Source organism: Archocentrus centrarchus, chromosome 4 (assembly GCF_007364275.1).
Source record: "Archocentrus centrarchus isolate MPI-CPG fArcCen1 chromosome 4, fArcCen1, whole genome shotgun sequence".
NCBI lineage: Eukaryota > Metazoa > Chordata > Actinopteri > Cichliformes > Cichlidae > Archocentrus > Archocentrus centrarchus.
This window is the reverse complement of record NC_044349.1, coordinates 12185927-12329131: the sequence shown is the minus strand read 5'-3', so window position 1 is coordinate 12329131 and position 143205 is coordinate 12185927. Positions and strand designations below refer to the sequence as shown.

At 40.3% G+C, this 143205-nt stretch overlaps 8 protein-coding genes across 24 annotated transcripts in view; 3 read left to right on the top strand and 5 right to left on the bottom strand.

Annotated features, from left to right (window-relative positions):
• The window catches only part of gtpbp3 (GTP binding protein 3, mitochondrial), a 29276-nt gene extending 13668 nt beyond the window's left edge, over positions 1-15608 (top strand). For all 3 annotated transcript variants that reach the window (XM_030726694.1, XM_030726692.1, XM_030726693.1), the window contains exons 6-11: positions 9237-9309; positions 10093-10236; positions 10882-11047; positions 13779-13909; positions 14358-14532; positions 14746-15608. In XM_030726694.1, the coding sequence (XP_030582554.1) occupies positions 9237-9309; positions 10093-10236; positions 10882-11047; positions 13779-13909; positions 14358-14532; positions 14746-14977 (921 nt within the window). In that variant the 3' untranslated portion in view covers positions 14978-15608. The remainder of the gene's footprint in view (positions 1-9236; positions 9310-10092; positions 10237-10881; positions 11048-13778; positions 13910-14357; positions 14533-14745) is intronic.
• A 3636-nt stretch (positions 15609-19244) lies between these two features.
• On the bottom strand, positions 19245-24740 carry plvapb (plasmalemma vesicle associated protein b). The gene is made up of 9 exons (XM_030727501.1): positions 24259-24740; positions 23725-23901; positions 23549-23627; positions 22989-23190; positions 22691-22910; positions 21430-21579; positions 21166-21222; positions 20580-20687; positions 19245-20319 (listed from the first exon to the last, which is right to left on the bottom strand). The coding sequence occupies exons 1-9, from the start codon at positions 24457-24459 to the stop codon at positions 20311-20313; spliced, it is 1203 nt and encodes a 400-aa protein (XP_030583361.1). The 5' UTR covers positions 24460-24740; the 3' UTR covers positions 19245-20310.
• A 1987-nt stretch (positions 24741-26727) lies between these two features.
• On the bottom strand, positions 26728-35897 carry babam1 (BRISC and BRCA1 A complex member 1). Of its 2 annotated transcripts, none has more exons than XM_030728218.1 (9): positions 35768-35897; positions 32213-32662; positions 32055-32113; positions 31850-31970; positions 31587-31665; positions 31331-31355; positions 31073-31202; positions 30868-30954; positions 26728-27985 (listed from the first exon to the last, which is right to left on the bottom strand). In XM_030728218.1, exons 2-9 carry the CDS (start codon positions 32645-32647, stop codon positions 27785-27787), a joined length of 1137 nt encoding a protein of 378 aa, XP_030584078.1. In that variant the 5' UTR covers positions 32648-32662; positions 35768-35897; the 3' UTR covers positions 26728-27784. The 2 variants fall into 2 exon arrangements, with proteins under 2 accessions (XP_030584078.1, XP_030584077.1); XM_030728217.1 differs by lacking the exon at positions 35768-35897 and adding an exon at positions 33245-33367 and having other exon boundaries at positions 26729-27985.
• Positions 33875-42372, top strand: ushbp1 (Usher syndrome 1C binding protein 1). The gene is made up of 14 exons (XM_030728216.1): positions 33875-34037; positions 34989-35212; positions 35418-35545; positions 35809-35972; positions 36184-36372; positions 36581-36828; positions 36972-37112; positions 37252-37340; positions 37466-37601; positions 37758-37977; positions 38328-38486; positions 39713-39798; positions 40248-40370; positions 40499-42372. The coding sequence occupies exons 1-14, from the start codon at positions 34032-34034 to the stop codon at positions 40662-40664; spliced, it is 2079 nt and encodes a 692-aa protein (XP_030584076.1). The 5' UTR covers positions 33875-34031; the 3' UTR covers positions 40665-42372.
• Positions 42373-61810: 19438 nt separating this feature from the next.
• LOC115778835 (nuclear receptor subfamily 2 group F member 6-like) lies at positions 61811-70697 on the top strand. Its single transcript, XM_030727187.1, has 5 exons — positions 61811-63655; positions 64552-64646; positions 67442-67776; positions 67886-68132; positions 68600-70697. Exons 1-5 carry the CDS (start codon positions 63384-63386, stop codon positions 68872-68874), a joined length of 1224 nt encoding a protein of 407 aa, XP_030583047.1. The 5' UTR covers positions 61811-63383; the 3' UTR covers positions 68875-70697.
• A 1283-nt stretch (positions 70698-71980) lies between these two features.
• Positions 71981-89420, bottom strand: LOC115779398 (occludin). Of its 4 annotated transcripts, none has more exons than XM_030728037.1 (9): positions 89181-89420; positions 85103-85700; positions 82984-83175; positions 82383-82550; positions 78146-78309; positions 75940-76158; positions 75126-75297; positions 73472-73513; positions 71981-73318 (listed from the first exon to the last, which is right to left on the bottom strand). In XM_030728037.1, exons 2-9 carry the CDS (start codon positions 85679-85681, stop codon positions 73220-73222), a joined length of 1635 nt encoding a protein of 544 aa, XP_030583897.1. In that variant the 5' UTR covers positions 85682-85700; positions 89181-89420; the 3' UTR covers positions 71981-73219. The 4 variants fall into 4 exon arrangements, with proteins under 4 accessions (XP_030583897.1, XP_030583899.1, XP_030583898.1 ...); XM_030728039.1 differs by lacking the exon at positions 89181-89420 and adding an exon at positions 86917-87065; XM_030728038.1 differs by lacking the exon at positions 89181-89420 and adding an exon at positions 86017-86189.
• An 8585-nt stretch (positions 89421-98005) lies between these two features.
• Positions 98006-139039, bottom strand: csnk1g2b (casein kinase 1, gamma 2b). Of its 11 annotated transcripts, none has more exons than XM_030726810.1 (13): positions 138738-139038; positions 138162-138197; positions 134735-135496; positions 116396-116465; positions 106871-107019; positions 105982-106216; positions 105152-105237; positions 103939-104023; positions 103685-103833; positions 103329-103412; positions 101267-101368; positions 100093-100199; positions 98007-98214 (listed from the first exon to the last, which is right to left on the bottom strand). In XM_030726810.1, the coding sequence occupies exons 3-13, from the start codon at positions 134960-134962 to the stop codon at positions 98160-98162; spliced, it is 1350 nt and encodes a 449-aa protein (XP_030582670.1). In that variant the 5' UTR covers positions 134963-135496; positions 138162-138197; positions 138738-139038; the 3' UTR covers positions 98007-98159. The 11 variants fall into 11 exon arrangements, with proteins under 11 accessions (XP_030582678.1, XP_030582670.1, XP_030582673.1 ...); XM_030726813.1 differs by having other exon boundaries at positions 138162-138194; XM_030726814.1 differs by lacking the exon at positions 138738-139038 and adding an exon at positions 138493-138676.
• A 359-nt stretch (positions 139040-139398) lies between these two features.
• On the bottom strand, positions 139399-142721 carry dmbx2 (diencephalon/mesencephalon homeobox 2). Its single transcript, XM_030727956.1, has 4 exons — positions 142529-142721; positions 141721-141893; positions 140986-141161; positions 139399-140776 (listed from the first exon to the last, which is right to left on the bottom strand). The coding sequence occupies exons 2-4, from the start codon at positions 141884-141886 to the stop codon at positions 140294-140296; spliced, it is 825 nt and encodes a 274-aa protein (XP_030583816.1). The 5' UTR covers positions 141887-141893; positions 142529-142721; the 3' UTR covers positions 139399-140293.
• Between the last annotated feature and the right edge of the window lie 484 nt (positions 142722-143205).

The following is a 143205-nucleotide window of genomic DNA, read 5'->3' as shown; positions in this document are numbered from 1 at the left end:
TGTCCAAAATGTGGACATTGGCATCCTCAAAAGAGTGCCCTTTTTCCTTCAGATGCAGATGTACTGCTGAATCTTGTCCTGTCGAAGTGGCTCTTCTATGTTGTGCCATTCGTTTGTGAAGAGGCTGTTTGGTTTCACCAATGTAGAGGTCCGAGCACTCTTCACTGCACTGAACAGCATACACTACATCGCTGATCTTGTGTTTGGCGGGTTTGTCCTTGGGATGAACCAGTTTTTGTCTTAGGGTGTGACTTGGTTTGAAGTATACTGAGATGTCATGCTTGGAGAAAATTCTTCTGAGTTTCTCTGACAAGCCTGACACATATGGGATGACAATGTTGTTCCTCTTGTCCTTCCCATTCTCTGTAGTTTGTGTTTGGCCTTCATTCCTGTGCATCTTAGCTGATTTGATGAAGGCCCAGTTGGGGTAACCGCATGTTTTGAGGGCTTTCTTAATGTGTGTGTGTTCCTTATGCTTCCCTTCTGCCTTAGAGGGAACACTTTCCGCACGGTGTTGTAGGGTCCTGATCACCCCAAGTTTGTGTTCCAGAGGGTGGTGGGAGTCAAAGAGGAGATACTGGTCTGTGTGTGTGGGCTTCCGGTAAACTTCAATGTTGAGGCTTCCATCTTCCTCGATAAGCACCGCACAGTCCAGGAATGGTAACTTGTTATCTCTGGTGTCCTCCCTGGTAAAACGTATGTATTTATCCACTGAGTTAATGTGACGAGTGAAGGCTTCTACTTCTCGGGTTTTGATTTTGACCCAGGTGTCATCTACATATCTGTACCAGTGGCTAGGTGCCGTCCCTTTGAAAGAACCAAGAGCTTTACTTTCCACTTCCTCCATGTAAAGGTTGGCTACAATGGGAGACACTGGGGAGCCCATGGCACATCCATGCTTCTGTCTGTAGAATCCATCATTGTATTTAAAATATGTTGTGGTAAGGCAGAGATCTAAAAGTGCACAAATCTGATCTGGGGTGAAGCTGGTTCTGTTCAGTAAGGAATCGTCTTCCTGTAGTCGTCTTCTGACGGTCTCCACTGCCTCAGTTGTAGGTATGCAAGTGAAAAGTGAAACCACATCAAAGGACACCATGGTTTCATCTGGATCCAGTACAAGATTCTGGACCTTGTTAGTAAAATCTGTAGAGTTTTCAATGTGGTGGGGTGTGATGCCAACAAGCGGTGATAAGATGGTGGCGAGGTGTTTGGAAATGTTGTAGGTGACCGAGTTTATACTGCTGATAATGGGTCGAAGTGGGACTCCTTCTTTGTGGATCTTTGGGAGTCCATAAATGCATGGAGTGGCTTCTCCAGGGTACAGGCGGTAGTAAGTGGGGCGGTCAATGGCTTTTTCCTTTTCAAGTTGTTGCAGGCAGCAAACAACTTTTTTCTTGTAGTTGCTTGTGGGATCACGTCTCAAGACCTCATAAGTATTGTTGTCACTGAGGAGTGTAGTAATTTTGTTGTGGTAATCCGATGAATTCAGCACAACCGTGCACCTCCCCTTGTTGGCTGGCAGTATGGTGATGTTTTGATCCTTGCTTAGGGCTGTGATGGCCTTCTTCTCCTGAATGGTGAGGTTGGATGGAGGAAGTCTTGCACTGGCGAGAGTGGCTGAAACTTTCATCCTGATCTGTTCTGCTACAGGATGAGAAAGTTTGTTATTTCTTATAGCGGTTTCTGTTGCTGTGATGAGGTCTACTATAGGAAGCTGTTGTGGGGCTATGGCAAAGTTGAGTCCTTTGGCTAGCACATTTTCTTCTGGTTTGGTGAGGACCCTGTCTGATAGGTTCTTCACCCACTTTCCTTGGTTTCCATTGCTTATCGTGTCGTCCTGTTTGTTAACAGATGAATGGTATGCCTTGGTTTGCAGAGTTTGAAATTTACGTAGTTGTCTTTCCTTGCCTTTGATGTGTTGTGCGAGCTGGGCTTTGTCCACAAATGTAGAAACTTCTTCTGCGATGGTGTGAGGTAAGAGTGATGAGAGTTTCTGCTGAGTCTGGTGGATTTTGTTCTGGAGTGCATCTATGGTGAAATGGACCTGTCTTATCCTTTCACTTAAAAGGTGGTTCTGTGCTCTCCATAGAATTTGGTCAGCTCTATGTCCTTTTACTGTGGACCCAAGGTGCAAACTCTTGGGAACCAGTCTGGACTGTCTGCATCTCAAGTTGAAACGAAGGTGGTTCCTGTAGTCCGCTAGCTTTCTTGAGTCCCTTTCATACTCCCGCACCAATTGAAGGGTGTTCCTCCCAAAGTGCAAGGCAATATGTCTGTGTAGATTCTCAGTTATCCAGGTCATAGTAGTCTCTGGAGCTTGAAAAAAGGCGACTGGACTTCTTTTTGTTTCTTGAAGACGTTTCACCTCTCATCCGAAAGGCTTCTTCAGTTCTCAACCAAATGGTGGAGAGACCCAGGTATTTAAACCCCTGTGGGCGTAGTCCCCTGGAGGTGGTTATGACCCTCTATTGATCATGTGCTTGAACACATGTGCCCAGGTGTGAAGGGGGCGTGGGTCATATTTAATCAGTGGTTTCAGTTGAAACCAACTTAGGACTCCGCTCCATTGTTTCCTGTGGCCTATTGAGGTCACTGGAACAAAGGTGTGAATGGGGGTTGAGACGTCTGGGAAGGGAGCTCAGGACAGCACTGTAAGCGGGGGAAAAGTTGGTGACGTAATCCACCTCCTCTGTTCAATGATGGTTGTTCACAGTGGACATAGATGGCTTCTTTCACTCCTCTTTCAAACCATCTGTTTTCCCTGTCCAAAATGTGGACATTGGCATCCTCAAAAGAGTGCCCTTTTTCCTTCAGATGCAGATGTACTGCTGAATCTTGTCCTGTCGAAGTGGCTCTTCTATGTTGTGCCATTCGTTTGTGAAGAGGCTGTTTGGTTTCACCAATGTAGAGGTCCGAGCACTCTTCACTGCACTGAACAGCATACACTACATCGCTGATCTTGTGTTTGGCGGGTTTGTCCTTGGGATGAACCAGTTTTTGTCTTAGGGTGTGACTTGGTTTGAAGTATACTGAGATGTCATGCTTGGAGAAAATTCTTCTGAGTTTCTCTGACAAGCCTGACACATATGGGATGACAATGTTGTTCCTCTTGTCCTTCCCATTCTCTGTAGTTTGTGTTTGGCCTTCATTCCTGTGCATCTTAGCTGATTTGATGAAGGCCCAGTTGGGGTAACCGCATGTTTTGAGGGCTTTCTTAATGTGTGTGTGTTCCTTATGCTTCCCTTCTGCCTTAGAGGGAACACTTTCCGCACGGTGTTGTAGGGTCCTGATCACCCCAAGTTTGTGTTCCAGAGGGTGGTGGGAGTCAAAGAGGAGATACTGGTCTGTGTGTGTGGGCTTCCGGTAAACTTCAATGTTGAGGCTTCCATCTTCCTCGATAAGCACCGCACAGTCCAGGAATGGTAACTTGTTATCTCTGGTGTCCTCCCTGGTAAAACGTATGTATTTATCCACTGAGTTAATGTGACGAGTGAAGGCTTCTACTTCTCGGGTTTTGATTTTGACCCAGGTGTCATCTACATATCTGTACCAGTGGCTAGGTGCCGTCCCTTTGAAAGAACCAAGAGCTTTACTTTCCACTTCCTCCATGTAAAGGTTGGCTACAATGGGAGACACTGGGGAGCCCATGGCACATCCATGCTTCTGTCTGTAGAATCCATCATTGTATTTAAAATATGTTGTGGTAAGGCAGAGATCTAAAAGTGCACAAATCTGATCTGGGGTGAAGCTGGTTCTGTTCAGTAAGGAATCGTCTTCCTGTAGTCGTCTTCTGACGGTCTCCACTGCCTCAGTTGTAGGTATGCAAGTGAAAAGTGAAACCACATCAAAGGACACCATGGTTTCATCTGGATCCAGTACAAGATTCTGGACCTTGTTAGTAAAATCTGTAGAGTTTTCAATGTGGTGGGGTGTGATGCCAACAAGCGGTGATAAGATGGTGGCGAGGTGTTTGGAAATGTTGTAGGTGACCGAGTTTATACTGCTGATAATGGGTCGAAGTGGGACTCCTTCTTTGTGGATCTTTGGGAGTCCATAAATGCATGGAGTGGCTTCTCCAGGGTACAGGCGGTAGTAAGTGGGGCGGTCAATGGCTTTTTCCTTTTCAAGTTGTTGCAGGCAGCAAACAACTTTTTTCTTGTAGTTGCTTGTGGGATCACGTCTCAAGACCTCATAAGTATTGTTGTCACTGAGGAGTGTAGTAATTTTGTTGTGGTAATCCGATGAATTCAGCACAACCGTGCACCTCCCCTTGTCGGCTGGCAGTATGGTGATGTTTTGATCCTTGCTTAGGGCTGTGATGGCCTTCTTCTCCTGAATGGTGAGGTTGGATGGAGGAAGTCTTGCACTGGCGAGAGTGGCTGAAACTTTCATCCTGAAAGTTTCAGGAAACAATGGAGCGGAGTCCTAAGTTGGTTTCAACTGAAACCACTGATTAAATATGACCCACGCCCCCTTCACACCTGGGCACATGTGTTCAAGCACATGATCAATAGAGGGTCATAACCACCTCCAGGGGACTACGCCCACAGGGGTTTAAATACCTGGGTCTCTCCACCATTTGGTTGAGAACTGAAGAAGCCTTTCGGATGAGAGGTGAAACGTCTTCAAGAAACAAAAAGAAGTCCAGTCGCCTTTTTTCAAGCTCCAGAGACTACTATGACCTGGATAACTGAGAATCTACACAGACATATTGCCTTGCACTTTGGGAGGAACACCCTTCAATTGGTGCGGGAGTATGAAAGGGACTCAAGAAAGCTAGCGGACTACAGGAACCACCTTCGTTTCAACTTGAGATGCAGACAGTCCAGACTGGTTCCCAAGAGTTTGCACCTTGGGTCCACAGTAAAAGGACATAGAGCTGACCAAATTCTATGGAGAGCACAGAACCACCTTTTAAGTGAAAGGATAAGACAGGTCCATTTCACCATAGATGCACTCCAGAACAAAATCCACCAGACTCAGCAGAAACTCTCATCACTCTTACCTCACACCATCGCAGAAGAAGTTTCTACATTTGTGGACAAAGCCCAGCTCGCACAACACATCAAAGGCAAGGAAAGACAACTACGTAAATTTCAAACTCTGCAAACCAAGGCATACCATTCATCTGTTAACAAACAGGACGACACGATAAGCAATGGAAACCAAGGAAAGTGGGTGAAGAACCTATCAGACAGGGTCCTCACCAAACCAGAAGAAAATGTGCTAGCCAAAGGACTCAACTTTGCCATAGCCCCACAACAGCTTCCTATAGTAGACCTCATCACAGCAACAGAAACCGCTATAAGAAATAACAAACTTTCTCATCCTGTAGCAGAACAGATCAGGATGAAAGTTTCAGCCACTCTCGCCAGTGCAAGACTTCCTCCATCCAACCTCACCATTCAGGAGAAGAAGGCCATCACAGCCCTAAGCAAGGATCAAAACATCACCCTACTGCCAGCCGACAAGGGGAGGTGCACGGTTGTGCTGAATTCATCGGATTACCACAACAAAATTACTACACTCCTCAGTGACAACAATACTTATGAGGTCTTGAGACGTGATCCCACAAGCAACTACAAGAAAAAAGTTGTTTGCTGCCTGCAACAACTTGAAAAGGAAAAAAGCCATTGACCGCCCCACTTACTACCGCCTGTACCCTGGAGAAGCCACTCCATGCATTTATGGACTCCCAAAGATCCACAAAGAAGGAGTCCCACTTCGACCCATTATCAGCAGTATAAACTCGGTCACCTACAACATTTCCAAACACCTCGCCACCATCTTATCACCGCTTGTTGGCATCACACCCCACCACATTGAAAACTCTACAGATTTTACTAACAAGGTCCAGAATCTTGTACTGGATCCAGATGAAACCATGGTGTCCTTTGATGTGGTTTCACTTTTCACTTGCATACCTACAACTGAGGCAGTGGAGACCGTCAGAAGACGACTACAGGAAGACGATTCCTTACTGAACAGAACCAGCTTCACCCCAGATCAGATTTGTGCACTTTTAGATCTCTGCCTTACCACAACATATTTTAAATACAATGATGGATTCTACAGACAGAAGCATGGATGTGCCATGGGCTCCCCAGTGTCTCCCATTGTAGCCAACCTTTACATGGAGGAAGTGGAAAGTAAAGCTCTTGGTTCTTTCAAAGGGACGGCACCTAGCCACTGGTACAGATATGTAGATGACACCTGGGTCAAAATCAAAACCCGAGAAGTAGAAGCCTTCACTCGTCACATTAACTCAGTGGATAAATACATACGTTTTACCAGGGAGGACACCAGAGATAACAAGTTACCATTCCTGGACTGTGCGGTGCTTATCGAGGAAGATGGAAGCCTCAACATTGAAGTTTACCGGAAGCCCACACACACAGACCAGTATCTCCTCTTTGACTCCCACCACCCTCTGGAACACAAACTTGGGGTGATCAGGACCCTACAACACCGTGCGGAAAGTGTTCCCTCTAAGGCAGAAGGGAAGCATAAGGAACACACACACATTAAGAAAGCCCTCAAAACATGCGGTTACCCCAACTGGGCCTTCATCAAATCAGCTAAGATGCACAGGAATGAAGGCCAAACACAAACTACAGAGAATGGGAAGGACAAGAGGAACAACATTGTCATCCCATATGTGTCAGGCTTGTCAGAGAAACTCAGAAGAATTTTCTCCAAGCATGACATCTCAGTATACTTCAAACCAAGTCACACCCTAAGACAAAAACTGGTTCATCCCAAGGACAAACCCGCCAAACACAAGATCAGCGATGTAGTGTATGCTGTTCAGTGCAGTGAAGAGTGCTCGGACCTCTACATTGGTGAAACCAAACAGCCTCTTCACAAACGAATGGCACAACATAGAAGAGCCACTTCGACAGGACAAGATTCAGCAGTACATCTGCATCTGAAGGAAAAAGGGCACTCTTTTGAGGATGCCAATGTCCACATTTTGGACAGGGAAAACAGATGGTTTGAAAGAGGAGTGAAAGAAGCCATCTATGTCCACTGTGAACAACCATCATTGAACAGAGGAGGTGGATTACGTCACCAACTTTCCCCCGCTTACAGTGCTGTCCTGAGCTCCCTTCCCAGACGTCTCAACCCCCATTCACACCTTTGTTCCAGTGACCTCAATAGGCCACAGGAAACAATGGAGCGGAGTCCTAAGTTGGTTTCAACTGAAACCACTGATTAAATATGACCCACGCCCCCTTCACACCTGGGCACATGTGTTCAAGCACATGATCAATAGAGGGTCATAACCACCTCCAGGGGACTACGCCCACAGGGGTTTAAATACCTGGGTCTCTCCACCATTTGGTTGAGAACTGAAGAAGCCTTTCGGATGAGAGGTGAAACGTCTTCAAGAAACAAAAAGAAGTCCAGTCGCCTTTTTTCAAGCTCCAGAGAAACTTCTTGAATCTTGAATCTTGAATCTTGAATAGATATTAATATTATGTTCAGACTGGAGTGTCAGAAGGGGTCAAGTGAGTAACCACAGCATTTCCTCTGATCAGTGATGTGACTCAATTTACAGTGAAAAACATTTAAAAATATCTTTTTTTTTATCTACAGTTGTAGCATCAGACCTGAGTTACTGCTGCTGACAGACTTTAAGGTTTTTACTTCCTCAGGAAAAGTGTGGTATTAGTAAACAGCATATCTGATTCTGACTAACTCTAATTTTAAAAATACTGCATTGTTTTGTTCTGTTTTTCCATCACTGAACGTTTGGCTTTGGTTTGCTTTGAATGGATTAAAGATGAATTATATTAAGCATGACTGCATTTACATACTGTATCTGATGACTGCCGCAGGCACACATTCAAGATGCTGATACAGTACGTGCAGGAGTATTGTTTTTCTTATCTGTATGAAGTATCCTGTATACGTCATAGGGAGGAGGATTTAATGCAGCTGTAAATTTCAGGTTAGTGACCTTTCTGTTGATTGTTCCACTTATTGTAGAGCATAGAGTTATTTCTAAAGATTTAAAAAGCAGCGTTGTTCATTTGTTGTGTTGATTTGCATGTAGGAAAAAACACTTTGCATACAGCGAGCTAGTACGTTTTAAAATGAACAAAAAGTCAGTCTGATGAAGTTATAAATGGCTGATGTGATGCCATATATACGTTTGTCTGATCGCGACAGAGATTGAGTTTTTCGTTCATATTTTGTGGAGGCAGTTCAGAGCAGAAGGTCAATGACCGCGGATGAGCACTTGAGCTCGTTGGATGCGGGCCAAACCCTTTTGTACTCTGAACTGTTTTGAAAAGCAGAAACCAGTGGGCTTTCATTACTTTGGCACCAGAAGTGACCAACCGGTCCAGGTGCTCTCCCTTGAGAAAGCCTTGTTAATGTGCTTGTTGGCAGCTACTTAGGATGGTTCCTAGAAGCATTTCAAACATGCCTTTATTTTAGACTGGCATTTCTGAGAAGATCACTGGCCAAAAATGTACTGTATCTGTATGTTGGTAGGGGTCAGACCTGCATTTAACACCTAAACAATGCTGCTTTTTTAAACCATAGGCTCCCTACATTTGTGAATTGATTCAAGTATGGGAATCTGATGCTTCCTGTTTTTCTGCAGCTATACTACTATTGTGTTTCATGTTCTGCAGTGTCAATCAAGATACTGATCTGTGGTGGAAATACTGAAGCTTCTCTTATATAGAGCCACTCTCCTTTATAGTCGAGCTTTGAATGAACTGCAAAAAATGTGGCAGTGAAATAAAATTGCAGCAAGACTTTAAAGTTTAAAAAGAAGAAAGCCTCTTCTCCCTTTTACCTTGAAACGGAATGGAAATTAATAAAGTTCAATAATAGCTTTTTGTTGCTTGTTTTTAGTGATTTTACTGGCTTTTTTTTTTTTTTGCCTTTTTTTGGCTAAATTACATTACATTGTATGCATTCCTCCAAGGCTGGGTTATGATTTTGAATGCTCAGTGAAAACGTGGCTGTTTTAAGCATTACTGCAGGCACAGTAATCTATCAATTACAGCAGCTTTGACCCTATACTGTTCATGCTCCACGTCATGTGCTTTTCTGGGCTCAACTCACATTTCATGTAAATAAGCTCTGCAGTACAGATTTTAAAAAATAGCTTCATTTTTTTAAAGACTCCTCCAAAAACTTTATCGTTACGTCAAGTACATTTAACATGCTGATTTCACCTCTTCCCCTCCCTCTTTTCTGTTTTGCACGTCTCACAGTGTTTAGCCCACGTCGAGGCCTTCATAGACTTCAGTGAGGACGAGCTCATTGAGGATGGGGTCTTAAACCATGGTATGTGTGCACTTTGACCTCTGTGCTGCAAAACAACAACAGGACAGTGATCCCTCGGGTTTTGGAGGGGGTGAAGCAATTTGAGGACTTTTTTTTTCTCTCAAGGAAAGAGGAGTCTGACTGGTCTTCCTGTTATGCGCTCTAAGTGGCCACTTTTCTGGCAGCAAACAACTCCAACAATCATTTTCTTAGGAGGTGTGGTGAGATCGGCCAGAAAGACAGTCGAAGCATTTGTCTTACCTTCAAAAACAAACCTGTCAAGTCGATCCCGGGAATAGTGCTGTCAGCAGCCCAACTGTTCTGTCTGTGCCTGGGTTTCCCATATTCGTAGTAGACGTGAGCGAGAGGGATGTCCCCTGTGAGTGCCGCCAGCTGTCTGGCACTGCCAGAGACTTTCATAAGTCTCTGATGTTTTGAAATTTCAGCACAAAGCCTGGGAACGATTGTTTGTTTGGGTGGCATGGAATGTTGGCTCACGCAGCAGAGCGGAAAATAATAATAGACTTGCTTCCCAAAATAGGAAAAGTGGTAAAAGTACTTTGCTGTTCCACCTGCAATCACACTGCAAGTTGTGTCTGACATTTTGTTAATTTGAGTGAATTACTGTGTTTAAGTCCATCAATGATTCAAAGTGTTTTAAAGAAAAGTACAATCTGGAGGAGAGCCCCCTTTTTTTATTCAGAGGACAGAAATTTATTTTAGTATACCCCAAAAGTGAAGTTGAACACAAATCTTCTGTGTCGTGTCCTTTTCTGTGTCTTTGTCTGTTGTCTCCCCTAACAGTGGACAGGTCAGTGTGTGATTTGCAAGCAGAGATAAAGCGACACCTAAAGGACGAGAGACGGGGCGAGCGGCTTCGGAGCGGAGTCCAGGTGGTCATCGCAGGAGCCACCAACGCGGGGAAAAGTAGCCTCCTTAACAAACTCTGTAAGAGAGCCAGGAAAATCTGCACACACACCCTCACACACAGTGAAAAGATTCAAACTATAATACGCAAAGAATATTTTTCATTTAGATTTTGCTGGCTCATAGGGCCGATGATTTTTCTTTTCAGGTAAAAGAAGGTATCTGTCATCAGAATGGACACAAAAAACATGAAACTTTTAAGATTTATTTTAAGAATTTGGAGTTTTGTTATGTAAGGATAGTGTTTCCTGATGTAGAACTTCTTTACATAAGCTATCCATTCTTGAAGCTTCCTATCAGAATAATAGGTGCATTTGTCAGATCTCAGAGAAAGTCCTGTGATCCTTTCCTGTTCTGATTAGTCTTCCCGGTGGTAAAGGCTCACACCCAAACAGCACCGATAATTAAAGATATGGCAGCATTATTTGACCTATGATGGATGAGGACTGATTAGGCAGCCGATGTGTTGGGTTTATGCTGTGTTATTTAGTTATCACAGGAAAATCCTTAAAGCATTTTAAATTGTCTTTACATATAATGCCACATGTTAAAAATAAAAAGTTGTATTTTATATAAAAGCAAAATGAAATGATTTGGGAATCATACAATTCTAAAATATCCCCAGGCTTATGTTTAAACATTTTTAACAAACATTTTGAATTCCAGGTCAGAGACCTGCAGCCATTGTGTCTCCCATTGCTGGCACCACCAGAGATGTTGTGGAGACAGCGCTGGACATCGGTGGATTCCCCGTCCTCCTGAGTGACACAGCTGGCCTCAGAGAGAGCACGGACCTGGTGGAGAGAGAGGGGGTCCGCCGTGCTCGGGAAAGGTAGCACTTGAAAACATTTTTTAATGTTAAACTTCTGTTATGTTGTTTTGCTTTCACGTTAATAGAAAGCAGACCCACAGAAAGTAAGAATGATCTTTGAATACATGACTTTAATGTACAGGATAGCAATAGAGGAGAATATTTATTGTAGAGTACTGCTTTGTGTATAATTTAACAGAACATATTAGCCTGGAGACCAATGTGAAATGATCTTGAAAACAAAGAAAGGAAGAAATAAGTCATTTCTGTAATGTCTATGTAACCTCCAGAGTTTATATAGTTGCTGAGCCATAGCTATAAATACACAGGCCAAACACTCTCAGGAGGTTACGTAATCAAGAGCCACCTTTCCTTGTTGTAGAATTGTACTATTGAGAAGTTTATTGTGCGTATGAGAGATGGAAAGTATCAGGCCATTCACTGACTGCTGGGCCCACTGTCCTGGCTTGGTGGTAGGTCCTGCTTCCGTAGGTCTCTCCAGGACATCATTTCAACATGATAACACACACACACACACCCAGACTCAGAAACTGAAAACAGTATCAGCCCTGATGACGTGGATGGTAAAAAAGGGTTTTATAGAAAATTTAAGGGCATCCAGCTTTTTAGGTGTTCGACACAATATAACGGAAACAGCTGGGAGTTGTATGTAAGTGGTGTTTCATTTCTATGTTGATATCATCCACATAGAAATATAACTTGATATAAAAGTTTCTAAAAACGATGGCAGGTATAACAAAATTAAAAATCAAGTTAAGAGTAGACCCTAGTAGGCACTACAGGCAGCTGAGGCTGAAAACTTAGTACAGGTCAAAGGAACTTTTGTTTGCCAAGGTGTGCATACCTGGACACCTACCAAATGAGATAGCAGTACACTATGTTCTACATTATGAAAAAAATGGCAATTAATGCTGGGAAAACCATTACCACCAAATCAAACATATTTTTGATGCTTTAATAGAGCAGACTGTGTGTATGAGTCAAAGCCAGACTTATTTTTTTAACATCATGAAAGGTTGGAGTTGGTATAGGACAACTTAGATAAATATTAGATAAAGCCAAGAGCTTGGAAATGAAGCCAAAATCACACAAAAGAGATGGTTCAAGGTTAGGTTTCTCAAGCAAAGGCTGCACCACAGCATATTTAAATCAAGGACCAAGGACATATCCTCAACCAATACTATTATTTATGGCCCATTTGTGCCTCTTTAATGAGGTGTGATGGTAGGATGTCCAGTTGGCAGGAAGTAGGTTTATTTATACTAAAGTATTTTTTTTAACTAAATTAAACTGGCTCAAACTTCTGGAAAATAATCAGGCACAGTCAATGTGGGTCATGAAAGGGCATGAAGTGGGAGAAGGGCCCCCGTATTTTCACTGCTCTCTGCTCTGTACTCATTGGTTGTATCACATGCATGTGGAGCACGTCATCCTTTACGGTATTTTGATGTCAACTACACAACTGCAAAGTTTCATGCTTGTATCTTTCATATTTGTCACATACAGACTCACAAGATGAAAGCAATATCAGCTATACTATTCCTCCTGGTAAAAATCCAGATGTGACTACAAGAATACCATTTTTCAATGCACTCTTGCTCCTTTACTCTTTGTTTAAGTTATGTGGGTGACCTGGTGGCTCTATAGGAAGGGCAGACAGTTTGTGTTGTGTGGGAAACCTTTTTTGCAGGGAGCAGGACAGAGGCTCGCGACCTGGGTCATTACAGGAAGGATGTGGTAAGTACAAGCATCCGTGCCACTCCTGCTACTACCTCACAGTAAGACGGATACAAGAAAGCAGTATTTCACGTGTATTCCATTTAGAGTAATAAATTAAAGATATCATTGCCAGCTTTTTCGGGCTATACCATATGGTTCTTTTGTGAAACAATAGAATCTCTGCTCTGAGATATGTTGGTATGCCTCCAGGAGTTGGTGCAGTTGCTGGAAAATGTATTTTGACTAAATGTATTTCCCAGCACTGTTGCAATAGGTTGTAAAGCATAAAATGAGATCAAACGTCAGAAAATCTTAATAGCTGCAGTAGCGTGACTGCAGAGAAACCAGCTGCAGCACAAAAGCTACAACAACAGAAATTTAGAGTACTTTGATAGGTGCTTGTCTGTCTGTCTGTGAACAGTGAAAGATGCAGATGTGTACCTGAGATCAGAGTGAAGGTCAAGGTTGAAGATGTGTGTGGTTTGACCCATAAATCATCAAAGTAGGGGACAAAGAGGCCCTAGAACAGGGGTGTCCAAACTTGTGGGCCGCTTCCAGCCCCGCCCACTTCCGGTCCATGAATTGACGTCAAAAATAACATACAATTGGCCCTTTAAGTTACTTTTTTGACATTTCATCTTCCCCTCCAATTAAGAGGGTTAAGTTGCCCTAGAATATCTTACACAGGTACTTTTACAGTTTTTGACCACACCCACCTTAACAGCTTAACATTTGTTTTGATCTCAGGTATCCACCTGTAAAGTTTACTGACTGCATCTTGGTTGTAAAGCTGTTGTTAAAATATTGCCACAAAAAACACAGAAATAACTTCTAAAATACTCAAGATTGTCTTTGTTGTAGTTCCTGCTACAGTTACCAGAACCACATTGTTGCCATGAGAATACACAAACACACACAGTGAAAGAAATACTTTACCTGCCACACAACCAGTACAGGTGAAATGTTAGCAGTTGTTTCCAGACTGAAGTGGAGGCTGCTTTGTTTTCTCCAGGGTGGAGCAGGCTGATCTGACTCTAGTGGTTGTGGACTCGGCTCATCTCCCCTCTGAGGTAAACCAAGCCGTAGCGTTCCTTCAGGAATACCTGAGGAGTGTGCTGCAGTCCCAGGATCAGCCTGAGACAGGTACCAAGTCATACTTTTGTCTACTGATGCACAAGCTGGTCTGTCAGTGAACTGCATTTTAAAGGCTTTTTTTTTTTGTTTTGTTTTAAAGCCTGTCATGTCTGGCAGCTCTATAAGTTTTCTATAGGCTTTGTATTTTTATTTATTTATCTTTTTATTTAGTTATTTATGCCAAGTCTGACAGGCAACAAGGAAGGGGGGCTTATTTTTTAACAACTATAAAATAAATATATTTGACTTTTATCGGGTTCTGTCTCAGAACTACGGTGCCTGTAGCTGTGAAAAATAAGAGTCTTAGTGGACAGCTGCTTGCCTGCAATTAGTTATTTACTGAAAGCTCCACCTCGCAGTATTAAATGTATGTAAGAGGTAACCCCAGTGAGAGATAACCGTGAGTTAAAACACAAAGATCGCTCAAGCTGTTTACTTACCGCAATATGTCCTGCAGACAGGTGTCTCCTGGTACTGAATAAGACCGACCTACTGCCTGAGAAGCAGAGACAGAAGCTAGACAGGGAGCTGAGAGGTGTCTCTGGTCTCCCTCCTGTCTGTCTGGTCTCCTGCCAGACTGATGAAGGACTGAAGGACTTCCTCACAGTACTGCACAGCAGTGTCAAGACTCTGTGAGTTTGAGTTTTCTCATGTTCTGTTGTCCCTGTGCTAAAGCCAAGTCTCATTTAAATGTCCTTCTGCAGGATGTTTGAAGTAGCTGTACAAACTAAACTGATGCCATGGATAAGTCTTAACCTGTTATTTGTTAAGGCACTCTTCCCAGTGTATCTTTTGTAATTCTTCTCCAGAGATTCTTCACATTTGCTGATTAACTTCCTCTGTAGGTGTGGCGACCCTCTGTTTGGTGCCCCCACCCTGACACAGGCTCGCCACAGGGCCCACCTGCAGCAGTGTGTGGCGGCTCTGGCTCAATATCAGGGGTACCGTGACACTGACCTTGCTCTGGCAGCTGAAGGTGTGCGTTTAGCTGTCACCAGCCTGGGCCGGATCACTGGACGGGTCGGGGCAGAGGAGATCCTGGATATCATCTTCAAAGACTTCTGCATCGGAAAATAAATGAGTGAAAAATTGACAGATATGTGATTGTGGGCTGCTCTGAGAGGAAAATTGCATTCTTGCAATCCCACAGTATCAGAAAACAGGACTAAAAGGACGCAGCTTGGCATTGCGCCAGGCTTCAAGGCACAGTTGGAGTTGAAAAAAACTCCTTGTGTTCTTGGCTGCAGAATACATCCATTCCCAAGACACAAAAATGTTTGTTTTCTGTTGATGCTTTTTATCAGGCTAAAATAGTTTGAACATGATGACAGGTGCCTCAAAGGCCCAATATACCAAACAAGTGTTTGGCAAGCCTTGAGTCGTAATATGGAAATAGCTTTCGCAAGCCTTTGATAGGTGAAGATTGGCCTCCTGGGTTGCAACATAACAGCCAAGATCTTTTAAAATATAACTTCCAAGGTCATGGACTGAAAGTATGGATGTTTATTTGTACCACAGGAAAATTATTATTTTTTTACTTGTTTTTCATGCAGGCAGTAACTTGACAGTCACATTTATTTATTATACAAAAAAGTTCTGATGTTAATGGTTATTATGCTGTTACATGTTTCTGTGTTATGTGTTACTCAGTGTGAAATAAATGGGATATTTTTGTAAGAAATACAAATTCTTATTAAAAGGAGACCAAATAAACATGTCAAATAAACATGACGGCCACTTTAATGGTTTTTTTGCTGAAGCTAAAACAGCTAGAAGGACCCTCAGTAGAGCACGTACCCCACCCACCCCAAATTTTCTATGTGGCGATACTGCAATAAATACCACCCAATGTTGTCATACTCGCATCATAAGTTACTAGATGAACAAAGACCCAAAATTTACGTGTATGTGGTTTTTGTGTAGAGTTTGTAGTTTACTTTTTCATTATTGTGAATATTTTAAGTTAAAATTGAAAAAGACAATTATCAACAGTAACTGTTTATGCTTGAGTATCAAATTTCACCGTGATAGATAAAAAAAGAAAATCGCTGAGATATGAATTTTTACAATTTCACCAATAATGAAAGAGGATTTTTACATTTTTCGTGACCCTGAACTTTGACCTTTGACCTGGAAAGTTAACTCCTATATTGGGTTCCTAAGGAATATTTCCACAAATTTTAATTAATTTTGGTTCAAAACATTTTTAGTTATATTGCTAACAAAGGAGCAGGGGTGAAAACATAACCTTCCTCCACCATCAGCGGGCGAGGTAATAAGCTGAAAGATGGTAAAATGCTTCGTACAGGTGTTTGGTAACCCTCTTTGAGTCACTGTGGGCCACTCACACTCCATTCAGTTCATTTGTAATACAGATATATTTATTACTACATCATTAGGTGCACCTGTTAAGTGCTCATTAACACAAATATCTAATCAGCCAATCAAATGGTGCAACTGAAAACATTTAAGCATGTAGGCCTGCTAAAGTTAAAACTGAGCATAAAATGGAGAAGAAAGGTGATTTAAATGATTTGAATGTAACGTGGTTATTGAGGCCAGGTGGGCTGGTCCGACTATTTCAGAAACTGCCGATCTACTGGGAACCATCTCCAGGGTTTGGGAAAATCCCACTCTATCAGCAGTGTCATTTTCTGGGAGTTGTTTTTTTTTTGGCACATTTTGGGCTTCTTAGTACCAACTGAGCATCATTTATACACCACAACCTACCTGAGTATTGTTGCTGACTATGACCACAGTGTACCCATCATCTTCCACACCACGTCACAAAGCTCAAATCATCTCAAACTGGTTTCTTAAACAGGACGAGTTCACTGGCCTCCACAGGCCATTGCATTAGTCACCAGATCTCAGTCCAATACAGCCCCGCTGGTGGAATGGGAGATTTACATCAAGGATGTGCAGCCAACAAATCTGGTGATTGTATCACTCAGTGATGATTACATTTTTTTTTTTTTTTTATTACATCGTCACAAGACGCATTGACTTACTGTGATCAAAGTTTTTGCACAGTTTGTAGTAAAGGCAAAGACCAGATTGCTTGACTCACTTTAATGCTTTAACATTCTTCATTATGCATTAAACGTGAACTTAACACCTTTATCACAACATTTCTTATCTGAAAAACAGTATGTAGGTAAAGCCAGTGTTCCCCTCTGTGAGAAAGAGACATTTTTGTGGGCAGTGCTTTCTGTGCCCTTTGTTTCCCTGTCAGTTTAGCCTTGATCAAATGTTTATGTTTCCACTCTGAACTCCTCACCCTTCTTCCCCAGTTGCCCAGTCTCTGACGACATTTGCACCTCTGTTAACCAGCATGACTGCTGTCTTTACGCCTTCTCTGTCTCTCTCTTTTCTGGCTGTGCAACCTGACTTTTCCTCTTTCCGTACTTCTCTGTCACCTTTTATGTTGTCTTTCATGTTCTGCCTTGATTAATTGTGAAACAGGGGAAGTTTAAACTAAAAGTGGGGCTTTCTGTCAGACAAATTAGTGTTAGTAAATTCTGGAGCTTTGTCTTTGAAGTCCTGCCCATGTGCCCCGCAGGTCTCTGTGTTTACTACAGCTGTGAAAGTCGGATGTTTTGTTTATCGGCAGGAAAGTTATACTCCTTTCAGCCATGCTAATTGCATCCCTGCATGAATGTCAGTGTTGCTATTTTTATGTGTCCTGTTGATGTTTTGTCTAGAAATTAATAATCCCCAGAAGAGTAATTGTGTTAACTTGATTATTCAGCTGACTTTTCCTCCAGCATCACTGCAAGGCTGAAAATTATGATTTTAATTTGTTTCAGCTGATTGCTCTTTTACGAATACATCTGTTTTATAAGAACCAAAAAAAAAGGTATTGCTTTACATTGTAATATATGGTTAACATGATTTTAAACACATACTCTTGTATTCATTATTAAATACAGTTGTGTTACTAATTTGCTAATGTTAGTATGCCAGGTCGCTGAACTAACATTCCCATAAAAATCTGTGTGTTAGCGCTGTCAGTGTGAAAACAAGCAGACTTTGAAAGTCTGCAGGTTTCTCCATAAATAATATGGTCATAAATAATATATGTTAAGGATTTTCACTGGCCTGTGGCATTAGACTTTGGTGATTCTCTGACTTCATCTCTAGAGGTGAAGTCTGCACAACATTTGCCAAACATTTCAACTTTTATAGCAGCGGATTCCTCACTATCATCAGTTTGTACCTGAACGAACAAAACTGTAAAACTATTAAAAAACAGATGAGGGTGATGACTAAGCTAACTTCATTGTCACAGTTTGGTTCACGTCTGACTGATGATGGGTACTTTAGCTTTCTGTCCATTAGCTTCCTGTGGTTTTGATTAATGGCTGTCTGCTCCGGTACAGCCAGTTCCACCCTGTACCCATCCTACTTAAAGCGAGGGAGTGTGAGTGTGTTCATGGCTATACATGGGACTGAAAACACTTCATGTGAAACAAAGGATTTCCTGAAGACAGGAGGCAGAGCAGCTCACCTGTAACACTCACATCCTTGTGTACTGCGAGTCTTGGAGATAATCCGAGTTTGTTTCTTATGTAATACGGAAACAAACTCAAATATTTGTCTGTCTGGGTTTATGTCTTCCATGTATGACGCAAGTTTGTCGTAAAATGAAACTTTTAAAAAAATACTCGAGATTTATAAGATGTAACAAAAATAATTTGCTGAAAGTGTGCCAGATATGGGTCAAAGGTCACCACAATCCTGTGCTTGTGAATGCAGAACACTTGGAGGAAATATCTTCAAATTTAGCACATACTGTAAATTGACTCTGATTCAGGAATAAACTGATTAGAATTTGTTGGTCAAAGATGTTTAACCTTTGACCAACAAATTCTAATCAGTTTATTCCTGAATCAGACAGTGGCGTGGTGGTTAGCACTGTTGCCTCACAGCTAGAAGGTCTGCGTTCCAGTGAAAAGATAAGCAAATACAAGCTCAGCCTTTCGAATCAACTCCAGATGTTCCATCTGCTTCATTTGTCATGAAATTAAAATAAATAAATAAAATAAAAAGGGAATTGGCCTCATGCGGCCATGGAACTGCTTGTCAATCAATTACACTTTTGAGTTTCTGAAAACGAGGGACGTTGTATAAAAATGTCTGTGAGCAGTTAAACCCCTTTAATTAAAGCTAAAATGAGAAAAACTGTAATTGTCCAAAAAACAAAAACAAAACAAAACAAAAAACACCTATGAACTTAATTGTCAATGTGTTCAATTAGAAATAAACAAGGAAACTCATTAAAAACTCCTTATTCATATATTCCTAACTAAATTTAGTATTGCAATGACAAGATCACTTTAAATGATTTTGTGTCCTTTTATTAAATATACAGTATTTACATAAATAGCGATGAGGCAGTCTTCCCATCAGAAGCTGAAAGTATTTTAAGTCATACAACTTTTCATCATTTGTGTTATTTTACCAGTATCATCTTCTATGTCCAACTGGATCCATAACAATCACACAGACAGACGTCTGCTTCCTGACACAGACTGTACGTGCTGGTTGACTTGTGCTTATGAACAGAAAAGGAAGCAGTAAAGCCCGAGAACAGATCACATAATAACACCATACTTGTAAAATGGACCATAAAAAAAAGGGCAGTTAGTAGATTCTCAGCTTTTTTGGGGTTGTTTTTCTTTCTTTTTTTAGCCGATCATAGAAACGAATATTTTCAGTCGAATTCGCGCCGCACGATTCTTCCTTTTGACATCCACGACTACGACTTCTAGCGACTCTGCTGACGTGACGATGTGTTTATGACTTAATGGACTTCTGTATTGTCATCCGGGCTACATTAACATTTCATGTGATGTTCGTGGCATGCGAACCACTGGGAAATTTAAACACTGCTATTTTAAGAGTAGTCTGTTTATTGCAGACAAATGAGCAGCTGCTGCCTGAAGTCCTCGTCTGAGGTTTTGTTAGACTTTAAATGTCAGCAGGACAAAAGAGAAAAATACTGCTAAGACTGAGTTAGTTTTTGGTTCTTTTACTTTTATAATTTCATGGCAAAGAAAAGTGTCAGTTTTCCTACCTACACAAACAGCAGTGAGAGACACACACAAGAGGAAATATTTACACCTTTGTCCTGAAACTTTTTGTTTTTTACATTCACCTGGGTATAAACATACTGAGGCTTTTCACAGCAGAAGTTAAAAAAACACATGATTACTTACAGGTGCAGCTAAACAAGAACAAATCTATGTAGTTTAATATGTAGGCAAATTATCTACATATTGTGCTTTGTTAAAATGTGTTGCACTAGGAGGAGTATATATACATGTCCTCTAAGGAAAGTCTTGAGCACCATGTGAGCTGGATTTGGTCTCTCCATTCTCTACGACCCTCAGGATGGACGTTTTGTTTCATTTCCCCTGGAGATAAAGCAAAATTGAAATAAAATAAATATGCTGGACATGCAAAGCTCTCAGAACTGTTTCACAGTTTAATGAAGATACAGAGAGGGGATAGTCTATGGAGCAACATTTAACTGTGTGGCTCTGTGATATTTATTACCAAATAAAGACACTGCAATCAGTATACCTGCTTAACATCAGAAATTTAGCATTGTCGTGGTGAGTATATCTGCAGGCTAATGAAGCATCAAGTTTACAATAAACAGCAGAAAGTTTACCGTTGGAGTTTTACTGATGCCAGGTCCTGCAAAAGAAGTCCAGTTAGCTGCAGTCTGTCTGCCCTGCTGAGAGGTTGCCTGAAAGCCTACAGGATTAGCACTGCCGGGCTGCGAAAGAAGTGATTATTTCACTGTTATTTTAGATACAGATTGCACATTATTATGAAATGGGCCATTCTGTGAACTTCTGCCTTCCTTTGTTATCTTGCTTCTCCATCCTTCCTGCCACTGCTGCAGATTCTCCATTTCCTGTCAAATTCACCCATGCTACCTTACCTCTGCACTGATGTCCATATGATAACCAAAGTAATCTAATTTAATAGCTCAGAGGTGTATGGCCCTCACAGAAAGCCATGAGATAGTACATATAGACTTTGGAAGAAAGCCAAAGTAACAGCGTTTTTTTCTTCCATTGGGTGGAAATTGAATCGTCTCAAAGTGCCTCACAAAATGTGGGGCAGCCTAGATTGATTCATACATAAGCACAATGAATGAGTATCTACCTGTCATTCCCTTTGACATGTCTGTGCAGAGCAAGTGGCAGAGTATTTGTATTGCATTTTATTCATGTATTCTTTCATTTTACCTTAATATTGCACGGTTGTGCTCTCAGTTGTTTCTGCTCCAGCAGTAATTTCTCAACCTGAGGAAAATATGTGTGATATTTTCAAAACAGCACAAAGTGTTTCTCTCTTATATGATACTGTAAGATTTGCACTCTTATTAAAGTAGATAAAGTACATTTTTCTAATGCAGTATAACTAGACAGTGGGGAAAATCAGCTTTTTACAAGCTCTTTATTGGCTACTGCTTCCCACCCACAGTGGGCATCCATCCAGATGTTATTTACCTTATCATCGTGACTCCTTTGCAAGAGGTCAAACTCCTTGGCAGTTTTCTCAGCAAACTCAGAGCGCCTGCGTTGACACTCCTGGAAGTTGGAGAGTAAGTGTCTGTTTTCCACTTCCAGTCGGCTGGAATTTCCTTGAATTTCAGACACCTGGAAGAAAAGCAGAAGAAAATCATTTCCTTCAAATAAATGCAATGCCACGCGTTTCTTTTTAAATAGTTTTACCTTCTTAGGCTCTGCATCAGAAAATAATTGGGTTTGTGCCTTTGACCACGCACACAGGTTAATCTCGCTTCCATTATTTTTGTATGATGAGCTTTACTTTACTTTATTTAATCTTCTTGCTTTCCCTGCTGAAAATTTGACCAAAATTATTAAAAAATATCAAACTATCGAGGAAGGTGCAGATGGGGAACTGTTTGTGTCCTTTTGTAAAAGCTCCTTTACTGTAACTGAGACCTTCAAATGAACCAAGACTCATTTTAAACTCAAACTGAAACATATTTTCATAAGAGGCATCAGTTAATTGGTTATGAATTTTTGAGTGCTTGTCAGTGAGTTTAATGGACATTTTTCATGCAGCTATATTTATACATAATAAGACAAGACTGGCAAAGAGACAAAAGTAAGTTTCTTTTTTGGAAAAATTGCAATTGGAGTTGCATCAACAGCGGCAAAACAAATGGTGATGACGTGAAAGTCATGACCCCTCATTTACGCTCACAATGAGTGTGTGTGTTGTAGTCCTGTACAGTGCTGTATCAGCAGAGACACACAGTTCACGTCTGCTTTGACCCAGAGTTCGCCTCACAGGACATCTGTCTCTTTAGCTACATTTCTCAGGAATGATACAGTGTGGAGACTTCCTCCCTTGAGAAAGCAGTTTCCCATTCAGATTGTACTTTGGGATATTCCAAGGTACCAACTTCTTTAAGGAGAGTTCAAAAGTTTAAATGTGGGTTAGACAGGAGTGGTAACTGCAAACCCCAGTAGAAACTGATGCAAATTAAATATGCTCACTGACTCAGGTAGTTAATTTATTGGTGTAAATCTCTTTTATGCAAATATATACATCTCCTTCCTCATTGTACCTCCTATATTTATCTGACCTTTCAGAAAAAAATTATAACTGAAATGAAAATGCTAACTTGTGACTCCTTATTAAATATCTGAGTTGGTAGTAGCAACACCAAAGAGTGATTTTGTAGTAGAGAGAGAGAGACAACAATACAGGAACAGTTGCAGGAAAATGTTTAAATACCAGTCTGCCCACGTTGTCTAGATACATCTGGAACTTATTCTCCACGTCTCTGGACAGGTTTGTGCAGCTGCTTTTTATCTTCTCCATTTGCTCGAGTTGGCTTTTGCAGGTGAGATGAAAGGTCATCTGGTTAGGAAACAGGTTGTTAATCCGTTTCAGGAATTCCCTGGTCACTGCCGTGATCCCTTCTAAAGACTTTGCAAAGTCCTCTTTGCACTTCCTGGAAGGAAAAAAAAAATACTTTAATGTGTTTATCTTTCATGTTTTTAGCTGCACACTCCACACAGACAGGAAGTACCTGGTGTACGTGATGAGCTGCTCCTTGCAAATAGTGTTGTCGCCTCGCAGCTTGATGACATCCTCGTAGAACTGCGCTCGGTCTCTGAGGGCGTTGTCTCTCTCATCCCTCAAAGTCCGAACCGTCTGGGTGAAGTTTGAAGTGAGTAAGTTTATCATAGCGTCCTGTCTGGCACTGCGGGTCTTCAGAGTAGTCAGTTCACCTGAAGAATTGAGAGCGAAACAGTGTCACAGGAAACCCTAAATCAACAGTTTTCCTGCCATTAATACTAATTTCAAAGCAGTGAAACTTAATATATAATTTACTAGTGCTTCACTGCTGAGTTATTAGATAACCAGAATCAAACCAAGCACCTGCCACAAAAGATCAACCTCACAAACCAAAAGTTTTTTCAATAAAATAAATTAATATTTAAATTAATAAACAAAATATTCCTTTTACTTAACTGCACTAAAAATGTATCATCTTTAGAATTACATTTGCAGCCAGTGTTTATGTTATTGTTTCATGTTTGATAAGAGACTCTGAGACTGAAAAGCTGGTGGCTCTGAGGTACATACTGTTGGGGTTGCTTCTAGTGACCACAAGAGGGGACTGGACCGGAGGGGGGGGGCAACGTGTTGACAAGCTACAGAAAGTCTACAAATTCAAAAACAAAAATTAAAGGATGGTTGATGATGAATGGGTTTATGCTTTATTACCATGGTGACCAACAGGGAGGATAAAATAAACTTACATATTTTCTCTTCCACTCATCTACTGTTTTGTTGGCGTCAGCCTTCTGCTTTGTCATCTCTTTCTCCAGAGCAGCTTTCTCCTCAGCGCGAGCTTTCAGCTGAGTTTCCAGCCCAGTTTTCTCTTTCCTCAGTTCCATGTTTTTCACACTCAGCTTATTGAAAACCAGCTCCAGTTCCTACAGCATCAGAACCATCACTGCTTTTTACAGCTTTAAATATGAGAATAACTGAAATCCAAAAATAATAGTCATACCAAGTCATAAAATATTTACAAAAACGATACATTAATGATGATGCCAGAACATGCCATGTCATTCTTAAACCCTAAGAAGGTCTCGCTAAAAGTAATTTTCCACTAATAAGCTGTTGTATTGTTACTTAAGATGAGCGTAGACATCAGTTTCTTTTAAAGGAAGAACTTTAGCAGACACAACTTTATCAGCTATTCAAAGCTCTTTAAAAAAACAAACAAAAAAACAGGTACTTTATCACTTGTTTACTTTTCTAAACTAAACTTACAAGTGCTCACTGACCTTAACCCTTTTCTCTACTGCACTTTTCTCTGGCTGTCCATAGATGACAAAAAGCACCAAGCTGACAATGATGAGCGACTGGATGAGAGAAGACAAGATGAAGACGACCTTCACGTAGTAGCCGCAGCTCTTCCCTTTGGACTTCTTCAGGGACCTTACCTCTGGGCCAAACTTGGCCCGAGAGTAGCTGGAGTTGTACATGACTGAAGGAGGTGGAATGGTTGCAGTTAGTTTTTGGAAGATCTAAAGAAGAACTATTTGGCTGTAAAAAAAAAAATCCACAAGTATTCCCCTCTGATGTGATCTCTGCAGAATAGACGGTGAGATCACTTTCAAGGTGAAATGGAAAAAGTCGAGCCTGTAGCGAGATGATGCTTTCCCTGCCTTTGATTCGGTTTCTACAACTCTGCAGCGCTGTCGAGGTGAAGGAACAAACTGGCACAAATGGCAAGCAATGATGGATGTAAACAATAAGCCTTAGGTTTCTAAAACAGCCATGTTTATAACTGGTGCTGGAGGCACACTTCCTGTCCATCCCAGCCCAACCTCTCATGCCTCTCCTCCCTTCCCCTCCCCTCCTTAATCAGCCTCTGTTGCTGGACAGCCTCCTGTTGCAAAGCTGTCCAAATTATCAGAAAGTTTCCATGGAGGATTTGGAACAAAATATGGCAAAACAAAGTTGCTGGGATAGGAAAAAAACTTAAAAAAAAAAATAAAATCCACAAAACTGACACATTAAATTCTCTTTTTTGAACAATCCACTTGTACTTCACCAAAAAGTACATTCTCACAAAATGTGCCCATCCTACGTAAAGAAGTCATCCTTACACTGGACTGGGGCTGCGTGTTTTGATGCACTGAAAGCAAGTGAAGAAATTACAGCCTATATGTGTCAGAGAAATAATGACAGCCCCGGGAAATGTTAAACCTCCGAGGTCCAAGTGATCAACGATGACCCCACCCTAACTCTGAACTCTAACCCTCGCACGATGCTTTGGAGACGAGCTAAAAGGACTTTATGGGGCGAAGTAAAAAGCTTCTGTTGCATGTCAGAAGAATGATTGTCTTCTGATTGCCATTTGGAAGAGCAATTTTTTAAAAGAACAAAAATATTCTCAATACCATAAAGTTAACATTAGATTTAAGGTCATTAGTCACCAGAGATGACTTTGACCTCACAGAGGTAAAGCAGACTTTAGTAGACAATTTTTAAATTTGCAGAAAATGCTACAATATGAACATACACTCACCAGACACTTTATTAGTTACACCTTGCTAGTACTGGTGTGGACCCCCTTTCCCCTTCAAAACTGCATTAATTCTTTGCTGCATAGATTCACCAAGGAGCTGGAAACATTCCTCAGAGATTTTGGTCCATATTCACATGCCAGCAACTAAAGGCCCCAAAGTGTGCAAAGAAAACCACCATTACACCACCAGCACCAGTCTGAACAAGCAGTGTGGGTCCATGCTTTCATGTTGTTTACACCAAATTCTGACCCTACCAACCAAATCTTGCAGCAGAACTCAGGACTCATCAGATCAGGGTACATGTTTTCCAGTCTTCTGATGTCCAATTTTGGTGAGCCTATGCAAAATGTAGCCTCAGTTTCCTGTCATAGACAAAAATCTATTCTAAAAATTTCATTTGTAATCTAAATATGAATTTGACCTATGTCCAACAGAACAAAAAGGACAATAGCAAAATGTGAAGTACAAGTATTTAGTATTTGATTAAGTTTGCTTATGGATTTCTCACCGCTGACTTCACGTGATACTAAAAAAAAACTACAGGAAATATTACCCATCAGTGCCCTATTTAATTATAGCTGCTACAGACTGATTGTATTCCCCTGGTGGTTTATGAACAATATAAACCATTTAATGAGTAAAAGCAGAAAATACCAAACAAAAAAAAAAAAAAAATTCCACCATATCCTGTCTTGACCAAACACGGAAAGGAGTCATGGCAGTGGAGGAGTGAAGGAGTGAAAACAATAGGGACCTGTCATTCTTCAGGGACGAGGGAATAACAAATTCTCCCTGCAGCGCAGACACCCTGGATCCCGCCTCCAATGGCATCCACAGTGGTGACGTGAGGAGCAGTCAGGTCTGCCGGGGAAGGGTGCGAAAGGGGAAAGGTCCTCTGAGCCTGAAGCTTTCCTGCTCCCTATTGTCTCCCTGACAACTTGTCTTTAAGTAGGAAAAAAACTATTTATGAAGCACATTAAGAGTGACAGAAAATGACGAATCAGGAGAGAGACATTAGATAACATGGACAAAAGCAGGAAACCAAATGTCTGAAGACAGTGATAAGACACCTTTTAAGAAAACAGACTAGACATCTTAAAGGTGACAGGAAAACATATTTTTACTGCTAAAACAGTGATCAGTGATTCTCAGAGTGGGGAACAGAGCCACTGCAGCTCGGACACAACTAGGGAAAATATGGAGTGAAACTAAGCTGAACAAATATATTTGCAAGAGAAAAAAAAAAGTGCTGATGCTATCACGATGACCATTATTTCACTAAAATTCAGCTGCTTTCAAATGGTAAGTGAAGTCTCAGAAAAAGACACAGCCTCTGCACTGAATAAGAATCACTCTGCTGTATAAGTATATAAAAAAATTTGAGCAGCAATAATAATAAACAACAGTGAACATTAAGGCAGAAAAGCTTAACAAATCATCAGCACTAATTATAGCTTTTTTTTTAAAAAAAGTAAAAAGGTGCTACTTTTGAATTTTAAGTGTAGTGCTTATGAATATGAACCTGCTCCCACAGAACTACTTCAGCTCAGGGATTTGCTGCCATCTCCTGACAAAAACTTGACATAAAAAAGAAAAAAAATTCCACATACGAATATGACAAATGTCATAAAACAAGCATTATTTTAATCACCAGGAACAGTTTTATAAATGTATTATGTACATGATGTGTTTCATGTGCATCTACGGGCAAGGGGCCGTTTTTACAATCAAACCATATCCTGTTATTTCATTGCCTTTGTGACATAATCCCAAGTGTGACAGCTGAGAAAGAAAACAGGACATAAAATACTTCACAACAGGCATTATTACAGATTTTATGACATGTTATTTTAGGGTATACATCAGGGTGGCATGTTGGGAAGAAACGTGATTGGGGAGGATGCTTAGCAAATATTGATGATTTAACTTTATTTAGTTGTTCTTTGACAGTTCTTACTACTATTGTCCTTTTTCCTGGATTCTCAGACTTCTACCACAAGAAGACACTTCTGGTAATGTTACAGTAACAACTGGATCATTCTGCAGTTCAGAGTAAGAAAAATCTATGACTCATCTATTTCCACACTAAAACACGACTGAAGCTGTCAACTTACCAACTAACCCTAGTTTTTCCTTAGAACTCCACCTAAATCCCAAATAATACATGAGTTACAGCAGTTAAGGGGAAAAAAAAAAACTGTCATAATGTGCAGGAAAAACCGAGACGTGTGTGTGTGTATTTCAGAGAAACAAGGATTTTTAAGTGTGTCTCATTTTAGACTGTTGCCTCAATGTCCTGGGGGTCTTCCCCCTCCAGCAGGCTGTAAGACGCATGACTCTGGAAAGGCCTTTGTAAAGGGTGAGCCAGAAGTTTGGCCATGCAGTTGTGTAGCTCAATGGCAGGTCCACTTAGGGAAACCTCGAAGCGATAACACATTCCCTTTGAGTCCAGGTTACTGAAAGACGTGTAATTGTCCTGGAGAACAAGAAAATACTCAGTTTAAGGGTGTATATCAAATAAGACAGAATGTAAAATACAACACAATCTGCTTATACTTATTATCAACAAGCAAATATTAGCCTGACCAGTTTACTGTGAGGGGAAAAAAGAGGCCTATGCAGGTTTTTAGTGCCAGCGCAACAGTTTTGTTACTGCTGGGTGTGAACACAATGTGGAAACAAGAGTAGAAAAGTGGGTGCAAGTGAATCAGGTGTGCAAAAGCTCCGCAGGTAAGAATTTGGCATCACTGGTGTGCAACTTGCAGAAAAACATGTCAGCCTTGATAAAAGAAATTGATAAGCTTGGAGATGTAGAACTCCGATGGACTGGACAATTTGGAACTGGTTCTCAACTGGAAAACAGTTCTTAATTTCCATTTTTAATATATCTTTGGGGCTTTTTAGTCTTTGCTGAGATAGGACACTGGAGAGAAGACAGGAAAGCTGGGACAGAGAGCAGGGGCAAAACATGCAGTAAACTGCTTCAGAGCAGATTCAAACCTCTGCAATAGCCTTACAGGTTATGTTAGATGTTAAATTCAATTCATTGTCACTGTGCACACAAGGCACACATTCATCTAGAGACGAGCATCTGCGGTCATGCAGCCAGAGACAGGTGCTACCATTAGGCAATGTGGTTTAAGTTAGGGTTTAATCCCGAGATCCGGGATTCCCGGGAAATGCGATCAGAACCATTTCCCGTTTCCCGGGAAACGTTAGACGGGAAACCGGGAAAAAAGTCGCGCGCGTCGATTTGACTTTCAGAAAGAAAAGAAAGCTTCAGAATGTTAAATTTAAGGAAATGTTGAGAGAAGGGTTCGTTTAATGCGAAAAGCATTACTCTTCATTTCAGGCATGTTCAGCCTCCGTTTAAGGCTTCAGCTTCATCTCAAGCGTTTTAATAGAGGTATTACACAGTTGTGCTTTTTTCCTCTTTAATTTGTTGAAATCGTAGGCAATGTGTTTACCCTAAGGTATTTTGTATTATATAATTTTATATTATTATATATTGTTATATTGCATTATATAGCCTATAAAATATGCCTGCCCTGAACAATAAAGAAATATCTGTTTAACTTCGAGTGTTTCTTTTCCTCGTTTGCAGCCGCTTACTAACAATCATGAATTAGGATACGGGCCTAATGTGTGAAGAAATTATCATGAAATAGATTGCTTTAACATATTTCGCTTTTAAAATGGAGTTGAGTAAAATGTATATTTTTTAGGCTATAAGGATTGGCCAGTTTTTCAATAGACGATTCACAGCGAACCTACTTTAACCCTCAGACACGGTGTTATAAATTTGCTGTTGCCAGAATGGCAATGACCAAGTCGTAGTGCATTACTCAAGGCCCTGTGTTATGCCATATTATAGTGTAGTACGGTAGTTAACTTTTCAATGACTATTACAGCGTTCCACTGGTGGAGATATAGCCCAACAGATGTCGCCACGACAGCGTGGCTGAGCCTTTATCAATGCTGTGGAGATGAACCGTATTGTTTTGCACCAGCAGTTGTAAAATATCTTGGTATAATTCCATGTACAATGGAGGAATATTCGAATTATATTTGTTAAGGGAGTGTTGAGGAACGATACAACACCGCATAGCTCGAGCACTCGAATGTCGAGATGTAGGTTTTATTGCGTTAATCAAGCCGACGTTACCCCCTACTGGGCATAACAGGACATAGCTGGAAAGCTACCTCTACAATATCAGAATAGGTTAAGGCCGACACAGGCTACAGAAGGCCTAATTAAAATAAAAAAATAAATAAACTTTTTCCCGGGATTCCCGGGAAATGGCTCTTCATTTCCCGGGATTTGATCCATGTCATTTTCGGGAAAAATATTAAACCCTAGTTTAAGTGTCTTGCCCAAGGACACAACACAGCGCAGGGACAGGGGCTCAAACCAGCAACCTTCTGGCTGCAAGGCAAGCGCCTACCCACTGCGCCACTGCCACTTCTATGATGCAAATCTCCTGCTCCACCACATCCCAGAGGTGCTCTATTGGACTGAGATCTGGTGACTGTGGAGGCCATCTGAGTACAGTGAACTCACTGTCATGCTAAAGAAACCAGTTTGAGGTGATTTGAGCTTTGTGACATGGTGTGCTATCCTGTAGCCTCAGTTTCCTGTTCTTAGCTTAGAGGAGTGGCACCCAGTGTGGTCTTCTGCTGCTGTAGCCCATCTGCGTCAAGGTTCAACATGTTGTGTGACTGTCTGGTACCGACAACAGTGTCATGTTCAAAGTCACTTAAATCACCTTTCTTTCCCATTCTGATGCTCAGTTTCAACTTCAGCAGTCTGGCTTGAGCATGTTTATATGCATAAATGCACTGAGTTGCTGCCATGTGATTGGCTGATTAGATATTTGCATTAACAAGCAGCTGATCATGTGTACCTAATAAAGTGTATGGCATATGTGGTTTGTGTCATACTTAACTTGCTGCCTGAAGACTGTGTTCTCAATAAAGCACATCAGCCAAAGTGTACTATTGATGTGTAGTGATACTGACTGAAGTTTTTGACACACTACCTGCGTCTCTGTGCCACAAAATGAGTCATCAGGCGTCTCTAACTCCTTTAAGCATCAGCCCAGTGACTGTCTAAGGCTGTGGTTGGTTTGAGATTGGATACTACTGGATGCTATCATGTCAACATGAAATAAAATCTTTGATGAATGTTTCCAGCACCTTGATGAATCTGTGCCACAAAGAATTAAGGCAGTTCTAAAGATAAGGAAACAACCCGGTACTAACACGGCATGCCAAACAAAGTAGCTGGTGAGTTTACAGCATGGAGCTGCTACACATGGTTTAAACAGGTAACCCTTCATCATCAGCTTCTCCACTCACCCTCCAGCTAGTCTCATCTGACTGCTCTTCTACCCCGTTGTGTAAATAGACCACATCGAAGAAAAAATATGGCGACTGCAGCATTTTCTATAACAGGACAGAGAAACCCAAAATATACAGTCAGCAACAGGTCCCAGTAAAAAGCAGACATGTAAAAACTAAAATACAGACAAAAAGAGAGATGTCTCAGCAATACTGTACTTACACTAACAGCTTCAGAAGGGCTGAATTGTAGCTGCCCCGCATGACGGCTGTAGATAAGCACAGTCCGCACCACATATGGAGGTGGGATAGTTTGAACATTCTCCATCGACGGCAGCTCAATTTTCTGACGACTACAAAAGCAAAAAAATAGGCAAACACCTCAGCTGAAACATTCCCATGACACTTTTAACCAAAAACCAAAAAAAGTGCAGATTTACTGCAGGGTTCTCCAAAAGGTTAACAGTCAGACTGTACTTACATGACATTAAGAAGATCTTCTAGGTCTACAAAACGGTAGTTAAGGGTCAAAAATAAACATCTATGGCCAGTTTCCCGTTCATGGATTAAGCATGATCCTAGACTAAAAGGAAAAAGTCAATGAAGACCACAATAGGAAAAAATATTTAGTCCAGGATTAGACTTAATCCCTGTACGGGAAACTCTAGAATTTAGGTTTTAATCATAAAAAAATAATCTACTACCATTTTTTAACAGTCAGTTTCGATAAAGGATACTGAAGGACTCGCACACATTGGTCTCCAGGTCATACAAACAGCTGCACAGCTCCCTGGGATCAGAAGTGAAGCCTGACAGCTGAGACATGTCCACACATAGATTAAATGATGTTACATTAGGGAAGTGCATTCAACCTTAATAGAAAAAAACTAGTAAATACATCCCACCCAAACAAACAGCTAAAAGTGTGCTGAGTAGTTGATGGGTTTTTAAAAGGTAACACATAAGAGGACAGAAGATCCTAAAGGCTCTTATGACTCACCCACAGGGCGTCATCGTTGACAACCACAAGAGCAAACTCATGCCGTTTGTCAATCTTGTGTTTTGTTCTGACAAACATCTCAATCATCTTCTGGGATATGTTCAGAGCATTTGTTTTAGACCTAGGTTGAAAAACAGCCAAATTAGGCGGTTAGGCAGTGAAACGGTGACGATGGAGAATGAAGTTTTATTATGCAGCCACCTACCCGTTAAATGACTCCAACTTCGGCAAAGACATCTCTTCAGAAAGATCTAAGCAGATAATCTGTCATAAAAAAAAAAAAGACCACCAACAGTGAAAATTAAGACTTTTTTTCTTCTTCTTCTTGTGACACGTCAAATCAGAAATGTTATGTGGACCTACCACTTTCTCTGGGCAGTTTACGCGGGGCACTCTGAGCTGATACTCTGCCGGTGAAGGGACGGAGGTTGTAAGAGTGGGCTGTTGCTGTATGGATTTTGGTCTGTCTTTGGCTGACACAGTTGTAGTGGACAGCGGTACAGTAGCTCCCGCTGCAGCCACCCCACCTGCAGCCGCAGCGGGAGCTACAGCCTGAGCTGCAGCCGCTGAGATAGTGGTGGTGGTGGAACTTAGAGGGCTGTCGCTGGTCGAGGCTTCCCCTTCTCCCTCCACACGACTTCCCACAGCAGGCTGAGATATGCTGGGGTTCCCGTTGCCTCCGAGGCTGCCAGTGCTGCTGCGTCGGTCCTCGGCACCTTCGGGATTGGAGCGTGTCCGAGGTCTGAGCTCTACAAGACGCTCCTCTCCATCTGCTGGGCCAGGCTCTGGCGTGTCCATTGATCAAGGGGGAAGCTAAAGAAGTAGAGGTGATAAAGTAAATTTGGATGAGTGGCAAGTTAGTTTGTGTCTAAAAGTTTTCTAGCATTAACCAGTGATGAAATTCTTGACATTTAAGTCTAATAAAATCTTATTTTAGCTTTGCTTCCTGTCTATTCTTCCCACAGACCAACAAGTGCAGCTCCACCTAAAATCCTAAACAAGGACTTCTCATGAACTGCAGCACACCGCTTCTCTCGTTCTAACCACGGGCATGAATCTCAGATTTACACCACACAACTATTTACACAAGTTTTAAAATCACATTTCTACTTTCAAACATCCCAGTGCAAATCCATTCCAATGCAAAGTTTATTTTGCACAAAAGGCGTGATTCTCTCCATGTTAACTCAAGTGTATTTTGTAGATAATATTAAAATCTGTGGTGGAGAACATTATTAGTTAGAAAACCTGACTAAGTGCTAAAAACCACAACAGACAGAGGAGCTATCTTAGCTGCTCGCATTAGTTAGCTTTAACTGAAAAAATACGTCAAAGCGGTGATTCTGTGAACTAAAACACAAATTTAAGTTTGAAAGAAGAAGAACACCTACGTACTTAATTATTATGACACGTCTTGGATTTATATACGGTAACAACTCATTGAGAACTGCGAAATAGTCCAACAACGAGCTAACATTTGTTTTGAACGGATACTTCCTCAACGGAAATGATACAATCAAAAAGCTACAACGTCAGCTTGGAATTGTGGGTAATGACGTTTTTGGCTTGTGGTGCGTGAAACAGATTTTCTGTACCTAATAATATACTTTTTACTGCAGTAGTAGTATTAGTAGCATAAGGAGCTCTGTTTGAGTTAACAGATATAGCCATGCATGAGTAATTGATGGATTTATTGATTTACTGAGTCTATTGACACGGTAAATTTCACTATATGTTTTGCCATTACTGTGCAGAATGTGTTCAGAATAAAAATATAACTTGTTCATATATATATATATATATATATATATATATATATATATATATATATATATATATATATATATATATATATATATATATATATATATATCACATTATAACAAATAGGATAGTTCACACCTCTAGTCATAATCAGACATGGAAGCTCTGCGGACAAAACAGGAAAGGACTCAGAGTGAAAGGGAATGGGTGTGGATGGCTTTTCCACTTACTTCACCCATCACACTAAACAGTGTCAGGCAGACATGCAGAGGACAGACTTATTACAGACACAGACGGACTCTTGGAAAATATAATTGCACAAAATAGCAGGACGGAAGAACACGGTTCCTTCATTTTGTCAAATTTTTTACACACGTCATAAACTGAGTCACTACTGCAGCAACACAGATCAACAAGTATGGAGGTAAGTTATGATGACATGATTAAGCAATTGCTTTTAAGATCTGGTGGGATTTGGAGCAGTATAATTCCAGTAAAGTTCATGCAATGTGACAAAGTCTTTAAGTTTGTAATACAGTTCAGATGTGTGATTGGTAAATGCCTAATACAAACGTCACATGTTGCTCTAATGTGATCTATATGAGAAGGACTGCTGTTCACAGACTTGCTGCACATTATTTTAAAAGCCTTTAAATTATTTAATCTGCACCATCAGTGTGAATTAGAGCAAGACTTTTGACTAGTAATACTTTGGCTGTTGTTTGAAAGCATGCAATTGACACATACTGCCGTCAAAGTGAATTCAAGACACTGAAATGCCACAAATTTGAAATCAGAGAATTGGCCTGACAATGTTCTTTTTCCCATGCCTGAATGACTTTTCTGTGACACTGATTGGGAATAGTTTGATAATGAGGATAAAGAATTTCAAGTATGTTGCCAACTCTGGCCTGCACCATATATATGTGTATTATTAAAAAGATCTATGTCTTTAATCATTTTTTAAAATATTTCCACACTACATATAGTTGTAGTTAATTAGATAATAAAAGAGTTACATTTGTTCTAATTTCACGTTTGAGATTTATCCAGCATTCTTCATGAAAACAATAGATGGTTTGGTCCACAAATATTTTCTTGGCAGGAAGTTGGATGTCAGGATGTTTTAGTTCCCTCCTTTTCCGTTGCTCAGAACAATAGCTGCTAAACATGTTTGGCTCAAGAGCATAACAGATTTTTAACATTAATATACTATATGATTTCATTATTTTTGTTAGGGTCACTGAAAAATGCTTATTCACAGGCAAAAGGTTGCCTACGTACACCGAGTGTGATGTGCACACAGAAGTGACAGTTTGCATGAATATACAGAAAAATGTAGCAAAAGTCCAAACACAACTCCATGTTTCTGCAGGATTCCAGGCGAGCCAGATGTGACAGTCTGGATGCTGGGTCAGGATGTGAGAAGGAGGTGATGAACCCAGGTGACTATATAACCATCTACCCTGAGGGTTCAGACCCTGCGGTTACCCTTGAGCCTACACCAGCAGAATTGGCTCAATGTGAGGCTGAAGTGGGCACCCTGCTCAGCATCATTGCTGAACTGAACAAGAAGATGGGGTCACTAAGAGCTCCAAGGTAAGTAAGGCACGAGATGCGATGGCTGGGTTACTGCGGCATCACCTTTGACTTGACTTTGACTTGAATACTAATACCATCCTTACAAGTTACCTAAAATCTGTGGATTTGTATTCATTCCTGTTGGTGATACCACACATATTTTCACATTAATAGACAGTTTAAAATTCAACTTACAGCTTGTCTGAACACACTACCCTTGCAGTGAACCAGATGACACAAGACCACCGGGCCCATCCAGACCTTTGGTTCCAGACCTTCTGTCTCACAGACTGGTTAGAAGCAGCCCAGAAGGCAACAGTGCAACATCCAAATCTCCAGTGACTGACCAAGGTTGGCATTACTGTAGCATAACTCTGTCTTCAGCAGGCCTTACCAGTTTGTATGCCATGCACCTGCATGGTATTCACATTGTCCTCCAATCCAGAAGCTTCTGACTGATAATTAAAGTATTGTATAGTATTTGCAGTGTAAACTTGAGGTCTTGTAAATTATTACAAGTTTCTTTATTTCAATGGCAGATACTGTAAGTTTGTTAGAGCAAGCAGTACATACCACTCTGTGCTACCGCTGCACCTTTGCTTTTCTTCCACTAGGGGGCAGAGGCGTTGTCTGGACGAAACTGCAGGAGGTTTTATCATCAGTGGAGGACTCCATCAGCTTCAGAAGGACCTGGGCAGCCCCCATCACTGCTTCTGACCAGGAGAAGCACCGAGAGCATCTGCGAGCAGCTCAAGAGAACTGGGTTAAAGCCAGCCAGGTATGAAATAAAGACAAAAAAAAAAAAAATCATAATTAGCAGATCTATTATATCATTTACAGCTGCAAATTCCAATAAAAAGTGCTTGAGGTCAAATATACTGGCTCTTTGTTACCATTCTTTGAGTCAAAAAAAATATGTAGCAAGTTTTAATGGACCGTTTAAGAGAAAAATATGTCATTGTTCAGTAATTCTGCTTCTTTTGTGGCAGATACTGGAAGACATGGAAAGAGAGTTTGGCATTTCATGCCCGTTGAGCCTGCCAAAAGACCAGTACCAGGAAGACCCTCTGGATGGGGATGAACGGGAGTATGTACTCAGAAACACACTGCAGGGTCACCAGGAGGAGCTGCAGAGAGCGCAGAGTACCATCATCCAGGTGGAAGAGGAGAAGAACAAGGTGGGAGAAGCTCCTGATAGCTTCTAGTATGAATATAGTTGCTAGATGTTTATGACAGCACAGGGACAATGTCTCTTTATTAGCCAAAATTAATCCCTTTCAGCTAACAAAGACACACTAAACACGAAACACTACCCAGGTCATGTAATTAAACACAATTTAACAGACTGACAAGAATCAATGCAGCTGCCTTTCTCTTTTGTTTCAGTTGGTTGGTCTCCATAAGGCCTGGAGGTCAGGCAGCCACATCCCTTCGTACCGGTCCACTGCTGGGGCCCTAAGTCCAGACTGGGCCTCTCCTTCCTACCCTGGTTCACCTTTACTCCACAGGAGAGCAAACAGAGTTATGACACCTCTGACTGTGGGTGGAGATGGATCTCCACTGGGCTCAGTTAACTCAGGCAGTGCTTGTCCCAGTCCCCTCAGCCTAGAGTCTGAGACAGAGCGACTGAACAGGTGGGAGTGAAGAGCCGCTCGGGATGTTTAAGAGTTAAAAAGAAAAAAATCTCCTACCACACACTGTTCGCACACCTCCTCTCTGTATAAATGTATGTAAAGACGTCTAGATACAGATACAGGTTTTATTATGATTATGGCAGATACATCGAGAAGCTGAAGGCCAGAAATGAACGTCTCACTGCAGCTCTAGAGCGAAAGAAGGGAGAGTCTGAGCAGATCAGTCTCACACTAAACAGACTGGAGTCCAACTGCTCGGCCCTGCAGATGGCTCTCAGATACTGGTACAAATAAATATGTCTGTGTCGATGCTCAATGAGTTCTTTATCACCTGTCAGAAATAATTAGAATACACAGGTCAGTCTAACAGTACTAATTTGGGTTCATCCAGCAAGGTCATATTTTGCTTTTTGTGACTGACAGTGAGGAGTGTGAAGAGGCCTACAGCGAGCTACTGTCACTTTATGATGCCAGGAAGCAGCAAAGCAGTCCTCTGCAGAGTGTCTCAGCAGGTGACTGAATACCGAGTTTTAATACTACTCACACCCAAGGGCACTCAGACACTGACAGCTACAATATATGCCTTTCAAACAGGCATCAAACACAGTTGGGTTCACACTTTTTCCCCTCTCATCAGAGCCAGTCAGTGACAGACAGGAGCCAGACAGTCCATTAGCTCAGCTGAGGAAAATGGGAACTGAAGAGCTGTCCACCTCCTTCTCAACAGCAGGGGTCACAGAGGAGACGGAAACACAGAGTCACACAGGGCAGAGGTGACGTTTTAAAATGCTTATGCACAATAAAGCAATGGTGGAACTACCAAAAGATTTAGAGATCACAGTGTAGGAACTTCACGCTTTTTGTAATCAAACATGCAAATATCTTGGGCTATAGTTTTATCAGCTTGCTCACCACAAGTATCCCCACAGGACACCCAAGCCTGAGGATCGGGAGGCAACTCTCCGACAGCAAATTGAGCGCCTAAAGAGGGACCGGGCAGCCATTTGTCTCCCTAAGCCAGGTCCGGGAGTAGAGAGCAAACTGAGCCCAGCTGGACAAAGATGGGATCATGTGACTAAAGACAACACCAAAGCTCCTGATAACAAGAAGGAGAAGGCGTCCTTGTTTTATGAACTTATCTCAGTCAGGGTAAGAGCTGTGTGTTCACAAGTTTGCATGATAAAAAGTTATAACATAAAAATATATATAAAAAAGGGAAATTGTGAGATTAATTCTGAAAAAAGGGTTAAATATTTGTTGTACTGCATACTTTCCTTGGCATACGGTCCTAAAACACATTGCTTGGCATGTACTCTAAATACAGATGCAGCATATTTAGTATATAGCATATGAAACACCAGCAACACATCTCTGAAGTCAATCAAAACTGTGCTTCTACAACTGATATGTAAAATTCCCTCACCATAGCTTTACCTATGTAGCGTCTGCTATTCCCTCTTTAAATATCCCCGGGTTATGGCTTGACTGTTTTTGTTCAGGAGGAGATGTCAGATCTGCGAGCTTTAATCCGACTCAAGGAGAAAGAGCTGAGGTGTCTGGAGTGGAGTTTAATGGGCCAGAAGACTCAGGAAGCAGCTGGAGTTTTCATCCCAGAAAGCCTCAGAGACGAGGCCGAAGATCGTAAGGCCGAACAACAGGTAGGACATACTCCTGCAGCAGCATTGCAGAGTTTTTTTTTCTTTCTTTCTTTCTTTTTTCAAATTGGCAAATAATACAAAGTCAAGGTGAAATGAACAAGAGGGAGCAGGACGCTGGTCTACTGTGGCAGACCCGATTCAAATATGGGTGCCCCACATGGGAAATCACACATCTACAAAAGCAGAATCCCTCCAGGCCAAGAAGGATATTTTGGTTCCACAAGGTCTTCTGCTGGGCTGTCCTGTCACTGCAGCACAGATTCACACCACTCCATGCATCTCTGTCACTGTCAAATGACAAAGAGTGGAACAGCTCCTTTAGCTTTCTATGACTCTGACTTAAGACCCCGTGATGCCCCTTTGGCTCGAGATTTTATCATTTTAATAGTTTTTCCTGTTCAGACCAGTCAAATTTGACATGCTGCATGCCGCCTGATTTCTGCAGCTTTTATAATGTTCAGCCATTTCAACTAAAATCTCATACTGTTTAATAAATGCTTCTGTGTGCATGCAGACTCGAATCCTTATTATTATCACCTTATTCTGGTTCTATTGGGGACATGTAAACATCTTACCCCGATTTTGTTCGGGTGGATCAGATCCAAGTGTTTATCTTTTGCTGTTGTTGGTGAAGAACGTGATGGCTGACATGGTGAATGAACAAAACAACTGGATGCTGTACTGACCACGTATGAGTGGTTTTGAATTACTGGGTGTCAAATCCATTTCAGTTCCACATGCAGCCCAATTTGATCTCACACAGAATAGACTAGTGAAACCACTGTGCGATAACCTATATTTAAAAATAAAAGTCCACATTTCCCCCTTTCTTTACTTTAAATAAGTACAAGTACAGTCCTAAATCATGAACCATCCATCTACAATACAAATGATGACCATCCTGAGATTTCATAAGAAGTGGGTAAGACTCTAAAGGCTGATTCAGACAGATGAACCTTGAAGCCTCTGGTGGGACATTTCACTCCCGGGTTTTAACCTCTTTAAGACTCTGAAATTTTTCTAATGAAATCTGAGGTAGAAAACCTTATTCTTTAGCTGAACTGCTGTTAACAGCGTGTGAGTGGGGATTGCATCACTGTTAGGCGATGAGAATCTGAAAAGCCTAAAGCCAGCTTTAGATAAAAGTGCACATACACCACAAGAGAAATGAATGGAAGGGGCCTTTTTGACTTTCAGTATCATCCTAATTGAATGTTTTGTTTCAGAATTCAGCTAAGCTCGGTTGTGATGGGGACATTATTGGTTATAGAACAAGACCCATTCTGAAAGAGCTGCAGGCAGTCCTACAGAGGTGAGGCATTAAATGGGGGTTCGATTTTGCTTTTTCAATACACGATGGTATTATATGGCCTATTATATGGCATTATATGGTGTTTTGTGTCTTAACAATAAAATCTGATCATACCTGGTGGATATAATCAGGTTTGAAAATGCGTCATACATCTCAGCCATCTCTTGGCTGCCTTTAAACTGTTGCTTAGGAACGCTGCAGACTTTGGACATAAAGAATTTCTGTTTCTCCCCATGTGGTGCTTCAGAGAGCACCCTTTTTCTCTTCTGACCTAGATTGTTGAATACTTTTAAATAAAGCATTGCTGTTGACACAATGCGTCACATTCCCTCTAAGGCCAAGGACGCATATTAAATGTGAGTTTGTGAGTAAACATCTTTTGTGCTTCAAGCAAAATGAATAACCTGACAGCATGTTTTCTCCACTGACCTCACGTCTTCTTTTTCCAGGGAGCAAGCCTTGAAGAAGAGACTGGCTTTGGTCCATGAGTCACTGAATGCAGCTGTCTCAGACAGTGCCTCCCACAGGAGGGACAATGGAGAGCAGATAGCTCGGCTCACGCAAGCTCACAGGTGAATAGAATAAAAAAAAGCTACTGAATATACTGGGTTTTTTGGGGTTTTTTTTTGCTGTTTCTTCAAAAGCCCGTTTGTATGTCTTCAGTCAACACTAAAAAGTGATTCAGATCTTTTCATTCCAGCAAAGCCTTGAATTCGTACCGTCAGATACGCAGAAAGTATCGGGAGCAGGTGTGGAGGCTGGAGCAGAAGTTGGCGGCCATGATGGAGAGTCAACACAGCCAGAGCGGAGCAACAAAAGCTGCAGAGGAAGCCTTGGAGTGGAGGAGGGAAGAGACTGTTCTATGAGACATCAAGTCTTCATTAAAAAAAATGAGCCATCTTTATAGCCAGAGCTTAACAGCTACATATAAAAATATGATGAATATAAGCTTCCTCTGTTATCTATTTTATATTAGATGCTTATATTTTTTGCCTTTTTCTGGCCCTGTAAAGAAATATCTATTTATCTATTAATCATGAATGACATCTGGCACTTTCTATGGTTCTCGGGAGGTAAAAATAAAAAAACGAAGGGGACTCATTTCTGCCTTTTCAATTTTTGTAAGACTGACCAGTAAACTGAATTGGACTCCAAAGCTTAACTTGTCTAAAAGGACGCATTCCTTATTTGAGACAAACAGCTGTCATGCAGTCATTGCTGTGCAAGCCTGACTCAATGACTGAGCCCACTGTGGACCTCAGGACTGATTTCAAGAGTCCATTTTCCTGTAAATGCCAGCTCTATAAAGCCACTTCCAGGCAACCTTCCTCTCAGGACAAAGTTCCAACAAGGGGGATTGGGGGGGGGGTGTACAGATCTTTGGAAATGTCTTCCTCTTATATTCGTGCTTTAATCCCAATATACTGAGTGACATGCTCCTATCTTACAATGAAAGTTCCCTGGATGAAAATGGATAGTAAGTGACAGAATGAGCATTTAATGATGGTGCCCAGCTGAGTTAGAGCTTTAGAGAAATGAATCACACGGCAGGGAAATTAGAAATGTTTTGATAGTGGAAATCTACTCCTTGTCTTTTTTTTTCTAAGAAAATGTAAATGCAATCACTAAACACATTATGTGAAAGCAAACACTGATGAGAACCTGCCACAAAACAAGCTAAGAGTACTCCACCAATTAAACACTGCAGTTCCATAAAGGTGTACAATTAAAACAATAAAAATGAACATGGTGGATGCAAACATTTTGTCATTTTAAACTCATGCATTCCTCATCTGTAAGCACATCTACGCTCTTAGTATTAGATTTAAGTGATTCCCGTAATTCTACCACTACATCCCATCTAGCAGTTCCCCTAGAGTCAAAAAGAGCTTCATAAAATCAAAAGCAAAACTATTTAAAGATATATACAATGCATATGTTGAGGAAGTATTATATTTTTTAATTATTAATTCCAAATTCAGTGGACTGACCCTTTAAGTGCCTAGCTTATTCATCTTCTCGCCTTCCTTGTCACCCACTCGTTCATATTTCAATCTTTCTGCCTTTTCTTTTCATTTCCTCCCCCTCCATCTCCATCTCTCACCCCTCTCCCTCTTCCAGTTGACACTGTGCCCTGACCTACCCGAGCAGGTTAGCTGCAGCTGTGACTGCCGGTCAGGAGGTTAAGGCAAAGGTTGAGTGTCACACCCACAGGGTCACAGTGATGCCTGCCTGTTGTGTTAGGCTGTGAATGGAGGGTTCAGAGCGCCAGACGAGTTGGCGAGCCCCTGACGCTCTGACTCCTGCTTGAGCTCGCCCTTTACCGAGCAGAGGTCACAGCAGAGGGCCCATCCTGCTGCTCCCCCCATACCTCCAGGTCACCATCGCTATTGTTGTAATAGCTGCCATTAGAGCAGATGATACAATTATCTTTCCATTTTGTGTTGCCGCTCTCTAAGATCTATGTTAAGCTTCTGAGTTCATCAAAGGTTTTTTTAGATGACATGATTGTTGTAACCTCTGGGTGACTCTTGTATCAAAGGCAGCACAATAAAGCAAAATGTCTGATGGAAAGAAAAGGTTTTTATTTATTTATTATCTTGCATGGATCAAGGGTGTGTATCCAAAAGTTTTATTTAGGTACCCAAGCCCTTCAATCATGAAATCATATTTAAATTATCAAAATAAAAGTAGCAGCAGTTTATTCATTTTAACAGCTTCTTATTTTTTTAAGTAATTCATCACATGATCATTCATGTGAACCATTCACTGCCCAAATAACTTGCCACTGTAGCAAAGTGGAGCAAAATGTATATTTTCATTTCAATTATAATGGAGAAGTAAAAAAAAAAAATACCATACAGTAACTGCAGCACTAAGTAAATGTACTATGTTTGCTTTAACTGAACAATTACTGACCTATGTGGCTGCAATACTATTGCCTGTAAAAACTCAACTGCTACACACAGACTTCCAAATCTAGGACTTACAACAAAAAATGTTTTCTGAGACTGTTTTCAATGATACAGAAATGTCTGCATATAAATTTGATGTTGCTGAAATTTGTAGAGGTTGAGCTCCTTTTTAATATCCGCCTCTTGTTGTTTAAAGAGTCATCATCCATCCATGTTTAAAGATGTGCGCCTTTATTTATGATGTAAGATTTCTTATTCTTTTCATGAACACGGACCAAACCAAAATGCTCTCCTGCACAAACAGATTCAAATGAAATTTCAGACCCAGTCACAGTCTCTGCAAACATACAGAAAAAGGTATCTAATGACCACAGTGGTCTCTTTTATCATGATTTTTACATGTATGTAAAATTTTTATTGATTTGAAAATATAGCAATAAGTGGATTACTGCAGTATGTGTATAAAGTAGCAGAAAGGAAATGCAAAAGTGCCTAACATATGTACTTAAATATTAAAGTAAACACCTCTAATGCAGCTTTTCACCATTAAAAAGTGTGAAAGTGTGAGAGGGCCAATCTAATCTAGCTCATGATAAATTGAATCCAGATATTTGTGTGCTAAAGTATCCACTGAAATACAATTTTGTAAAAGTGCACTCCCAAAAATACGTGAGATTAGAAAGTCAAACAAAGCACATGAGAACTGAGCGATTAGCCTGAACAATCTCATCTGTTAACACTTAGGCTCCATATTTCTGGACACACTTCTACCCCCACATGTAAGCAGCCTCCACTTGAGCCTGTGGATAGCAGCATTTTTTTTTTTTTTTTTTTTTTAGTGCCTGGGAAAAATACCCCAAACCATTATTAGACAAAGACAGCGGCTGTCAATCAGTGTGGGGGGTGGACACAATCACACACGCACATACGGAGAGAGGGGGAGAGGTGACCCATGGGTTTTAGGTCAAGTCATTTACTCTCTGCATCCGTTCCCGCATTTTAATAATTTGTCCCTTTGTAAGTTGTATAAAGAGATCAGAGCCTGCACCTTCAAGCCTGCACCTCTTCTTTTTCAAAGCCATTAGCTCACCTACCACAACCACTCAATGTCCCCTCTCATCTCCTCGTCTCTTTACTATCCCATTCTCTGCTTTGTGCTGTGGGACGCTGCCTCGCTGACCTGGCACGTCACTCCAGAGCTTTCTGACACCAGCCAGCCCATGGAGAGGTCAGGAGGATGATGGAGGGTGCTTTTGGCATGGCGAAGTGCGAAAGAGATTTGACCTCAATCAAATAGCCTATCACATCTGCTTTTGTGCTCACACACACACACACACACTCAGATAATGAGATCAAACGGCTCAGGCCAACAGCCCATATCACCACTGAGGCCACCAGATAAAGACTGAAATCTTGTTGCACATTATATATCCACTTAGGGGATTTTCATGCTTTTATAGGATTGCATGCTTACTTGTCAGCAGGTTGAGAAAGCTAGTTGATTTTTATAAATTTAGTTAAGGTGAGTGTTTTACTCTGCCTCAATCCAAAGCTTTAATTAAAACAGTTTCCACATCTGGACAATTTTCAATTTAATTTTTATAATATGCTTCTAATGTGTTTTTATGTACAACACATTTTTTTTCTTTTCTGTGGTTTAGGAATCATGAATCCTACAGTATGTGATGTATTGCAATATTTTGTTTCTTCTTGGAACATGTAAATCAACTACATGTGGTGATATTAAGTGCCATACATTAAAATCAATTAAATTAAAGTGCGCTTTTGTTGTGTGTCAAAGGTCCAAAAATTTGTGGAAAACCACTAAATTAGAGGTGGATTCATCCAAAAGAGCATGCAACTCTTTTGAATGGCATAAATGGCATTAAGGGTGCCAGGTCTGCATATTTTGCTAATCTTGTATCATACAGTGAGAGAAATCCTAAAGTCCTTTTTGATACAATAAACAGACTGGTATCTGCTGCTTCTTTCTTAATTACTTTGTAGATAAAGTAACAAATGCTCGCTCAAGCATCGAACCACCATCTCTCACTCTGTTAGGGAATTTTCATGTTATGTAAATCTGGATTCTTTTTTGTTTCCTGTAACACTGGTAATACTGTGGATAACACAATCTTACTAAATAGGTTACATCAGGTGGTGGTGGTGTTTGGATCAGCATTAGACTGGTTTCAGTTTCACTTCACAGTTTTTCCTGTTTTTCTGTCTCCACTGATTATTGCTTGTTGGAACAGGCTGCCTTGTCCCGTGTTGTTCCACAGGGTTTAGTTTTGGGACCTATACTGTTTAGCTTGTACATGTTGCCTCTTGGACAGGTAAGAAGTCATTTTAAAAACATTTCTGACCATTTGTATGCAGATGACATCCAGCTGTCTGGTTCTTTCCAACCTAACTAGCTTTCCAAACTTCCATCCATCCATCCATCTTCTTCCACTTATCCTTTTCAGGCTCATGGGGCTGGAGACTCTCCCAGTTGTGGACTACCATTCACCAAATACCAACAAGAATACACTGATTTAACTTTTTTTTCACTCTAAATGTGAAGATAATTTACCAAAGGAACATTGTGCTGTTTTCTTTAATCTAGTGCTCTCAAACATTTTCTGGCATGCCCCACCCTCAGATATTTCAGATATATTACTTAAATAAATATCAGCATAATATCATCAGCAAACTCGTCTTTGTTTATTTTACCTTAAAAAAAAACCCATATTGATTCAACTTCACATTTTCACCTGGTTGTCCACACCACACCTGGAAGTGGCTTGGTGCTACAGAGGTGGGGCGCAGTTTTATGGGGTCTTAAACAGAATTTGATTTCGGGGTATGCTCACCAGCTGGTTTTCATGTTGTTGCCGTGGTTTCACAGTTATAGCCGCTCTTCCTCCTCAAGTTCGGTCTTTAAACACCAAGATGATGATTGTGTAAATGCTCATCTTGAGGCTTCATTATGTAACGTCACAAACCAATGTTTGACGTCACAGTGGATATGTCCTTGTTGCTTTTATAGGCACTGACTGCAAGAAAGACCTGATTTAAATTGAGCCCCCATCCCATTACAGATAGTCTACTTATGCAGCCCTGAATGACTTCCTGTGCACCTGATAGATTTGGATTTTTCTCTGGTGGTCCATTTCTGACCATTTGCCTGTGGGCATGTCTGAAGCACGCTGGAGCACACTCTCCACTGTGTCAAATTGGCGACTCATTAACTTAAATTTCACTTTGGGGAAAAGAGCAAAGTTGCTATTTTTATGCTAATCCTGCATTCTTTTTAAGCACTGTGAGCAACAGAAGGACAGCAAATGCTCCAGTTTGTGTTTTTGCATCAAAAGTCCTTCCTCAGACATCTCAGAAACTTAAAGCAAAACTCTGTGCTGATTCTGTGATCCTGGGAGATGGCTTAATGATGCACAACGTGTGAATGTTGGGGGGTGATGACTTTGGGCTTGAATTCTGCCACTCATGATTGCTGTTTAGTCTCTGGGTCATAGGCTGTGGCCCAGTTTTCACCAGCAGCGATGATCCTGGGTCAGTTTAACAGGGAATTTGACGTTTACAGTTTGCAGTCCGTGGCTAAAAAAAAATCGCAAATTTAAACCAGCACATGGTCATAACGGGACTTCTGAAAGAAATTCAGATGAAGCATCAACAGTGGTGTAAGTGGTGTATGGCTGCATAATGAGCTGACCTTGCAGGGGTTAATGGCCAAATTTAAATCAAATTTAGGTGCAGCTGATCACAGCTTGTGCACGTTAGTCAACCTTATCCTCCACCGTTATTGTATTTGACATATTATATATTAATAGAATTTATGTGTTATTTATCTAACAGGAACTCAGACAGAAGCCTAAAACTAAAGTGCTGTGTGTGACACCAGCTCTCTCTTTTCAGCCCCAGTGAAAAGACGCAGGTATAGAGCGTGTAAAGATGACTCCATATTTCTTTTCTAAGACTTCTGACAGCAGCACTGATGATGGAAGGTATTTTATTTCATTATATAAAATATATTACAGTATGGGTATTTTTAAGAGGTGGGTAGAGAAGCCAAAAATTGCAGCAACAGCAGCAACAAAAAAAAAAAAAGTAACGCAATTTTTCCATATCTTTTGTTTGATGTGTAATGAAGCATGTCCGACACATGCTGCCTTCCTCAGGTAAAGGTAATGTTATTCATTTATACACACGAAAATTAAAGGACAAATGTGATGCAAATTATGTCACTCTGACCCAAGCGATCCTTCGCTTGGGTCAGAGTGACATAAGTGGCATCATCTGAGCATGACTTCAGGGCAGACATCCGCTTATCCTTCACCACTGCACTACCAGAACATCAGCTACACACGCAACCTCTAGGCAGATGAGTACTGAGCACATGTTTGTGGTGTCTGCAGCTGCTGTCTGTTTGTTTGTCCACTGCAGTTTCATCTGGACCTGAGAGAAAGAACAAGGGCTTAAAAGGGCTTAAGCAAGAAGAGGCAGGAACGATGACTTTTAAGCATGAAAAATCTGGAAAAATCACCTGCTACAAGCTGTGGTGTGTTCTTCATGTCCAGCATCAAATAAAGGACTGTTCCGCTGTCACAGCAAAAAGTGAAAAATTATTGCTGGGATTAAAACTGTTGTAAATGACTCGCTGGTTTATAATCTTTCAAACATATCTCTCATGAATGATATCAAGTCTTTATGAACCAGAAAGGTAGAAGCTGCAATCAGTTTTTTGGAACGGTGACCTGCATATATCTTTAATAAAAACTCTCACTGACCTTAAAAATGTCTTTTTCAAGAGAGATCAGACCAAGAAGGCAGCAGAAATTGCAAGAAATATAACATCACGGTTCTATCAAGATATTTTAAGTGGTCAAAAAGGGACTGAAGTATGTGTTCTAAATTATGATTATAATTTAGATCACATAGCAGGTACAATAAGGCCACTTATGAGTCTGTGTATGCGTGTCTCACTATTCTAGAGATGCCTACCGTAGCACAAACTACCACAACAGCAACTTTAAGTGATTAAAAATTGGAAAGTATTTTATATGCATGTGTGTTGGTTTTGTCAACATGTTCATGCCATAATCATGAAACATGCAATCCCAAAACTTCACAGCTGTCTCAAAGTCAGTTGAAGGTGGGTGTAGCCGCATTGTTGAGTACTCCACACTCAGCCTCAGTAATCATCACTAGTAATGGCTTAAGAACTGACAGGTCAGGCAGTCAGCATCTTATTATAACGCTACTGTATAATCGGATCACAACATGGGCTTGAGTTCTCTCTGGTGTCTCTGATGCGTTCTGTTAATGTCAGTGTTACTGTGCAATCAGCGTTATTCATATTTTTCATTCACACACGGATGTTTTGAAGTAACCGTTTCGGGGAATGAAGGGAAAATTTGCCCAAAGACATGGAAAAGCCACCAAAATTTCTTTGCTCGAGGCTTATTGATGTCCTGTTATGAAAACAAGTTGATGTGAATCATATGCTGTAACCTTCACAGTCAGAAGATCGAGACACAGCTGAACTTCTAGGGTGTGGACTGATGTGTTGAACAGTGCATCAAAACCAAATAAGGGAATATCGTTTGGAAAAATGTTGTTTTTCCAAAAACAGCATTTTTCCAATTGTAACTCAATCAAACTGTAAGATTGTGAAAACCTTGAAGGACTTATTTTATACAAACTCTTACTCATCTGAATAATGACATTAAAATAGACGATCCTAGCATGAAATATTGTTGTCTTTCATGGACAGTGCCACTTTTATGGCCTTTTTACATTTTGTTTGTATCTCACGCATTACAGTTCAAATTGGTGCCCTTAAACTACCAATGAAGTAAAATTTTTCTGTGCTACAAGCAGACACTAGTTTTCATTTATTTCAGCATTCTTGACATCAGTTAAATGGTTGATTCATTTAATGGGGTTAAAGTAGGAAAACTGGAAGCTATGATTAATGCCCACTGGTTGTGAAAGTCATAGATGTACTGTGAAAAGGCTGACAACACTGAAGATTAGGAAAGACCCACAAACCAAAATTCCAATTTCCTGGAGTCCTAAATGGAAAGTCAACCCATTCCCAAGGCAGATACAGATCCATAATTATTTGGACAATGGCACATGTTTTGTAATTTTACCTCTGAGCACCACCTGTGTACAAAGTGTATATTAAGCAACTAAAATGTGATTGAAGTAAAGCTTTTCACATTTAACTTAAGCATCTTTAAGGCTTAACATAGTATTACATTAACTAAACAGTATTACATTAACTGTTCAGGAACAGTCATCCTTATACACAGTCCCCCATTTTCAGAGGCTCAAAACTAATTGGATGAGATCCTTTTAAATAAAAAGATTCTTTTTAATGGTTGGATGAAATTTCTTTGCAGTCAATCACTGCCTGAAGTATGAAAACTCTGGATATCACTAAATGCTGTGTTTCCCCTGCTGAGATGTTCTGCCAGTCCTTTATTGCAACCGCCTTCAGTTGCTGCTTATTTGTGGGTCTCTCTGCATTCTGTTTTGTATTGTATTGGAAATTTGTGTTTGGTCTCGTATTTCTTTGTTATAACAAAGCTTCTTGAGATTAAATCTTATACCATTGAAAAGCCTGTTTATTTCCCCTTAAATGGTGCCACATTTGTAAGGAAATTGCACTCGTGGGTTGAGCAGCAGAGTTGAGTATGTGGGTTGCACCTATGAACAGAGGTGGGAAGTAACGAAGTACTAATACTTCGTTACTGTACTTAAGTAGATTTTTTAGGTATCTGTACTTTACTTGAGTATTTATTTTTCTGAGTACTTTTTACTTTTACTCCCTACATTTTTACACAAGTATCGGTACTTTCTACTTCTTACATTTTCAAAACAGACTCGTTACTTTTTAACACGTCAGGGAGAAGTTTGCGTTTCCGGTCAGTGCGCCGTCAGTCATCAAGCGATCTGAGCCTAAACGGAGGAATATTAACATATAAGAGACAATCGTACTGGCGTATCCTCCATCACCGGGGCTTATCGGGTACAAAGGGATTAAATACACAAACCCATATAATTAATGTCTCATTTATAGCGCTATAATCAGGGGTCACAGCGGGCCGGACCGAATCCGTAAGTTGTGCTCGCGGGACATAAACAGCTTAGCTAGCGCTACTGAAGAGGAGCGAGCATGAAGGGAGTAACGTGTGGCAGGTAAATGCAACGTTTCTAAATGCTCAACAAATATCAGCAAACACACAAAGTGTGTGCAGTTTGTCACACAGTGTGTCTGCTAGCTAAAAGAAGAGCTGCTGCATTTCAGGGAGAGCAAAGAGAGAGAAGTTCACTCAGAGATGGAGAAAGGGGACAGAAGAGGAAGAAGAGAGGTTAGAGTTAAAGGTAAGGACTGGAAAATAAACAGAAGTATGCTGACTTTGTGTTATTCAAAGATTGTATGAAAATACTGCAGTTTAGTGTGTAATAAACAGGTTATCTTGTTGTACTGTATTTACAGTAACGCTCTGTGTTGGTGCACTTTGTGTTCATGGTCAGAGTTACAGGTTACATCAGTGCAGCAGAGATGAGTTTGAATCAAAGCTGCTGATGCTGAGATTCATTCACTGAGTCCAACATTTCTACAGCCTGTATGCTGTCAGTGTAGGGGATGGAGATCAGCTCAGATAGCTGTGAAATACTGGGTTACATCTTTGTGAGTTCACTTCATCCACACAGAGCAGTAAACCTCAGAGCAGCAGCAGCAGCAGGTCAGCTGATCACAGCCTGCACACCAACATCATTTACTGCAGCTCACAATAGAAAGCTGTGATTCTTCTCCCCATGCAGAGCCACTACAGCTGATCTTAGGATTCCTCCACCTTCTGAATCCCACTGTAACCCCTGAGTATCCTCATGTTGGTGTTTAGGTGGAGGCACAGTCACCCTCTGCTATGGAGGACACAGAGAATAGAGCTGTGTTTAAATTCCCTTTCACAGTTTGTGATTCAAGCTGAGTGCATTCATTAGAATTCAAATTTAGATTGGAATAACATTTGTGTTCTCATGTATTATTTTATATTATTACAATAATATGTAATAAGGTTCAGTTAGCTTTACACAAAAATAGCAGGTAGAAACGTCCTCCAAAGAGCTACTTTTACTTTCTTACTTTGAGTAAATTTCAGAGCCTGTACTTTTTTACTTTTACTTAAGTAGAGAAGTTGAACCAGTACTTCGACTTTTACCAAAGTATTTTTTAACACAAGTACTTGTACTTCTACTTAAGTACAGAATGTCAGTACTTTTGCCACCTCTGCCTATGAAAAACTCCAATGCCAAACAGCTTCTTGTGCTATTGACTCTTGCTTTGAGCTTCTGATTGTCTACCCCAGGTGCTGACAATCAGGCTTGTCATCATTGGAGGCAATCTCAGTGCAGAGAGATATTGAGATGAGATTTTGAAACCAGTGGCAATCCCATATCTCCACAGTCTGGGACTGACCGCTATCCACCAAGATGACAATACTCACGCCCACAGAGCAGGGTTTATCAGAGAGTACCTCCAGAATTTGAGAGTGGAGAGGATGGAAGGGGATGCCTGCAGTCCTGACCTCAACCCCATTGAACACTTGTGGAATCCGCTTGAGCTTACTGTTCGTGCCAGAGTGACCAACACAACCATACTGGCTCATAGCAGTGTATGATCAAGCTGGTGACCAGCATGAGGATTAACTTGCCATGTAATAACCAGAGAACAAACATGACCTGGTCATGAAACTGCTTGTCAGTCAATTGTCCAATTACACATGAACCTCTGAAAATGGAGGACTTGTTTGATTTAAAATCCATTGTACACAGAAGCAAAATTACTAAAAGAAAATTTGTGTCCATATACTGAGTCAAATGTGATGACAGCGCCTGACCTGGACTGAAAGGATGCTGGCTTCTTTCCATTGTGCTGGAAAGAGTGATGGCGAGTATCAGTGGGAGCACTGTGGGAAGTACACAGACTGGTGGCAAAGGTGGGGACAGTGTTGTGTATACAAAAATTGATTCTTCCTGCTTGTTTGTCTTTCAGCTATTGCCCAGTGGCATCCTTCATTCTATCCACTGTGACTCTATTGAAACACTTTGCTTGTACTGGTGAGTAGAATAACCCTTCTGTAGTTGAAACAGTTGTCCAAGTCTTCTTTAAATTGATTTTTTTTCAGTCTGAAGCATTTTTTTTTTCAGTGACATCCACATTTTCCTTTAATGCTTCTACCAGGTCTTTACATGTCTTGGCTGCTTTGGCAGTTTTTTGTTTTTTTTTAAGTTTCTATAAAGCCTTTCTTTCCTCCCTGTTGGACATCATCCCATCTGAGAAGAAGATCAGCTTCTTCTGTTCAAATATCCAGGGGTTTTGTTGATGAGATCTGTTAAGCAGGTCTTCAAAATGTTCAGTCAATTTACTGAGTAGACGTTTCATCTTAAACGTATTAACCTTCTTTAATTTGGTTTGCTGCACTTGCCTGTCATCTTTCACCGATTCTTCTTCATGTTTTCACTGCCCACTGCATCCTCCTCTTTTCATGCTCGTCTGCCGTGACATTCTTCCTGACTTTATGCTCTTTACTCTTTTTACTCCTTTCATCTCTTTCATTTGTAGAGTTTTAGCAGACATCCTTTTCTTTTGTTGAAGTTTCCTGTAGCCGACAGCGTCCAGACATGTCGGTGTGTCTTTAGCATTTTTCCACTGGCTCTCAGTGCTGGTTTCCTCCTAAAAACCAGCTCTGTAGAGCTTTACATTTGCTGGAGAGTTTCGGTCTCTGCTTTTATGAAACTCTGTCCCTTCAACTTCCGTCTGCTTCTTCTTTACCTTAAAGCTTTGGCGTAAGCAGTTATTATATTTGCTTCCCTTTTTGAATAGTAATGGGAAAAAAAAAATCACACACTCCTTGTGACTTTAGTTTACTCCATTTAACCTGAATGCACACCTTTAGTGAGGCTGAACACTTTCCTGTGATGGTTTTTGGACAGTAAAGCCACATTGATGAGCTACACCCACAACAGATCAGAACAGAAAAAAAAAACTGCAAAGCAGAAAGAGCTAATGAGGTCAATTAGCTTGTCAGCATGTGGGAGGTAAACTACATTATTAAGGTATTTAAAGGGGAAAGGTGGCAAGGGGAGTGGCCTCAGTCTAATCCTTTTAAAGCATTTGAGACGTCTCTAGTGAGCTGATTAGGCCACTCTTCTGTCATCCTAAGCACCTTAGTTGACCTAGAGGCATGTTTGTTGATAGCAGAGGGCTCACATCGTGAGTAATAGATTGGATTTTTTATAAGAGATTTACATTGGTGATTTATTATATGATCCAATTATTTTAGCTGTTGAGCAATAGGTTTAATGAAAATTTTCAGACATCTTCAATGGTAAAAAAGCAAAGGGTTTCAAAGGCTACACGTATTAATCTTTGACTTCAGTACCACTGCCACAGGTGTATAAAATCAACCACTCAGCCACGCATTCTGCCTTTACAAACAATTGTGAAGAAATGGGTCGTTCTAAAGAGCTCACTGAATTTGAGCATGGTACTGTAATGGGACAACACTGTTGCAGCAAGTCAATTTGTGAAATTTCTTCCCACCCAGAAATTTTGATGTTGAATAACTATCGGCTGCCGATCTTTTCACAACATCTAGTCACGATTGAAAAATAGTTCTGAAATGAAAGTTGAACCAAAGTCACAGACGTTACCACGACGTCGGTTTGAGTTGCATCTTCAATAACGCCTAGATGTCGCCGTTTGACTTTCTTTTAAGAGAACGTTTTTGTTCATGAATTATTTTCTCCTATCTTTATATCAATTTGAATAAAAAAGAATAAAGAAAATAAATGAAAGAGAAGGAAAAAAAAACATTGCTCGGAGAGTGACCCAGACCTTCAACCTCTTACTTTCAAATCTGCTACTTATCCTACTAAGCTAATTGGCTTAAGGTTGGACAGGAGCATTCCTGAGTCTATGATGTCAGCATCATAGAGTCATGTCCAAGTGGCTAGTTGTAAGGATCTGATGTGTTAAGTTCACTATGCCACAACCATATACTAACTAATTCCTTCTTTGAAATAATCTGATCTATATTTCTGAATTCTTAAGAAACGGTCTGACCCGACCTCTATTCTAAGCGGAATCAACATCGAGATCAGCTTTTGCAGTAGTATCATGACCGGTTTTGACCAGGGAGATGACACTCGGGTTTCACCCATGTTTCTGGGTTTTAAAGTTTACATCGGCCTCCTTGACCACACAAATCCTTCAGTACAAACTCATATTGACTGTCCAGCCACAATTCAAATCATCAGTGAAGGCAACATGTCTATGAGAAGGCAAACACTAAACCTTTCAGCAACACAAACTCAAATATTTTGATTGATGTGGTGATCTTGCCATAAGTCACTTGAGATCTTGAAAACAAGAATGCACCTGGATTTCTTTAGGTTTGTGAAGACAGTTTGCCTCTCATCCAAGAGGCTTCTTCAGCTCTGAAACATCATCAATAGTGGGTCAATAAATCACTTCATATGTGGGGTTTGTAGCATCTCACAGAACGTTAAATGTGATGTTAAACTATAAGAAAGGATGTGCTATCTTGTGTTTGGAAGTTAGTTTAGACTAAAATATGCATGAATGGTCATGACATGGTGTTTAAAGTTTTTGCACCACTGTATGACAAAAGGATTAAAAATGATTATACTGCACTATTTTAATGTTCCTAACATTCACCCAATTTTATAGTAATACAGACTTAGAAGAATTTTTTTGTTGGACTAGAGAAACCTACCCTATTTAGAAAGCAGGAAATGGTGCTTTCCCACATAGACACAAAGAACTCAAGTTTTGCTGTGTATGCAGTCCTGTATTAAAGTAAGGAACTGTTGTTGTGCAATTCATATCCAGCTTTCCCACTTTTCTAGACATCAGTCCAAAAAGATGCATATGAGAACAAAAACATCTGAGGTCTTTAACCTGCCAACTGATACACACTTCATGCAATAATGAACTGTGCTGAAACTAAAAAGCAAATGGTGCATCTTATATTCTGATCCATTTGTTGTCTCTGAGTGGCTCTGTCTGGGCAGCTTTAAGTACTGAGGATGGCATGTTAAAATGGCTAAGTTTTCTAAACAACAATATTGCAATACTTTTGTTGAATTCCAAATTAAAACTGAATTAAAACTGAAAGTCTGAACCTCAGTCAAATCCATCCATCCATCCATCTTCTTCCACTTATGTGGGGCCAGGTTACAGGGGCAGCAAAGAAACCCAGGCCTCCCTCTCTACAGCCACCTTCTCTAGCTTATCCGGGGAGGACACCGAAGTATTCCCTGGCTAGTCAAGAGATATAATCTCTCCAGTGTGTCTTGGGTCTGCCCTGGGGTCTCCTCTGCCTATGACATGCCTGGAACACCTCACCAAGGAAGCATCCTAGTCAGATGCCCGAACCACCTCAACTGGCTCCCTTCGATGTGGAGGAGTAGCGGCTTTACTCTGAACCCCTCTCGGATGACTGCATTCTTCACCCTGTCCCCAAGGGGTAGGCCAGCCACCCTTTGGAGGAAGGTCATTTCCGCCGCTTGTATCAGCAATCTCATTCTATTAGTTACTAACCAAAGCTTGTGACCATAGGTGAGGGTAGGGACGTAGATCGACCGCTAAATCAACAGCTTTGCTTTTACGCTCAACTCTTGCTTCACCACAACAGCATCCGCATCACTACAGCTGCAACCCCAACCCATCTGTCAATCTCCTGGTTCCCTCTTCCCTCACTTGCAAACAAGACCCTAAGATACTTAAACTCTTCCACTTGAGGCAGCAACTCATCCCTGACTGAGAGTGGGCTCTCCACCCTTTTCCAACTGAGGCCTCATGTACAGGAGAATGTTTTCAGATGAAAACGGCCATTTTTTGATGCATTTTGGCCTCCTGTTTACACAAGAATGGTGTGAAAACAATACTTTTGAAAACCGGCTTCAGAGTGGAGCGTTTTCGAAAAGCTCCGTATAAATGGAGATCGTTTTTGAAACATTTCTGTCTGAATGTTCTACTTTTCGAAAATGAAAACGGCAAAACGACACAGTTTCCACTGAAAACGTTCTTGTATAAATGGGGCCTGAGAACAATGTCCTTAGACTTAGAGGTGCTAATTCTCATACCTGCCGCTTCACACTCAGCTGCAAACCCCTCCATTGGAAGCTGGAGGCTACCACCTGATGAAGCCAAACAGGACCACATCATCTGCAAAAAGCAGAGATGAGATTCTGTGGCCACCAAGGCAGAAGCCTTCCTCCACTTGGGTACGCCTAGAATTTCTGTCCATAAAAATTATGAATAGAATTGGTGACAAAGAGCATGCCCTGCCTGGCTTACATACCGTTTGTATCACATATTTTTGACACTGCCACCATCTGACAACCGATGCTCTCTGCAGGTAGACGAACAATCCAAAGCCACCCACAGACAGCCAACGCACCGCCAACATGGTACCACAGCTGAACCATTGTTTCCCCATAAAGCTGACAAATTATCATGTTGTATGTTAACTGTTTCCTCCATATATAACCAGATCTGTAAAAATGAATGTATGTGATTTACATGAATGCATGTGCTAGAACAATTTCTTGGTGAATGCAAGCTTGGCGCAGTGTCCTCTTAGAGATTCACTATCACTTTCCTTTTTTGCATTTCTGTTTATGTTCTGACTGAAAAGACACAATCATTCATTCCCTCTAACTCTGGCTGCATGCACAAACATGTGAATGACAGCGATATTGCCATGTAGCTCTTGGCAAGAAAGCAAAAGAAAAAATGTTGTTCATATTGCTAAAATAAAATTTAAGTTCCCCAGAATAAATTATAGCACATAAAATGTATATAAACGTGTGGCAAAATGTATTAAACTTTGTAGCTAATGAAAATAACACAGGGGCAATGTCAGGGTTGAAGCGGTTAAGGCAACCCAAAGCCAAGGCTTATTTGTCTTTCTTTATCATGTTACATTCAATATTGTATCTTATCTTTACAGTAGACAAAGAAAAAGCTGCTGTGGCAAACAGTTCTATTGACTCTTCTTCAAACAATAGGTCGATACCTTGTTCACACTGAAGACAAAATGGCTGATTTGAATGACAACAAAATGCACCAAATGGGAAGTTTCCCACCGTTTCCAGCAGGTCTTGGGCAGGGAATAGGGCAAATATTGATTAGACACCATATATTGCTCTGGAGTCACCCCAGCAGATGTTTTCTTGTGGCAGGTTCTGCTGCTCTGTTTATTTTAAATTGCTTCATCATTCGCTCGAGGTCAAAGGCCTGAGGTTGTACAGAGTGCTGTGAGAAGGAGAGAGGGGGAGAGAGGGAAGGAGAAAGAGGAGGGTGAGGAGAGATGATGATTTTTTTTTCCCTCTGGCCTCTGGGCCAAAGGGCATTAGGGCTAATAAGGAAGGAGCAGGGAGTCATGTGTTCATGCATGCTCAGAGTTACTCCAGAGTTAAAGTTTAACCCCAGTTTTCAAATTCCTGTGCACTGAAACTAATGCTGTTAACACAACCAGACTAATAATCAGACCTACAGAGATATGCCTGAATCGTCTGAAACTGAGGTCAAACTCAGTCTGTGTACAAGATAAGCATGAAATGCAGGTAGCCGTGGAATTCCCCTTCATCTTAATGGTTATGTCTTCGTGTTATTAAACACGTATGAAAAGTGAACTTGGGCAGCAGTAACATCTAGGCAGGGGAATAGTTCTGTGTATTCTGAATGTCATCTGACATCGTCTGACGCAAGCCTATTGTCTTCAGTCAAGAAGGTTATGGGAGAAATGTGAACCTTTGCTAAACACATGATTAGAGTTCAGCAGGTCTTACAGCCTACGGGGCTTCAACTGGTTAATCCTGAATGTACATAACATGACATGCACAGCTGTTTCACTGTGAAACACGTCTGCAAAGGTCCTTTTTATTGTATATGCTTTGAGGAAAAATGTGCACTTTAACTCAGTTTCTTGATGACTTAAACAGACCTGGAAAGGAGTTTAATGGTTATTATGTGGATTATTTCAATAATTTCACATATTCAAAGGTGGCAGTTGTGTAAAGCTGGATTTTTGGACATGTTCAGTGACTTCTACTTCCTTTGTTGATGACATTTTAGTAATTAATCACTGGTAACATCAACTATGTTGGCACACTAACCTTTTACTGTGGGTGTTTGGTTTTTTTTGTTTGTTTTTAGGATTTGCAACTGCATTTTGATACATCTACAAATCATGTCACACACATTAGAGAAACAACAAATATTTTATGTCAAATTGCACCCCCGTCAAATATTTGAGCATCAAATATTCCAGTAAAAGAGGAACAAACACAAATATTATTACAAAAAAGATATTATTACAAATAGTACACAACAGTTTATTTTCATCATTAGTGTATATTCATGTGTCTGTGTAATGTGGTGTTCAGGTGAGCGTGCTGAAATTCTGCTTTGCTCCGATCACTCTGGACTCCAGAGTGCATCGAGAATGTGCCACTGCACGCCGAGAGCAGCTGCATTCCTGACCTGCAGTTCAAAGAGCAAGCGCGCGCACGCACACACACACAAACCTATTGACATGTAAGGTACATTTGCGGTACTTAAGCACAAGGATGCTGCCTCCAACATTCAAACACACAGCTCTGCTTGTCAAACTGCTGCAGCACTCAAACAAATGTGCTGCGAGGGTGATACAGTGACAGTGACAGGGAGCTATTCTAAACTCACAACTGGAACACAGGACGAGAGAAAGGTCAGCAATCTGACCTCCTCTTCATCAATGCTGCACTGCACTCTAACGCAAACCATATGATTTCTTATTGACAGCTTCTGTCACTGCTATTGGCAAATATTTTTCCATTTTAATTTGTGAATTTACATAATATACTTTTAAAAGACAGAGTATTGTTTTCAGGAAAGCACATCAGAAGCAACTGGGCTGTTTTTATTTACAAAAGTTAAAGGCTAAATGAATGAACAAGCAAAACTGTGCAAAATTTGGGTTTCTTTGATGTCTTTGATGGTTTCAAATCAAAAACGCACACCAGCTGCCAAAATGAGCAGATGAGCTTTCTGTAACAAACTTTACTCTGATTGTTTTAGTTGAATATTTTAGTCTGCGAGCATCATTTTTGCAATAATCGTTTTCATGCTCATTAAATAGAAAGTCTTTACTCAAAAAAAGACATAATTTGAAACATTTAACTGATCTTATCATCCCATTTTTTTTTATAACTTCAGCTTTGTTCACACTTCAGCATGAACTGAGATCAATTTTACATTACAATGACCCAATCTCAGGAGCACATCAATCCAGTCCAACATCAAACAAACCTGTGGTTAGTCTGTCGAGAGAGTGCACAAAATGAAAGTGTTTCCTTGCAGAGGTGACACCAGAAATGATTTATGGTCTTCTTAAGAATCTGTTCACTGTTATCTTTTTCCAAAATGTGACTGAGAGCTTTTAAAAACAGTCTATGACAAATAGATTTAATATTTAGGAGTGGGGCTTTAAACATGTTCTGCAACCAGCTCTATATAATAGAGGTCTGACCTCTGCTAACACACAAACACGCTAAGGCTTACAGGAAAGCACTAATTCAACTTACAGCAGCTTAAACCCTGCTAACCTCTTAACCAGACAAAAGGCCGATCCATGCACACGATGTAGGTTAAAGTTACTGAGTGCTCACATGTACAAAGCTGGAAAAAAACCCTTCCCGACAAAACAAACAAATCTTTGGTGCCAATTTCTCTTTTTCAGCAGCGTATAGCTCTTCACCCCTTTGGCTTTGGTAAATCTTTAGAGACACTATGGTCTTTTGGAGACCACAGGGACACTGTGTTTTGTCATTCAGGGGGAATTCCTGTAAAACCATGTGATGTGCAAACATTTTTTTGGTACATAGAGGTTCTTTAAGCCATGCCTGCTTGGAAGCAGCAGTGAATACCTCAGTCTTTTTTCTTTTTTTTTTCTCTATTTGGAGGCTGTTATTGGAAACCGTGGTTGGAGGCTCCAATTGTTTATTCTGTCCTCCCCTTTTCATGGAGACCTTCACATGACAATACTGTTGGTGTGGCAGAGAAAGCAGGCCAGGAATTCCACAGGAGCTCTGCCCACTGCCAAGACGATGGATGGATGAGTCAGGCAACAAATTAAATTTAGATTTGTAAGACAGAAACAGTATCTACATGTTACTGTGTTTGTTTCTTAAATTAAAGAGGCAATCATCCATTATTTTAAATAACTTTCCTCTTGTTATCTGTGAAAACAAAAGTCTAAAATTAAACTATATTGTGTTTGGCCTTGAGCAACGTCAAACAAAAAGTTAACATTAGAAGATTGCGTACTTAGTTTAATTCTGGAGAATTCACTTTAAAAATGGCTGTTAGCGTGGCAGAGGTCGTGTAACCTTGATTAACTTCTCACTAAAACTGTAAACTTTCCGCTGCTCTGATTGCACGCTTGACTCAGGATGTACCCCGGTATCTGGTGTCAGAGTCTTGTTACTCATGGGCAACATTTGCAATCCAGGAAGCAGTTATGATTTCCATGAAGACACTGTTTGGAAAACTGACTAGTCATATATAAACATAATTTCTTAGAGGACGAGTTGGAGATAAGCTGTATTGCATCATCCATGGCTCTAAAGTAAAGGAAATAACCATCAGGGTTATCTTGGCTTAGGACATTGATTTTTTTTTTATTATTATTATTCTTACAAGCTGTTAGATTTGAACAATATTATCATTATATAAAAAAGTGTCAAATTTAATCATATCTTCTAAATTCCAAGGTTGCATTCAATGCAAATGTGCCTCATCCTATGTGGACATTTACAAAAATCACTTTTTGCAGTAACTGCACATAAATACTTTCCAGCACACAAAAAAAAAATGGCAAGTGTTGGCCAGTCCCCAGTGGAAAGTCACCAGGATCATTAAAAATATTTTAACAATATTTTTAAAAAGTGGTAAGGTACGTCAAACAAGACTCATGGCCTTAACTGTTCTGACCAGTTGTGCCAGTTGTGCTTAAGTGCCTAGTCACCCATCCAAAAGCACATTATAAACCAGGAAAACCCTCCTACGCTGTGGTTAAGGACGGAATAAAAGTAACAGCAATGTAGCGACTAGAGACCAATAATGTCTGTAGAGTATGGAGTTAAATGACTAAAAGGAGCTGAGAATACTGTTAATAGACATACGACATGATGGGAAATACTCAGGAGGATTATTTTCATAACCAGAGCCTGGAATGTGTTCTAGACACCACCTCACATCTGGAGATGGGCGACAAGCAAATCGCTTTAGATGAGGACTTAGGACTGTGGCTGTGGCAAATAATATACAGTAAAGATATTGTTAAGGTTGGACAAGTAAAACATTTATTGTTGACTGCACGACCCCACATCCTTATTTCCCACTTTGCTGCATATGAGTCACACTGCTTCCTGTACTGGCACAGGCACATCGTGATATCTTAACCTCTGCTTCTTCTTTCTCTTGCACATCCAAACATTTTACAGACAAACAAACAAAATCTGCTGTTTTAAAATGTAAAACAAAGGTAGTGCCACTGATTCTCCTTCACACAGACCCGTGAGTGTGTGCAGCAGGTGTGAAAAGGAGCCGGTGGCATATCATATAACCTTTTGACAAGTTGCTCAACAACAACAGGCGCAGCCTGTTATTATTGGGTCAACAAAGTCGGAGGAAGTCTTTGGGATTAGAGTCGAGTGGAGAACATGAGTGTGAATGCCGTGTGCTCGCTGAGCCCCCTCTCTTTTCTCTTTCAGCATGGAGGTTAAACACAACCACCACCACCACCACCACCACCCCCGCTCCCAGGCTGGCCCGGGGTCAGGGCAGAAACCGGCAGCCAGTCAGGCATTCTTTCTATGTACATGTGTGTGTTTGTGTGTGGCTGCAGCCCACTCTGTGCTCTTTGACTCCACTGCCCTTATAAGGCAAGCAGTGCCATGGCAACAGCAGGGCTTGAATAGCAGTGTCAAATCCCTCAGCACACAGACACACGCTCACTCTCCCTAAAGGAGGGAGCCAGGCAGAGAGACAGAGAGGGGATTGAGAGAGAGAGACGAGGCTATCTCTGGGCTGCTCTCCACTGCAGCGTCTGGCTTTCACTGAAAGGTCTGTGACCGTGTTTTTCCTGCGCTTGTTGTTTGCCTAATTTATTCCTGCTGGGGCCAGCAGAAAGAAAGAAAGGCAGAAAGGGGGGGAAAAAAAAAAGGAAGAAAAAAAAGGACGAGCAGTATAGTAAAGAGTGCAACAGTACACCGTGACTCGCTGACAGGGAATGCAGAGAGAGGTTCTGGCCTCTGGTTGTTACTGCTGGATGGACAAGTACTGACAAAACAAGAAAAGGAAGAGAGAGAGAGCACTTTGTAAAGCTCTGAGAGAGGAGAGGCAGCTGTGACTGAAGAGATTTCTCAACTCTGCTTTTGTTTCGGCTTGTTGTTTTTTTTTTCTGTGACATCTGATCCCCTGACACCGCTGACTTTGAAACAGTTGGAGGGATCACAAGAAAACTCAACTTCACCCCAGAAGACGGATCAGGGGGACGTCTCTGCTGAACTTTGCTGCTGCAGAAACAACTGAGATATTATTCTAAGAGTGAAAGGAGTCTATTCTTTACTCATTTTAATATCAAGCATGGACTCAACGTACACGGCCAAAATACCTTTGCATTAATGCAGAAGTGGTGCGGTGGTCAGTTCACAACACCGAGAAAAGGAGCGGTATCGTTTCCCAAACTCCTCAGCTTAATTTTTCTTTGAACTGGCGGGGCAAATCTTGCTCTCCTCTCCATCACTATCAGCCTCGACAAGTCAAGAGTGAGTCTGGACTAGAACTGGCTCTGATGAACAGATAAAAACCCTCAGCACGACAGGAACTGGTTGGACTAGTTTATAAGTCAGAGCAGAGGGCAGGGCAGTTTAACCCTGCATGAAGGAGGGCTGTGTACTATTTTCCTCCCGCCTGCCTGTCCTTCTGAGAGAAAGTTGTGCTTTAACAGAGAGGGGCAGAGCGTCTTTTTCACTTCAACAGAGGCTCTGTTTTGTCCCCCCTCACTATGCTTAGGGATAGGTGAGGTTTTTTTTTTCTTTCTTTCAAAGGGGGAAGACTGAGAAAGAAAGTGAGAGGGAGGGAGAAAGAGAGGGAGTCAAAGTGTAATTTATTGTTTCCTGTAAAAAGAGCAAGGCTGCACCCTTTTCGCCTGCCTGAACTCTGAACTACTCAGTGTGTGTGTGTGTGTGTGCGCACGTGTGTGTGTGTGTATGTCTGAAGTTTTCGCGGACCTCGGGAGCCGCTGATCAGAGGTCAGGGCAGAAAACAGAACAGAGAGAGCAGAGGATTAAAGAAGAGAGGAACAACAACAGTGGAAAGACCTACAGGTCAGCTTGACCAGACGGCAAAGAGGAGAAAGGTCAACACATTGGAGTCCGGGACAAAAATTCCCCCAATCTCTTTGGATCGCTGCCTTTGAGGGTGGAATCAGCTTTTTAGACTTTGAGGAGAGTTGGAAGCCGGTGGGACAAGGCAGGTCTGTGTATGATCCACTCACAGGACTGCACGTCTCAGAGAATATGGCCATGGTGAGCGGAGGATGGGGTAATCCCAACGGGGGCACTAATGGACTTGGGGAAAAGGCTTACCTGAGGAGGGGAGAGGATGAGGAAGGGTCGCCCCGGGCCGGAAGCAGCGACGTGGATGTCGGTGACGAGGACAAGGCCTGCGTGGTGGACTGTGTGGTGTGCGGGGACAAGTCCAGTGGAAAGCACTATGGCGTGTTCACCTGTGAGGGGTGCAAGAGCTTCTTTAAGAGGAGCATCAGGAGAAACCTCAGCTACTCCTGCAGGTAGGGGCTGCTGGGAAGGTGATGTTTCTGATCACATATTACTTTGCACGTGTAAGATATTTTTAACAACTATAATGCCTTTAAAAGCAAATGTAAGTCTTTGTAATGTACCTTCCAGCATCTATAACTCCTCCTGTAGACACCTGTAAGTATAAGCAGGTGTATAGGCATATGATTAATAAGAATACAGCAAAAAAAAAAAATACAGGAAAACCTATGACGACATTTATAAAGACACATTTCTTAATTCTGGACTCGACTACATGTTTTTTTTTTTTTTTGAAAAGGTCATTGGCTTTTCTGTTACATACTCATTCATATTCTTAAAGGAGACAGCAGATTAGTCCATTTCTCACTCCAGAAGTATGTGTTCCAACCTTGGCCTCATCTCGCAAACAGCCAGAGGGGGAAAAGAAAAAAAAAAAAAACAGAAATGAAAGCACTGAAGGTCAGTCATGTGAGGATGGATTGCCTCAGAAGGTCAGCATTCCCATTATTCTTCACCACAGGAACATTATGTTGCAACTCAGTTCTCTGCTCTTACTAAGACCTCTCTCAGCTGCTGAATAAAGTTATTTCTCCCACAGAATGTCGCATTAACTCTGAATGTTAGACGTGCCTTTCTTTGTTTTTTTGTTAGTTAGTTTGTCACGTCTGGGGCTGAAAAGAGCTCCCTGTGAAATGCTGGCAGACCTCAACCTGCTGCAAGAGGCAACACGAGGGCGTGTAGAGCTGATGATTTACAAAGGTCACAGCCTTGATAGCTTTTCGGGGGGGATAGGGAGACGGGGGGGGGGGGGTTAAATGCAAACTTCACTTTCTTACAGGAAGCATTTGAAGCTCTGTCTCATAGTAAAAGTTTAGTTCTGGCTCTCATTTTAAATGTTTTCCTGCAGATCAAACAGAGAATGCCAAATTGACCAGCATCACCGTAACCAGTGCCAATACTGCCGTCTGAAGAAGTGTTTCCGGGTCGGGATGCGCAAAGAAGGTATCAAAAGCCCTGCAGGGTTTGCCCACTACTGGAGGTTCAAACCCATTACTTCTAAAGGTCAAAAAAAAAAAAAAAAATGGGTGGAGTTACTATTGTGGTGGAAGATCCCAGTGAAAGGTATGCTAGTCAGTATTTTTACATCAACAGTGGATCTGATTATTACAAGGGGAAAGTCTCGCCACATGGTGGTGAGGGTGAACCTAAACACCAGTCCACAGCAGCGTGGGGAGCTGCTCAGTCATGTAATAATTACCCAGTGCAAATGACCCATTAATCAGATGGTCAGAAATGCTTGTATTGCTCCTTATCTGCTGAAATTTCACAAATATTTACAGACAAACTTGTCATATCAGCTGAAAAGGTCACGAATGCAGTGTTTACAACTTCTTGCTCTGTTGCCTTCAGCAACAAGGAATTCAGGTTTAAGGATAAGTAGATAGTGGAAAATAATTAGTTCCAAAGCATTAAATGAAAGTAAAGCACAAGGAGCTCAAAATTATGCAACATTTGAGCACAAGATGCCGGTTACTACTACTTAGATTTAAACCTAATCATATCACTGAAATGGGCTGAAGATGTATACATGTAAGCTCAAAAATACAAGGAAAGGTCATTCATACAGAAAGCACCTACCCTGACATTTTCCAGTTATCCAGTTACCACTAAACCAAAGCCTGTTTTCACTCAGCGGCAGCTGCTGAGCTTAAGGCAACAATGCTTAAATTTCACTGCAGGAAACACAACAACTGACAGTTTTCACTCTGCTTCATGTACTGAAAGCAGCTACTCTAGTTATAATATATTACATAACCAGTTAATTATGATCTTTAATGAGTGGGAGTATTTCAGCATTTATGCCCATAACATCACATCACAAACCTTTTTAGGGTTTTAAGTTGCTCTCCCGTTGAGTTCACTTGACTAAAACCTCAGCTGTAATTGTGCTCGAGTGTAATCTTACCCCACTTATATTTCAGTCTGGGTCAGTGGACACCAGACGCTGTGCCATACATAGTGTGCACTGGGGCCGCGGCGTGCCAGGGGTTACATTTGGCCTGTGGTTATTACTGAACCATGCTGACCACGACCATGACGCAAGTCGCACTGTTTCCACATTACCTGGAAATGTCTGTTTCACCTTTAACCCAGTGAGGGAAGCAGACGTTCAGGTTGCCTTAAGTGAGACGTTGACACCAGCTCTAAATTTTATTCAGTGTAATTTAAAACGGAAAAACACAGAGGGCAGCTTAACCTGACGAAGGCACTCACAGAGGATTTCAAATCTAAAAAAAAAAAAAAAAGTAATGCCGTCTCACTAATGATGTACTTATAATAGTGCTATGGTGAGGCTTATGTGTTTGATTTTTGCTGAAAGGAGCATAGTCTGACTGTAAGTCATTTTCTCGCCACTGATTTTTTTTTCTTTCTTTTTTTTTTCCAGTGGTGGCAACAAATCTTTATTTAGTTGTTAAATCTTCAAAAATGGACATTAGCTGTATTCACATCATGTGAATACAGCTAATGTATTCACATGATGTGCAGCTTATGTGCTGTATGGTGTTTGAATGATTTTTTTAGATGTCACTGCAGTTCTTTTTATGACAAAGGGTCAAGGAAAATATGAATTTGGCTTGGGGGAATCTTAATTTTCAAATAACTGTGTTGCACCTTTGTTTTTTTATCTAATCTCAAGTAAAGATGCAACAAATCGGATTTCCTGCGTACAAATCAACAGCAAAACCAACTTTTTATCCAACGCTTATCAAAATGATTTCTTCCAACAACTTGCAAAGAAACTGAGCTGCCTTGTAACAGCTTAACAGATTCTCTATTTTCATTTGCAACTTAATACACCAAACAACTGCAGAGGTCACAGTTTCACACTCTTAATGAGAAACAGGATAGTAAAGGATGGCTTTGGCTGACAATAAAAGCACATAAAGCCTGAATAGATAACTTGTAAAGAGCTAATCTACCTGTGCCTTATAAGTAAATGTTTAACATATAGGTAAAAGGTGCCCTTCAGGTCAGTAAATATATACCTAGCAAACATTTAATACTGGTTCCCAGCCACTGAGCTGGGAGACCACAACGCTCACAGTCCCCAGCTCACATCCAACTATGGTGGAGCACTGGGATATAGGTTAAGGGACAGCGGGCTGAATGTCTAACAGTTAACTTAGTTTCACATAATAAAAAAAACTCGATTACATTTAACCTAAAATATTCATTTATTGGTGCAATTGTCCTTTTTTTTAAACTCCCAAAGCAATTAATTTGGGTAAATGGACTGATACTTCATGTAGTACCTTTCTACTCACTAGAGCATTCAAAGGGCTTTCTGCTGCTATTCTAACTCATCCAGTCGCATACACACTCATCTATATCTAAGTGCTTTCTAACATACACACACACACACTGTAATGGATACATCAGGAGCAAATCCAGGTTAAGTATTTGCCCAAGGATACTTCAGCACACGGACTGGAGGAGTCAAGAATTGATTCACTGACCTTCTGGTTGGTGGATGACCCGCTGTACCACCTGAGCTAAAGTAGTTTCAGATTTCACTGAAACAGATTTTTGGACAAGGTCATTTACTTAGTTACTTACTATGTAAATTATGTTCTATTTGAGGACATCGTAGAGCTAAAACCCCTTTGATTCAGTCCTTATAATCATTTAATAGGCTGATACATGGAGCACATCATTCATTCCCTCAGACTTGCTCTCTGGACTGAAGTGACTGGTTTTCAGTGAGTGCATTTGTTCTGCTGTGTCTCTCTCTGCAGCTGTCCAGCGGGGTCGCATCCCTCCGTCTCACTCAGGTATCAGTCCAAACTCTCTGGCGGGCGGGGTCGCAGGTGCGGGTCCAGGTCACATTGGGGCAGACTACTTCAACGGCCAGCCAGTGTCTGAGCTCATCTCTCAGCTCCTCCGGGCCGAGCCGTACCCTGCCAGCCGCTATGGGGCCCCATACAGCCAGGCACAGATGCAGGCATCTGCAAGTGGAGCATCTGTCATGGGCATCGACAGCATCTGCGAGCTGGCTGCCCGTCTCCTCTTCAGCACCATAGAGTGGGCCAGAAACATCCCATACTTCCCAGAGCTCCCAGTCTCAGAGCAGGTCAGATTAAAAGCACGACTTTCAGTCCCTTAATTGAACAACAAATTAAATTCATCTTATTCAAAGTTTCTGGATACTCATGGCTCATAGTGACACTTTCGCTCCACAGGTGGCGTTGCTAAGACTGAGCTGGAGTGAGCTGTTCATCCTTAATGCCGCTCAGTCTGCTCTCCCTTTGCACATGGCTCCGCTGCTGGCAGCAGCTGGCTTTCACTCATCTCCCATGTCTGCTGAGCGCGTGGTGTCTTTTATGGATCAGGTCAGGATTTTCCAGGACCAGGTAGACAAGCTGAACAGGCTGCAGGTGGACTCAGCTGAGTACAGCTGCCTCAAAGCCATTGCACTCTTTTCCCCTGGTAAGTCTGATTGTTTTGTTTTCAAGGTAATCTGACTAACTTACTTACTGCAGCAGGATATCTTTACTGTAAACTGACCCCAAGGTTTGGTCACAGAAAACCAAAACAAAACTGTCTGAGGCATTAGACAAGTTTCTCAAAAATGAAATAACTACCATCTCAGGGAACACTTTGATTTGGAGTTTGACCCCTGACCTCCTGAAGCAGACCACACAAGAGAGAATTTCATAGATTTTTGATAGATGGAAAAGAATAAAACAAAGTGTAAGAATGAAATTTAAATGGAAACAATTTCTTAGCTCTCCTGGAAATGACCTAAATGTCAAACTCTCCCTTAAAGTGACCAAATACGAGTTCTGTTTACACTGGCAAACAGAAACCTCTAAAGCTTTGAAATAGAAAGTGTGCAAAGACAAAGCAGCAGCACATTCAGGTGATGATACGGCCTCTGTTTCTCTGCCTTTCAGATGCTTGTGGTCTGACAGACCCAGCTCATGTAGAGTCCCTGCAGGAAAAGGCTCAAGTTGCCTTGACAGAGTACGAGAGGTTGCAGTACCCAAACCAGCCTCAGCGCTTTGGCCGCTTACTGTTGCGCCTCCCTGCGCTGCGCGCCGTGCCGGCTAACCTCATCTCCCAGCTCTTCTTCATGCGGCTGGTGGGCAAGACACCGATTGAGACGCTGATCCGAGACATGCAGCTATCAGGGAGCTCCATCAGCTGGCCCTATGCACCGGGACAGTGAAGCCAGCTGGGCTCCGGAGTGAGATCAAACTAGGAGGGATAAGAGCTCATGAAGATGTCATACGAGCACAAACTGAAAGTCATGAGTGTAGAGGTCACTTTTTCCTCTCATTAGCTTTTGTTGAAATGACACCAAAGCTGCTTTCAGGGAAAAAAAAAAAGTTTGATTGTCTCTAATGTTCTCAGCAGACCTCTCTTTCCCTCATTCCGGATGAACTTGGCTTTCAGTAAAATTCTGACTCTTTAACACGAGGCCACGTGCCTGCACTACCTCCTCCCACATCACCCCCCAATGTGACTTGAAACCAGGCTCTGCTCTGTTGTTTAGTCTGAATGAAGCCATAGCAGTGCCACTCTCTGAGGCAGAGCTTTACTGTACGCTGCCATGGTCGGGACATTCTGTGCGGATCACACAACAAGTTGTGTGATGTTCTGCATGAACCCAGGAGTGTACTGAATTAAGAGACTTTGTTACCAGACAAAGTATTTGTGAAGACTGCAACTCATCGCCTCATACAGCATTTCAACAAAGAGGATGAACAGACACCGCCGTGTGTTTTTACTCTGAGATGTTTTGTATCGCATGTGCAGAAAGGAATAGTTCAACATTTCGAGAAGTCTTTTTGTTTTTACTTTTTTTTGTACAGTTACATAAAAAAAAGATATCACTCTCAGGACTGTATGATAAATACGAAGCTATACGAAGCCAATTAGTTTGGCTTAACGAGCTCTGTACAAAGGTACCAAATCCAACAGTCAACACCAAAAACTTTAAATGTTTTTTAGCCCCTTTATGAGGCATTATGCCAGACTATTTCCTGACCCATTGGGGTCCTGGTAGGTTAAAGCTATCCACTATTTCTCGTCTGTGTTCCGAGCATAAAGCCTTCTGCCGTTGCTGAAAATGAGCATGAGAGTGGCGTCAGCAAGCGTATTTCACAGAATGTTGAACTATTACTTCTGGTATATTACACGGCACTGCAGAAGCTGCTGCTACTGTATGCAGAAAACAAGCGAATGTACTTAAACACAGCCTGGCTCCTCGGACAGTCACATCCCAGTCTAACATTATTACCTCATGTTTTATACATCAGTGACAGATGGAGATTGTATAGGTAACAATTTGTGTGTTAAAGATATTTACAAAGGGATCAAGGCACTGTTATCACTGAAACCAATCAGTAAGACCCACTGGGCAGGTTTATTAACCAAAATATGGCTTAAATTGTAAAACTTCACGTGAGAGGACTTCAAATATTTGAGATCACTTTATGAAAGCTGCATTGAATCAAGTGATGCCTGCGTTTCTGATTAGTCTGTGCAAACTAAGCACTGTGTCCTTTGCTTTTGCAAGGGTAGATGTGGTTTTAGTTCTTTATTATTGTTAAGCCCCTCTAAAAAGCCGGATGGTTAGCATCCTCTCTGAGATCATTATGAAAGGTACTTCAATGTGTAAAAGGTTATTTGTTGGCACTGCCATAAAAGGTACTTTGTTATTCACGAGTGTTAGCGCCATGAACTGAAGCTTATTGTGATGAATTGTAATGTTTGTCGCCAAACCGACTGAAACAAGAAAACTACATGGTGATATGTTTTTTTAATTTCCAGTTATGTCATAAAAAAGGAGAGAAAGACCACGATCCCTTATGCTGTCAAACAACTTCATCATTTTCTGTTATTTGTTGGAATATAAACTATAGTGATTTTTAACTGTGTAGTTTTATCTTTAAAAATCTTTCAATGACCACAGAAAAACTGATACATGCAAAAGAAGTCCATGTGGTGGACTCACTGTTTTAGAAATAAAAGTATACATTCTTTTAAGTGGTGGATTTGAGTGTTGAAGTGGCTCTTTCTTTCAGGGAGGGTGAATGACTTCATGTGTAACATGTTTGAAGAGGTCACCCATCAGCTCTCAGAAACTATAAGGTACGTTTTTCACCTGGGGGGGAGGAGGCCGTGTGGTTTCAGGTTGTGACGATGTTTCTTAAATGATATCAGAGTTTCTCCAAATTTGGCACGAGCATTAACTCGAACTCAAGGATGAACTGATAAGATTTTAGCAGTCAAAGGTCACTCTGACCTTACGTCCATCTCATTCTTAGGAACTCGTGGAGGATATTTCATTCTGTCTGGCTCAAATACTCATTTGGTCTCAAGGATGAACTTATTTGTACATTAATTAGGACTGCCTGTCACACGATTGTCTAGTAGGGTGAAAACAAAGTGAAAAGATCCAAAGTGAAGTCTGGGCAGACATGGGTGTGACATGACTGACTGTTGGAGGCATAAGACTGCAAGGTGATAACACAGTACAACTATTTATGAGAACTTAAAATGATGAATGAACTGTTGAACGCGACTCCTAGCTGTAGCCTGGACACAGCACTGAGTATGTACAGATTTTCATCAACTTATGTGGCAAAAAAAGGTTCTCTTGGTTACCTCATAAGACTTCATTGGGTTAGCAAATATCACAGTTCAATGCTATAAAAACAGTGTCAGCTGTTTTTTTAGTATATGTATCATATAAGTGGCAGTGGTGGCAGTCTATGCATTTTCCAGCATGATGGGAGTGCCATGTCACAAGGTAAAAGTAGTAACTAAGTGGCCAGAAGATCAAATTAACATTTTGGATCCATGGCCAGGAAACTCATGGATCATTGAAAGATCAGTGGAGCACTGATAAGGGAAGAATGGCTCCTCACCAATCAGGATATGGCCAGAAGGTGATATCCAGGATTCCACAGAGAAGTGGATAAATTATGAAGAGGAGTCAACACTCTGACTCTTGGTATAATAAATCTATCTGCCAGTAAGTCTTTGAAATGTATTAAAATGCTTATGGAATAAGTATTTTAATAAACTGAGGCAGCAAGTGTATGAAATACAGAACTTGTGCCACCGCCAAATGCAATGCTTCCAAAAACATACCAACAGAGGGCAGTGTTATCTCGCATTAGGTTCACTGACTGCTGCACAGGCCTCCTGCTCTCCCTGCTGGGCGCTCACTGCAGATGCACTGAGCAGCAGCTGCTGCCAAGTCAAGAGGAAAGAGATAAAAAAAAAAAAACATTCAGAGAATTAGAAATGTTTATTACTCACTAAGTTCAATGCTTTTTTAGACAACATCATTTATGGAGGTATACAATTACAAGAAAAAAAAAGGTCCTTTTATAATAGCATCAAAGAAAATTTCTTACAAAAATAAATGGCTCGCAAATGGTTTTTAAAATGACAACAATGTTCTTCATAAAAATACAAATGCAAGACAAATCAAAAGCGTGTCTACACAATTTTAACGTGTACTGTAGATCGTAACTCTTTGCACATGAAGTGGATTAACAAAATGAGAGCACATTTCATTGGCAAAGAATCAAATGAGAAAATGAGTTCAGCTTATTGACAGAAACAGTGTGACAGGTTTGTTGAGGAGTGTGTGTGATAAAAATATAAAGACAGTTTGACTAATACGCATAGCTTAAACACACTGAAATATCCTACAGTATGTACAAATGCTAAAGAATCCGAAGTTAGAGACTAACCGTAAATTTGTTCTGCGTATATACGATGAACACAATTCATTAAAAGAATGCACAATACAACAACGCCACATATATCCCATTGGCCAGTTTGTCCTCTTTTTGGTCTAACTGTGTCTGTAAAAAATATTAAAATCTTAGTGTAGACAAAAAGCCAGTACAATGGAAAAAACACACGTGGTCCCACCAGAAAGCTGCTAACTTTATCGACATTTAAAGTAGTTACAAACACTGAAGCAGAAGAAGGAAAAGCTCAGCTAACATTCATTCATGACAGAGATAATGCCACGCAAAGGGTTAAAGAGACTGCATGTTTGCTCACAACCTGTTTCGCCTACAAGTATGTTCTCCCTACAATACTGATCCAACACTTATCTGTGAAGAAAAAAATCAAAGAAAAGCCACCAATCTGGAGAGCAAACACAGAAACCAAGCAAAGCGTTATCTCAGGTGACTAATTATCAGGTGACTTTCTCCAGCCACACCCTCAGATCCTCAGAAGTAGCTGCACCCTGCAAACACTGAGGTGAAATGAAACGTCCCACTTAGCAATAACTGAGGGTCCCCCTTTCATTCTTTCCCAAAACGAGTGATTATTTATGAAATTAGAGACTAAAAAACACAAGTTTACAGTAGATCCTTACTATGAACTTGCATTATGTTCCCTGCATGTGTGGGAGTATGGACTACGCGTGTGTATATGCTTGTGTGTATCCTTAAACTTTGGTCTCAGCAGGTCACAGAGTCATTTGGAGTGTATCTTGGCCCATGTATTGTGGGAAGAGTTGGGGATGAGTGTGTTCTTCAGTGGTTCTTGTCATAATCCTTCACCATGCGTTTGATGTGGAATAGTTTGTGTCTCAGCCGGCGACACTCTCTCTTCTTAGCCTGGTAGTCTGACGTCTGCAGAGACAGCACAGAGAAGCCAGCTGATAAAAACTCTAAACAGGCTGTGGTCTGGGGTAAGACTCACTGCAAAGTGTGTCCTTAATAATTGTGTAACTAATTTTTTATAGGTGAGTTCATAAGAAAAATGACTCTGAAATGTCTCCTCACCTGCTTCAGATCCTTCAGCTGATTATATTCGTCTGCTACAGTCTGGGGGGAAAAAAAGGTTTGGTATGATCATCACATACAAAGGAAACATCTTAATGCCTGCTATGCAAACTGGCATGTAGGGCACCAACTAAGGCCCTCCACTCCTGCCTGCTTTGGGATATTCTGTTGATGGTACCCCATGTGTGTCCCCATGTTTTCAGTTCTCACTGTTCTTTGGTCTACCCCATTTTCTCTTTCCCTCTGATGTCCAATGCAGCACTATTTTTGGATTGTCATCCTTATCCCTTCTGAGGACATGCCCTATCCACTTCCATCTCCCTCTCACAAGTATAGTTCCCATGCTCTCCCATTCACATTTCCTCAGTAGTTGTTCAGTGGAGATCTTATTCTGATTCTCAGGATTCTTCCTAAGTTCTTTGTGTGGAAGACCGATAGTTTGCTATGGTCCTCTTCTGTCATTCTCCAGCATACTGAGGTGTATAGCAGGGAGGAAAGGATGCAGCTACAATTTCAGTATCAGAGCTACAGCACTGCTGAGACTTCCAGACATTGTTGAGCATATTTAGCTTTACTGAGTCAGTTCTTGATATCTTTACCTGCTCCTCCCTCACTTGTAACAATGCTTCCCAGATAGCTAAACTCCTCTGTTGTTTGTAAAAATGTTGCCATTTACCTTGACTGGGGCGAGTTCTTTGTGTTTAAGGTCATGACATCTAATTTCTTCCTTTTCTAAAACCCACTTGCTCATTACAAAGCTGTTGGAAACACTAATGGAAACATTAGAGCTTACATTTCCTGCTTCTGTGTGCAGGAAAGCTTTTTTTTTTTTTTTTTTTAAAAAAACAGTTGAGTCTGTCTTAGAGAACTTAGTGTGTCTGAGTCACTCTTCACTCTCATTAAAGGCCATGTCACGCAGCATAGATAGAGAAAGAAAGAGTAAGATAATCCAACAACATCCCGAAACATTCACTTACTCAGTCAAAGATGGCACCCTCTACAAAGTCAGATAGGTTGGATATGTGAGTTTGGAACTAAGAAATAAACCATATAAATACTGACAGTTAATGGAATGCTAAGGCTCTTATATCAGCAGTTCTTAGAAATATTGGCATCTTTATTACATGGAGGGGACCATCTGATTTATGACTGAATCGGACTGAATCAGACTTTCTAAAATCAAACAATATACTTTTTGTCTAAAATTTGAAGAAAATGCTGTGTAGCTCCTCCATGTGACTCTAGGAGCTGAATATAAGTGTGGCAAAACTGTAACTATTTGTGTGATGAAAATCTAAAATGCTGAAATCTTCATTTTGTTAGTTATAACAAAGAAGCTCATGAAATATTCTGGCAGAATCTTAGCGTTTGCTGGGAAGTGTGCACATATTCAAGGACCATGGTTCAAGGAAGACTTTTTTATCACAGTTTGTTAAGTGCTACAGTGGACAAAATAAGAGCAAACACACACAAAAAAATATTAAATATAGAATAAATATAGAATATATTTTTTTGTTCCGTTTTATTATCGTCACCCAACCCAAGAATATATTATTATTTGAGTTGAGTTTCACTGGGAGGAGCTGACCTTCTCCCTTATATCACAGATTTTTAATTTAATTTTCCTTGATGTTTCTAGGTTTGTTCATCTCACCTGGTATCTGGCAGAGGTGTCGTCCAGTGTGTCCAGCTGCCGGCTGAGCTTGTTCAACTGATCGTTAATGTCGTCCATCTCAGCACACAGCCGCTTGTACTCCCGAAGGTCGGCGTCAAACTCTCTCTTATAATCATGTCGCTGAGCATCCGATGTTATCTCTGGGTACATCCTGGAGGAAAAGAATGAGCGGAGGCAGGAGGTGCAAAGGGATAAATGATGGCGAGATAGCAAAGGAAAGAAAGACCAACATCAGCATCATAGACATACATCTACCAGTCACTAGACAAGCCTCAATGTCAACTTAGTGCAAGTCAATTCTAAGTGTTGAGTTCAACTTTAAATGTTTCCCTCTAGGATATTTCTGAATGTGTGAAGAAATGCAACATAAAAATCCTGTCTCTCTACTGTACCTTTTTGTACCTTTGTCCCAGTTCTCTAATTATGCCTGAGTACAGCTCATGTGAGGTGGCATGCTTTAGAGGATTAACTGCTCTCCTGGATAGAATGAGGGGATATACAGACTGTGGCCTTTCCCTGTCTATTTTTTTTTAAGTATTTATAACTTTACCATTATAAACTTACATGTTTCAAATCAAGAGATGTTCTAGCTGCATTTTCCTATAAATTAAGTTATTGTGTTTGATCTTCTGAGCTTAGGTATTAATTCATGTCAGAATATAGGTCAGGTCCTGAGGGGACGACAGCATTTGACTGCAATCCCCATTCTGAGTTTTTGCCTAATGACATTTTTCTTCTCTAATCCAGACTGTGTGTGAGCAGCTCACAGATAAAGTAGAAGATTATTTCTCACCTATCCCATTCTTCTGCATCCAGTTCATTGCCTGTCTCTCCTCCTGTGGTGTACTCCGTTTCATACTGCGACTCGTCCAGTTCTGGGTTACGTCTGCGTCTTTTGCCCCGGTGGGCAGAGGGTTTGCGGCCTCCGCCCGTCTCTTCTGAAGGGCTGGAGCTGGTCCCCCCGCCATGGGAGAAGACTTCTGATGGTCGGCTGGTTGTTCGCTCAGAGTACCTGCAGAACAAAGACATGAGAAACACGGCTTCTTCTTTCGCAGGCTTACCCCCGAGGGGGCAGTGATTATAAGTTTAGAAGCTTAGAAATTCAAGCTTTTTGCTTTTCACAAAAGAGATTTTTGCATTTGTGTTTTTCATCAGTTTGGGAAAAGGTAATGACAAACATCATTCCACTGCGCTAAAAAGATCAGCAGCATTTACAATCAAAATCTGGTTGATGTTGCCAGCTCTGCCAAATGTGAGCACACTACATAGACACAATCAATCAATAACATCAGCATGGTTTTCAGTGTTAATCTCTGATTTAATGATCAATACTACTTTCATATGTTATGTATCTAGACTGGAATTATGTGGAAAAGAAATTTTATGTGGAAAAGGAATTTTAAAAGTAGCTTTTTTCATCAAACTATATGAGTTACCGCAAAAAAAAGATCATTTGGGCTCCAGATGTGCTGGCATACCAGTTTCCTTTTACCAATATCCCTCACTAATGGTATTTTTGTATATGAGACGCTATAGACCCTTGTTTCAATATACAGTTCAAAGATATTAGCAGTGAGGCTATTGGCTTTTTTGGTTTTCATAGTGTAGAAAAGAGTAGTACTGTATATGTTTAGAAACATTTAAATATATTAAGTAAAGCTATTAAGCTTTTTAATCAAAATAATATAAGAACCCTATTTCCTGAAATGCCCCAGGCTGAAGGTAGACATTTACTAACCCATTTATGATTATTGCTGTTCATACCCTACAATCTGACTCTGTGCCATATGGAGGCTCTCAGTGACCAGGAAGCAGCTACAGCTCTTTAATAATGAGAAAGAGAAACACATTCAATTTTGTAGGTTTGTAGGGATTTGTGGTGGAATCCAAATCCAATGGGACAGATATTACAAGTTCTTACCAAAAAAAAGGCTGAACAACTGTGCACAATGCAGGTCTGCAGGCTGGCATTTTTCTGCTTATGAAAAGACCAGTTCTGTTTGCCATGTGAGGAAAATCTTCTGTACTTTGAACTGACTGCAAGTGTAGTGTACAGTCAGTGTGTGCATAAATGCTTGTGCTGTTTATAACACAGTCTGAAATAATGTCATTCAGCATATAGACATAAGATGGATTAGTTTTTCAAAGTAAGAGAAAGTGTTTGTGGCACAGCTTTTATCCAAACACTGAAGTCCTACAGACAGTAAAACAAGCAAAAACAAGGTGCTTCAGAAATCCTTTGTAGCTTTGATGAAAAGCAACATCAGTTCACAAATATTCTGCCGTACTCCTCAGAGAATTCAAGCAACGTGAGATATATTAAAAAAAAAAAAAAAAAACAGGGGAAGGTTAATCCAAAGAGGACTCAAAGGTCACACATGTACCCAGAGATCTCGTTTGTGCAGGGCAATATGTTTTCATGGGTTTTAAAGCAAACTAGTGATTACATATTGCTTGGGTGAGCCATGTGCTCTGAAGTGGGCTTTGCTTTCTTCCAGAGGACATTCTCCACAGGTCTCTAACTGGGATAACATTCAAAGCTGACAAATCATAATGACAAACAAAAAACAGGGAAAAAAATAAACAAAAAAAAACAGTTTAATTCTGTATCATTGAGCCAGTTATCTCTTGTAATGTGCCAATGATGGATTTCTTTTCTCTTTCCTTAAAACACTAATTTTTTTTTCCAATGAAGACTCTTGAGCTCAGAGGAATATACACAGAGTTTAACCATCAAATGTGATTTTGAGGATGTTTGTGCAGTCTTATTATTTATAACCACGACTGCTGATTTCACCATTTTGGATTCACGGTGAATTTAAGAATGCATTAAAAGGCAATCTGAAGAAAATGTGAATAAACTGATCTGTGACTGTGTGAAAAGAATAACTAGAAAAGAGGATATAGAATATATACTATACATGCCACACAAATGTTTGCAAGCTCATGTTGCTGAAAATAAAGATTTAAGTATTCAAAGAAAACAGGGCGCCACTTACTCATTGTTGTCGTAGGCGTCCCCATTATAGGAGCTGCTCTCCACCTTTGGTGGCGAGTAGGAGATGACACTGTTAGCTGAGGCGTTAAGCAGCCCGCCTCCCTTCTCTGACACCAGCAGGGTTGGCGCATCCTGAACACTGCGGTTTTCCTCCACATTGTTCACCTTCAGCAGGCAGGAAAAAGCACAAGGAACAGGATCAGGAAATACAAACAAACAACTGCAGCACTCACGAAGATCACAGCGGCACACAGGCTTGTTTTTTTATATCCTGAAGAAGAAATATCACCGTTTTCTTTTCTTACACATAACTGGTGTACTAAAATGATCTTCATGGAATTTTTTTGTGTCATGCGTCATCCATCACAATCACCATTTTAGTAAAAGTTTCAAAACAGTGCAATATCTTAAATGCGGGAAGTCATAGTTGAAAGCATTAGCTTCAATGATGGCTTATAAAGGACACAAGTAAGAGACAAAGACAAAAGCATGGTAATTAGTACTTAAAAGTCTGAGTGAGCAGTCAGGCATAAAATTGCACTTTGCAATCCAACTGAGAGGCTTGGTTCGCAGTGCATGAAAAGGTCAGGAGAACAAAACCAAAGCAGGGATACAGGAGGTTAATTATAGATCAAAATAAATCTAACCATAAATAAACCAAATCTTTAATAAAACACCTTTGATTATTTCTTGTTAACAGGATTGGATTAGATATGTCCACACTGTAAGGCTGTTTCTGATGTCCTTAGAACCTAAAGTAGTGAATGATATACACAAAAAATAATTCCCACTTTGCTTTCACTTCTTTTTATTGCCTTGTCTTCATGGATATCTGGAACAAATCTGCTCTTCCTTCCTCCATTATTCTGTATTTGCAAGTCCTTCCTGCAAGGTCAAAATCCCTGCATGACAGCATTCCTTACAATGAAGGCCTTGGGGTTGGTCAGTGTTTAATCCATAAAATGTATCAATGATTAGATGCTTTTTACAAGACCTCTAAACAAAGCAGTAGTCTCTAAACTGAAAACATGTGTTCTACTACCTCTACTACCTTGAAGACCTCACATTAGCAGACACTGGTTAGAGGTGAGAATTTACTAATGAGTCACCATACACAATGCTTCTCCTGTGGTAACACTGACCAGTTTTCCACTCTGTAGGTGGTACGTCACTGAATTCCTCACAGGACAGAAGGAGAGCTAAATATCAGCCTTGCCCCTAAAAAACAATAATCACACTGGGTGGAGTGCTTGGATGGGGGGGAGAGCAGGCCCTTGTGCAGCTGCAGGAGAATCCTGTTTGAAGAGAGTAGTTCATGGAAGAATCTCAACAATGTCCTCTCAGTGAGTAGCACAGCAGCCGCTGGGCTGTGAATGTAAGCACAGCAAGAATGTCTGAGAGTGCTGGACCTGGTAAAGCAAAGCCAGGAGGCAAAGATTGACAGGAACATTAAAAAAAAAGGCTTGCAGGCAATGGTGGCTGTTGATGAGGAGGCACTGAGGCATGCAGGACCAGTATAAATGAGGTAGAACTGTATGTAGACAAAGGAAGGAATAGTTCTTGATGGCTTTAAGTAAGAAACCAGGAGATGTGGTGGGTAAGAAAAAGGAAAGTCCAGCCTGAGCGACAAAAACAAAGAGATTTACTGCGTGTCAGCTGTAAAATGTCTGCTCGCATAAGTTAAAAACACTTTTTTGTGCGGGTAGTTCAGTAAAGATGCTGGCACAACTAGCTTTTACAGCAACTTATTCTAGCAGTGACTTAGTGATTAAAACACTGAGACAAGAGGTGATAACGTGGAAGAGTAACCAAATCTTTGCTGTTAACCAATATTTTTTCATCATATTGTTAGTCTACATTGTTTAATGTCTAAGGAAGACCATTTTAAAATACTGTTCCAAACATTCACAGTCCATCTATGAAGCAGCTCAGGATGCTTTTGATCTCCATGTGTGCAGCTCTTCAGTGCTTCTAGCACACAGACAGTCCTGCAGAAACCAACTCTGATGACCTCATGCAGCAGACACAATGCAATACACCCCACCACCCACCACCCAACCCCCCACCCCCTCTGGTGAGCTGAATGCAGCTTGTGTGTGAGGTCATCAGAACAAGCCATGCCTCCCTGAGCTCAGCGAGAGAGATGGGTCCAATCTCAAACCAACCACAGCCTTAGACGGTCACTGGCCTGGAGCTTAAAGGAGCTAAACAAGGCTGATGACTCATTCTGTGGCACAGAGATGCAGGTAGTGTGTCAACAAAGTTAAAAAAAAAAAAAAAGAGAGACTGGGATGTGAATGATTAGTAATATGAGGAATATGAGGACAGGAGAAAGCCAAAGATAAAATATGTACATTGGCCTTAGTTCAGTCAATGACTATACAATACTGGCACACACTAGTTGATGTGCTTTACAGAAAACAGTCTTCAAGCAGAAAAGCCAAGTATGACAAACGAACTATATACAGTATATGTTGTAAGCTTTGAATAAAATAATGCTTCCATTGATCGTTAAATCTTCTAATGTACAAACTCTATCCCCTTTTCCTGAACCTTTACTTCACTAAAAATATATTTTAATGTTTTGATTTCCAGGAGAAATATGTTAAGTTCCAATGAAGTAGCCTTAATTACTGCACCTACAATGACTGTTATGACTTCACTGTGTAGTGCTCTATTACTAGACACTAGTACTAGTCACTGTGGGCTCATCTCATTCACTCTGCTCTGCCTGTACACTTCTGTGTGTGCGATACCATGCTCTCGGGAATGCAAACCTCTCTCAAACACAGACAGCTCTATATTAGGCAAGAATACAGAAAACTTGTACTGCATGCTTAGCGTTGGCTGTGGGAGTACATTTGTCCCACCCTTTAGTAGATCTGTGCTGTAAGATAAGTCAAATCTTTATAAGTTTATGATACGGCACAAAAAATGACCTCACGCACTTCACGTAACTTCTGCATTCCTAAGTTAAAGTGTTTGATGGGAGAGGGTAAAGTAGCAGTATTTAGGTGTTTAATCATTGTGTTCTTGCTTTATATTTGTTTTTATTTCACTTGCAGCTGCTACGTGTACTGTATCCCATGTTTGTATACTTTTCTGTGTTCCTGACACTCCGGTGGGTAATGTTTGAGCAAACACTGGATGGGAACAGGAAAGAGGCATCATTACTGTGATGAGGTACTGTGAAAGAAAACTCCAGTGAATTTTAAGACTAAAAACAATTTTTAAAAAAATCTTACAAAAAAGTGCACATATTTCTCTGCATCCTTAACTCACCAAATCAGGCTATCCTATTAAAGCTGTTTATGGACTATAATTAAATCTCCTATAAAGAGGTTTCAGCTATCAGCCCATATTTCAGTTACTGGTCCTATATGCCTGGCATGCTCTTGACTTTAAAAAAAAAACCCACAAAGGCAGGTTCTCTAGAAACCACCTGTGTGCTTACTATCTCCTCAGGTGGTTAATGATTACTCAGAGTGAAACTAGGTTGAGGACCATTTGCAAACAATCACCGATTGCTATCATCCCTGACCCTGAACAAAGTGACTCAGTCAGAGGAAACACTGAGTGTAGTGTTACTGTTTCCCTGCTGAATCCTTCTAAACATCTATATGAAACTCCTCTTGGACTGTGAACTCATAAAAACAAGCAAGGAAAGCATATGAGAGAAGTAAACTGGCAGCCAATGCTAACTGTCTCTTCAGACAGGTTATACGTTAAGAACAGCACAGTAAATCAACAGATTAACCTTAGGTATGTGCAAGTCTCTGCTTGGCTATTTACAGTTCACCACAATCACCTACCTGTCATTATCACTGATGACTATCTACACAAGAAGATTAATACCTCACTGACAACCTACCTGCTCATCTACTACATAGGGAAAAAGGTTGCCATTTAACATCGCATGTGTGACAGAGACGTAAAGTATATGTCAGCAAGAGTTGTTGGCTGAATAATTAAATGCAAAACAACAACAACAAAAACCTGTCATTGAGCATTTCATCATCTAATCAAATCTGTCAGTGATTACTGTATTCCATCCTGAGCCCGGATTTAAACTCTGCACGACCCTGATCATTTGACTCTGAGCTGTGCATGCATAAACTCCAGACCAGTTTGGGTCAAAGGAAATGCAGGAATGCAGGAAGGAAATGTGATTTTCTTCTTTTTTAAATCCCCCCATTAAACCCTCATTAAAGTGTGTCGGCCATCCCGCTGTCTCTTACCCATTCTTCTACATCTCTGCCCTCTGAGGCCTTCCCACCAACAAAAGGCTCATCCCAGTAAATATTCGGCTTTCCATAGCGCCAGATCTTCCCTCTTGTTTTCTGTGCGAAGAAAGCAGCAACACCCAAAGCGATGACAACCAGGAATCCACACGCCATGGCAATTCCCTGGTAAGAGCAAGAATATGAGTTTGAGTGAAGTTTGAGATAAAGTTGCTTTATCTTGGTACAAAAAGTACACAAAAACAAATGTGTAACATCATTAGGAGTCACATTTGTAGCACAGGACTGATAATATGAGAAGTTAGGATACGTTGTATGTTTGTGACATTTTATCTCACACATACCACAGTTCTAACAGCTTTTAACAGCTACAGTCATTAGAGCTTTTTAAATGGTAGAAAAAAACCAGAAATAAATCCACAACAAAAATCAATCCAGAAAACTTCTTGGAGACTTTTCACCATTATAAAATTACTGAATAAACAGGTTTATGGATCATCACCAACATTCTGCAATCAAAATGTAACTCTGGCTACTAGAACAACACAAAATATTCCTGGAAACCAAACAAATCCAGCAACTTAATAATGCTACAGACCTCCTGTGGGTCCACAAAGCAGTAATGGTACAGGTACTGGTTGTACATGGGGAAGCCTCCCACTCCTCCCATCTGTGAGTAACTGGTTTGGTAAAGACTCTGGCACATTACGAGCATTGGATTGCGTATCATACTGGAGGAGCTCTGGGCCATGGGATTCACTCCAACAATGTAGACAATGTTTATGATGCCCTGAAAAGACAGAATTAGTGCACCAACATATTTAGTATACTGATATAGATACGTGTAACATTTGAAAGCCGATTATTAAAAGAGACGTCTCTTAGCAGAATATGAGGCGGCTGGATCAGATTACATGGTGGGAAACACTCAGCAGCAATCTTATCACACAGTGTGCAGAACACCTTGTGAGTCCAAAGGCTGCAGTACAAGGAGGAGACAGGCACCTTCCATGCTGGACTAACAAATGTTCATTGCCACTCTAGTATGTATCTAATAACACTTAGTTATTATTATAAGCAAAATCATATGAAACCAGTCGTGTTTACTGATGCTTGGTGAAAGGTCAGTTTGTAAATAAACAAAAAACATTATACCACCAAAAACTTGAGAAAATCAGGTTACCACATTATTCTGCAATAGACAAAATAAAAACCAGAGCTGAGATAAAGTCAGGCCATACTATACTGTGTGAATTTGCTACAACTGAAGACTCTCACTTTATAATCTCGAAATCCATGAAAGTTGGTAGTAAAACTGGATTGCTGGGACACCTTTTCTTTTTAGCTCTACAGTGGTATTATGTATATTCAGCAGCATAAACAAACTGGTGTACTGAATGAACATCTGTACTGCACTGGTTAAACTGAGTCAAACTTATTATAAATTTAGCTTCTGGTATTTAGGGTTTTTTGAAAACATCCAAATTTAAATGCTATTCATAACAAAGAAAGGCATTCACAATTTTGACTCTTAGCTGAGATGAGAGATGGAAAGCCTCAAATATTTGGTGATTATATGAGATGGTGCAGCAGGAAAATTCTGATGTGCTTATACTAATGCACCTTACGCACCACACCAAAAAAAAAAAAATACACTATTATCCTGATGTAGTTCTAGTTCACTCTTTCCCTGAATTAACCTTAAAAGAGTAGAGCACTCACCAGACATGCATGTTGTTCATCTAGGAATTAAACTCTCAGACAGTAGGTGCACATGGCTAATAATCATAAGGATATTTAAGCACAATGCTACTGTGTTTATGTATCTGTACATGTGGCTTATAAACATATCATTACATTGCTGGGCTCACAAGAACTGCCAGCCCTCAGCCATGGATGATGGCACTGGCCACAAGCCCAATATTACACACTCAAACTTAGAAGCTCAATAATCAGTGTGTGTGTGTGTGTGTGTGTGTGTGTGTGTGTGTGTGTGTGTGTGTGTGTGTGTGTGTGCATGTGTGTGTGTGTATTCAGTTATGACTGAAAATGGATTTGACTTTAAGCTTTACTGTCTGTGCAACAACAACTTAAGTATATGTCTTGATCTAAAATTATTTCAGCTGCATGATGATGATGATAAAAAAGCTGAGCTGTTTTGGCAAGGGAGTTGGGGATTTTTGTCAAACAGCTGATAAGAGACGACAAAAGGTTTTGTCCCGAATAGGAGGTTTATGGTCAGGTCAGGCCATGTTACATTAGCCTTTGCAAATATTAAATAAGGTAAAGCACCTGCATTTAAAGTGAAAGTTTCCTGGCTTTCTTGTGTTCAAGTGAAAGATTTCTTCAAAGTATCAGAAGTCTCTCCTCAGTGATGTAGAAGTACGTACTGTTTGTGCCTGAGTCTGATCCACTAGATGAAGGTTATTTTCTATTGTGTCTTGATCAGAAAAATAAATTTCTCTTAGCAGTAAAAGTATATTTACAGATTTAAAGCTATCCGGCAATGGTGTTTTCATTTGGTACTATACCTTCTGAGGAGGCGTGTCTTTAGTTTGAATCTATGGAGTTATTTGCCCTACTGATTACTTTCCACTGGCATATTTTACACTATGACAGCACAGGCCTGACATACACTGAAGAGCCAAATAAATAGCTAAAAACATAATTTTCTATGAATACTGATCTACTACAAGATTATTCACCAAAGGATTTACCTGCAGGACAGCCATTAAAACGCTGGATATCAAGACTGCAAGAAAGAACTTCCTGCTGCGGACTACGTTGGATTTAGAGAAGCTGGTGATGAAGAAGGCCAGTGCTCCTATAAAGTTAATGGCTGCCATGGCAATCATAGCAGCTTTGGCTGAGTAAGGAGAAACGTAGGACCCGGATCCGTAGATGTTTCCATAACCTCCATAACTACCGTAGCCTGAGCCATAGCCGCCCCCAATGTAGCCGCTGCCGTAGCCCATACCAGAACCATAGTAACCCATTCCCGTGCCATATCCGTACTGGATGTCCCACATGAGAGTGGAAGCCACACAGGCGAATATCGCCACACAAAGTACTACCACTGTAGCCATCATGGCTTTGACAATCCCGGGAGGCGACAGCCATTTGTAGAAGTGCTGCGGCCTGTCCTCGATGTAGTAAGATCCTGGTGGAGGTGGGTACGCGTTGTAATCGCTCTGAGGGTCGTGGAAACTCCCCACAGGGCCAAAGCCATTGTTGGGTGGAGGGGTGAAAGGAGGACTGTAGACCGGTGGACTCTCGTACTGTTGTTTGTCAAACATCGCTCAAAGATGTCTGGAACTGTAAAGAAAAACACCAACACACACACAAAAAAGTCTGATGACAACTGAGAGATAAAAATGTACGGCACACAGTCAGGAAGAGCTGTCCCGGGCTGGATTTCAGCTGAACATGAATATGAGTAATGCTACATGGACAGATACGATAAAATTAGGCGTGACTTTCTTTGCAAATGAGGTTAAGTGAGAGAACAGTGTAAATGTTTTACTATTTACAAGGGACTGTATTTTATGATGGCACAATTTAGATTTGGTTTGTCCATTTTTCTGCTTCTGTTGGGCTGAAGAAATTGAGTGTTATAAAACATATCGCATACCTGTTCCCTTATGTCAACAGAAAAAAAATGAAAGAAATAACCACAGTCTTGAGATCTCTGAACCAGCCAAGTCAGAATGAGTATGGAGATGTCGGTACCAGGACGGGGAGAGCAGCCAAACAACAATACTTTCCTTTCTGCCTCTTTATAGGCTGTGGACGTCTCTCTCTAGCCCCAACAATGTCCAGAATTGGAATATTTCACATCCCAGCATCCAGCTAAAAAGTTTCTTTTCTGCTGCACATGTTACATTGAGATATGCAACACCACAGAGTATACAACATAACAATGCCCATTCTTCTCCAGCTCTACAGGGAGTGGGAGGCCTACGTGTTTGACTGAAAGGCACATAAACAGCAGCACTGTTACTGCAGAACACTGAAAACCTTAATGCTTCTTTCACCTTTACCTTATGTTATTGCCAGTTGTGGTCTCTCCATATGGTAAACAATACATACTATAATACAATATAATGTTAGACTTACAATTGACTACACTAACTAATCATTATTAAAATAATTATTATTTAACCTATAAGACATCTTAATATAATGAAAAAAAGCCCAGGATTTGATAAAGATCCCATGGTCACGTCTTCAAATTATTTTTGTGATTAAAAATATTCAATTCACAATGACATAAAAAACCTGAAAAACAGCAAGTTTATACTTTTACAAAGCTGGAAGAAGCACATGCCTAACATTTTTGCTTGATAAATTACTTCTTATTCAGTTTCTGCGCCGAGATGTTTTAGTTTTTGACTGGTAGTTGAATAAATCACTTAAAATGAATACGCTAACAGAGCTCTGGCAGAAAGAAATAGCTAAGACACCCAGCCATTCAGAAGTTTAGACAGTGAGATGCAGTCCCTAGCACTACCCACAGTGTCATAATTCTTACCCCCTTTTATGGGACTCGGGTGCACACAACAGAAGAAGAGGTCTCGCCTCAGAGCCTCCATCTCAGACACCTTCCCATTATACCCTCTCTCAGTCCTCCATATCCTTCATCCCCCTTACAATTGCCCTGTCTCTTAACTCTCTCCTCGGCTTCTCTCCTTCCCTCCATAACTTCTTGCCTTTGTTACGGGAGCAGGAGGGGCAAAAGTCAAGGCTGCTCGCCACAGGAACAGTGTTGCTATGAAACCACAGTTTCCAAAAAAAAAAAAAAAGGAAAAAAAAGGAAAGAAACGAAAGAAAGAAAATCGGGACACTGTCCAGGGAGGATCAAACAAGGGCTCCTCTGTGTTACTCTTACATGGACTGAGGCAGAAAACAGAAAGAGGGGAGTACAGGTGGATGAGCATATCATGTTCTGCAGTCTCAGGTGTCCTATATTCTTGGCTGGATGATAGCTTAGTTCATGTTACAGTGTTTGTTTATAATGATAACTGGACAGGAAATTTTCTTAGGCTTTTTACAAGCAATCAAATTCAAACGGAGGCAGCCCACGCACCTGTGACTTCTACCTCACTCTGAAACGCTCCTCCCTAAAATATCCACTTTATTACACCAGGGAAACGTAGAGCACCTTAGGTATTCACATGGGGAAAAAAAAATCTAAATCTACATGTGAAATACTGTATTTTAATTAAATAATAAAACTACTCTTTAATTTTAACTTTAACAGTCAGCACATGGACATAAAAGTTGCTCATGTCTGCAGCACACTGATCTTTAGGACCCACAAACACATAGGAATGACTTAGGAACCTTTGCTCCTTAGAGGGAGGACATTTATTGCATTAACTGCTAATTGCCTGATTACAGTGTACCTTTATACTGTATCTACAGCAATCGTATCCTAGGAACAACAACAACAGTACCAGCAGTAGCAGTATTAGTGTTTGTCTAACACTGGATTGCCTGGCTCATTTTAAGGCTGGGCAGAGAGCACAGTGTTTGGACCACAGTCACAGGTCAGGTCAGACACCCACCAGGCGTAGCCTGAGCACCACAACAACACAGAGCCTCTATCATCTGCCGTTTATAAAGGAATTCCAGTTATACAGTCACATGCCGCACATCTGTCAAAAACAATTAGACCCCTGCCCAAATGTAGGCTGCGACCCACTGGCACAAACACGGGAGTCAGCCAAGACTTCCTGCTCAAAAGCACCCCACTGACAAAGCTCCTGCACCATAAAAGTTGTGGGGAATAAAAACAGGTTTCTTTAGGTAAACCTGTCTAAATCTAATAAAATAACACAAAAACTGCTGTAGAAAAGTGTTCTATCATCTGGTCTTATTAAAGACCTCTGTGTGTGAGGCTGTTTGAGACACAAAGAGAGGTATATGGACGACGAACAAATATTTGACAGATAAGGCTACAGACTAGCCAGCTGATTGAGGAAAAAGTAGACAAAACTGAAGCAGGTGAGTAACAGATTCATAATATCTTCATAATTTTAAACAAATGCTGAACATTACACGGCCTTAATAAAGGTAGGGTTTATTTAGGACCTGCATTAGTTATTAAGAGTTGAATGGCCTTTACAGTAGCATGTACATATGAAAGATGAGAAGATAATTAACGCCGCTGTGAGGTATGCAGCATTTTTTCATGACCACAGCACAGCTTCACACGCATATGAACTATAGTTATGGATCAAATGTGAGTCTTTTTATATGTATGACCCCTTTACTTGTGTCTGCATTCACCACTGAGGTAAAGCACACCTCTGAAACCACCAACACAACACAACACCACACTGCTTACATGCTGTGTGATTTCTGCTCTCTTAGTTCATGATCAATAACTTTTGATTTACGCTTGATTTCTTTTATTTCTTTCAAGCCAAATGCACATCAGATCTGATATCAATACGGGTGAGGTTATTTGCGCTATTCTGTCCCAGAGGGATTCTGGTAAAAGTAGTTTTCAAGTGGTTTATTTATCATATTAAAAAAAACAAACAGTAAAACTACCCCAGTAATGTTGTTAGCTAGCAGGACTCGGGAGTTGTTGGCCCACCTGTCGAAGTTTCAAATCCACCGTGTAGTTACCGTTAAATCAAACACTTGCTGTAACAGCGGCAAGTATGAACAACTTAATGAAAAAATAATACAAGTGGTTCACTAATTAGAGGCAAAAAAAATAAAAACACCCCCAAACTTTACAGTACGCTATTAAAATGACCTGTATCCACCTTACGATTATCTTACCTGAGGTCGCCGAAGGGTGGATAAAAACTTGACCAATGTCCGCCCTTATTTCCTGTCAAAACTCTCCTTCCTCTAGAAGTGCGAGGCTGTAGAGGAAATTAAAGTGTCCGTCGGAATATGCGTTTCTGAATTAAAGTAAAGCCCTGTCTGAAACTAATGTTGGAGTCGTTTCTGCGTCCCGGGTAGACAGGGACCGACGGCGGTCTGTGAATAAGTGCTTTGTCCCGCCTGTCCGCCGCGGTGATGAGGCCCACCGGGACACACCACCGCCTTTCATCCGCAAGAGGTCACCCTGCCTGCCTCACACGACAACCACACCAATTGTTAGAAAGTAATGTCGCAGCAACCAAACAGTAATAACATTTAGCAGAGAAATTACAGCAAAAATGTTAAAAAAAAAAAAAAAAAAAAAAAAAAAGCCACAAGAGTAGTTTTCCGCCAGACAATCTAGTTCTTTAAGCACATTAACAAACCGTAGTTTGGCTTCAATGTGGATGCTTAACCCTCTACAAGAAAGCAAGAAGAGAGGACAAACCAGTGATGGGAGATCTCAAAGGTATGAGGAGAACAGGAAGAAAAAGGGATCCATTCTAAATCAGGATGTCCGCTTGGACAGTACATCACAATGGCAAACAATATGTGACAACTGATGTGTATAAAGTGTAATGTGCACCTGTTTTAGAGCACAGAAGAGCTGCTTTGTGAAGTTTCACACAGAGTGACAACAATGTCTCACAACATTTTTTTTTTTTTACTTTAATGCTACTCTGTTATGCTGTCCTGCATCCTGACCTCCTCAATAGACATATTAAACAAGGATTTATTAGAAATAAACCTCTGGTAGTTCATTACAGGAAAAATATCCACTTTCATGTCATATTTTCATATCCACAACCAATCAATATTTGGTTATTCATTTCCTAGAGTATGCAAGAACAAAGCAAGTGGTGTAAACACCTTTCATGTTTGCACACGCAAAAAAAGTGTGAAGTTCAAGCAGTTCACTTCCTTGGCTCAGTGCCACAAACACTGCCAGTGCCAGATCAACTAAAACATTTGGCTTCATACACAGTACAGAGTACAAAGAGAGAGCTGGAAAAGAATGTTTTATTTTATTCACTTTAAAAACATGAATAAAATCTCTTCATGATGGGATTTTTTTTTTTTTTTTTTTTGGGGGGTGGGGGGGCATGAGTCACTGTGATTGTAAATGCTTTAGATGCTCCATGACATGCACATGTAATCATCTGCTTCATTTGTAAATAGAGCTGTAACTTTAATCCCCAGTCATGCAGCTAGATTTTAATATAATTACAGAATTCAGCAGCCTAAACTCCTCCGGTGTATTACATATTCATAAGCTTGATGGTAGTGTGGCTTTATAATCTGCACAGAGTTTACTTTGAAAGTCTCAATCAGTAAATCATGTCTAAATATATTCATATATCAATGAGACTTGTGGAGTTTAAACATATCCAACAGATACCAAAAGAGAAAGAAATCAATGTAAATCCAAAATTAGTGTGATCCTGCCATCATATCAAAGGTTATTTAATCCCTGAAGTTATTTTTTCTGTGTGTGAGTACCACCTCTGACTGTATTGTAGAGTTTGACACCTAACCGCATTTTGACTGATCAGATGACAACTGTAAACAGGCAGAGTGCTGCAGTCAAAGCAAAGCCCCCGGTCACAGTGGCCATGACGTAAGGGTAAAACCAAACAGTCTGGACACAACTCTGTGCTGCGGAAGAGAGAAGGGGGAAAAAAGGGGGGAACAAAATTTGTTAAAGGACTGTAATCACAAGCTAATGAACTAGTTAGTCCAGGCAAGATTTAAAGCCCACATAATAATACTACCACAACAAAATGTCTGTTAGAGGTTTGGAAGGATCTGCCTTCCCACTAAAGGCTATCAGCTTTCATTTCAATGTTGAATCCTCAAGGGTAAAAGGGAGCATAGCCACAAACCTCCAGTCCACTGATTTATTCCATTATATTTTAGCATAGAGTCTTTCATCATGGGAAAAAAAAAAAATCAGGAGAAATTGTTATTTTTAAAACATTTATTAGAGCAGATTTGTCGATTCTAATGCAACATTTCATACACCAGTGATGCTGCTATGGAGAACTTGGTGACAACAAAATACAGGTCCTCTCCATGCACATTCCTTGGCCGCTTTATTCGGTACAACTGTTCAACTGCACATTAATGCAAATGTCTAATCACCCAATCACATGGCAGAAACTTAGGCACGTGAAGATGATCAAGACGACCTGCTGGAGTTCAAACTGAGCATCAGAATGGGGAAGAATTAAAGACTTAAGTGACTGAACGTGATATGATTGTTGGTGAAGTATTGAGTATTTCAGAAACTACTGATCTACTGGCGTTTTTCCTCCCAACAATCTCTAAGGTTTACAGAGAATGGTCTGAAAAAGCAAAAATATCCAGTGAGCAGCAGTTTTCTGGGTGAAAATGCTTGATGTCAGAGGTCAGAGGAGAATGGCCAGACTGCTTTGAGCTGATAGGAAGGCAACAGTAACTCAAACCACCACTTTTTTTTACAACCAAGGTATGCAGAAGAGCATCTCTGAATGCACATGTCAAACCGTGAAGCAGATGGGCTACAGGAGCAGCAAGTGCCATTCCTGTCAGCTAAGAAGGGGAGACTGAGTCTGCAGTTCACACAGGTTCACCAAAACTGGACATAAACAACATGAAAGCACGGATCCATCCTGCCTTGTATCAACACTCCAGGCTGCTGGTGGTGTAATGCTTATTTTCTTGGCACACTTTGGGCCCCTTAGTACAAGCTGAGCATCATTTAAAGACCACAGCCTACCTGAGTATTGCTGATGGCCATGTCCATCCCTTTATGATGACAGTGGGTCCATCTTCTAATGGCTGCTTCCAGCAGGATAGTGCACCATGTCACAAAACTCAAATCACCTCAACTGGGATTCTTGAACATGACAGTGAGTTCACTAGACTCAAATGGGCTCCACAGTCAACAGTTCTCAGTCTAGTAGAGCACCTTTTGCATGTGGTAAAACAGAAGAGTCACATCATAGATGTGCAACCAACAAATCTGCAGCAACTGTGTGATGCCAATATGGACCAAAAAAATCTCTGAGGAATGTTTCCAGCACTTTGATGAATCAAATTAAGGCAGTTCTGAAGGCAAAAGAGGGTCCAACTCAGTCCTAGCAGTATCAGGTGTAACTAATGAAATGGCTGATGAGTGTATATATATAAAGTAAAAGTCACTGATATTACAGATAGGTTAGTATACTGACTAGTCAGAAAAAAAGAAAAAAAAAGCCTGCTCAGGAGAAATCAGATGGATTTTTCTGGTTGATTTTGTCTCCTGACAGCTTCCATTAAAGCTTCACTTTAAGATGCAGAAGATTGTGGGGTGTCAGTCACAGAGGGACTCACCTGCAAGGCCGGACACTCTGGATGAGACACCAACACCATTAGCCACCTTGTCTGTCAGGCCCACTGATCCAGAAAGAAAAGCTCCACTTTGTTGCCAAAGGGAGAAAGATCAAATATTGTTGCAGTCACTGTAGAAAAGCAAGGCAGAATGAAATCTAAAAGAAAAAAAAAAAAAACAGCCCTCACATTGATTCACAGTATTTTTCTGGAAGATAAACACCAGAAACTCTCAGAGTATTCATCAGGTATTTTCATTCCTTTCTCATCAGACAGTGTTAGCAAAGAACAGGCAGACATGTACGTTGTGATTGCCACAAATGCGCTCCTTTGATTTCACAGCTGAGGCTTTGCATCTTCTAACATGACTTCGATCCAGAGAATCAAGAGAAAACTGCTTTGGTAATCTCTGCATTACATAACACATCGATACAGCTCTCACACTTGATCCTCTCTCTGTGATCAGACAACTCATTCTGAAGAATTTGATTTATCTTTATCATTTCTTTAAAATCAACCACAAAGAAATATTTATACACAAGAACTCAGCTTCTGCTTCCAAATCACGCTTCAAACAGTCTTGTGAACTTTGGCACAAGTTTCCTCACAAGTAGGATTTTAGAATCTGACTGAGGTTAACCTCTAACTAAAAAGATCTCCTACAAAGCTGCAAACATCTTTCCATCCACCTGCTGTCTGCTCCCCAATGAGCACAGCTGTCATGACCAGGGCTGTGTCTGTGCCAGCTCCCAGCACCACTGATGCCCCACAGATCCCATCTTATTGTCCATAAACACTAAGGTGGTGAAACTAAGCACCAAGTCAACCAAACAGCCCGTCTAACAACAAACAAATGCATTTCATTCCAAAATAACTTTTCTTTCAAATCATTCAATTATTCATGTCACAGGGCCAGGGCTGTAGCAACAGCCTTCATATATCCAAATAACATGGGGCTCCTATTCCCATTTTGAATTTTAGACCTAAACAGAGGAGTATATGTGAACGGATTTATGTGGTGAATATTTACATAAACTTATTTTATATGAGAAGATTTTTTTTTTTTTAAATGCAGTTTTTCTAAAATCCACTGCTCTAAAAATGCTTTGGTATAATAATCCACCTTCATCCATCCATTTTCTTAACAGCTTATCCAGTTCAGGGTCATGGAGGTGGCTGGAGCCTATTCCAGCTGTCATTGGGAGACAGGTGGGGTACACCCTGGGCAGGTCTGGTTTAATAATAAATATTAAACCACAGCTGGACACTGAAACCAGAGCAAAACATTAAAAAAAAAAGTTGACACTGATACCTGTGAGCTTGCTGACTGGGTTCAGAGCCAAAGAGCACACAAAATCATTAAAAAAACCATTTAAGTACATACATAATGGCAATCTAAAAAACAAACAAACAAAAAACCAGATTGTTTTCTATTTAGTGTCTGAAATGGGCATTCATTTTGTTTTTGCATTCAGTTCATTTGTTTGATTAAAATCCTGGTCATTTTTTGCCTTTTAATGATTTCTTTGAACTGTTGCTTGTCAGTGTGAAATGACTGTACAGCATACATCTTTAATGACTTCAAAAAACAAGAATTGGGTGCACAAGTTTGAATTTTCTTTTTTTTTGCGATTTTCTTTCATCCACACAGGCACATAAATATACGTCCAGTCACTTAAACCTTTTAATAAGTGGTGCTGACGATTCTACAAAGTTCTACAAAGTTTTTTTTTTTTTTAACTTGATAAGACCAAGGCCTATTAACTTATCGTTATGATCATGATTAACTACAACTGATAGTTTCTCTTCGTCACTATAAAAAGGATTTGTTTGAGAGCACTCACTAGACTGACCAATACTCAGAACAATGGGAAAGTCCAAGGAATTCAGTGGAGCGCTAAGAAGGAGAATTGTAGATTAAAGTTGGGGAGGTCTCTTGATGCCATTTCTAAACAAGTGCAGATTGTACATAAGTACAAGTTGTTCCATGTGTCACCACTTTGCCAAAGTCTGGAAGAAGACCCAAAGCATCACCCTCAGATGAGAGGAAGTTGGTCAGGATGTTCAGAAACAACCATCAAGGTTCAAGCCTGCCACGAGCTGGAAACAGCTGGAACACCAGCATCACTGTCCACAGTGAAGCCAGTTTTACAGTGTAAATATGGAACAAAGGATCAGTAAATCCAAAACTACACAGTAACAGTGAACCTAAACCTCTAGTCACCCCCATTAAAACAATTATAGTGAGCAACAGGCTCAATCTTAATCCAGCTTTATTTTTGGTTTGCCATGGTCCATGCTTACCTTCTGTAGGTGACAATTGTTTCATTTCATTAAATTAAAAATATTTTCTCATGCTCCTTATTCACTTATCAGTGTGTCTCATCATATATAGTTCTTTTGTGTTATGTGCATATAGGAAGAGTAAAAAACAATATTCTTGACACACGGTTGATAATATTAAATTTCAAGGCTATTATTATACAGTAGCATTAGTTTAACTAGAGAATAACTGTATTTTAATAAAAGTGAATGTCTCTACTTCACTCTCTAGGTTTCAGTAAGGGCATTCTGTCTTTATTTGCTTTATTATGGTTAAAAGATAAATCAAAAAGCTCTGATACTTGCCTGGCAGATGCCATGCTTTCCTCTTGCCGTGTGCGTACACTCCACCCACTAGTTGGCTAAACAGCAGCTACATACCTGCATAGTTGCTGTGACCCCAGTAGAGGAAAACCAACAAAATATGTGAACCACATAGAAGCGTACAAGTCATTTATAAAATGTTCCGTTGCAAACGCGCCTGCAGACTGATAAAGAGCGATCAGCAGGCACAAACTGCTCCACGTTGACTCCTGTGATAAAACTTTCCTTTATTCACAATTAGAGATCTGTCGTTGTCATATTTACAAATACATAATGCAAGTAGGTACACTAAGAGATAGAGAGCAGAATTTACATGGGTCAACCCCGCCATCTCCAGAAAAAAAAATTCCTCAATTATAAAATTAATAATTGCAGTGATTATGCAAAGCCGGGTCCCCGCCCACTTTTAAAGGACTGACTTAATAGGCTTTTAAAAAAAATCTTCTCAGCCATCAATAGCCCACTGGACCACCCCGAGTCATCCTCGGAACCCCTTCGTTTTGTGTTTGGGTTACTGCGGTGTACACTGTCTAAGTGAAGCCATGATTTACTGAATTACAACACTGCTACTAAAGACAGCTGGCTCCTCTTTCTTCACATGATGACTTATTTAAGCACACTTGTCCTCAAAAACCTGCTCAGACACATTTATCTCCCCTTTCATAAATTAAAAATCACTTAACTGAGAAGCTAAAACATAAATTCATAAGAAGCTAATTATGCAGCAGACCAATGTCTGGTGTGACTTCAAATACATCCTGAGGTTGTGCTTGGTCGAAATAAAATAAAACATTAAATCTTAAGCATTCTGTAAACTATTTGTTGCCACTGACATGTTTGTAAGATCACTTTTTGGAAACCTAATGTGGCATGTCCTGCGTTTTACGTCATCAATCACATGAATCCTGCGTGATGGGTCCTTAAAGGAGTATGCCACCGATTTGTGACGTCAAGATGGAAAACAAAAAAAGGTCACAATGATCACAACAAAGGGTGAAGCTGTGAAGAAAGATGTTGCCCAGTTGCACTATGGGAAATGTAGGATCTTAGGTTTTTAACAAGGAAACCCATACAAATCCAGAGGTCATGACATCACATCCACTTCAGCTTAAACTTTGACTGTTCTGTTCTTTCTTCATCTGTTACAGGAAATGCAACAAAACAATTAAAGGGAAAATATTTCTGACGGTCTTCAAAGCTATTGGAGAAACTTTGGCACTGTTGAATACAGAGGCAGCAGGCTGTCGGACATGTGGAACAAAAGACAAAGTATTGAAGGGCTACATGAAACAGAAGTCAGGCGCAGGAAAGGTTACAAAACAAACAAATTAAAAAAAATCCCCCGTCCAGTACAGTTTGACCAGAAACAACAGCCCAGAAATGTCTGGGATCACATGTACCTTTTAAACAAGTTAACCTAACTGCCCATCTGTGGCCTCCAGATGAAATTAAACAATGGGTCAGATAGATTTGGGTTGTCGTCTGTTGCATCTTGCTGAGGTGGCGCAGCACACACACACACACACCAAACTGCCACCACTGTACAGACATGTCGTTACAGCAGGAGAGAGAAGGATGCATACTGGCCTATAAGTGACTGAAAGGGATGTGCACAGAGTCACATCCCTTTACAAAACCTCCAGATTTTTGCAAAAATACAAACACGCGCACACACACACACACACACAAACACACCGAGTAATCCAGTGAGCATTAGGTCAGATTAGATAAAATGCCATTGCGGGACACTCACTTGAGCTTTAAACATTTTACTTAGAAAGGCACAAACTATGATTTCCTGGTAAATTATTTTGATGTAAGAAATAAAAATCAAAAGACATATCCTTTTCTTTTCATGAAAATTGACAACATTTTTCAGCCATAACTCAGATATAAGCATTGTGAAGGACTCTTCCTAGATCAGTCTTTATTAAGTTGTTTTTCTTAATTGTTAATTTCAAACCTAAAGTTTTCCACTGTAATTGTTTTTTTTTCCCAAAAGTGCAATAATAATAAGAGAGCTTAATATCGGTTTCTCTCGTTCTTCCACAGTACCTGAGGCCAGTGACTGTGCTACAAAGTCCACGTTGACAGACAGAAAAAAAAAGAAAGCCAGAGTGAGGAAAGAACTGAACTCCAGAACACAACAACATAAAAATAAGTTTTCAATGCAGGGATTTGACTTCAAAAACTGAAGATTCACTTACAGGAAAAAAAAAAAAAGTACATAAAATCCTCCAGATCCTGGTTTATAGATGAAATGCTTCCTGTGTCTCTCAGATTCAACATCAGCATAGTTCACCTTTTCCTCTTTATCTTGATCCCAAAAACACACACCAAAGAAAAAAAAATTAATAACAATTTCCTAAAGGAGCAGATTTCTCTCACTCGAACCACTTGAATGGTTTCCCCTGATCAACAGCTGACTGTTTGAACAATACACGTTCTTTATGGAATCTAGAATACAACAACTGTTTCAAACAGTATCTTTTTTCATATTCACGCCACGGTATTCGAGTTTGTTACAGCTTTATTTATTTTTTTTAACGTTTTTCTCAAGCCCCCCCCCCCTGCCCTCACGTCGTAATGCAGGTATGTTTATTTTTCATCTGTAAAGGAATCACGAGTCTGTTGAGGAGTCGGTACGACTGCAACATTCCTTTTACTCGCCTGTAGCCGAGGAGCACTGGCAACGAGAGAGAAATCAAGGGGGGGGGGGGGGGGGGGGGGTACATGGTGACGGGGGAATGACGTGAACAGAGTAAGGAGGTGATGGGGAGGAGCTGGAAAGCGATAATGGGCAGGGGAAAGGGGGGGGGGGGGGGACTGTGTAGTTGCTTCCATTTAAAACTTGACAGTGACCACAATGTTTCAAGTTCTCTCTGTTCTCTTCTTTCACTTGTGCCTCTGGAGAGCTTTCCTCTTTCTTCTTTTGAAGAAACAACAGCACCTGCACAAACACAAAGGGATGACTTTGTTTAGAAAAGCAGGTATTTAGACACATCTATACAAATGAGATATTCAGTCCTGGACATTTAAAGCGCTCACGCACCATAGCACGCCTAAACCTAAACCTCACAGCAACCTTTATGAACTGGAATTCTCCACTAGCAATCAGCCAATCATGCTGGATGAGCGCACATCCGTAGAAGGGGAGGTTGCTGTTTTTAAAGATTTGGCCACGTGCTCGGTCGTAGCAGCGTACTTTATAACAAGGTGAAACGCGCACTTGGCCATTCTGTGACATCGTTTTCTGCTTGAACCAATCAGCGGCAGCCTATTGGACAATCCAACATTTAAATGACAATTTAAAATTGATCCTGTGGATAAGTGGGCAAAATATAACAAAGTCAGGCTCTGCAGGTTTTTGACCTGGAACGTGGACAACACAATTGGCTCTTGAAGCATTAACGCGTTAAAGAGGATCAAAGCCGGAACAACTTCTATGAAAAGGTTTTAAACTGGGACATTAGAGACAGTCAGACATCTCATGATTTTTTTATGACCCAGTTTATATGTTTTCTATATCAGTTTTTAAGAGAATCTTCAAAGTAATTATAAATATTTATAAACTCGTAGACTTTAATAGCTTAGATCTGCTTCAGATGGTTTTGAACATGAGCAGTATCTTTCTGCACTTACAAACATCTATTTGGGGATAATCTCTAAGGATCATCTGTGTCTTAACTATGGTTGCTGAAGTTACATTAACTTAATAGTTAACAAACCTACCAAAAATGCATGAAGTCAAACAAAAAGCCACATATGGCTCACCGCTTTCATGGTAATCTAGCCGCCTGCCTGTGTAAGATGCTAAATACATAACCTAGCAATTGTCGATGAGAGCTGTGGTGCAAGTAAGGACCCATTTCAGAAAGATCATGATGTAATTGTTTCTAAATTTTATAATTACCCCCATATTAAGTGGAAAGGTAACTTGAAAAAAATTAAATTTTGGAATAGAAAAGAATATATTAATAATAAATAGCCTATTCGTTGCCTTGTGTTTTTTTTTTTTTCCAAAGCAGTGTGCTCACATGAATTAATTAGCTGACTGTTGAGTCACAGTGCACATAAAAGAGTTTTAATAATAAAATGTGTCTAGCCTACTTTACTGGAAAACTCCAGGGCTCTCCTGGCTGTATACATACACTTTACAACTATATTCTTGATGTGCAACAGTTAAAATGGCGCCCTCTCTGCTGGTGAACTTTAACTCCCATTATTATCATTCTTACTCCTTCCCAACTGCTCGGCCACGTACAGAAACAGGATTCTAATCAGGTGTTTACAGGTTTGTATATGCATGAGGCTACAGAACAATAAATGATAAATACTCAATGTTTTAGTCAGACTTGGAGGAGAACTATTTAATATAAAGTAGGCTGCCACATTTAAAGCAAGTAACAGTTCCAATATAAGATCTTGGAAGAGGAAAGCTGATTTCTCATGTGCTTTATATTGCTCTATGAATTTCAAACAGTGTATGTGAAGGCATTTCTGTATTTCTATATAAAGAAACCTGAATTGAATTGAATTGAATTGTAATTAAGTAGAATGCATGCAAACATTAATATAGTAGCATAAACTGCAGCTCATTACTGTGACTGTAAGCTGCTGTCTGCACCCAGCCAACAAAAGACAAGAAGGTCTTTAAATTGAAGGGCTAATCATAAGGAACATAAAAAGATTTGGATGTTTGTTTTTTGGCACCAATTCTGGATTTGAACTTGTTATTGAACCCCAATCCAATTATGAGCAGCGCTGAAAAAGACAAACATGTGTTTCCTGTATGTGAAAGTGAGGGTTTTTTGTTTTTTTCCCATACTTGGTTTCGTCAGGTACATCAACCTCGGTGGGAGCGGTGATGGGAGCGTTGGAGTGTCCAGCTGTGGGATCATCAGTGTTCAACTCGCCGTTTGTTGAGCTCATCACCTGCACCATTAGAGGACACCAGACTGATTCCAGGAGAATGCCATTCACATTAAAATATGCACCTTGACTATCCCAAGTCATCAGCCCTCTCAGATAAGAACAACAGTTAAGCAGGTAAACCAGAATGAGCCAAATAAAGCAACTTCAGCAAAGATTAAAGGACAGGTTCACACTTTTCATTTCTGTCTTAATACACAAATGAGGCATCCATACAAATACTGACAAAGGTTTTCCTTGATGCAATCATTTCTCCTGCCTGTAGAGGCTGGTAAGAAATCCTTTCCTATGATTCACTCTTTTAAGGTCAGTTTTTATTGTAAAATTTCTTCTTGTTGCTGTTCCTAGACTAACTTTTGAATATGTCCACAATAAAAAAAAAAAAAAAAAATTTTAAATTAAAAAAAAAAAAAAAAAAAAACCTCAGTGCTTAAGATTTTATCTAAAGTCACTCTGAAACACATAAATCAATCTGCTGGTGGACAGTTTGAACAAGAGAAACAAAGACTGCAAGGAAAACCTGTTATGTGGATACAGACTGCAAGACAAGAATGTGAACCTATCCTTTAAATACTGCAATTCTATTAGCAGACACTTGGTGGCGTTTTTGCACCACATATTTTTTTTTTTTTTGCAGAGGCCTCTTATTTCTGGTGACATAATGTACTTATTGAAAACAGCAAAGACTAAAAAACAAAACAAAACACAGTTTTGGTTCCTCTTCTATTTTCTTCATAAATCTACAAAAACAAAAATCTGAGCTATTTATGCCTTTTTTTAGTGTTGTTATTTATTCATACAGTAATCTGTATTTATTTTTTATGAGATTTGCAAACTGCTGGATGTCATCTTTGCATGGCCTTCAATGTAAGCAACCTAGAAGCAGACCGACGGGCAGAGCAGTGACACACAGGATTCAAACAGTCTGATTCAAGCACAGTCGAGACAGAGCGCTTAACGGGCAGGCAGTGTGAAGTCAGTGAGGGGCGAGGGAGGGGGGTCAGACACAGACAAAACTATGTGGCTTCATGCATTAGCCATCAGAGCAGCAGCTGTAGCAGCAGCAGTACCTGAACAGAGCCCCCCAGCCGCTCAGCTGTGAGGTGCGACCCCAGAGTCTCCTTATTGGTCACGGGAGTGGGCTGAGACTCACTTCCTTTGGGCTCAGGCGACTTGACGCAAAGAGCAAAAAGGGTTGAGGCAGGTGGTTTTGAGGAGGTGAGAAGGGGGGGATAGAGAAGGTTGTGGGGTGATGGGTCAGGGGTGAGGGAGAGGCAATGTGGTAGAAGGGGGTGAGGGCAGAAATGTGGAAGGAGAAGTGACAATGAGGGGGTTGGGGGGGGGGGGGGTAAAAAAGAAAAAAAAAAAGAAAACAAAAACAAAAATTATAGAAGACATCTCCCAAGCAGAAGCAGGCTTGTTAAGACAAACTATGTTAATAGAGGAGTAGAGGGAAGCAAAAATTTATGTGAAGCATAGATCAACACTAGTAAAATCATGCAGGAATAAAGAAAACAGCCTTGATCCGCTCAGCTGGCACTGCTGAGTCTAATAAAACACACACAACCCTTTAAGTTATTGGGTATTCTGGGAGCAGCATTATTTGAAATTTAACTGTGGACTCAAGTTTACAGTACAGTAAAGAGGGTGCGTTTTTACACTGTGCTTTTCTTGACCTAAAAAACTTTTTTCTCTTTTCCCGACTATAAATGTGAAGTTTAGCTGCAGAGGCTGGCAACCGGTACTTTCTTTCAATAAGCTGTTTTAACCAGGATGTTAAAGGTTTTACAATCATGAGTACTGTACATGGCGCAGAAGGCGGTGCTCTGCAAGCTTTAAAAGGTAGCAAGTTATTACCAAGCCAATCATATTAAATAGAGCGCAATAAAAAAAAAAAAAAAAAAACAGAGGCTAGAGTCCACAGTAATAAGTCAGTCAATCATAAAATCAAATGGATTCCCTGTACAGCTTTACTGGAACTGATGAGTCACTCAGTACAACAACATGATCTGGAACATTATTTGTTATCAGATAGATTTTATAGTTTTTTTTTCTTTGTATAATAAAACCTATCAATCATTATCCTATCATTAACCCTAAAAAAATAAAAGAAAATAAGAAAAACAAAAAAACAAGGCTCGGATAGCATGCTATTAACAACAAAAAGTCTACACTTTGTCACATACTAAGCAAATAAAGACGGATGACAAATTAAAGGAAAAACATGAACCCTCCATCGCCACAGTGAAGTGATCTAGTGATTCTGGCATCTCTGACATGGTTTGGGCCTATTTTTATCCCTAAAGGGACATTTCAGTGCACACAATATTATGCACATTCAGCCAATGATCAAATATTTCTGCTCTGACAGGTGTGATCTCTTCCAGGTTAGCAATGCCCAGGTCCATACAGGGGTCACCAACTGGCTTGGTCATTATGAAAATTGTGTGAATAGTTTGCTATGGCCCCCGAAGTCATGAGATATGAACCCAAGTGTACACCTAAGGCACATTTTTGAGTTTCCATGTAATACATCACTCTCCACCGCCATCCTCAAAATACAAAATGAGATGAATATTTCCGAGGAGTGGCGTTTTCATCCCTCCAGGAGAGTTTTAGAGATATATCCAGAAGGTGTTCTGTTAGCTCAGCACCTTACTAAAGACAACTTTTGGATTTTTCTCCTTTATTTGTCACCCGTCTGTACCCTGTCATTACTGGTGTGAACAATGCAATTTGCATTTTCAACTCATGCATGCAATGACTGGAGCTTAGAGTGGCAAGGTGTGAAGAATTAATTGAAGCCAAAAACGATGGTCTGTTTCACAGCTGGAGCTGAAGAGTCTCCCTCGTAATGGTACGTGCCCGTTTAGTTTACTACAAAGACATTCTTTTTTTTTTTGCCCCCCCCCCCAACTTTACTGGCTGATAAAGACATTGGGGAGGAGGTGGGCGTCACTGCCAACCAGTCAGAATGTAGACAGGAACAGGAAGTTGCTTACAGTTGGAAACAACAAGAGTGGCCTGGCGGATGAATCTGAATGACAAGATTGGTTTGTGTGGTCACCCGAGTTGCTAGATTGGTAGTTGGGTGTGGTGACTGTTGTGTTTTAATGTTGTTGATAACCTCACCTGGTTTTTGGTCTGCTGCTGTGCTTTATCTCTGCTGCTGGGCTGCAGGGGCGTATCACTGGGGATAGGGCCTATTGGTGTGGGCTGTAAAGCAAACAAACAAAAACCCCAGCCAAACAACCTTAGTGACAAAATAAAATTAAAAAAAATAAATAAATAAGGCTGTATTCCAAAATAATAATATTCATGCCTTCATGATGAAGGACGCTTTTGGTAATTGGGTTTGCAAAAATAATTAGTTTTGCTTTATTGAGAAATAATTACAGTGAGAGCAATAATGCAAGTGCAGCCATGGCTTGATGATCCAAGCAGAGGATTGTAGCAGAGGTCAGGTGGATTCAGTAAAAAGCACTCACGAGTGATTTGCCGACCCAGTCATATTCGTAGTCGAAGACGTAGCCGTTCCTGTCAAACAGATCGGTAAAGAGCTTCCTCAAGTAATCATAGTCAGGCTTCTCAAAGAAGTCCAACCTCCTCACATAGCGCAGGTAGGTGGCCATCTCTTCTGTAACAAAAGACATCATAATGTCAAATGTGCACCAATTTAATTTAAAATGAATAAATGAAGACTAAACATAAAAAAGGAAAATAGCATTAGGGTTCTACTGACCAGGGAAACTTTCACAAAGCACTTCAATCGGCGTTGCTCGTTTGGTGTCTCCAATTTTCTGATACCTCTCCTTCAAGGTGTCAGCCTGGAAGGGAAACAAGTTTAAATGTTTAAACTACAGCGTACTATATATTTTACTATAATCTAAATTTGAGCAAATGCACTGCTGCGTGAGGTGCTCGTGAAAAGACACAAAATTCAAAACAGCTTTATACTGGTCAGACAGATGCAAATATCTATACGTGCAGCACTGGACTCCTGTATTAGCGCAACACTGCCATGGCTCGCGAGACTTTTGCCACATGCCAAGTGACATGTAAATCTTTGTCAATATACCTCATCTCAACTGTCAATATTTGCTGAAATTTGTACATGATGGAGTTGTTCTTCTGAATCTACTTTATCCACCTTCTAAGCTGGGGTTATTAAAACAGGCTAAATTTCAGCCTCTCCTCCGCTGTTAATAATTCTTAATGTGCTGCTCTACATCAACCCATTCAGATGGACCCTGCAGGACTGTATAGTTTTACACTCCATGCAGGTGACAACTCCATGTGAGTTGCTTAACTGCCAATATACTGATCAATAAGCTTCACTGAATTTTCAGGCTCACTCTCCTGTTGCGTGTTGATGAGGTTTGTTTTGGCCACAGCCAGCCGACATCCCCCACATTTATACATCCCTCACATTCATCTACCAAGAGCTTCCACCCACACAGCAAATGTTCAGATGAGGTGTCTTGTCTTCTAGTCTGTTCCATGTACACCTTTGATACTGTTGCCTTCAAAAAGCAACCACAGCAACTTTGCAGCCTGCTGAAACTGGACACCTGCAATTGCGGCTGTTTCTTAGTCATTTAAGCCTTTTCTCTCAGCTGTTAAGAGGCAAAGAAAGTGTAGAAGGTGATTTCCTGCTGCATCTGATTGTTTGTGCAGAAAAAAGTGTGTAAATTAAACAGGAAAGTAAAGAGACAATATTTTAATACACAACTTTGTCTATTCAACCATTTCTTAGTTTTTCAGTTTCACCCACTAAAAGCGACGCATGAATAGAAGACCCTAAAATGTCACCACTCTGAGAGGATGCTAAGATTGAGTGGGTGGTAAGTATCAAAAGACAAACCACTATGCCACGCATTGAGTGGATTACAGGAGTTTGGTTTATATCAGCATGAGCCAACATGTTTATTATATCAAGCAAATCACTACAGTACCTTTAGGCCTTGCCAGGGAAGGCTGCCTCGAAGGAAGTACATGAACATGTGACCCAGCGCCTCCAAATCATCCCTTCTGCTTTGTTCTGGAAGTACACGATCAGGATGAGAATTAAGTTAGCTGTGAGAAACAAATATATTTTATAACCAGCTGGCAAGATTAACACTGGCTTCAAAGAAATACGGCACAATTCCACTGTTCTAGTCTTAAAAGCATTTTATTGGGCTGTAAAACGAGGATGGTCAATCATGTGCAGTCAAGAACCAGCAGACTCCGGTTTTCACTCCAACTAACTGATTAAAGCAACAAACTAATCAATGATCAAGTTCGACATGCCAAGGAAATCTTCTCCTTATCAGGCTTCACATACACCAACAATGGCAATCAGGCTAAGTGGTCACATGAAGCTGGTTATCAACTTGAGCATATGACCAATCACAAAGAAGGACAGGTCTGCTAGCAGCAGAGGAGCAGACTTTGTAATACAGGTCTCTAAGGTTATTGGTTAGACTTAAAATGTGCAGATGCAAAATAAGAAGAGATGTTTCAAAATAACCTAGAAATGAAACTAGGCAGCAGAGAAATGTGATTAATTTAACAAGCGTAAATTATCCCTGCATCCCATGCATCACCAACAGGTACAGTAACAGCCAGTGATTAAACAGATAACATTACGTAAAATCAGGTTAATGCTGTTTGTTTTGCAATGCTGTTGTATTTGTGAGCAAACCAGTTAGGACATTCACATTAAACTGAATATAAATGCAAATTAAGTTGGCATATGCAAATTTAGAAGGTTAATCAAACCACAGGTCTGTTCTGTTCTTACCCTTTCCCAGGTGTGTGTTAATGCTCATGTAGCGTGCCGTCCCAGTCAGACTCTTGTGCTCCCGATAGGGGATGTGTTTTTTGGTCTCAGGGTCTATGTACTCTTTGGCCAGACCAAAGTCAATGATGTGGATGGTGTGCTGCCTCTTGCTTCCTGGCCGCCCAACAAGAAAGTTTTCAGGCTTCACATCTCTGTAGATCAGACTCTTGGTGTGGACATACTCCATCCGCGTTATCTAGACGAGCAATCAGGGAATCAGTGTTAATATTTGAGGTTTTAAACGCTCGGCAAGCTGAACAGCAACACAAAGCAGTTTGTGTTCAGGGTGATAAAAAGAAAAACCAACCAGCAAGATGTTAAGTGAAGCCAAAACAAACAAACAAACAAACAAAAAAAAAAACACTGCAAAAGCATAGCTGACATATATACACTAACATCATTAGCAGAGGTTTATAAGATCAAATTCTAATTTGGATATTAATATTACCCACAGTGCATGTATCTTTACTTAATTTCTTTACTCAAATAAAAAAAATTAAGTGTTAAGTTTTACATGCATAGATTTCTCTCATACTCTCACATCATGTGACTGGTCATGTTGATGGAATATCTTACTGCTGTTATCATATATAAGGCTAAGATTTTAACACTGGATTTAGTCTCAAAGTAAATTTGTGAAAAAAGACTACATATGGACTACACCTGATACAAGATGAATAAGGAACTGTTTGCTGCATAATTTTGGACTCTTCTCCACTCCATTTCTGGCTCCAATGATAAAGTTTTTTTCCCCCTAATTCTCCAGGCAAATACTTTACAATAGTTCTGCTATATTTTCTGGGAAGCACGAGGTCACAAAAGCAAGCTGTTTTCCCATTTTAGGCCTTACCAGTTGTATGGCTATCATGAGGACGGTCTTGAGGGAGAAGGTGCGGTCACAGAGGTCAAACAGGTCCTCTAGACTGGGCCCAAGCAGCTCCAGCACCATGGCATTGTATTTCCCACAGGGACCAAAATAGTACACCTGAGGGATTCCCTCTGCGGAGACACACAACAGCAACAACAAAGTTAGTGAATTTTGTTTAGATCTAACTCTATAAATTAATTGACTGCAACACAGTTATTGGTAAATATTACATAATCACTTTTGAGAATGAGTTTTAGTTTCAATGTGACACTGATCTTTCTGTTACTAACATTTTGTACCAAAAAAAATATATATATATTCCTGCCAAGTACAAAATAATACCATACAACACTAATACTGTCAAAAGTGCTTCATGTGCTGAATTATGGCCCTCGTTTATTGATAAGAGAGAGTGGGAGGAAAGACAAACTACACTTCTGTTTGCTTGCCTCAAAGGGTTTGTCAGTAACAGGAGTGGCTTAGTGTTTTTTGTCCTCTGAAGTAGGATTAAAAGGAAAGGTGTCAGTGAATGTGAGCAGCACCCAGCCAATAACTGTTAAAAAAAAAAAAAAAAAAAAAGCCTTTGTTACCAGAAACTGACACACCCATTCAAGGCTGTGTGAAGGACTTCTGAAAAATGTGGAAGGATTGACCCGGCAGCATTTACTTTCTTGAAGTATATTGTTGTTTTGACAGTGGAAGTTCTGGGGCGTGGCAAAACACAACAGTTTGCTTTTTCCATGGAACAACACAGCACACAGTAAACTATTGCTTCATTTTTCAAAAAACATGAGTGCATATCTGAAAGCCACTAGGGAAGATTCAAATCTCAACTACAGTTTGTGCCCATGTAATACAGTAAAGTTATTTGACCTCAGGCTGCTGTTTCCTCAGTCTTTGTTGTTACCACAACAAAATGAACTGCCGAGATCTGTGAGGATCCAGCACTATCAAACTTTCTTTTTTTTAAAAAAAAAACACACACACACACACAAAAAATAAAAAATCACACTCAGCAATTCAGAGCTCACTGGGGGGAAAAAAAATTATGAGACCCATGTAATCATGCCACAGCTGCCCTAAATTAACAATATTAGTTATGACCAAAGTCATTTTTATGTCTGTCTGTAATGGTTTATCCACCAGTATGTGCAATTTTAACATTAAAAATATTAATTAAGATAATATTTTTAATGTTAAAATATAATTAGTGTTATCCATGAATTTTCTAATTTACTGTTTTATAAAAAGCAGAAAAAAATAGTAAAGCACATTATTATTTGTTGATTAAGATGTCAAATTATAGTTATTTACTTGCATTCATGTAAATAAGAACAGAAGTTTTTTGACAGACTTCTAAAATATTTGTGTTTTCTTGTTGTTAATGACAGGTGGTCTAATAAATTTGTTAAGTACTGCATATATTACATTTTTACTAAGTCACAAGAATAACAGACTTGTTTATCTTGATTTTGTTGTTGTTGTTATTTTGGTAGTCTTGTAACATTTTGCCTCATGTGCCTCCAGGCTTCAGATCCAAGGTGAGAAAGGTCATAGATTAATGCATGATTCGTGGTACCACGTTTGTGTCTATTTGCATAGGTATTTGGCCACACAGAGGGAAGGATTATGGGTATGCAACCTACACAAACATGCTTGTGTGCAAAACTCCAAAAAAAAAAAAAAAAAAAAAGCACTGTGTAGCTCAACAGGGATGATGCTGTGCATAGGTCAAATTCTGATTTGATGAAAAGGAAAGGGAGGGGCAGCAGAGTTCACCACATATAAGTGTGGGAAAAAGAAAACAAAGATATCAGCTCTTTGTGTGTTATAACTTCAGTATTCTCAGCAGCTGGCTACAGGAGCAATAACAGAAGAGTAGCCCACAGACTGGTTGCAGACCATCATCTACATTTTGTAGACTTCAATGGTTCTACACCACAACAGTGCTCCAAACTTCAAATTTGCATAAAAAAATAATAATAATAAAAGGTTGTTCAAGCTCATATATACAGAGATAGAGATGAATGAGTTGTTTAAAGGGCTAGGGATCTGAGCAACAAGAATGTTTTCTGACTTTAAGACTAGTCAGGTATTTTTCTCTCATTTGAATAACAGCTAGTCACTCAGCTACCAGGAACATGCCTACAGTGGGCACAACTCAAACAAGCACATCTGCCTGCACTTTAGTCTCTAGCATTTCACTGGTGATGATGGAATTGACTGTATTGACATTTATATAGCACTATTCTAGTCTTACTGGCCACTCAAAGCACTTTACACTACAGACCACATTTATCTTTTTTTATTTGTTTGTTTGTTTTTTAAACATATTCATACAGAACTTTATTCTATGCACTTCAGTGCTTTATCTAACATGCATCAAGACCTATGGCCAATTTGGAACTTCCAATTAAATGCATGTCTGTGGTCTATATGACAGATGAGGCAGTGATGACAGATCACTGGGAGGCTTGCTCGTCAAAGCTTGGCCCAAATCTAGAGGGCATTCAAGTCATCCCAATAAGAGAGCACAGTTTGTATTAAAATCTTCTGCTGGTGGATGTGAGCAAAGCTTGTACTCATAGCAGCTGCAAGAAAAAGTCTAAAAATGACTGGTGGTAAAAGCTAGAAGTAACGGGGCGATTTTTGACAAAAATGTAATATATACCATGATGTAACAATAGCTATGCAAAAGAAGATGTTATCAACTCAAGCATAAAAAGACAGAAATCCTCTCAATAACACAATGCAAACAGAAAAGCCACTGCTAGGATAAATGGCTATGACTCTAGGCTAGCCATAATATAAATTTGTACATAAATATAAATTGTGTGTTCAGCATTGTGAGAAAGGCTCTGGCTTTCAATGCAAGCCAATGTCAATGGCACTCTGACCCCTGCTGTCTTGACAATTTGAGACAATCCACCCAATTGTAACTCCAAGCAGGCCTTCTCAGGGAACACAGTAAGAGCAAAGGCTGTATCATGGTAGCTGAAGACAATGTTGCCCTACAATAAAATATCAGACTTGAGGGGCAAAGAGGAGAGGCCTGGGAAGGGAGAGAATCCATATTAAAGATTTAGAATATGGAGTAGAGTCCATTGTGGGGAGGAGGAGAAGCAGAGACTTCCATTAGGTCCACTGCTTGTTGAAATATGATCAGCGCTCAAGCTTGCACAGACTGAGCCTGGAGCTAAAAATGCCACACAGCTTAAAAGCACAACAATCCCAGAAGATGCAGTGAGGTTAAAAACCAGCAGTGTGAGGATCAAACAGCAATACTTTTGTTGGCTTTACTTAAGTTAATTATTAATTCTACCAGATAACTTTAGATTTTAACCTCTGCAGAGGTGTGTGGCTGGATGACACCCCAGCTTAAGGACGCAGTTATTAAAATAATCTTATCAATCTAACTTAGAATAATACCAGCAGCAGTAAACACATAAAGCACATGATTTTGCAGGGTGAGAGCAGGTGGGTGGATGAGCCTCGATGATTGCAGAAAACATTATCAGCAGAGATCCTGTGTCACCAACATGATGCATCATGCCATCAAAAGCCTTCATAATGATTGTGAATATTAACAGTCATAATATTTGAGAAGAGAACTCCATACAAATGACCCTAATTACATAACATCTGATGAGCTGATTCAAACTGGCCTGTGAAATGCCATTAAATGACAGCTAGTCTATATAAACTGGAAGATGGAGCTGAAGCCACTCTCCTGTCCACAGTAGTAAAGTGACTAAAGTAGAATCCAGTGAGCAAGGAGTATCAGACTTTTTTGTCACCAGTAAATTATAATAAGATATGGCAATTAGCTGGTTTGCTACTGATAGCAGGACCAACTGCAATACCAGACCTATTTTCAATTTTGACAAAAATATGCAAAGTGGGAGGCAGGATTCCCAGCAGCTGGGATCTGTTCAGGACAAGAGAGAATTAATAGTGTGCAGATAAGCTCCTCCTGGGCGTTAAGCGCTGAGTAGTCCATGCTGTGACATATTTGAGGCTCTCGGGTTGGGCAGGACTAACAGGGTCACATGTCCCCATTAAGCCAAGTTGACAACATAAGTAGATTTAATCTATCGCCTTGATTCCTCCCATGCTAGACAGTCAAGTGAGCCTTCCTGACATATCACCATGTACTGGGCAGTGTTCAGTTGGAAATGAGGCTTCTCTGTTCAACTGTAATACTGTACCTCCATAGTGTTATGCAAGTAGCAAAAGACTGAGATTAAAAAAAAAAAGAGAGAGAGACATTTCCCATTATTCATCTTCTTGATTTACACACAATGTTTGCAAAACTTGGCAACATTATGTCACCACCTGTTGAATCTGAACATTTCCTAATATCAGAAAGCAGCCTGAGCTCATCCTCTATTTCAAATAAATGGGCCTCATCACAGAAACAATTTATGTGTGCATGCTTCGATTTTCAAATAATTAAAACACAAGATACTTGGCACAGGTCGGTATGAAATCACTATTACTGCACCTGTTTAGAACAGGAGCATACTTTACACCAACCTAAAACAAATTAAACCACGGACGGTTAAAGTGAATAAGCTTGATTATCCTGTTATAATGGTATTTGATATTTATTGTGATAGTCAAATTAATGCTAAAAATACATTTGATCAGTTTCAAACTTGTATTTTTATGGGTCATTACTTTAATTGTGAGAAGAGACAAGGTAATGTTAATAGGTGGGCAGGCTTGAACAGTTGAGGTAAGATTGAAATAATCGTTGACTAATCAATAAAATAATTGACAGATTATTCAACTACCAAAATAATCTTTAGTTGCAGCCCTATACCTGACTAGGCCAGGGATGTAGTGTTCAAATGACAATGTGATGGAAGAAAAACAAAAAGTGGAGAGAGAAACTCTGACTAGGGCCTCAGGGAAAGCTGGCCTGTAGGGTTGTTACAGCAGTGCTACTGCAGCACAAACTGTTGAGAATCCTAATTTCACCCAGTGAAAGTCATCCAAACAAAAAAGAAGGACATCAGAGTTTGCTGCATATGGAGGTCTGTAGTCATTCACAGAGACCATGCTGACCCCATCCAACTCACAATGGGCATGTGTGAATCAGAACTGGACCAGGAAGTGGTCCTAGAAGATTGCCTGGTCTGATGATTGACAATTATTGTGCACGCCCAGGTGCATGTGCGTCATTGCTCATGGATCCAGTTTTTTGGGAAGAAGGCAAGCTGGCAGAAGCAGTGTGATACACTGGGCTGCTTTGTCCCAATGAGTGACACGGGAAGACTAAAACACCCCAACAGTGCCATGTGTGGGATTAATGGCATTGAGCTGCATTGGGGATACTTTAAAAGGTCAATGATCACTTGTTTTTAAGCATCCCTGATGGCTATGATGACTACTGAACAACAGAGGAATGGGGAGGATCGCTTAACTTCACACTTATAGGGCGTAGCATCGGTGTCAACTTCAGGTGGAAAGGGAAAATCAAATATCTTCCCCAATAAAAATCAGTTTGAGTGCAGACAATAGACTGAAGAACAAAGTGTGGTGTAATGAGTTTAAAAAAAAAAAAAAAATGTACCTGATAACCGATATAGGTAGATTTTTCAAGCTCGTGCTTCAATGGGAAACCTGAGATGTATTTTAATGTATATATTTGTAATCAGACTTTCAAGTTTCCACATATTTTAATAAGAAAATTCAGACCTGAAAAGATGATTCACAACATATCTATAACAATAATAGTGCCAAGAGTGGTGTAATGGCGCATATAGACAGACAGACAGACATATATTATATATATATATATATATATATATATATATATATATATATTAGGGGTGGGACTTCAATGCGTTAATTTCGATTAATTAATTACGGGGAAAATAATGAATTAAAAATTTTAACGCATTTTAATCGCACTTTGCACCGTGGAACGTTTCTCAGTGCACGAGTTCCAGGCATACCGATTATATCGATGCACGATGTCAAAAATTCAGGGGCCGCATCCTTCGAAGGACCCGGCCCACAGTCCTTTGCAGCCCACGAAGACCGCAAAGGCCGGAGGTGAGCAACTGTGAAATTGGACGGTCTAGCCTTCATATCAGCGTCGCCTGTCCTCACCTCTGCGTAGCTCATGTCGCCAGCAACTGTGAGTGCGAAGCACAGCTGTGGAAAAGTAGCTGGTTAAACGGAGAATGAACTTTTTCTCCTTTTTGTGGTTTAATTTAAGTCTTTAATTCAAAATAAGCTGTTAAAACAAGCATGTATATTGATTCATTCGTCAACCAAACTTAAATTAATATTTATCATGTTAAATATTTAAATGTGATTAAAATGTGATTAATTTCGATTAATTAACTACAAAACTCCTAATTAATTAGATTAATTTTTTTAATCGAGTCCCACCCCTAATAATAATAATAATAATATGTATATATATATATATATATATATATTAGTTTGCAGTAGTAAAGTTTAGTTACCCATTCTGTTACCTTGATAACATATCTGCAGAACTAAGATAATAAAAAGCAAAGCTAAAAGTCAACAGTGGTCTCACTGAAAGGAGGAATGGCCACAATGTGCTCAATGTATCAGAGGAAACATCCAAAGGCAGAGAGAACCCAGCCTGGACTTGAGGAATCCTCTGCTATAATGAGGGGAAATGGCACATGAGATGACCATTGGGTAGACGTCTTTGTGGACATGCATTGTGTTAGATTAGCTTACAGCTCGAATCAAGAGATTACACCAAAGACAGTCATCTAGACAAACAAGCCACACCCTGTCAGCAATGCACCTTAGACTGTTTCCCCACAGCCTGTTAGAAAGCCAGAGAATACTGTGACCAGGGAGACTAGGGAAGCTATCCAAGTAGACACCATAATGGCCTGAATGCTTGTAGAGGGCCAGCTATAAATAGCCAAGGACTGCCCTAATGCCCCACCTCCTTATCAACAGTGGAGGGTTTTTGCTCAGGCACAAGGAGCCAAGAAGCAGGCACGTGTCACTAAATTAGACCAGGACACATGCACTTTACTTGACAGACAGGGGAGAATCACTGCAACAACAGGACCATTTGGAGCAGATTTAAAACAGCACACACAAACATGCAGCACGTACAGTGGTACAAAAATAAAACAGACAGTGGACTATTTAGAAATGCAAACTTACTACACCAACCCTTTTCCATGGATCAAAAAAAAAAAAAAACAAAGAAACAAAAAAACCCAAAATGCATCTCACAATCGACCAAGTAAGCTTACTTTAAGGAAAACAACTGAAAGTTGATATCAGTATATACTTAATGACAGATGACTTGGTCTTGGATTGGACACACGCACGCAAACACACACACACAAAAAACTTCTCCACAAAACACACACAAATCAGACAACTGAGTAGGGGTGTGTGATATAGACAAAAAATATCTCGGTATTTTCTGTGAATTTGTCAATAGCAATAATAAACAATATTTTGCATTATTTAAAAATGTGTTCGCAAAAGAAGTGCAAGCTAGTCAAGTATAAGATTTAGAAGAAGAAGAAAGAGCTTTATTTGTCACATACATATACATGCAGTGAGATTCATTCTCTGCATTTAACCCATCACACACATGGAGTATGTAGTATACACAGCACAGCATGGAGCAGGGGGCAGCCAAAGGGCGCCCGGGGAGCAACCTGGGGGGGGGGTGGGCTTGCTCAGGGACCCACAGTGATGCCAGCCCGAGGATTTTGAACCAGGGTCCTCTCAGTGATGAACCCTCTTCTTCTCCCCTAGGCCACCACTCCAGATTAAATTAGTGTTTTTGACACATTAACTTAGGCGAGTTTTTCAAAAGCAATTGCACAATACGGAAGACTTGACAGAATGGAAAAAGAAAAAAAAAATAGAAAAAGAAGCTGTTCAGGGGGATTCCTCCTACATTATAGCAAAAATAAATAAATCACAGAAAATATACACCTTCATCTGATCAGAAACCCGTTTTTTGGTAGACTGCTTCAGCGTATTATCCAAAAGTTTGCTGAGTGTGTGTTTTGCCAGACACCTTAGCTGATTTAGGTTTGTCTTGGACAGCGGGTTCCTGAAACTTTTCATAGTCCTCATACTCGCTGATGGTGGAACAGGTTAGTTGTCAAGCTATCCACTTTCTTACAATGTCTGCAAACTGCAGTCTTTTGATCATTGTCAGTCTTTTCAAATCCAAACCACCTCCTCACCTCGGAATTAAATCTAAGGCGGCAGACTGTAAGGCTGGCCATGTCTGAATTTCTTCCCCTGGCGCAGTGTGTTCATTCTTTTCCAGCCTTAGGTGTGCTGTTTAGACAGCTATGCTAGCACACAGTATGGGCGCTCTCAATGTGTACGCGCAGCAGCCTATACTAAAGCATAAAGTAGTGAATGCGTGGAGCTGAGGCATTTTGATTGTTGTTTTTTCCCCCAGTCATTAGCATACTCGATAATGTCACTCACACATCGTTAACATGGCAATTGCGATATTATCGTAGACGATATATATCGCACACCCCTACAAGTGAGCCACTCCAAACTACCAACTACCCACTCCCTCCCAGTGCTCAAGTCTTCCACCTCTTCCACCATCTGTAAAAAGCTATGCATCAGTAATATGTTCTGGTCATTGTTGTAGGAGAGGAAAGTCTGAGATAAAATTAGGAAAAAAATCTTAAGCAGACTTTGGCAGCATCCTCTGGGCCCACAGATGTACAAAGATAAAAGTACAGTAAAATTCAACTTAGTAGAATGAGGCTGGCTGGAGCAGTCTGTCATTCTATTTTTGGGCGTTTCTATTATCTAAAAATCATTAACTTTAGTAAGCCCATAATTTACTGAACTTTATTTAAAGAATGCCTTTTTAAATAGTAGAACTGTAAATACAATTTGACTGAACCTGAAATTTAAATGGGTGGGGTGGACTGTGAAGCTCATCATGCAGGTGCAACTACCAGTCACTGCCGTGAGTAACCTCCAACATGAGAAGTCTGCAGCTGCAGACAAGAGCAATGAGAGGCCTAGACCTCACCAGCCTTGGCAGAGCCATTGCAGGTCACAGCTATGAAAACCCTGAAATGATTTATACTTCCCGTAGAAGAAGGAAGTAAAGTTAGAGCTCAATCTTGTTGACACATCCAATATCTTGACTTGAGATAAACTAACCAGTGAGTGAATTTGCCTTGTAAAAGGGTGTGAAAGCAAATCACTAAAGAAAAATGAGTGCGCTGGATTTATAAAACGAGACAAAATGAGAGAAGGTGGTGAAAAGGAGCCCAATAATCATTTTTTAACTTGTTTTATAACCAACAATGACCAACCCTAACTGAAGATAAAATTCAATCACCCACCCATCTTTGACTACAGGTACTCATGCAAGTTTTCACTTGCAGCCCACGTTAATCTAGTATGAAAATGTCCATTCACATTCAGGTAATCATGACTGCACTGTCAATTAGAGGGGAAAAAATATTATACAAACTGAAGCTCTCTCACCTGAATTTCCCAACTGTTTGTAAAATCTATACTCCAAATGGAGCTGCGGCGCCCTGGATTTTATAGGTTCCTAGAAGAGAAAAGAGAAGAAAGGAAGGTGAGTGTTAAATATTAAATAGAACACACATCAGTTCATGAAAAATATACATGGTCATTACATACAGGTGTTTGGACAGCATTACTTTCAAAGCAGATAACCGCATTAGACTGGCTTCATTTATAAAAGAAAACAAAGTTTTACTATAATTAAAATTAATTTAGAACATGAACACAGTTTCTACACCATGAAATGAAGTTTTACATTCACTGCAACAGTACAAAAGCATTAATTTTTGAATTCATACCCCAAGGGTACAACATTTGTGAGAGACAATCTTGCATGCATTATTATGATTACACTGCCTTGCAATTAACTGAAATACCTATAGTACCACATTTTACTTATTTTAATGCCAACCAGAACTTTAATTAAGTTTCGGGTGAGAGGATAAAGAGCAGTTCCAGCTGGTGTACAACAGGCTTTTGTGATGACATGGCTGATAATCAACCCGCCAGGACATAATGTTCATTATATCGCTAGCTCCAGCTTTGCAACCTAAAATGTAATCTGATTAACCCCACTCTCATGATGACAAGGGCATTATAGACAAACGTGAAGGGGATAGAACAAACACACACCCAACTTAATTCCTTTCCTTAATCTTCAATAGCTGTGTCACAGCCTGTGCTAAAACCCCAGTTTGCAGTCCCCATTTCACACATCTTTGGACCCATGTAAAGCCAGTATTGGTCAGCATACTTTAAAAACTACCCTGACATGCCTAAAATGTTGATTATCACTTTTTTTCAAATAAAATAAGGCTTCATAAGACTTTTTCTAGATAAAATAAGCAAGCAAATAATGATGAAAATAAGGTATATAGAACTGACAAAACAGTATTCAGCAGTCTCTTGCAGTTTTGTAGCTTTCTGCATGTTAATTCAGCTGCTCCACAAACAAAAATATGAAAATTCCTCAAACTTTATTTAGTTGGGCAACTTCACAAAAGTGCTTTGATCATAGAAGAATCACAGTAGTTTCCCATGGGCATCTAATTCCAAAGCACTTCTATTTTAAATTATATAAACTGAAAGCTCAAAGGCTGTTGAGCTCCTGTATTCACTCCATTAGGCCTTTATCAAATCAGGAGCACCGTCTCGTTCTGATGCCCTGCAAGAACATAGATGTGAACACAAAGTATGAGCCATGCTGAGCACGGTGAGGGACTTTACATCCTTTTATGATAAATGGCTGTCAGTGCTATAAATACATTCTGTGGTTTTTGTTTAAGGTGCTTTCAGAAGATGGTTTAGCGGAGGTGGTTTTTAAAAAAACAAAACACACACACACACAAGCGTATTGACCAACCTTGCTGTACTGTTGCCTGTGTGCTAAAATACCACCCACATAGGCCCTGGTTTAATCAAAGTGCCTAATTGTGGGGAAAACAAAAACAGCTGTGATCAGTGTTATACATCTGGTTGGTTTCGCCCTCTCTGATCCGCTGGTCTCTGGGCACACATTTTTTAGGAAATGTTATCCTATGTATTATTGTAGGGTGCAACCTAAACATGCGCTTCTGCAAACAGCTGAGAAAGCTAGTGCTTCCAACGGTGCTTCCAGCAGAAAAACTCTTTATTTATACTACTGCATTTAAATCTATGGTGTAGCCTGATGTGCATCTTCCCAAAAGTGTAACTGTGATAGGTCTGTTTGGTGGGAATACGGTACAGTGCTTCACTCTTCAACACAGCCTGAACTCTCTTATAGTCTCTTATAGCGTTCTTATAGTTTCTTGAAGTAGTCTTCATGAATAGTTCTCCAGGCTTCCTGAAGAACATTCAAAGCTCTTCTTTGGATGGTGGCCACCTTGTCTTCTGTCTTCTGTCAAGATGATACCACACTGCTTCAATAATGTAGGGTCTAGACTCTGAGGAGGCTATTGTGTGTTTTTCTAACCAGGTATGTCTTTATTGCATTGAGTGTTTGGTATCACTGTCATGCTGAAAAATGAAGCTGTGGCCAAGATGATGCATGGAAGATCAAAATCCGGCAGTACTTTTCTGCATTCATAATTCCATCAGTTTTGACAAGATCTCCAACACCACTGGCTGACATGCAGCTCCAAACCATGACAGTCTCCACCATATGGCTGTAGACACACTGTTGTACCTCCTCTCAAACACCATTTCTGATGAGGCTTCAGTGAACGGTAGATGGATCAACTGAAGGGCCAGATTCATCTCTCAGGTCCTGTGTCAGGCCTTTGCTGGATTTTTCCCTATTTTTTAAGGACATGACTTTCAGACACTGTTCATCTGCTGTTGATACATTTTTTAAGCCTGTCGGTTCTTCTGTCCTTCGCTTGTCCAGTTTCCTCAAAATGATTGAGGACACTCTGCACACAATGCTGAGATATACCCAAGTTTTTGGCTAATAGCTCTTTGTGTATCACCTTGTTGGTGCAAAAATACCAGTTTATGCCTGTCAAACTGTTTATCTTTGGTATTTATGTAGATTAAACTAAAGAAATGGGAACAATTTGTGTTTTTGTGACAGGCTTTTGGTAACAAAGTGCCCAGTAATTCATAGGTCAGTGTTAAGTAGCTTAACTAAAAGAAAAGAAAAGAAAAAATACATTCCTCTGAAAATGGTCAGACCCCAAGACTAAAAATGAATGAAAAAGCAATCAACATCTAAAGAAAAACTTTGAAAGACCTCCAGAAAGCCTAGGGAACTGCTGAAGATCACTTTTTAAAAATTACAAGCAAGTCTGGCTCCTTGGAAGCAATACAAAGGGGTGGCCCGAGACTTTTTCACAGTGCTGTGTGAAACACATGTAATTATATCTAGCTTGCTCATTATGCTAATTCATTATCTAGTATTCTGCCAGTACAGACATGCACTGTTTTTCTTGTTTTCATAGCTCTGACGTACGCATTATATATTCTGCTAGTTCTGATCTCTCCTTCTTGCACTTCACTAAAAGTAACTCTTGTCTGAGATTCATCAGCTCCAAGTCCAACATGAACAGTTTAGATTCACTTGTGACACACCAGTGCACAAGTATAAATGCTAACAGCAACATCACCAACCACGGCAGGAATTCAGGGTACTACTAGAAATAAGATTTTAGACCCGCAAGTGCATATTCGTAATAGTATACATGAATATAAAAGAATGAACAGTCAGGTTTTGGTTTGAAAGCAAAGAGAGAGAAAACAGCTGGTTAGACGAGGAAGCACATAAGCTAATAATCATTTGAACAAACCTCAAAAGTGCAATAAAAGTTAATTGATATAACTCTCTGCATGGTTTTCTACAGCAGATGATGGGACAACCCTCTGGAGATTTTATTCATTTATTTCCCACCTTTTCCCCACGCTTACTTAAAAAATAATTCACATAATGGGCAAAAATGTAAAGAGCTACTGTACATGAGACAGTAAGCAATAAAGAGGAGTGGAAGCCTGAAGAAGAAGAAGACATGTGACTACTCTGGGAGGTGGACCAGGTATCTCACGCAAGTCTGGCCATGCCAGGAAGGAGAGGGAAAGAATATATTAAATATATAAATAAGGGGTAAAACCAGATGGCACCAACCCGCAGGACCTTTTAAAACAGCTTACAATAAGAAACAGAGGCTTATAGCAGCTTTATGTACTTAAGAGTCATCTCTATTCCAAGCAGATGGGCTACACTATGGTTGTGTGAATGACCGAGGCCGAGCTACAAATGTCTGATGTAACATCTTTGGATATGACAAGGACTCTTCTTCTAGCACATATCATATTTTTTTTTATCTGCTCCCTGGGCTTACTGTGCATGCTCAGAATGAGAGCTATCCTGTATCATGACAGGGCAGGGCAGAAGCAATGTGGTGCAAGGAATAAATGGATACTCTCACATTACTGTCAGTTAAAGCCCTTAATTAGTTTGTTAATGTTAGCACAATTTTTCATGAAATGTGTGTTGTCAATGAAGGATAAAGAAAATTTCAAGACAAAAACACCACATGGCAGCTTTTTCTACAATAAAATAGTCACATGAGCTTTTTTTAGAAAAAAAAGTTTATATTATTTTGATGTAGCTTGATTGCTATACTTAAGAGTGTCTGTTGTGATTACTCTGAGCTGTGTCATGTAGCAGTACTGTGCCAAGTGTGCTGTCCATGTCAGCTGACCCACAGACCAAAAGGGTCTTTCTCTACCTCAGCTATTTTACTCTGCACCCATGTCTGCTTTTTTTCTTAATGAGCTGCAATGAATTGTATGATTGTAAATGTATGTTTAAAAAATGACATTATGAAGAAAAATGGGAATTCATGAGCACATAACATCCTATTTTTTGCTACAGTTTCACTGCAGGAACTCACCTTACAAGTGATACCAGCATTTAAAGAAAGATCCCCCAAGCATCCCTTGTAGCCCTTCTGTTCTGCAGTGTAGCATCAACTGGATTCACATGGCATACCGATTTTGTGACAGCTTGGACCACAATTCATATTCCAAGCCCGGCAAAATAACACAAGTTACATGAATATGAATATAGATCTGAGACCACCTGCAGTTTTCTGCTTTTTGCCTTGCTTCTGGCATGTTGCTGGTTCTTGAAAAATAGAGCTTGTTCTCAGTTTAACCAATCAGCCTTGAGGCCCACCTAACAGGTATTCAGGTCTGTTCAGAAGTAACTACCCCAAAGAAGAGCACAAAGGTGCTATGCAATATTCAGTGGAGTAATGTGATATTTATACAACCCTTTATTAGGTACATTCCTAAAGGTAGAATGACTAAATATATTCAAAGCAGTTTCTACTCTTTTAATCTTACTGACCACTGAAAGTGCCAGTTGAACCCCAGGAAATTGAACCCTGAGCTTCTGACTGATCAATGGCCAGCTCTGTGGGATCAGAACACATGGGCCAGCCTTTTCCTCCCCATGCACATCAGGGAGCTTTGGCACCATTGATCCTGTTGCCAATTCAACAACTGTCCTTCCGTGGACCACGCTTAATTAATAATCACTGCATACTGGAAATACCCTAAAAGGTGTTATGACATTACATTAAAGTTGACAAATTTAAGATAAAAAAAAAACTTAAACAGATAAAGAAAACTAACCCTGAAAAATGCCAGAACTGTAGATTCTGACATCTTTATCTCATACTAACAAATCTATGCCCATGAACAACTTCACAAGCAAGAAAGTAGGACTAGAGTTCCAAAAACCATGACAGCCATTCAGGAACAACACTGCAGCAGCTTCATTATAGGGTATTTTCATTCAAACTACTGAAGACACCCTGTAAGGGGAAAGATGGGAAATGAAACGGTGATAAATGACTGCTAGCTGTTGCTCAACACTAAAAAGATTACAGACTTGTTGATATTAGCACAAATAGAGCCCTTGTAGCCTCAAATCCTGCAGCTCCAACAGCCTGCAAATGGCACTGAGATTAAATGTTACATGCCATTTGAAGGGTGACTCTTAAGAGCAAAACACTTGAAGCCTTTATAAATAAATGATTATGTCATCAGCCATTAGTTGCTGCTTTCTGCATTATAACTTTTGATGGCCTCCAAAGACTTGTGTAGACAGAGCAGACCATCAGCACCACGCAAAGTCCTCTTCCTGGGATTAACAAACTCTGCATATGATGTCATCTGGACTAAATCTGATCTCTATTTCCACACTGCTGAGAAACATCAGCTCTGGCCTCAGTGACTGGAGAGAGTAGTGATCAACAGACTACAGGAGAAAAAAATAAATAAAAATCATAACTGCAATCAAAAAACACTAAATAGTAAATTACATAAAAACACAGTAAATACTTTGTGTTGCATATCTAGCACCTGCACAAAATGTAAAATAAGAGTTTCCAGATTTACAATCGCATTCAATTTGAAGAGCAATTATATATTTTAAAACAATTTCACAGCCTTCATCTTGGAACATTTAGGATGATGTCAATTAGATACAGAATGACTGTCACTGGTGATTTAGCAGTATGTCAGCGGTCTAAAATGACTTCACATGATTTCACATATTCAGCTGTAAGCACTTGCTGGACACATAATGTCATGTTTTGATTTAATAAAAGAGATTGCCTCTTGACCCCGAGATCATACACTTAAAACTGACTGCTGAAGTGACAGCTGCAATGATGTAATGCATTTCATAAATAAATATCTGTGTTGTTCAGCCCTGGTGACATTGCATATGTATGCCTATGTCCAGGGAAAAGACCCAGCATTATGCATAAGGCTCAGAATAGATGCTGACCTTTGCTTGGCTCCCAGCAAACCATTTCAAAATATGCAACTGACAATGTGACTCATCTCATCTTAGAGCAACTCAAATGTCAACAGAGTGCATCTTTACTTGGAAGCCATCACATAAGCATTACGGGTGCTGATGGATCACTGTAAGGCTCAGACAAATGGAGATGGCTGAGGTGTGCGTAGTTTCTCTATTCAAGCTAGAGGTTAGGAGTTGGTTTTAAAGAGTTAGTGGTGTCCGAGGGCAACAGCTGGCCGATGCCCAGCACTTCTCCTCTTTCAGCTCAGATTTACCGTGCCCAGATGGAATCATCAGCCGTTTCCCAAAAGCCACTGTAATAATCAGGAACTGCCAGGATCAGTCAGAATTAGACATTAATTTTATCTTCTTCAAATTTTTTTGTCCTCAAGAAGATAAAAATTTGTAAGAGGTCAATAACAAAATTGATAAGGTCAAGTAACACACCTATTTTAGCACTTGAGTACAGTAGGGGACTGGTGGCCTTTGACCTATGTACACACTATATGCCAACTGTGAATTATTGCCTGTGTTGGGAGTGACTGTGGGGTAGGTGTGGCACAGCTGAATGAATTGAGAAACAGCACGGGAACTACTATGTTATCTCATTGTCAAGACTCAAAATGGCTTCGACAGCAGTTAATATACAATATCTGATATTATCAGGATTTGAGATCGTTAAAAGATCCCATTTACTGTAACCATAAACTAAATTCCCTAATTTTATACTATGGTAATGGCTTATAGCTTCTAAAAGTTCTTGTTAAACTCAGCTGCTACAAAAAGAACAGGAAAAACAGATTACGCACTGATCTACACAGTCACGGGTTGTTCCACTGACATGAACGTGAATAGGAAGCGTCCTTTGTCTTTTACAGGAGCGAGTCATGGCAAAAATTGAATGAACTGAATTGTGTACCCTCTTATTTTTACTCTGAAACTCTAGCAAATAATTGTACAAATAAAGACCAGCTAAATTTTCTACTGTTTGACTGCAAAATGAAAGATAAGGTTCAGGATTTTTACACACAAATCAGGTTTAATGGCTTTATTTTCTGTTTAAACAAGTAAGCCTGGCCAGCTCTGTGAATCAGGGTGCAAAACAGAAAGGCTAAAAAATTGGCAGTCCTTATTATATAATAATTTCACAACAAGTTTCCCTGGTAAGAGGAAAATGTTTGACAGATTTAAAAAAAAAAAAAAAAAAAAAAAAAAAAAAAAAAAAGCCTGTTTAATTTCAAATCTAACAAGCTTAACTACAGTCAACATGACAAAAAAAAAAAAAAAAAAATGACTCTGTGTCCTATTCCTAATCATCTGCCCTAGATCCTGTTAAGCCCTAGCAATACAGCAGCATATTTGAATTTTCCTACATGGAATCAAGCAGCTTTAGCTCTGAACTCAAGCTTTGCCCCCTTGTCTTGCAAAACAAACTCTCAGATGTAGACCTGAAGTCAATCTGGCTCTAGCTCTCTTTTTAAATGACCATCATCTGATTCTGGTTTGGTTATTTTGGCTCTTGTTTACCACCTCAATTACAATCCTGTAAAGAAAGTCAAGACAGAGTGGTGAAGCGTGCATTCAAAGCAGTGACCATAATCAAAAAAAAGGAGCAAAATGTGAGAAACTGGTGATGCTTTAACATTGTATATAATTTGGCAATACACTGAGTGTAACTCCTGAAACAGCTGAATGGAAAATATGACTAGTACTTTGGTTTGAACCAGGATGTACACTTAGAAGCTACAATTACACAGCACTCACTGCTCCACATGCATACACACCCATACACCATATTCAAACCCATTTTTTATGTTGTCACGATTTTGCAGTGTCAGTGTTTTATGTACTTCTATATAAAACACTGACACCAGCATTTAGGACACCAACATTCCTGTGCAGGTTTTATGCCTGCAACAAAATCTTGACAAACACGGTCTGTCTGTGTGAACGTACTGTGTTGCTGCTGGCTACCGATTCATTCGAGGATTAGCTAGCTGACTAAAGGTAGGCTTTCATATGCTGTTGACATCCAAGAATCTTTTCACTCAGTCCACCCAGCATGCACTCTAGAGGGCCAAAGCAGGGTAGGGAAGACGTTAAAGCATCAAAATGTCACTTGAACTCCTGACAAACATGCTGATAGAGCTTTTGTTCCTTTACAGTTTTTTGACAACTGCCTCATGGCGAGCTGGTGTAAGCCACTGAGCTAGACTGCAACGAGAGCTGCTTATCATGCAGTGGGAGGAAGACATGAGAGTTGGATACAACCCCTCAGATTTCCATCACGACTGACCTAGCAATGTGAGCGGCTTCACTCATATACACCACCTCACTCATATGCCTCTGCATCAGTGACTCAGTCACAGAACACAAGAAAGTCAACCAGAGACAATCCTTCCTTCCCAGACATAGAGGGGAAATTATTGCATTAGCCTGAAAATTAATATTTTTCAAAAACAAAAAAAAAGAAAGAAAAGATTTGGAGGGATGAGGTCATTTTATAATTGCTCATCCTACATTTAGGCCTATCCAGTGCATACTAGGAATGGTCATTTTCGAATAGTCATTAAATTATTGAATAGATCAAATAGTTTGTGAGACTATTTGTTATATTATAATTCCTTATATTTACCAACATCTGTATGTAACTACCACCAGAGGGAAAGGTAATGCACACAGAATCAATTTACTAGCCATTTGTTTTTTGGAATAGTTGAATATTTCACAGTGAATATATCAAATAATATTTTTGCTTAAAATGACCATCCTGCATAGTTACCAGTACTCAGTGTAAGCAATACAAAACATTTCATGAAATACTTAAAGTAACAATCTTTTTTTTTTTTCCCCAGAGTGAACATCAGTTTGATATACACTATTTTGCCAAAAGTATTCACCCATCTGCCTTCACATGCATATGAACTTGAGTGACATCCTATTCTTAATCCACAGGGTTTAATATGATGTCAGCCCACCCTTTGTAGCTTCAACTCTTGCATTTATGGGAATTTTTGACCATTCTTCCAGAAGTGCATTTGTGAGGTCAGACACTGGCTATCGCCAAACTGTTCCAACAAAGTTGGGAGCATGAAATTGTCCAAAATGTCTTGGTATGCTGAAGCATTACGAGTTCCATGCCCAACTCCTGAAAAACAATCCCACCCCATAGTCCCCCTCCTCCACCAAACTTTACATCAGATTGCCAGACGGAAAAGCGTGATTTGTCACTCCAGAGAACACATATCCACTGTTCTAGAGTCCAGTGGTGGCATGCTTTACACCACTGCATGCAATGCTTTGCATTGTGCTTGGTGAGGTAAGGCTTGGATGCAGCTTCTCTGCCATGGAAACCCATTCCATGAAGCTCTCTACACACTGTTCTTGAGCTGATCTGAAGTCCACATGAAGGTTGGAAGCCTGTAGCAATTCACTCTGCAGAAAGTTGGCGACCTCTGTGCACTATGCACCTCAGCATCGACTGACCCTGCTGTAATTTTATGTGGCCTACCACTTTTTGGCAGAGTTGCTGTTGTTCTAAATTGCTTCCACTTTGTTATAATACCACTAACAGCTGACTGGAATATTTAGTAGGGAGGAGGTTTCACAACTAGTCTTGTTGCACAGGGGGCATCCCATCATGGTACCACGTTGGAATTCACTGAGCTCCTGAGAGCGACCCATTCTTTCACAAATGTTTGTAAAAACGTTTGCATGCCTAGGTGGCTTGGCTTTATACAGGTGTCCAAGTGATTGGAAAACCTCAATTCAACGATTTGGAAGGATGAGTGAAGACTTTTGCCAATATAACGCATCATTGCCTCAGCCACATACAGATACATAAGTGTTCATTTGTAGTCAGCTGTCTGGCAACCTGAACATACTCTGAGCATGCTGCTTCTCACTCTGTTTGACCTTAGATCTCCTGTGAGAAATGTACATTGGAGTTCCAATATGTTCACCAGCTAGTTGCTAACTTTGCAAGTGTGCCATTTGGGTGCTGGAAAGGTGTTGTGGGTTTATCAGAGATTTCCTCCTGCCCAGTGTGGCTGAAAACAGGCTGATGGGAGCCGTAACACTAAATTTTGCCATCTAGAAACCAAAATAAATAAATAAAAGACAATAAAATACTCTGCATAGCTGATGGGGGAACTGCAGATTTACCAGAGATTAAGGTTATTTTTTCCTGCTATTTGACTCCAACCAAGCTATCTAATTAGGCTGTCTCAAACTTGCATAATGCACTCGGCTAGATCATTTCCTCAAATAACAATATGCACTCATTTTTGCATAGCCAAAAAAAATAAAAAATTCAGCACCTGTTTTAAAAACCACAATAACAGTGTTTCTTTATCTAAGTAAACATTGTGTTTGAGTGTAAATGGCACAGACAACTACAAAGTGCGTGCAATAATCAGACAGAGTTTAATTTTGTAGTTTGTCCAATTTCTGGAATTAACTGTAATTAGCTTCAGCTGATAACGTCAACTGGTAGCACCTGTCAGGTCATATACCAAAGTAAGAAACCACAACTGTCACTCTATTGCAGCACCACATCACCTTGCCTTTTTACCTCTCAAAAAAATACCCCCCCCAAGTCTGAAATATGTCCCTGCTTTTAACAAGTACTGTCTACATAAAACACTTCTCTGTGTGCACATGGCTGGAACACAGTGCACAGTAGGATGCTGTGTTCATCTCTCTAGATGGCCATCCAACATCAGCCCCCTCTCACTGAGCTATAGAGAGTCATTGGCTGTACAATAAGTATCAACACCACACTACTCACGTATTACTCTCCTCCTGCGTTCAGAGAGATTACAGATATTTGTCATAGCCAAAGGTAGTCATCAACACAAAGAGGAGACTGAATTTATTTGATTAATTACTGGCAATGCCAGATATGAAGGTGGAAAGTATCACAGGTCATTCCTATCCGTCAATAAATAGCCAGCAACATCAAAGGGGGCTATAATTAAAACCAAGCTGCAAAGATTGCAACTCAAAGCTGTTTGCAAAGTAGACTGGTAGAAATGCTAGTAAAAATGTATGCAAAAAACTAAGGAAAGTGGTTGAGAGGGGGCAAAGGACCTCTCAAAAAACAGTTAACTACAGATGGTAAGCGAGAGCGCGCTCTACATCAAGTTAACAATAGTATTAAAATTAACATTTGTAAATTCCTTCATGGATAGAAAGGATTAGACAAGAATGTACTGATGGAGATGACATGCTACTTTACCCTTTGACAAAGCCTGATGGGTGGCTAGTTTGTACAGTAAGATACAACAGCAAGCAGACATTTACTGGTTTTGTTTCTTTAAGACTCTGGGATCTACCCTTGGGAGTGAAGCCTCCAGTGTAGTTACAGCAGTGTCTGTACAGTCCTGCCTCCAACACGTAGGCACTTGCCAGTGTGAGAAAGCACCCAGCTGAACCAAAGACTGACCTACTGTGTGTCCATGAGGCCTGCCAACAAAGACAGCCTTTCAGCACTTAGCAGTTTCCCCTTCTCTCCTACTTATTGCAGCAACATTTAAAGCTATTCTTAATCCACTGCCAGAGGACTTAGTGTACAGGCCTACTATACCAATTCTATCTACCTCTGCTATCAAGTGGCAGGGTGAGACTGGCATTCACCTTTGTCCCCAGATCCAGGTAGGTGCCACCAAAAAAACCCAACCACACAAGGTATTCAGCAAACAGTGGTACCAACTAAAGACTGAGTAATCACTACATGCTGTCCTTCAGAGCTTAGCATTTACAATTTATTATGTTAAAACAAAGCAGATTAAAACTACTTTAGTCGACTAGATTACATTTGTTATCCAAAGAAAAGTGTTTTATTGGTTTCCTGGTAAAATAACAACCTTACCATTTACATACCTCCTAAATTACCTGACCTTAACAAAGGAAGGCATATATTCTATAATAGAGCTCCTCCAATATATGGTTGTCCAAAATGCACAATTAAATCAGGTTTTAGGGATCATTCATAATTATCAACATCCATCGACCCCCATCAACAAACCGTATGGCAGGGGGGAGGGGGTTAACACACAATGTACCCCTTTCAAATAGTTAGAATGTTGGTGAGAACTAGGGATGGCAAAATACCACTTTTTTATGTCTGATACTGATATTGATATTTTACATTTGGATATCTGCAGATACCGATACAAATCCGATCTTAAAAAAAAAAAAAAAAAAACTGTTGTTTTTAAATGCCTGGATGCATTTTACATAAGTCAGCAGTCTCTCACACAACAATCGCTCTATCACCCGACGCCTGCTGCTCCTATGTGAGAAGGTGATTCATTGGCTTATGGCATGTTGCAAATTTCATTAGGGCTGCAATTATCGATTATTTTAGTAATCAAGTATTCTATCAATTATTCAAGTAATCAGATAAGAAATACTTTTTTCGTATTAACAGTTCATCTACATATTTTAACTTCCATTCTGCAGTTTTTCGATATGTGAAACAAACAGTGGATGGAGCAACTACAAAGTTCTCTTTTCTTCACTTGCTGATCAGGTGGTTGATATAGGTCCTCCAGCTGTTTCCCAGTAAAGGTTTAATGGTGGTTACGGGGGAAAAAAAGCTTCTTTTGGATGCTAAAAAAACATTTATTTTCGCTCCACCTGAGCTCACGTCTCTATTATGGCTCCGCCTCTTTGCTCTAGTGCAGGCAGACCATGCAAAACAGTTGCCTGCTGCTGTTGTGTTATCAGTGTTTATGTTGAAAAACTGGGGGCTGCGTGAACGTAATCTTGTAATGCTTTGTATTCACAAGCATTCTCCTAAATACGTTTCTACTGCAGGTCTATATTTAGTCACTTATCAGGGGTTAAAGTATAAAAAATATTTTGACGGGGAAGGGGTCCTTCCGGTACCGGACGATTGCTAGTGCTAATGGCAGCCCTCGCCAGCAAAATGCGGTTATAGCGATCCATTCTGGTAGCTTAAGTAGAGAAAAAATAAAACCTGGAATTCTCAGTACAGCGAGCACAACACACAAACACAGCAAAGAAAAACATGTCAGCGATGATCCACTTAGTGTTAAAGGGAATCAGTCGCAGCAACTGAGAACTTTTTAGAATCTGAGGGTTTTTTTTCTAACTCCTGATCCCCACTCCATTCCAGTAGGTGGCGGTAATGCAGCTCTAAGCTGGTTTGCCAACCAGAAGAAGAAGAATGCAGCTAATGTGGATGAAACAGAGACACCAGAGTGCTGCAGAGTTTAAATGAAGCATCAAAGCAACAAATTTGCTTTGAGGATATTTTATAATCAAATTATTCGAGTTACTCAAGGAATCATTGCAGCCCTACATTTCATCAAGCATTTTTGTGATATTTAATGGATCAGATTGCATTTTTTATTCCTTTCCGATATCCAATCCAGTAATTTAGGTCAGGATCGGACCGATACCGATACTGAATATCGGCTCAGCACATCCCTAGTCAGAAGTATGTAAATTGAGCACTGCCGCCTGACCGCCAATGCCTGAGGCACTATTGTGTGGTCTGCAGCGATATGGCCTTGGGTCTGGCGGATCAGTTCAAAGGCCTCATTGAATTCTCTAAAAAAGGCCATCATCAATTCACAGAAAGACTCTACTGATGATATTAGACAGGAACAAGCTGTGAGTGCGTCGCACCAGGTGTGGAAAGCAGCCAAAGCCCCCGGAGATCAATTCAACAAGAAGTGGAAGCACTGTTCCAAAAAGCCGAATCAAAAATGGAAGCCATACAAAGTAAACCACAGAAAACGATGATGAATTTTATTCATAAAGTATGTACATTAATTCTACATGTTCCTGGCATGTTTTAATTTATTCTGGCCCGTATATTTGTGCGTAATCTGGTGATTGGTGGCTGGCACTGTTGCTGTTGCCAACTTTTGTTTAAAAAAACTCGCTATCGGCTGTCTCAAAAGTCACTAGAAGTCGCTAAAGGATGAATCATGGTCCGGGGGGTGGGGGGGCGAAGTGAGGTCCGGGCGATGCCATAGTGTAGAGCGCTGTATGTACACAAAACACGGCAACAGCGGAGTTTTCAGGTTTCTGTCGTTGTGCCAAAAAGTGATTTCTGATTTTTTTTTTTTTTTTTTTTTTTTTAAATGTATTATCTTTGCTTATATCTTGTAAATAGACTGTGGCGCACAGGATTTATGAAGGGCTTATATATAAAATGAAATGACTTTTTACAAATATATTTATGACTCTGCATTATTACATCTACATTATAATCAATCCAGTCCTTTTTGGCTACTCTTTATAGAACTGTACTGTTTATTTGTTCCAATTTCTGCAGCCCTCTTGACAGATCTCTTGGGGGGAAAATACATTTTTAATGTCAGTGATAGTTTTTACCCTCATTAATAAAGAATATATGAAAGTCCCTTTTCCAAGAAGTGAATCCAGCTTCTACCTTGTGACAGGAGTTTCTCGCTCAAAATGACCCAATATCATTCAGCAGAGATGTTTGACACGGGTTTCGCAGATTTAAGGCAAAAAATTTATTTACAGCAATTCAAATACAATCAATAATTTTTTTGGCAAATACCAGAATTCACTTTTTGGCACAATACCGGCATATCTCCAAAACTCTCCAAAAGTTGCTGATGTCACCAGAAAAAGTTGCTAAATTTGCCATGTGACAGGAACGTTCTTTATGACTCAAAATGAATTGATATCATTCATAAGAGATAATGTTTGAGATATGCTTGACAGATTATAGGTCAACAAGTCATTTACAACAATATAAATACCAGCAATAATTTTTTTTGGTAAATACCGGAAATCACTTTTTGGCACAAAACCAGCTATTCAGATGACAAATTGCTCCACTGCCACTGTGTACATGCCGCCACACTGTACATTATGAGAACATGCAGTACAGTACACATTCAAATCAGTTTATTGCACCATATGAATTCTAATATATCTGTTATATGTCTGTCTAATTTGTTTATTACAGGGTGCACCCCGCCTCTTGACCTATGACAGCTGGGATAGGCTCCCGCAACCCTGAAAAGGATAAGCAGAAGAGAATGGATAGATGGATTTTTATTAGTGCAGCAATAAAATTTTTTACTAGAGCAGAAAGAGTTTTTGATTTGATTTGATTTTTTTCTTATGTATTTTTGATTAGAGTATTTGATACTAAGATTTCCAGCATTTTTCAACACCAGGATGTGTTTTTAATACTTCTATTACATTAAAATACCAAAGAATCAGGTGAAATGAAATGTCATGAAAAAAGACATTTTCTTTCTACTCTTTTGGGGAGGGGGGGGGTCTGAAAAAGAGTACTATTTGTACACTTTGGAAAATGTTGATAACTGTGAATAACCTCTTAGTCTATATTATAGTCTATAACAGACTTGCAAGGTTTAGTTAGGAAATGAGCGAAACAGACTCACTTTAATCATTCTTTCAAGCCTTATAAATGTCAGCATTTTCTATTTTTTAATATATATTTAATAAATGATAAATTAATTTTATATGTTTGTTGAGCATCTGGTTTAGTACTCAAACAAACAGTATGAAGACATCTGAAAACATGAAAGAGTAATTCAGTACTTTTCAATATTTCACATGACATTTATATGCTAAACAATTTGTTTTATTTATTTTTTTTTATTATCATTTTTTGGCCTTTTGTGGCTTTATTTGATAGTGCAGTGGAAAGAGACGGGAAAACGGGAGAAGAGATGGGGGAAGGACACACAGTGAATGGTGACTGGGTTGGGACTCGGGCCTGCGCCGCCACACGGCATATGGGGTTGCCCACTCAACCGCTGAGCCACCCTGGCGCCTGCTAAACAATTAGTTAACTATTTGAAAAATAATTGACAGGCTAACACCTCTGACAAACAGCATTTTTCTGCTTCGGTAATTCACAATGATTATTTTTACAGTGATCACTGAAGACAAAAGAAGAATACATAACTCATGATAAGCATGTGTTAGCAAGTGTTCATAGATAACAAGGTTATTTGTTTTAGTCTGCATGAAAAAGCTCAGCAACAACCTCTGACAAATGAGATACCCTACTTGACAGGCAGTGACACTCACGGGGTTACCCCAGGGAGCTGTGAGATCGGGGACAAACAGAAGCCTGTGGACGGAGATCTATCTGGAGTCTAGGTGAAGAGAGAAGTCCTCTTCATGTCAACGCCAGTGACACCATGAGCTGCGCCAGCTGTTAAGTGTCCTGGCTTTACTATTAGGGCATTCCCATCTCTGGGAACAAACCTAAGAGGCTCCAAAAGAGCAGCGTGTTTGTTTTTTTAAAATGTATTCACACACACACACACACACACACACACACACACACACACCCCCCGTCTGTCCTTTATACACATACTTACACAACCTGCCTACGAACTCACACTCACACATACCTACACATGTGCAGACAAAAATGTAAATTGTAACTTTACTGTTATATGTTGCTGTTTTTCTGTGTATTCTTAAAATTAAGAAATAAAAGCCTAGCAACAACACTGATGCTGAAAATTTATGCCTGCAAAAGACAACTATTGTGAGCATGAACAGAGGAAACAGAAGTTATCATTGTAACTCTAAAAATAACATGAATACACACATTTCAATCCAAAATACCCAAAACAAATCCTAAATAACCCTGAGTCTATAGAATTGATACAGGCCAAGCTAGGCTTTGTCAGGTTTGATGACCTTTTTGGCACAATTCACCCTCTTGTTATTGTATAGTCAGAGATGTTGGGCCCAGTGGGCCACAAGATCCACGTAGTGGTGTTACAGCCCTAATGCCAGATCCAGATATAGCTGGACACCATGGGGATAAAAATACCCAAACAGATGGGAGGTTCGTAGGCAAAGGGGGAGAGGCAGCAAGCACAATTAAAGACTTCAGAAGAGAGGAGGACTGCAATTACAGCTTTTTGCTAACCTCTGCCTTCTAGTGGTTAGTAGAGCCTTCAGTGAATGCCGATTCAGAGAAAATGACCTCCCTCAGAGATAGAAATGTTAAAGGTAATCATATATAGATCAGCGTATCTGTGATGGTGACAATGCCTAGCCCCACCAGCTTCAGTATGAACACCTACCTAAAATGTGAGTTAGGCCTCACCTCTATTAAGCCAATTTCAGGAGAAAAACATATTTCAAAGATCAAAGTAGTACAAGTGGCAACACATTTATGGTGAAGAGAAAAGTTCAAGTGCTGAGGAAATGGTTGAACTGTCACTGACTGCCCCAGAATCAAGCAATCAGAAAACAAACAGGCCTTGACATTTCATGTGGTTTCACAGCCTGTCTGAATGCTACTAAACCAGTGCTGCTGAAGAGAAGAGAAAAAAAAAAAAAAAAAAAAAGTTCATGCTGACACAAAGCAAGATGACACACTGACTGAGCAAAAGGCCTGGTGTGGGATTATTTAATAAGAGCCCACACAAGAATTAACATTATTCTACTGATGAGGGAAAGGTGAAAAGCAAGGAAGTGCAAAAAATTATCTTTACAAAAATTGCTACCGTACATGATGTGACAAATTTCATGAAGCTGTTAAGGTTTCTGAAGGCTGGAGGAAAAAGAAAAACATAAAACTTACTTTCAGTTTGGCCTCTCATTAAAATGCACTTCTTTAGAAAACTCTTTTTTTATTCACAGCTTCTTCACCTCATCCATAAACACAAACAGATCATAGCTGACTCAAAACTATACAAGAGCAAGTCATGGGAAAACAGCCCTGTGTGATTGTTCCTATTTACTTCCTGTCTCTCACTCTCAGTCAACTGCAGAATGAGACTTTGCTGCAAGAAAATAAATTTTAGCATACATCTTATTGGTAAATAAAAAAGAAATAAAATGTATAATTCACATAAGTAAAGCTGTATTTGTCATTTAGGATGCACACTGATATTGGGGATTGGATGTTAACTTGGAGATGCCTGGAACAGAAAGCTCTTGTTTTGATGTTTGCACACAAATCTCAAGAGACACGGTGCACTTACCAATTTGATGGCCACATATTCGTTAGTATAGAGATTTTTTCCCAGCCGCAGTTCTCCAAAGTTTCCACAGCCAATTTTTTTACCCACACGGAAGTTTGGACCAACCATAAGAACTCCAGAATTGGTCCCTGTACTCCTGCTCCCATGTCCAGTCCTGCCGCCTGTCGTCTTAGACATCTTTTTCCCTTCCTCTGTCTCTCCCTTGCCCCCTCTCTTGTCAAAATCCATAAGCTTGTGATACCCTGGCCTCTCCACGGTTATTTTCCAGCCATGCAAACCATAGAAACTCCAATAACAATGGAGAATGTTTTAGGGAGGGGGAGGGAGACAATCTCACAGGACAGAGGAAAGGTGTTGCTGTTAAAATGTGCAGTGGTTCAGAAGACACTTAAATGAGCCGAAACTGCAGTCGAATGGACCCGTGCGTCTATTGGACAGCTTTTCCTTTTTTCTTCGTTTACCAGAGGGGTTCCTTTATTATGCGTTTCTTCACTCCAGTCTCAGAGCAGCATGTCCCTGCCTTACAAATAGGCAGGTGGTGTTAGGATGTGTCCAAAGACACACATACAACACTAGTCACAAAAAGCACTCTGAAACACAGCTACTGCATCCACAAGGCCACTTGGGAACATCTCCTGGAGTGCCTCATTCCTTCTGGTCAGCCTTCAGTGACACTGTGGACACTCTCCATGATGCAGGGCCACAGCAGAGCAGGCAACCAACAGCAGGGACAAACAGACTGGTGTGATGTCAACTGGTTATCTGCAAAAGAAAAACAAGGCCAGAAGTCAGTCTGTGGGTTATGATGTGAACCCAGGCCATCATTTTCAAATAAACCCAGTCATTACTCATTCTTACAACACAAATTAGCCTGTTTGATGATTTGTAAGAAAACAAAACAATTTGGACTACAATTCCAGAAATAAAATCTGTACAATAGCCCATTATACACAATGCAATGCCCTGGCCAACACTTCATAAACAATCTACATATCAATCAATAAAAGTTAAATTGCGGGAAAACATAGCAAATCAATCACAACTTGTTTCAGCAACACTTTGGCCTTTATGAAATTTACATTTTCATGAAAAAAAAATGCAAACCTTTTGCTTGGGTATCACATTATAGCTACTGTGGCTGTTTCTTACTACAACTGAAATTAGATCTTTATGCAGACTGACGACAAGCAAATTCAATAAAGGAATCAATACGAGGAGAACTATTCCAACGGTGACCTCGGACATGAGAAAATACAAAGAAAACATCTACAAGTAAACTTATTTTTCTTAAATGCCACATAACAATGTGCAGATTACAAACCCGTATTTTTAAAATGAAGACTAATGTATCTAATACTGTTAAATAGCTATCTTGGTGTCAGTTTTTAACTGAATAAAGTGTAAAAATACACACCCAAGAGGTCAAGATGAGAAAATTCTTTTTTTTTGTTGTTCTTTTTCTGTGTTTATCTCTTTAAAAAGTGCACGTTACCAGACTAAGCAACAGAGTATCAAAGAAGCAACATCAGGTAAAACAATATCAATCGCAGCCATAATTTTTATTTTCACTGGCTGTGTAGCTTGGCATCTTTTTTCACAACCACATGCAGACATCTCTGCATAGAGCCACTCTCCCAACTCCCTCATGTCCATGATCTAAGATGCTGCTGTAGAGAGCAGGTAATGCAGGCACTAGCTTAGGGCAGCTACTCTTTCCTATGGAAAGGCACTTACACAGATCAATGATTGCTGTAATGCTTCATCTAATCACAACATTTGCATCTCTGGGAAACATTATTGGAAGGATTTAGATACAGTCTGGTCTACAGTTAGCTCAGCTACATCTGGCAGATGGAAAATTTGTATGACCATTACAAGACAAAAACACAGTGTGATCAGATAAGTTTTCTGATGAGTGAGCAATGTCTTGTGTTTAAATAAGTAGTTACTACAGTGGCACTTTTGTGATAGTGACTGCAGCATTGATTCCACAGACTACCATGAAAAAAATACAGATACATCAAATGTAGGTTAATGAAGCCTGAAATGTTTTGTGCCTGTTGTCCTAAACACCCAATATGGTAATTTGAGCACTCAAAGCTCTTTCTTACAAGCCTCATTCACCCATTCATTCAAGTGTTTTTTTTTTTTTTTATTCCTAAGCACATTAACCTAAAGTCACACACTCACTCTCCAATGGATGCACCAGGGGCAACTTAGGGTTCAGTATCTTCCCCAAGGACACTTCAATGTGCATATTGAAGGAGTTGGGGATCTAACCATCGACTATCAAATTGGTAGATCCCCTGCCACCTCTAACAAACACATTTATAATCTAGGTTGCTTGGCATATGAGTAGCCTTCCTGGTCACAAGATAAGATGTACACTAAGTGACGGAGTAAAAGTTATCAACTTGCACATGCCAAAAGAGACAACAGCTCCTGGAATGGCAAAGTGCACAATGTGAAGCACTTCATTTTTCAACCTGCTCGCCCACAAAACACTAGTCCACACATTTAAAAGAAAACCATCATATAGTGTGTGTATATGGACAAGTATAGACATGTTTCTGAAAAAGAGCAATGACCTCAGTATCTTGTTCTCTTAGTTGACTTTTGGTAGTCTTTGCCTATGTTTAATCTGTCCCATTTAAGGAAGTGCTGCATTGTTTTTCCATGACAGGTATTTGACATAACCATCGAGCTGCTAAAAACATACTAAATGACAGGAACATTTTTCAATATTGAGATGGAATTTAAAAGTACAAAGAGTCAATTTACGAATATCTCTCCAAAAAAAAAAAAAAAAAAAAAAAAACTCCTTAGGGCAGATAGTGCCCTTAACGCCAGCTTCCTGCAGTTAGCTAGCAATAGCACGGCCGAAACCGTTTCAAAGCGTATAGATTACTACGCAAATGCCATCAAAAAGCATCCAAAATGCAAATGAACAGCGGTACCCAAACCGGAATGACAAATTTCCCCTCGTCCAACTGCACACATACCTTTCTTTTGGAGCTTAGGTTAATGACAGCTAATTGCTAAGTTGCTACTGTCTTAACAGCTGTCATTTGGAGTTAGTTTCGGACGACCCAAAACACTCGCTTTCTATACTTGTTAGCAGATTTGTTTTCCCATAAGGGATGATAAATGGAAAACACTGTTGTAGAAGTAAATACCGTCGGGATGAGTGTCAAGAAAGGCTCTGTAACAGACTAGCTGGCTCGGCGGACAAGGCCAGATACTCTGAAGCTATCGTAGCGAGTTAGCTTGATATCCTTCAGTCGTAGCCAGTTTGTGTCTAACAAACGGCTGTTTTTACTATTTAAATTTAGAATTAACAGCCAGCGAATGTCAAGTAAACACTTATTTTCACGCTGTACTTAAGCCAACATGTCACACAGCTGAATTAAGCTAACCTAGCTCGTACCTGCCAGAAACACTGATCCTCTTGGCCCAACGTCTGCTTTAAAAAAAAAAAAAAAAAAAAAGACAGTAAGCGGTGTAACGTTAGCCAATTTGTTAACAACACAGTATCACAACAACACTGGCTCCCTGTTAGCGAACACATGCAAATTAAACAAGTCAAAGCCTTACAAGCAATCAAATATTCATTGACTGACAATCCCTGAGCTACATCTACTTGGCTAGTTAGTAAATGCTTAATAACTGAGAAATAACAACGTCCCAAGCGACGCTCTTACCAATGTTATCGACTGAAAAAGCAACTATAATAAAAAAAATAATAATAATTGATTCACCTCAGAATGTCGTTTTTTTCAGTTCAGATTGTGGCTATAGCCATTACCCAGACCACTGCCGGGCAACTCCTTAATCCTAAACAAGCGACTACACACCAACGGCAGCCCGGGATTTCTCACCGCTTAGCTCTCTAAGCTAGTCATTTAGCAAGCTAGCACACCAGGAGCGTTAATAAACTGCGCTGCGGGGCGTCGAAAAACAGCCGCGGGGAATTAATTCCCGTCACCGAAAGCGATATCCTTACCTTCAAATGTTAGCTACCGAAACGCAGTCGAAGTCATGGTTCTGCGTTCGTCGCTACCTTCCTCGTTTGGTGCCTCTTGTCCTCAAGTTGCAATGATTTCACTGTTGTCTCTTTAAGCCTCCCTCAACTGCACCGCGTCATTCGGGCTCACGCCACACGGCGCTACGCTGGAAAACCGGCGCAATCGCTTTCGTGAATAACAAGAAACATCAGGCGATCGTAGCTCCCCGACTACGTGCTCCAGACCAGACCGGCTGCTTTTGATTGACAAATGTGCGCTTCCAGTAAAACTGAAAGTAAGATGCAGCCAGTGTGGAGCTGCTCGGCCTGGGAAACATCTGCAACTACCGTCCTTTAAACAAGAGATAATACTAATACTAAACTGAAAAATATTCCATTACATATAAAAATGAAGCATGAAATTAGGCTACTCAGTCCCTATGTGACTATCGCAACCTATGGATATGCTTATAATAATAATAATAATAATAATAATATTAATAATAATAATAATCATTGTTATTACTGATGAATTAATGGTCAAACATCACTTAGGTTTAAAATATTTTTAATGAGAAAAAAGTAAATAATAGACATTTTTACTCCTTTCATAAATTATAAGACAATTTATGAAATTTGAATGTAAGGAATCATAGTTTGAAGTGCTACTAGTGATCAAAACTGTCAAGTAAAAGTAGTGGAGTGAAAATTGCTGAAAATCTTGTAGCAGAAGTTTAAAGTTACATAAAATGCCTGAATGTCTGCTTGTATTTGTACTTTTTTGTTTTTTAGCACTAAAAATATCAGAGTTTAGGATGGGGAGGGTGGTGTTTTTAATTTTCATTCTGCCGCCAGTATTGTCTCGCTAAAGCTGTCAGCTTTAACAGTACATTAGTGCATTTCAACATAACAGATTCACTTGCACAGCTGTGGACTTTACGCCAACTCCTTTTAAATATATTTCATCAATAAAACATGAGCAATTTGCAGAAACATTTCCAAAAAATTCACTGTTGCCCTGGCTATGGATCATACCAAAATCCTTTCTCAAAGGAGAACTCACAGTGAGTGCAAGTAATGCTTTCATTCTTGCACTTCTGAGCTTGTCTGTGTCGTTAATTTTAACTGAGTGCAACCTGTCCCACTGGCAATACCATTAAGCCTCATGAACTAGAAAAAAAACAAAGCAGGTGCTGATGATTTTATTTAACATTTCTATATTGCAGAGCTCAGTTACAAAGGAACTTCTCTCAAACACTTTTACTATTTTTCCTAATACTAGTACTTGGCAGTGTAACCAGCTATACAACATTGAAAAAGACTGTGGTATTTTACCTGACTGTTGTTTGTGAGGGATTAATATTAGCTTCTTTTGCTCACACATGTGGATGTCAATTAAGGCATAGCCAGATTAGACTTTGTCTAAAAAAAGAACTCTCAAAGTATAGAGTTTTACATCCCTTTATGCAGACAGGTATTCAGTGAAACTCAGACAGTATATTCTCTGCAGCTGTAAGGATTGGCTCTCATAGTACTGCTTCAGGTGTTCACATCAGTTACAGCCCTAGATAAGGATGTTGCACTGCTTTACTAGTGCAAGGAGTCTGAAGGGAGAGGCTACAGTTTTTGGTAAGCGATGACGGAGGAACCCCAAGGGTGAAGTTGTGCTGCTGTATGATGGGCCAGAACACTGGAGGGAATGTGAGCTCAGTGGACAGCACTCCTACAACTGGCTGGTGAGGTGTGTGACTGTAACACTCTCCCGCCATAAAGGGGAAAAGCGGAGGAGAGTGAAGTCGCAGGGGCCATCGTGAGGTATCAGAGTCTAAATCCCTGCTTTTAGTCACATCAGGAGTAGGAGGAAGAGGTGGGATGTTCCTCTCACTGCATGATGTGGTGATGTCCTGTTTATCTGTGGTCCTGACTTCCTCTTGTCCCGCCTTGCTGTGATGTGGAGCTTCCTCCAGACTCTGGTCTCTGGACAGAGGGGAGCATCGCTGACCTTTACGAAACTTTGCCCTCCTGTTCTTGAACCACACCTGGATGAGGAAGAGAGAATGGCAGATTTGAATATGAGGCAAGCAAATTTGGACACAAAAATGATTAACACAGCATTGGAAAAGAGCAGCAAATGAGGGGCATGGCTTAACACCAAAAAGTTTTGTGCAGCAACTACACGCTTACCCAGAAGTTAAACATGCATTTTTCTTTAACTGTCAGTGAGGTGATGGATGAAGTTTGCTCTCACCTGAATGCGAGCCTCGGGTAGGTTTATACAAACAGCCAGCCTCTCTCTCATACCAACATCTGGGTATTGTGTCTGCTGGAAGGCTTTCTCCAGAGCCTGCAATTGCGACACTGTGAATGCAGTGCGGCTGCGGCGCTGCTTCTGCTGGTTGCCATAGCGAGCCTCCAGGATGAGCTCTGGAGGGAAAAACAAGAGTAATACAACGCTTAAGGCAAGTTTTCAGCAACTTCCTGAGGATCTACACGGCAAATTTCTGTCCTCTCTCATGTCGTTTATTTTAAACTCATGTTTTCTAATGATGAAAGTTTCATGTTGAAAGGATAAACACATTCAGTTAAACTAGGAATAATACTTAGGCATTGTGTTTAAATGGGTTATTATGACTGGTGCTATAGCCACATTTTAATGTTGGAGTTGTTTGAGATGGAATTCATTGTACAAAAATATTTGTAAAAAATAAATGAAAAAATATTAGTATAAGGAAGCGTACCACAATAAAATATAGTTATATTGCTGATTTATAATTAATGTATTAATTTGGCTACTTCACTGAGACAAGCAGAGATCTGAGGTTGCCTGTGGAGTTTCCTGAGGCTCAATAAAGAATTATGCAATCTTAACCCACAAAAATATTGATAATTTGTGTTAGCAATCTGAAAGTAACTGCAGTTATCAATACATGGGGCTGCACCAAAATAAACAACACTTGAAATAACCCCAACCATGGTGACCCACCTGCCAGCCTCTCCGCCACAGTGAGGGTGTGCACTGTGGGACCTGCTGCAGAGTAAGCGTGGTACTGCTCCGCCATCTGGTGGCGCAGGTCCACCAGCATGGAGTTGACGCCGTGGAAGGGGTACACACCGCCGCCGGACGTCCCGCAGAAATTCAGGGAGTTCATACTGAACCTAAAGAAACAGAAAGATTTCATTAACTTATCATTGGTGGTATCATTACAATAACTGCCCTTCCAAGCTTAAGTTAACATTCAGCTAAAACCCAGAGGTAAAGTCTCTCCATTACGGCCATTTTCTTTCAAAACGAATCCAACTACTAAATTAAAGGGAACAAGATAACATTTGCCGAATAATAAATTAATAACGACGACATTATTTGCTATTGTAACCACATCTGACATCTGAGAGAGAATGAGCCATCGAAGCAATCCCAGTACTCCCTAAGCTCTCCCTGTTAGTGTCCTCCTTTTTCACTTATTTCACAATTTTTAAACTTAAATTTAGGTCATTATTTAGACTGATGTGCGAAACCGAATTTAAAGTTCTGCAGGTAAGCGATTCAAAATAGCGAGAACTGCATTATGAATTCTGTCGATATTAAATATCAATATTAATTGAGATGGATCTAGGATCACCTTTGCACTCGTGGGTCCTCGCTATTTTGAGCTCGAAATCACAACTAAAAATATTCAGTGATGTGATATCACTGATATCATCGTGCAGTCAGTATACTAGAATAGGAAGCCGCTATCCGGGTTAAGACGTTATTAAAAGCTCTTCTGTCACAGGTATTCCACGCATTTTACCTGAGACCCGTATCCAAAGCAGAACCGTGAGATCCAGCTCCAACTGCGCCTTTTACGCACGGACAGAAGACGGCCTGGTGAGTTGTAGTCCGTTTTTTTTTGTTTTTTTTTCTTAGTCCAATTTGGGCCTTATATCCTCGCAGAGCAGCGCTCTTTGTCGTGGCATGGGTTTAATTCTCCGAAACCATTCTCACCCACGACTATTTAAGAAGCGTTTACCCAGGCTCCTCTCAGCCATTAGCCAATAGAAAGAAAGGTATTAGCCGGGATTAGGTGGGATGAGGGGAGAGAGGGGGGGTTGCAAGGAGCTCAAGTTTTTGAAACTATTGAACTTGAGAGATTTATGCCAAGGATCCCCCTATAAGCGAGCGTTTCATTCCCTCCCTTTAAAACAATTAAAACAATGTGGTCGGCTAATCTCCGAGGCCGGGCAGATTAAAATAACAGCCTTTGATTGTCCTCTCCTTCTCAGTCCTCTTTCTCCCATACCGCTGGTTTTGACAGTCTCCCCCTCGGAGGGGGTTTTCTCTAAGGGTTTGTTTTGCTAACAGGGTCCATATTTTGCCTATGAACTGTCACAATGTGAAGTTAATCTGAACCCTGCTCAGCGAGAACAATTTATAAGCTCCAGCTGAGCTAAATTAGAAGTCTTCTCAGGGACACAAGACCAAATCAAG

Coding starts and splice junctions, on each gene's coding strand:
- plvapb (XM_030727501.1), bottom strand. CDS start 24,459: ATGTACAACTCCAGCTACTCTCGGGCCAAGTTTGGCCCAGAGGTAAGG. Junction 23,191..23,548: donor CACTAGAAGCAACCCCAACA/GTATGTACCTCA, acceptor TCAATTCTTCAG/GTGAACTGACTACTCTGAAG. Junction 21,580..22,690: donor TAGACAACGTGGGCAGACTG/GTATTTAAACAT, acceptor CTTTTCTTCCAG/GTGTCTGAAATTCAAGGAAA.
- babam1 (XM_030728218.1), bottom strand. CDS start 32,647: ATGGACACGCCAGAGCCTGGCCCAGCAGATGGAGAGGAGCGTCTTGTA. Junction 31,203..31,330: donor GAAGATCTTCTTAATGTCAT/GTAAGTACAGTC, acceptor TTGCTTTTGTAG/TCGTCAGAAAATTGAGCTGC. Junction 27,986..30,867: donor CAGATGAGACTAGCTGGAGG/GTGAGTGGAGAA, acceptor CTTGTTCTCCAG/GACAATTACACGTCTTTCAG.
- ushbp1 (XM_030728216.1), top strand. Junction 35,973..36,183: donor ACTGGGTTAAAGCCAGCCAG/GTATGAAATAAA, acceptor CTTTTGTGGCAG/ATACTGGAAGACATGGAAAG. Junction 37,113..37,251: donor CAGATGGCTCTCAGATACTG/GTACAAATAAAT, acceptor TGTGACTGACAG/TGAGGAGTGTGAAGAGGCCT.
- LOC115778835 (XM_030727187.1), top strand. CDS start 63,384: ATGGCCATGGTGAGCGGAGGATGGGGTAATCCCAACGGGGGCACTAAT. Junction 64,647..67,441: donor GGTCGGGATGCGCAAAGAAG/GTATCAAAAGCC, acceptor CTCTCTCTGCAG/CTGTCCAGCGGGGTCGCATC. Junction 67,777..67,885: donor AGCTCCCAGTCTCAGAGCAG/GTCAGATTAAAA, acceptor TTCGCTCCACAG/GTGGCGTTGCTAAGACTGAG.
- LOC115779398 (XM_030728037.1), bottom strand. CDS start 85,681: ATGTTTGACAAACAACAGTACGAGAGTCCACCGGTCTACAGTCCTCCT. Junction 83,176..85,102: donor TTTTAATGGCTGTCCTGCAG/GTAAATCCTTTG, acceptor CTGTCTTTTCAG/GGCATCATAAACATTGTCTA. Junction 78,310..82,382: donor GCAGAGATGTAGAAGAATGG/GTAAGAGACAGC, acceptor TGCCTGCTGAAG/GTGAACAATGTGGAGGAAAA.
- csnk1g2b (XM_030726810.1), bottom strand. CDS start 134,962: ATGGATTTTGACAAGAGAGGGGGCAAGGGAGAGACAGAGGAAGGGAAA. Junction 103,413..103,684: donor ACTGGGTCGGCAAATCACTC/GTGAGTGCTTTT, acceptor TTTGCTTTACAG/CCCACACCAATAGGCCCTAT. Junction 101,369..103,328: donor AGCAGCAGACCAAAAACCAG/GTGAGGTTATCA, acceptor CTTTGCGTCAAG/TCGCCTGAGCCCAAAGGAAG.
- dmbx2 (XM_030727956.1), bottom strand. CDS start 141,886: ATGAACTCCCTGAATTTCTGCGGGACGTCCGGCGGCGGTGTGTACCCC. Junction 141,162..141,720: donor TGTGGCGGAGAGGCTGGCAG/GTGGGTCACCAT, acceptor TTTTCCCTCCAG/AGCTCATCCTGGAGGCTCGC. Junction 140,777..140,985: donor TACCCGAGGCTCGCATTCAG/GTGAGAGCAAAC, acceptor TTCCTCATCCAG/GTGTGGTTCAAGAACAGGAG.